The 120,168-nt window shown below is 49.3% G+C and overlaps 1 protein-coding gene across 2 annotated transcripts; it reads left to right on the forward strand.

Annotated features, from left to right (window-relative positions):
- The first annotated feature begins 25,115 nt into the window (after nt 1-25,115).
- NOS1 (nitric oxide synthase 1) lies at nt 25,116-108,076 on the forward strand. 2 transcript variants are annotated; one of them, XM_032876188.1, is made up of 29 exons: nt 25,116-25,909; nt 39,741-39,867; nt 54,692-54,820; nt 56,177-56,322; nt 58,285-58,447; nt 59,205-59,296; nt 62,001-62,142; nt 64,639-64,778; nt 66,430-66,604; nt 69,790-69,891; nt 71,380-71,574; nt 71,988-72,073; nt 74,440-74,584; nt 75,869-75,973; nt 76,544-76,602; nt 77,569-77,670; nt 79,453-79,569; nt 84,587-84,761; nt 88,689-88,827; nt 89,269-89,347; nt 95,732-95,925; nt 97,310-97,479; nt 100,635-100,845; nt 101,552-101,639; nt 103,088-103,209; nt 104,288-104,436; nt 105,760-105,954; nt 106,582-106,700; nt 107,693-108,076. In XM_032876188.1, the coding sequence occupies exons 1-29, from the start codon at nt 25,188-25,190 to the stop codon at nt 107,706-107,708; spliced, it is 4,404 nt and encodes a 1,467-aa protein (XP_032732079.1). In that variant the 5' UTR covers nt 25,116-25,187; the 3' UTR covers nt 107,709-108,076. The 2 variants fall into 2 exon arrangements, with proteins under 2 accessions (XP_032732079.1, XP_032732080.1); XM_032876189.1 differs by lacking the exon at nt 77,569-77,670 and adding an exon at nt 107,191-107,286.
- The last annotated feature ends 12,092 nt before the right edge of the window (nt 108,077-120,168 follow it).

Below are 120,168 nucleotides of genomic sequence, written 5' to 3' on the forward strand. Positions count from 1 at the left end.
TTCCCGGCTGCCCCGCCTAAGCGCTGCTCCCTGGAAAAGCAGAATAAGGCAACATTTTCAGACCTGGCTGCCTGTCTCCCAGTCTGCCCACCCAAGAGCCAGGGCCAGAACTCAGTTTGCAACCTCCTGAGGACTGCTGGGAGCTTCCAACCCTGCCCAGCGGGGCGGGGGCGGGGGGGGGGGGGGTGTCTGTAGAGCCCACTGTCCCATTAAGGAATCCTCTCCCAACACTGATGTAGAGACCAAAAGAACCATCACTGCTTCCCATGGGGCCTTGCCGGCCCAGAGGGCTGCCCTGTGGCCACCACATTCAGAGCCCCCTCCAGGCTCCCAGAAATTGTCGTGGTGTGTGTATTTCCTGATAGGAAAAAAAAAAAAAAAATGGAAATTAGGTTATATAAAAGATGTATGCTTCGGAGCCCAGAGCGGCTCTTTTAATGAGGGTTGCGACGTCTCTCTCCCCACACCCATAAACCAGCCGGGTTGGACGTCACCACTAATTCGTTTCAGCGATGATAGGATAAAGGAGGGACATTAAGAAATAAATTCCCCCTCACGACCCTCGCTGAGCTCACGGCTCAGTCCCTACATATTTATGCCGCGTTCCCAGCCGCCGGGCGAGGAGCCACTTAGCGCCGCGGCTCCTCCGAGGGGCTGCCAAGCGGCGAGCGGCCGGGCGGACTGGGTGAGCCAGGGGCGCGCGCGGGGAAGCCCGCAGCCTCCGTCCCGAACTTGGCTTCGCTGGGGCGGAGGGAGGGGAGGGGACTCGGAGGGGTGGGGGCTAGGCGAGAGGGGGCGGGGAAGTATCAGAGAGGCACAAAGCGCAGGGGAAGGGGGAGGGACGCGCGCGGCTCCCATCCGGAGGTGAGTGGGTGCGACTGGCGCCCTCCAGCCGCGCGGGGCGGCGGACCCGGAGGATTCGGAACCGGGAGCGCGGCGGCCGCGGGCGCCCGGGAGGAAGAGGTGGAGGAGAAGGAGGCGGCGGCGGCGGCGGGCAGGCGAGCGGACCCGCGGGCGGGCGGGCGGGTGCGCAGCGCGAAGAGGCGGCCTCGGCGCTGCCCGACTTGGCGGCAGGTGAGTTCTCGGCCCCGCCGTCCCGCGTCCCCTCCCCGTGCCCCGGGGCTCCCAGCTCGGGCGCCAGCCTCCCGGTGCGCACCGGAGGCGCGGGGCTTGCCGCGCGTCCCAACTTGGTTCTGGCGACCCGGTTCTCCTCGCAGCGGGCGGCCCCCAGGCTGGGGGGCTCCGGGCCGGGGGTCGACGCGCCCGCCGCGCTCCAACTTTGCAAGGACCCGCGTCCCTCTCGAGCCGCGCGCTCGGCTGCGAGCTGCGCGCCCGCGGTAATGGCGGACCCCTTGGCACCGCTAGCTACCCACGGCGGGCAGCCCGCGGCTGGGGGCCGCCGGTCCCCGAGGATCGCCGTACCTGCCCAGCCTCAACTTTAAGCTTTCCTGCGTGCCCGGCCCTCCGGAGGTATGGCACCTGCGCGCCCGCGGTAATGGCGGACTCGTTGGCATCGCTCGGGGGCCGCGAGGCTGGGAGGGCTCTGCTCTTGGGAAGCGTTGCTCCGGCCTGGCTTCCAACTTTGCGAGGATCCTGGTTGCGCTCCCGCGGTCGTGGCGGGGCCGCCTGCACCTCTTACTTCTTCAGCCCGGGCGGGATTGGGGTGTAAGAGCGCCGGCTCCCAGACCTGGCAAAGTTGTGCCTCCCGCTCGGAAGAGGCTCTGGGGCTCCCGGCGCGTCCCCCGGACGGAGGAAGGGCGCTCCGCTGGGATATGGGGCCAGGCAGTGCACTGCGCGCGAAGGCTTTGCTTCCAGGTGATCAAGGTTCGGGGCAGCGTCCCCGTGAGATCCGACTTCCAGGGCCACCCTAAGGACCCTTGGGCCCGAAGGTCCGGGTAGGGCTCTCTGGACCGCGCCCTAGAAACCACAAGACTCGCCTCCACCCCAGGGGCACTGCAGCCGGAGCGTCCTCGGCTCTCCGCAGGCTGGAGACCGCGCTGTCTGGGGTGGGCACCCGGAGAGAAGAGGCACCCGCTGAGAAGCCTGTGGAGCAACGGCAGGGAGCTTTTGAGTCAGGCAGGGAGCCTGGGTTCTAAGCCTAGATTTACCCTTTACTGGGTGTGTGGCCTCAGTTCTCTTGTCTGTAAAATGGGGAAAACGATTCCTTTCTGGCGGGGCTGTTGTGGGGACATTAAAAAATTATGAATGGGAATGTAGGGTGTAGGGCAGATGGACAGTATGCAGGGAGTGTTGCTGAAATTTTATTGTTATAACACCCCTGAACCAGTTCCGGGAGGCTCAAGGGCCGGTTGTTTCCTGCCAGTAGGACCTGGGGGGCCCCTCAAGGTCCCCAGGCTCTGGTGGGTTGCACTTACGTCTAGTGCAAACGAGTCACCCAGGAAAAGATGCACAGTGTTCTTCCTGGCAGATGAGACCCCCTCTAACCCATTATTTTAGCTCAAACCCTTCACCCAGGCCCCTGAAGAATGTACAAGTGGCTGGGGAGGGAGCACCACCAAGGGGGTGCCGGGAGGAGTCCCTGAGCAGAGAAGTGGTGCTGGTGAGCCAGCCCACTCAAGCAGGGCGCACCTAGACCAGGACCTTGGAAGAGAGGAAGAAGGAACTGACCCCTCAGGCCAGTCCTGCAGGAGGAATGTGAAAAATCTTCTCCCTTTCTTCTAGCTCTTTCTCTCATTGGTGTTGCGACCGATGCTGGCCATTGGCAGACTCAAGGAGCACTGATTTTCACCATTGTTATTTTGAACTTAAAGCAGGGAAGGGGCCTTGCGTGCCCCACTGGCAGAGTGGTGTCCCTTCTTCTCTGCCCCCCAGGGCATCTCTGCATCACAGATTTGAGAAGCTTTGGCAAGAACCTGAAGGGAGGCATTCTGCACCCCCCTTCCACCACCACCACCACCCCAATCCTTATGACCAGTCCAGGTTCCAGAAGCCTCTGAAAGAGTACACACCTTTGTGCCACCTCCAAGTCACTGTCACACACAAGGTTTCCCTGGAATATGCCCAGAATGCTTCCCCAAACTCCCCCCAGGTCACCAATCAGCCATCTGAATCCCATTTCACAGATATGGAAGCTGAGGCAGGTGAAGCCAAGCCACCTGCCCATAGTCACCTCACTGGTAAGTGGCACAACCAGAGACCATAGACCCAGGTTTTGGCTTTCTAACCTGAGGGGTTTTGCCCACGTCTGGACACCTAGGCAGTCTGACAAGGACATGCTCCTGCCCTAGCACCCACAGTCTCATTTCCTGATCCATCTGCTCTCCCAGAGGCCACCCCAGTGGTCATGGGCATGACTGAGACTCCAGAAATTGTAATTTCCCCCTCAAAGTCCCAGACCGCATAGGGAAAGAGCCAGCAGCATGGTAGAGATCTGGAAAGGGTCTTAGCTTGAGGCCTTACCACTTAACCTCTGCAAGCTTCAGTTTCATTATCTGCAAATTGAAAACATAACTCCCGCAGGGTTGTTTTGAAGATTTTCTTCATCATCTATGTGACAGATAGTCGCGAAACAATAGGTTTATGCCAAAGTTGGTGACTGGGGAAGAAAGAGACCCTAGGAGGAAGTCTTCTGTGGCACTCTTTGGGACCAGTAATGTAGGGGTGGTTTTCCAGACCTGTCTGTCCTGTACTTTTCCTGCCTCTTCTTTGTTTTCCCCAAATGGCCGAAGCAGGCTGTCTGGGAGGCTGTCATCCACAGCGAAGGACCTTGCCAGAAAGGGTGAGGGACTAGGAGTGGTGTGGTGGGCTAGTCGGCTCCTTGAGGGTCTCTGCATTTGTGTCACAAGGCGCTGTCCAAGGTACCAACTGGATCTTTGTTCCCCAAACCTTCCTCCTGGTGGGGATCCGAGTTTCCTAGGACAGGGTATTGTGAGCATGTATAGGTCTGGCTGTGCTGCCTTCTCGGGGGTTATGTTTTGGGGTGTCTTATGACAAGGCTCAATATATTGCCTGTCATTCAAGTTCTGCGGTCTACGTGTCTTGGTGAGCTTTGGAACGTGATTGAGAATCACTGGCAGCAATCCAGGCCCTTTTGAACTGGGAGCCTTTTCCTATTGGAAACTGGAATGTGTAGAAGTTGAATTTGGCATTTTAGGACCAATTTTAACCTGGTCTGTTTAACAAAGGGGCATGCTTCCAACCACAGGTCGGTGCGGGTTTGTGTATTTAACCACACAGTGGCTGCAACGACCATAGACTTGACCGTTTTTCTCATTCTCATACACGATAGCATTTAGACCTCATCTAATCCAGCACATGCCAAGCACTGGCCCGGTGGACTATTGCCGTCAGAATCCACCCAGGTGCTGGTTAAAAGTTAAGATGGCAGGTCCCACCCCGGATCTAACAAGTCAGGGTTTCCAAGGGAGACCTGAAGTTTCTGTATTCTTAACAAGACTTCTCCAGCAGATTCTAATGCCCTCTGCTCTTGTCCATCACCCTCATTTTACAGATGGAGAAGCTGAACTCAGAAAAGGTGAGTGCCTTGCCGAAAGTCACAAAGCACTGTATCGACGAAGCTGGGGTAGAAACTCAGTGTCTTGACTCTTTGCCCAGTGCTCCGTTATGATAACAACAAATTTACTCCAGGATGGAGAAGTCCTGTAGATTCCAAACTAAAGAGGATTTAATTACCTCTGTCTCTGTCTCTCTCTCTCTCTCTCCCAGTTGTTGTCAGATCGTTCAGGAGGGACTGAGCAGGGTCCTTTCCACTTAACCTTGCTGCACATCAGCCCTGTGTCCCTGAGTAACGCTGGGGATGAGTCCCATGGGTGGCTCCATCTGTCCTTTGAGAAGGGATTTCATTTAAAAGTGACCTGTTGGGGCGCCTGAGTGGCTCAGTGGGTTAAAGCCTCACCTTCAGCTCAGGTCATGATCTCAGGGTCACGGGATTGAGTCCCACATGGGGCTCTCTGCTCAGCGGGGGGCCTGCTTCCTCCTCTCTTTGCCTGCCTCTCTGCCTACTTGTGATCTCTGTCAAGTAAATAAATAAAATCTGTTAAAAAATAAAATAAAAAAATAAAAGTGACCTATTGGTTGAAACTCTAGGAACCAAGTAATCAGACACTAATAAACCCTAACTACCACAGCACTCCCCCCAAACCCTTGTAAGTCCTACATCTTTATGTCACTCACATGCCTGTTCCCCTGAGCAGCACCCAGCAATGCAGGAAAATTGAGTCTACTTGAGTCTGTTAAGTAAAAATGATCTAGCAACAGATAATACCCGTAAGTCCCCAGTACAAGCGTAGCTGGCGGGGTCCAGCAGACACAGGCGTATTTAAGAAGCCGCGGACAAGCATCAGTTATGTGTGGCTCTGCGGCAGATGTCAGGACGTTTGTCAGATGTGTAATGATGAGTGTCAAATGGCAGGCTCAGTGCCGGACCCCAAGGGCAGATGCCCAGATGAAGGCGGTGTGAGCCCTGCTCTGATGAAGCCTGAGGTCCAGCCAGGCAGTGGGCACCAAACAAGCCTTGTTACCGGGGGTGATGGTTGTGTGGGACAGGTAGAAGTGCAATGCGGCATCCGGGAGGAATGACTGGGGACATCAGCTTCAGGCTTCTCAGAGGAGGCAAGATTGGGGCTGGGAGGCTTCTGATTTGTAGCAATCCCTGCTCCCCACTCCCCGCCCGACCCACCACAGTGACAGGGTCTCCAGGGTCTCCGGTGCCAAACTGGGTCAAGTGCAGCCAGGTTGAAAGGCAGAGCACCAGACTGAGAATCGAAAGAGGGTGTCATCTGGAGAAGCATCGACACCAAGCCCTAGCACTTGTGGATTCCGTGACTCGGGGTGATTGAGTGAACCCCTCGGAACTGCAGGTGTCGTCGTCCATAAAATGGAGATTCTGGCTGCTGTGCGGGCCTAGTCAGAGGACACACGCTGCGTGAGATAGTACGTGCGGAGCTCTGGAATGGGGACAGCATCAGGCCCGTGGTCAGGTTCAGCACAAAGCAAAGAAATGCACAAAAGAGAGACCCCTCCAGTTAGCCAGCCGGTGTGGACCCAGCCTGTTGCCCTCACCCGGCCCCAATTTTCTCATCTGTGAAACGATCTTAGCATTCAAAGGCAGCTGCATCCAGAAACCTGCAGACACATTCTGTCTGGCTGGGGCTCCTATAGGATTTCCTTTTGGTCTGGCTTTCCTCTTTTTATTTTTACCTTTAGGTCACAACCCCCCACCATTAAATATTGTTTATGTCACTTGCCCAGCCCTTGTAGACATTTTCCATTTACAACCCCTCAAAGACCTTTTCCACTTTGACGTTCTGTGGCTCTCCAGAGACACACATTTGCCCGATTCTTGTCCATCAGTGGCATTCATGATTTCTGCTGACAGTGTCTGAAGAAAGCCTCCTCTGTGAGCCCTGGAAACGCGGGGCTGGCTGCAAGGGTGACATTCCCATTTCCAGCCTGGGCTGCTGTTCCATGCCCTGTCCCCTACCATCATGAGATCACCTCTTCTCAGGTGGGGTTCCCAGGAACCACAGGTCTTCTTTTTGGCCACTAGAGCTGCTTTAGGAGTCTTGCCCTAATGCCACCTAAAAGAAATGCCACAGAGTATCAGGGGTGTCCTGAAAAGTGCCTCTGCTTCTGCTGGGAAACGTGACCCACCAGCCTTAAGTAACACTTGGGAATCCCTTCCTTATTCAAAAACCTGAGAGCTCAATGGGGGACTTATTGGGTGGGCCTTTCTGGAACCTGTTTCCAGGTTGAAATGAAGAAGGGAGCATGGCAACTTTTCAGATGCTGGTAGGTGAGCCATCGCTGCTTCTCTGCTAGAGGATTTCTTGTCACAAGTGAGAGTCTGGGAAGCCCCTTCTTCCTCGAACAAACATGCCCCAAGCTCCTGGCTCTGTGCAGAAACCGTGAGAGAAGCTGGGGCATAAAGAAGTAGAAGACACTGTCCCTACCCTCCAGTACCTCAGGTGTCCAAGAAAGGGACCGACTTGCCAATAACTAGAATGCAGTGGGGTACCTGGTGTGGGCAGCCCATCCTCTTTGGTTATTAAAAACAGCCATGGGGATCTCATTGTGCTGTACTTCATTACAGGAATTTTAAGCACAAACATGGAACCCAGAGGGCTAAGTCAAAATACTACTTGATAGCAACAGACATATTTTGAGCATTTTTTTTCCTTTGGATTTTTAAGGCACTCTCATAGCTCCAAATAGTCAATATCCAATAAGGAAAATGAAAACAATTACGTTCATGTAACCAGAATGCAGGTAATGAAAAGAGTCAAGAATATCTATGTACTAGTTTATTAAGATAAGTCTTAGCTGGAAAAACCTTCATTTGTCATTTCTTTCCTAGTATCACCATAGTCCCTGAAATAAAAACTTTTTTTTTTTTTCCTCGCCAGGCAGGGTATAAAATAATGAGACAGGAATGATGTTTGGGGTTGGTATTTTTATTGGTTTTGATTATTTTTTTTTAACAAGCATGCAAAACTCCTACGTGTAGGTAAATGTTTCTTTAACTACTGTCTTCAACGCACAGGATTTCTGGCAAAGGGTTACCTCCTCCAAGATTTGCCTTCCGAAATTACAGATTTCTTTTCGACTCTTCTGCCTGGTGACAGCTCATTGGGCCTTTAAGGGTGCGTTTGCCTTTTAGAAATAACAACAAGTCCTTGGGAACCACATTTTGTAGTTAAAATGGGTGATGACATTAGGATGAGGTCCTGTGGAGATTTTGTTTTCAGGAGGGGCTCTTTTTCAAAACAAAAGGGTATAAACAGCATCGTGCCCCATGCACTCTTCCTCTCGAGATTCTGATGACGAGAACCAGCCCCATGAAGCCCCAAATCTTCCCGCTCGGGAACCTCTTGACGGCCTCTTGCCATGTCGCAGATTGGTTTCTCTCTCCTGAGCTGGAGGGATTAGATTTACTACTTTAATGCCCATTGTTGAAAACACAACCTTCACGAATGTCTGGGAACATTTTGCAAGGAGAGTGCATTTCCTTCAGCACAACAATGGTACTGTGGGGTTTGGCTGGGGGTGGGGGGCGGGGGGGAGCGGTCTTTATTCTAAGATATGCATGTTTAAGAATCTAGGGCTGAAGCATCATATCAGCAACTTATTTTCAAATGGTTCAACACAGGGAAGCTACAGATAGATGATAGAGAGTGGTACAGATAGATGAAGTCAGAGAGAGATGATAGATGGATGGGTGGATGGATAGACAGACAGACACCACAAGCAGGACAAAAAAGGCCAATGCCAAGAGTCGTTGAATGCAGTTGGAAGTTTCTAGTTGTTATTGTACTATTCTTTTCAGTTCTCCGTGCTTAAATATTTCATAATAAGTTGGGTGGCAAGAATAGCTTCAGGCTTTCCTCTGGGTTAAATTTTCCCAAGTTTCTTACGAGGATAGCATTCAGCCTCCTCCTCTCCGTCCCCCTCCCCACACACGCTTGCGTGTGCGCGCGCGCACTCATACACACACACACACATACACACACACACGCACTCATGAGCACTGCTTTTCCTGGAAGAAATAATCCTGCAGTTTAGCAGAATGTCACTGTTTTCCATGGCAGCCTTTCTTTACATTTTTCCCTCAGCATTTTAATTAGGGCTGTGAGTCACTGTGCTTTATGAAGGCTGGTGACAATGTCATTTACGGCTGTTTAGCATCCCAATTGAGCCTTCTTCTGCGGCGCTCATTACATCAGGGGCATTGAGCAGGGAGCAGGCGACACTTCTCTCTGTCAGCAGCAGAACAGGCTCCGGGCCTCTTGAGGAATTCAGAAATGAGCTTGAGGTTCGTCCCTGGAATATCTTCCCGGGTCCCCTTTTCTTCTGCTGAGGTTAATAGGCCTGGTGTGGTTTGAGTGCTTTTCAGCTGCAGAAGGTGATCCAGACCCAAGGACTGGACATCCTTCTTGGAGACAGCAGGCTTTTCTCGCAGGCACGGGGGGATGGGGAGGGGTCCGACTTGCCCTGACATCGGCCCTTGGATGAGTGAGACTCCTGTGGATATGAGGCGACAGCAGGAGGCAGGATTCTGGAGCCCACCCAAACCAAAGTCGAATGCGGCCACTGCTACGTATTCACCCTGTGAGCTGCGGGTAGCTGTTGCATCTCTCTTTAAACCGCCTTTTCCTCTTCTGTAAACCTGAGGATAACTCTACTCTACCAGGTTATCGGGACCCTTAAGTACTTGGTGCCTATCGGTGCTCCGTACATTTCTTCGTGAGGATGAGGACCCCCGTTAGGATCATCTGAAGACATGCTACACCCTTGAGCATTGGAGTTGCTTCTGCTATTCCTCGTCCCTAGGCCCAAGGTGCAACGGAGGTGAAAGTTTGTCAGCCGGGATCTGAGCAGGACACGGGAGACACCTGTAGTGATGACGCTTTGATTCCAAGATAATGCAATGAAAGTGTTATTTAAAGATACAGTTTAAGGGGGCGCCTGGGTGGCTTAGTGGGTTAAGCTTATGCCTTTGGGTCAGGTCAAGATCTCAGGGTCCTGGGATCGAGCCCTGCGTTGGGCTCTGTGCTCAGTGGGGAGCCTGCTCCCCCGTCCCCGCCTGCCTCTCTGCCTACTTGTGATCTCTCTCTCTCTGTCAAATAAATAAATAATTTTTTTTAAAAAAAGGATACAGTTTAAGATGCTAACAAGGGAGAGGGAAGCACCCAGGGACCAGCAAGAGTAGGGGGGTGACAACCACCGCAGGACTGATGGAGTGGGTTGGGGAGAGCTTGTTACCGAAGCCCTGTGGGTCATGCAGTGGGGCGTGGGGGGCTCTCAGCAGAAGCTGTGCTCAGAGAGGAATCCAGACCTCTCCAGACCACAGCACTGGGGCAGCATGGAGCCCCCTCTCCCTTCTCCTTCTCGTCTCCTTTGTGCCTCCCATTGGCCAAACCCAATCAGAAGCCAGAGGACAAGGAGCCTATTGATATCCATAGAGGTTAGCCTCCTCCTGGGGCCCAGAGAAGTTAGGAGAAGGGTGGAGAACGGACCTGGGGGCAGGTCCCCCAGGAGGGGGCATCCATCCTCACGTGGACAGGGAAAAGGGGAAGACCTCACTGATAATCAGGAAGAAAACCAGCCCCCAGCTCATCAGCTCCGAATAGAAACATGCTTCCGTCATCTGAGATGTGCTGGAGTGTCTCCAGCTTTCTGTAGGATCCCCCATGAAATTCTCAAACCAAATCGGGCCTTCGCTTTCTTTTCAAACACCAAAATGCATCCCAAGGTACTTTGAGGAAATGGGAGCGAGCATTATAAAATCAAATGAACAGTTTCAAGGCATTGCAACTTCACCAGCAAGTTGTAGGGTAGCATCTCGGGTAAATAAAGCTTCTGGTCTACTGAGGAGGTAAGGCTTATTGGAGAAGCTGCTGATAGAGGTTTAGTGGTCAGTTAATAAGCAAGCAGTTTAGTGTCTGTTGAATGTCCATTCTGTGTGGCTCTGAGCACGTAGCTGAAGGCGATGGCCTGGCGTGTCATACCTGTCAGGTGCACACCTTGTGAAGCAGGAGTTCTTGGATGCCAAAGCAAGGCATTCTAGCAGTGCTGTCCCAGGGACCCGGAAGCTTCATTGCCTATCTTCAAAGAGATTAATGGATCAAATTTGGAGGAACTTTCTTGATGAAAGCCGAGTGATGATGTAGAAAGGCTCACGGAGCGGGAGCTGGGAGGCTGATGGGGGTGTCCAGGGATGATGATAGCATGGACCAGCATTCTTCTGGTCAGCTGCTGCACTAAACACTGGGCTCACCAAAGCACAGCTTCTCCAAAATGGTAAATTATGGTAAAATTAACGTAACATGAATTTTCTCATTTTAAAGGTATACAATTTAGTGGCCTTGAGGACATCCACTGTATTTTCCAGCCATCACCTCTCTCCAGCTCCAGAACATTCCATCACCCCAGCAGGAAACCTTATCCCCACTAAAAATTGAAAACGCATGTTCAGGCAAAAATGCGTACCCAAATGTTCACAGCAACACTACCTGTTTGTTTGTTTTTTTAAGATCTTATTTATTCAACGGAGAGAGAGATCACAAATAGGCAGAGAGGCAGGCAGAGAGAGAGGAGGGGAAGCAGGCTCCCTGCTGAGCAAAGAGCCCAATGCGGGGCTTGATCCTAGGACCCTAAGATCATGACCTGAGCCAAAGGCAGAGGCTTACACCCAGGCACCCCAACACTACCTGTTATTCAACAGGTGGAAACAGTTCAAATGTCCATCAACAGATAAACATAATGTAGCATGTCCATACAATGGAATACTCTTCAGCCCTAAAAAGGAATGGCTTACTGATGTGTACCTTGGCACGGATGATCCTTGAACACAGGCTGCTAAGCGAGTGAATGCAGGCACACAAGGCCGCAGATCATAGAATTCCATTTTAGGAAATGCCTGGAATGGGCAAATCTGTAGAGACAGAAAGTGGTTGCCAGGCACTGAAGGGAGGGGGCAAAAAAGGCAGTGGGGAGAGACTGCTTAACTCGTACCCATTTTAAAACTTTTTATTTTGAAGTAGTTTTAGATTTATAGAAATGTTGCCGAATAGTGTAACAAGTTTCTTTATCCCCTTTATCCAGCACTCCCTAATGTTAATGCCATGTATGGTTTTCACATCATCATTAACGAAACTACAGTTTATTTGAATTTCAGTTTCCCATGAGTGGCCATTTTCTGTTCCCAACTCTTATCCAGGATCCCACGCACTCTCAGAGCTCATTTCTCCTTGGTTTCCTCTGATCTGTGATAGTCCATCACATGGGCTGTCTCTCATGAATTTGACAGTTGTGAAGATGACTGGTCGATTACTTTGGAGAAAGTCCCTCAATTTGAGTTGGTTCAGTGCTTTTCTCGTGACTGGGACAAGATGATACCCATTTTTTTTTAATTTGCTCATTAAATATTTGTTTTGATCGATAATAGAAAAACGTAGCTGGCCCTCTTTGTACCATGATTTCACGGATGTTATTCCTCAGGATAAGGCTGTCGTTAGGATTTAGGGTAAAACGTGAGTCAGCTCTAAGGGAGAATAGTAGATGATTGCCTAGGATGAGACACAGGTACGGCACAGTGATAAGAAGGTGGTTAAGACCACTGGGGGGAACTGACGCCATTTTGTGTAAATTTAATGTACATTTCATAAGCACCTTGCAAAGAAAATACTATCATTTGCCATTTTACAGATTAGGAACAAGAGGCACAGAGATGCCAAATGCCTTGCCCAAGGCCAGCCAGTCAGTAAATGGCAGAGTCAGCATTTGAAGCCAGGGCCGACAGTCCTACCCTTGACAATCCCCCACCCCCCAACAAGCCTTCTTTGCCATGTCTGTGATGTCAGCTTTGGTGCTGCTCATGGTGGCGTCATTCTCTTTTCTCTGCAATTTTACTGCAGGGGAATGTTTGAAGAGCTCTGTTCTGTAGGGCTGAATCAGGAGGGAAAGTGTTGCTTGGGCTTGAGGGAGGGGTGACTTCTAGGGGCTTACCAGGCGCACTGGTACAACGGGAGATGAAGACCCATCCAATTCAGGTAACCCCAAAGTAGAGTCCCTAAGGAAAACGAATGGGGTCTTGGACTGTGTGTTCCCTCTAAATGAAGAAGGGAAGCTGGTTTCTGTCCAGCTCCTGTTGGAATGAGTAGGCAGACTGGTTTGACATCAAAAGTGAGAGCTCCATTTACAGAGAAAGGTGTCAGTCCAGAAAGGGTCTTTGTAAACGCACCGAGTTGAGGGAAGAAGTAGCTAAGGAGTTAAGGGTGACAATTATGTGAAATGCTCTACTGTTCTCAGTAGCTTTAACCCAAGGATAAAGAGACACAATGAGCGTCAGCCACAGGGGATAAGCTGGGACAGGTGCAGAGGGCTCTCAGGAAGGTGGGCATCCATCAAACCCCTGGATCACCCAGGGTCACCTATGGCAGGACCCAAGTCACAAAGCACATCTGTCCTTCCACTGAGCAGCTTCTAAAGGTGACCTTCCTTGTTTCCTTTTAAAACTCACTGCACAACAGGGGTTCCCATGGTCAAATAAATACCTGAAGGGTCCTGGTAACAAACACATGCATGAGGGGGGCTGCATGGGAGCCCAGAGGAACTGAAGAGCCTACGCCCTGTCTAAAGGGAGTGCCACCACCCACTCCATATGTTTCCTCACATTCAGGAATACAGACCCAGTCCTTAAGCTCTTCCAGTATTGCAAGAAAACCAGAAATTTGCATTTCACGTGAAATTTCCAGTTTTTATGTGGTGTTACCCAATTTGAAAAAAAATATTTTTAGCTGTGTTGACCAAACAACAGAGATCACAACTAGGCAGAGAGATAGGCGGGCAGAGAGCCCGTTGTAGGGCTTGATCCCAGGACCCTGAGATCATGATCTGAGGCTTTAACCCACTGAGCCACCCAGGCACCCCTGACCTGACACTTTTTGAAGCAAGTGATATCCTGGGTCTAAAGCACTTTTGTGCAGAAGTTTCTAGCTCAGGTAGAAATGAAATTCCATTTGCAATGGCCATTTTTGCAGGTCATGAAATCATTGAAAATCTGCAATTTTACTCAGTTCAGCCTAATATTATTGCTCCCTTGATTCAAGTGTCCTGCTCGACGCTTCATGGGACTGCAAAAAAAAGTAACACAGGCATTTAGAGGCAAATGGGAGCAATGTTTCTCAAGCCATAACGTGCACACCCATCACCTGGGGGTCTTCTGAAAATGCAGAGTCGATTCACAGGGCTGAGGTGGGGCCTGAGGTTCTGCATTCCTAACCAGCTCTCAGCTGATACCTCCTATCCATGGACCACTCCGTGTCTAGCAGCACTAGACTATGTCCGTCCCTGCTGCTTCTACGAATTACATTGAGATCCCCCTCTTGTCCTCCTCTTTTTCTGAATCCTGGTGTTTTTTTTTTTTTTAAGATTTTATTTATTTATTTGACAGAGAGAGAGATCACAAGAAAGCAGAGAGGCAGGCAGAGAGAGAGGAAGGGAAGCAGGCTCCTGCTGAGCAGAGAGCCTGATGTGGGGCTCGATCCCAGGACCCTGGGATCACAACCTGAGCCAAAGGCAGAGGCTTTAACCCACTGAGCCACCCAGGCGTCCCCTGAATCCAGGTGTTCTTACCCGAGGATGTGAGGTCTCATGTATTTGTTTTTTGATTTATAATGGACTGCATTATCCACCCCCTGCCCCTGCAGCTACTTGACCAGAAGTGAGCTCATACCAACCCTGCCTTCCTGCATGGCAACCCCCGGCCAGAATGGAGCTCTGGCTGTGGCAGGGATGCTTTGGTTTTCCACTGGTCCCCACTGCTCCCTCTCACCTCCCACCTGGGCTACTTCATTCGATAGCTGTAGGCCCAGAGATTGAGACTCTGATTTACTAAGCACCGACTATGCGCTGGGCCCCTTGCTGTGAACCAAGGGTACAATGCTAAACCAGAAAAGCATGATCCCTGTCTTCAAGGAGCGTACAATTTCATAGTTCATTTAGGATGATAGGGTTTGGGGATAAAGTAGTTACTCAATAAAAGCTGAGCAAATGAAGGCATTGTGGGTGGGGTCTCTGATGCTATGATCCTGATTTTTATTTTTAATTTGAAAAACTACATTGATATTTATGGCTCCAATAATCAATACTGAATGAGCATAATCGGGTTTTTAATCCTAATTTTGAATTTGATCATTTAAACATTTACTTTGACAAGCAACTGATATGGGGTCTGTGGACCCCTGTAGAGGTTTGGTGATGATTTTTGCCCTCCCTTCACCTGTCATGGTGTCTTCACAACCTCTGTTATCAATCTGGATAGGGAGCTAATAATTGGAGGTAGTTCACTAGTTAGGGAGAGATAAGGAGATACTGGACTGCGCAGGCTTATTTTGAATAATTAAGAAACAGTATAACAGACATAAAAAGCATCTACCAAGAAGGCTGCAGCTCACATCCTGAAATTAGCATTACTGTCAAATATAGGACCCTGAGTAAATTTCCAGATTTCATGGGGAAAGCAAGGAAAATGAGCCTGTAACTTGAGTTTGAGAAGATATCATACAAGAGACCTGGATACTCACTCTGACTCAGTCTCTAAGAACATTTGGCAAATCCTTCCCTATCTATAAGCCTCAAATTTCTCATCTGTAAAATGTAGGGTTAATCCAGTGACTTCTACTCTTACTGGGTAATGGAGTGCTTAGAAAAGCATATTATGGACTATCTCCCCATATAAACATGCATAGGGACAGACAAAAAAGTTGTGCACACAATTCCAGGATTGTCAGCAATCCCTGAGCCCTGCTGAGGGTCCATAGACTCCTTATTGTGAGCAGTTGAAATAGAAAACCCCACAGTCCATTTCAGCACAAATTACTAACATTATGCATGGTGATCAGGCCAACTGAAATAAAAATACATAGTATTTGGAAAGTGGCAACAGCAAAGAATTTGAGCTGTCATTATTTGCAGGTGATACAGTTATCTGCTTGGAAAATCTGAGTCTAAAATTTATTGCAGCGAATAAAAGAGTTTAGTAAGTTAAAAATAAAAAGCAAAGATTTTGAGCTCAGATAAACTTGGTTTGTGTCAGTGTTTTGGTCACCGAATGTAGCTGGATAAACTCCGGAATGTAGTTAACCTCTTTGAGCCTCAGTTTCAACATCTATAAAATGGGAGTAATACAGTCATGTCTTTCATATAGTTGTTGCAAGGATGAAATTAGATAATCCAGTGAAGTGCTTACATATATGAATGTTCAAAATATTAGGTTGGATTATAAGACAGTGGTGAATTTGATCATTTCCAAACCTACTAATTTAATATAGTGCAACCTAATTAATAAAAATTCAATAAAAAAATTTCTGTGGATAACAGATCATTTACTCAGTGAATATTTATTTTGTACATACCTGGCCCTAACATATTTTAAGAAGAGAGTGAATTATATCTTTCAAATCAAAGCAGACCTATGTGGCCTGTGCAAATGTACATCACACCCATACCTGCCTTGGAGAGCTATTTTTCCTCCTGTCCTCCGCCCATTGTCCCCACATCCATGGTAATATAGAGCAGGTGCAAATGCATTTAGTCAATCTGAGAGTCTTGGATCTTTTACTCAAGTTTAACCCGTTTACATTTATTGTTTTCTCTGATCTATCTGACATTTGTGGTGTCATTCTCAATATTGCCATTTGTGTTTTCTCTTTAATGTATTCTCTCTTCACTGAAATGAATTCGCAACTGATTCAGACCTACCTGGATGCTGTGACCTATTTGCAGGGGACTTTCAAGTTAAAGGAGCAGATATTATCCCTCTTGCCTTTAAAATAACCATTCTTATTTCTTTTTCATTCCATGGGCACCTTTTGCCTAACCTAGTTAGTTTCCCTTCACCAGGGACAACCAAGGATACCAGGTATGAGAGGAGAAACTTGGTTGAGTCTCAAGTTAACACGAGCAGCAGTCTGAAGGGTACCATTCTTGATGTCCTCCCTGAAATAAAGACTCAACATTGCTACGACAGTTGACATTCACGGTTTACAGAGTGCTCTTTACAGCACCTGTCCATTGAATCTTCACAAAAACCTTGGAAGTGGTTTTATTACCTTTTCAATTTCACAAAAAGAAATTGACATTCAAAGTGTTGAATGACTTGCCCAAAATCAAATGACTGGGGAATGAGCCAAATCAAGTGTTTATCTTCTATAATCTCCCTTCATTCTCAAAATTATGGAAATAATGATACCAGGAAATGTTGACTCTTCAGTATATTAGACCACAGTTAAATTATCTATTACTACTCAGGAATGACAGTTTTATCAAATTAGTTTCATTCGTTCTTATCCTTTCTTTTGCCCTATTTTTACCCTGCCCTCCTCTGCTCTCTTAGCCAGGAAACACCATCATGATCCTTCTACTTACAGAAGCCAGAAGCTTTGGTCTTTGCCTCTCCATCAATTCAGTCACCACAAACTGTTGACCCAACCTCCGAAATATCTTTTAAACCTACCCACGTCCCTACTTCCTCCCTTCACGATGCTAACCACTGTCATCTCTCATCTCTGGCCTGCAGCAGCCTCCTAACTCGGGCTCCCCATAGCCAGCCTTGCCTCTCAGCCCTATTTTCCAGGCAGCAGCCAGAGTGATCTTTCTAGAATCTAAATCTGACCATAGAATTTCTCTCCTCAAAACTCTTCAGAGCTTGTCATCACTGTAAGAATGAAGTCCAAAATCTTTAACTTGGCTCTCAAGAGAGCTGTATGATCCAGCTTCCGAAGACCTCTCTGGCTTTATAAGACACGGGCTTCCTTCTCCTGCCACAGTGGAGAGGGCATGGGGGAGTGGCTCAGATGCCTGTTGTCTCCCTTCTCCGTGCCTTCTCTCTTCCACCCCTCCCTCCTCCCACCTACCCCTTCAGTGTGGCTAACTCTATATTCTGAGTCTTCCTCCAGGAAGCCTTCCCTGACCACTAGCACCCAGACTATTAGGCATCCTGTCCATGCTGCTATTAATACCCTGTATTTCCACTTTGCACTGTATGCTGCATTTATCATAATACCTCTCTCCACCCTCCCCGCTCCTGTCCCCACCAGACGGTAAGCCCTGAGGACAGGGAAGTTGTCTGTCTTATCCATCCCTGCATTTCCAGTGCCCCAGCTCCTTGCTGGCCCAGGTGGGAGCTGTATAAGTGTTCATAATGAGCAAATGGATGGTGTGAAGGGGTGGGGGAGAAGGAAGAGAAGAAGAGGGAAAAGGGAGGGGAGGAAGAAAGAGGAAAAGAGGGGAAGGTTAATTGAGTGTATGAAATACACACTGTCTTTTTGCAACCCTTTGTGTCTCATTTTTACATTAATACTGGTAGTGTGTCATTTTTACAGTAATGAGGCCATCATCTTGGCTGTGATAATAGTCACATATCTGGCTTGAGATCGTTCATTTTCCTTGAGGTACGATCTAAAGCAATTCTAAAAAGAGTGGTTTAGGGCTGCCACACATTTTACATAGATTATCCCATCGAATGTACTCCCACTTAATTACCCCATGTAATATACTGGTTTCTATCTTCAAGGTAGAAACCGTCATGTTCCCATTTTACAGATGACAAATCTGAGGCCAATAGATAGTAGAAGTGGGTCACAAACTCTTGTCTTTTGGCTCTAACTCTCATGCCTTTGACCACTCCATGACACCCCCAGGAATGGAGTATGTCTGTTGGGGGTGGGGGGGAGGAGGGGTGCATCTCTGGTGACTTTTGTGCCACTGAGGGGTGATGGAAAGAATTTAATTACCTTAGCCCCAAACCCTGGAGTGTTCTGTCTCTCTGATGGATATAGTACTCTCCAGCTGGCTGAACTCACTCATAAAAATGAGCTTTGCAAAATGAAGATAAAATGAAGACTCTGTAATTCCCCAGATCTGTTCCAACATGGGGATAACAGCCCTGTAGCTCTCTCCTGATAATGGACTGGACCCATGACATCCCTGTCTCACCCCAGAGGTGTTGACTCGCCCCCAAGATCCAGGGCCTGAGTTTCTGGCTGCCTCTCTTGAGTTCCATGCCTCAACGCCCCAAATCCCGCCCCTTCGGTGTTCCATGGACTAAGTGAGAGGACCCACTCCTCTGAAAAGTAAGACCAACCTGTGGGTCCACAGCTTTCTTGGCTCTTCAGCACAGAGGGCTTTAAGCAACAAAGGTCCTCGTGATAGCATAGACGACCAATAGAATAAAGGCTGCTTGTATGATAATTATTAGTAATAGTAGTGGGAAGAGGGCTTACCGGCTGGGCACTTACTGTAGGGTATGGCACATTGTAAGAACTCAGAAAATATTAACAATCATTCCATCTTCACAGACACTCTGAAGAGATGCTATTATCATCCTCATTTTATAGATGCAGGAACCAGGACTCAGAGTGGTTAAGCAACTTGCCCACTGTCACAAAGCCAAGTGGAGAAGCTTAAGTACACATCTAAGACAGTCTGACTTCAAAGACTGTGCTCTTTTTTTAAAATAGGATACAAAACATAGTAAAGGATGAATAAATAAGCGTTACGAAGGAACATACCAAAAAAAAAAAAACCATACAATAAAAAGTAAGTTTTCCTCCCATCCCATCCTATCCCTAGCTTTCTAGTCCCTTCACCCAGAAGCAAGCACTGTTACCGGTATCTTGGATATTTTTCCAGAGATACTGAGTGCATCTCCAAACTTATTAAAGTATGGATGAAAACATAGGATGGATGTGTAACTATATTTATAGATCTGTGCTGTCCATCTTTTGAAATTTAACAGTGTGTCTTCAAGAGCGTTCCTCATTGGTCCTTTTAAATCGAATCCCTCTCCCCTTATTTAATGCCTGCACAGGACTCCATCATATGGTTGTGCCATTGTGTATTTAATCTGTTGATACTCTGAACAACTCTGTATGTAAGGATGTCCCTTCCAGTTTATCTGCAGGAGAAAGTCCTAAAAATTGAATTGCTAGGACAGAGATCTGTGTATTTTAAATTGTAGGGTAGATACTGTCAAATTGCCGTTCAAAGAGGTAGTACAAAGCGGCAGTGTGAGAGAGCAAGTGTTTTCCACCGCCTTGCGACAGGGTGTCATCTCAGCCTGGAAACACCTGTGAACTTATCCTGCTCTCTCTGACTTATGCTTAAGAGGTATGGGCAGTAGATCTGGGGAGATCAAGGTAATCATCAGCAAACTGAAGCCGTGAAACTGGGGGAGTTACATGTCTGGGGTATCCCGCGGGGACCAGGTGCCCCTGTCTCTGGGATCCCTGAGACACAGAATGCCAACTCAACCCCCCTGATTTGCAGAGGTTGGCGGGTTTGTAGCTATGACTTGTCAGCGTGGGAGAAAGCACGTCGGCTTGATTCCCCGGGTGGTGTTCTCTCTGGGGAAAGACTGCAAATTAGCAGTTCGGGAGATGTAAGGAAGTTGGTTGCTTCGTGGTGTTTTGTTGTTGTTTTTTAAAGAGCACAGTAGGGTTATGAGGCGGGTCTTTTGTGTGTGTGGAGGGTGGCGTTATTTTGTTTTGATTTTAAGACATGGAGACTTGGGATTTGTTTTTAAATAAGATTGGAGGGAGATGGGAAACAGAGCTGTAACCCATCAGAGAGTTGGTGGGAGTGTGAACGGAAAACACCCAGGAGTTCACAGGCTAGGTGTTGTTTTTTACCTTTGATATTGTTCATTTAAAAGGTAATACATGTGTAATTAAAAACATAATTTAAATGATATTCAAATAGAAAAATAAGATAGACTGTAAAGTATGTCTCCCTCCTACTTCTGACTTATAATATTCTTTGTGAATTGCAACCACTGATACCCATTCCTTCCAGAATATTCTCTGCATTTACACATGCAGAATTTACATGTATTTTTGTATCGTGGGCTCATTTCATACCTGTGAGTAGATATCTGCCTCATTCTTTTTAAAGAAACAGGCATTGTATAGAGGGTTAGACTTCAAAGGACTTTCAGACAATGGGATGTTGCAGATTCTGTTCTTAGCCCTGGTGACATCCTACTGTTGCCTCCCTCTTCGCATAGTTCTAGGTGGATTTTTCTCCCCTGCCCCATCCCCATCACGCCTGTTCTCTGAGGTCAGCCTCAAAAGTGGCAAGATCTTTGCTAACCCTCTGTACCATTTTTCTGGTTTCTTTAGAAAGAAGAATTATCTTCTGCCTGGTGAAGTTACCAATAGATTCTCAAGGGGGCCTAAGGGAATACAGAGAGGTCAGACTCTAGACCTGTCCAATTTTACGTTCTTTTTTTTCAAACTAGCTTTTGAAAGCCAGTGCGTATTTTGCTCTTAAAACAGATCTCAGTGGAACCAGCCACAGTTAAGGGGGGGTTCAGTGGCCACATGTGGCTCGCAGCTGCCTTACTGGAGAGCACAGCCCTAGACACCCCTCCCATCTGTCGCTGACCCATGTTGAATGGACCCCTTGCTTCTCCAGGCCTCCGTCTCCTCTCATTTTCGAATGAAAGTTGGGTTGGATGAGCTCAAGAGCTCCCCTTCATCCCAGTGTCTTCTGACTTTCAGTGCTAAAAATGGAAGGTCATGGACAAGCCAAGACAAGTAGGTCTGATATAGCAGCTTAATCTCACCATCTGTAAAATGGGGACAATCCGGTGTCACCCTGATCGGAGTGAGGATGAAAAAATATGGCAGCCGATAAGGATGTGATTTGGGGAGGAAGAAAAAGGAGGCACATTGTGGGGTTGGTGTTAGGATTGGGATTCACCCCAGTGAGTGCTCTGAATCCACTCGCTAGACCCAAGGTTGCCTCCCGGGTTCACTTCTCTGAACCCTACTCACCTCATCCATGGGTAACGGCTAGTGGTCTCTCCATACAGTCTCTGCCCAGATCAAATAAGGCACCCATCCAGAGGGCTGGGCACCCTGCTTAGCTCATAGGAAACTCTCCAGTACTAGAAACTGCCACTGTCCCCACCCCCTGGTCACAGAAACACAGCCCAGAATGGGGAGTGGCTTGCCCAAGGTCACTGTGAGATGGTAGTAGCAGACGCTGCCCTATTTTGGCTCCCTCCTTGTTGCTGGCAACTGTCCCAAAAGTCAGCCACTAATTTCCTCGCAGCAAGGTAAATGAAATAAATACGCCCAAAACCACTGAACTACTCGAATGAGGCCCGGGTCCAAGTATTGTTTCCATGGTATGTACACTGGTGTGCACGCATATGATTTGTTTAAAATCACAGCTCCAAAGGGCGGAGGCTGGCTTGGCAGGACATGCCGCCCAGCACCCGGCTCCCCGTGTTCAGAGCCCTGTTCCACGACCAGTGCCAGATCCCGCCAGCTTTCCAGCAAAGGGCCCCTTTGAGATGGCACATGAAACTACCTGTGGCGAAACTGGGATGGTGGAGAAAATTAAAATGAAAAGCCAGGAAGCCCAGATCGTTACCTATTATATAACAATAACAGGAAGCCCTTTCTTCTAGGCATTGGCTGTGCGACATTGCTCCGTACCCCGCACTCACCTTTTTAATTACTCCTTCTGGTTACCCAGGGAAGGGGTGGCTGCTTAACAAGCCCGTTTTACAGATAAGGAAATAGAAGTTCCAAGAAAATAAAGAACTCATCTGGAAACAGAGAGAGCCAGGAAGGGGCTTTAAAAATCTTCCCCGGGGCAAAAGGGTCACCAGCCACCCCCGTTGACGCAGGAGCCTCCTGGACCCTGGACATTCATGAGCTGGGGCAAGTGGGTCCCTAGAGCAGCTTAATTTATTCATCTGTAAAATGGGGATATTCAAACTTAACCTTGGTAAGAGTGAAAATAAAATTACTGCAGCAGATGAGGCTGTGTTCTGGGGAGGAACAGGAGGGAGACAGAGTGTTGTGGGATTATTATTAGGATCAAGGTAGACGGGTGAGTAGAGCTCAGAATCTGTTGGCTGAGGCACAGAGCTTGTCTCTTCCTCTCTCTCTTTCCACAGACACTGAATATCCCTGCTTCTCCCAAGCGCAGCCTCTTTCCAGTTCCAACAATCGGGTTGCCTTTCTTAGGTCAAAGTGTGAGAAACAGCACCCCAATTTCCCAAGCACCAGCCAGTAGCCCTCCCTGATTTGAAAAGCAGCCGAGAAAGAGTTTGAAAAGCTGAAAGTGGCTGGGAAGGTCATTTTATCCTTTTTCTTTTTTCTTGAGCTAGGCCCGTGATCTGTCCTTTTTTAGGGTCTGGCCCAAGCCAGCAGTGGGAGAAAAGCTCTTTGGAAACCTTGCCTTCCCAAAAGCTCACCTGCGAGTCCCTTCTTTAGTTAAAGAATGGAGTCCACTGCCAAACTTGGACACTCAAGAGAGAGCTAGAGGTCCCAGCTGTCTCTGCCTCCAGCTAAACAACCAACATCCTGGGTTTGGTACCCAGAAGAAATGGGGCTTGGGAGAGTTAAGGAAGCAAAGGGGTTAGGGAAGCACCTATCCTCCCCAGTGAGGAAAGACACAGGGGTTCTTGATGGTTCTCTCTCTCTCCGCAAACCAGAACCCCAGCAGCAAGATGCTGAAAGACACTCAGCCAGTCGACACACGGGCCACACACGCTCACACACCCAGCAGAGAAATGACACAGCATGAGGGCATTGCATGAATACAGAGAGAGACACACACACACACTGCGACACCAGATGGAGAACGCAGCCCGGGCCAGGCCTGGGTATTCATTATTCCCTCACCCACACAGAGGGGTTGGCAGAGTTGCATAACGTGGGCTGCAAAAGGGGGAGGCTAGCTTACTAACTACCCCGCCTTAAGGGGATCCAGGAAGGAGCACGTCCTTTTTTGGGGGGGGGAGTCTGCACCCATCTCCTGCTCACAGAGGCAGCGGGGAGCTTGTCAGCTGCCTCAGCCCCCAGATGACCCTGGGAGTTCGCTAAAAGGGAAATGAGGAGTGAGTGTCACTTTGTTAGTGGTGACAGCTGGGGGCTCCCTCCTTGAGCTGAGCATGGCGAGGATGCCAGCAGGGAAGGGTGCTTGGGATAGAGCTGGAACCTGGGCTTGAACTGGAGGGCTAGAGCAAGATGGAGGGGTTCTCTGCTGCCTCCCACCCGCCCCCACTCCCCCTGCAGCCCACAGATCACCCGCTCCAGGTCAGACACATGGGACACACTTCCATAACTGCCCGCTGTGTTCATGCTGCAGGTGCATGCATTTCACCTGGGCCACAGTGTCCCCAGCTAGGCTCCCTGTCACCCCTTAGTACCCCAGCCATACCCCATTTCTCCAAACCTGGGAGAGCCAGAGGGAGTTGAGAAAGTAACCAGAATATGAACTTTTTTCAACTGGAGTGTAAGTTTAAAAAGCTCGGGCTCAAGAGAGGGGCCAACCTGAGTTCAAAGCCTTTCTTTGCTGTCATTTCTACATGACTTTGGACAACTAACACACGCCCTTCCCAGGCCTGTTGAAGGGTTACCATGAGGATCAAAGGCAAATGTATTTATATATACACACATACATACATTAAGAGCATACCTGTTCAATAAGTCTCCGTTATGCTTAATCTTTTGGGATTTTTCTTCATTCAGCAAATACTCATTGAGCACCTACTGTGTGCTCACAATAACCCTGAGGGTACACGGTCCCCTCTCCTTAGTGTTTCCCCATTAAGGTTGCAGGCAGTCTGTGGAGTACAGATGTCCTCTAAAGTTTTATGTGGACCCATGTCTTTGGTGTTTAATATACCCCGTTGCCTTTATAATGGTCTGTCATGTGTCCTCTGGAGCCGGGAACAGGTTGATAGTTACCAAGATGGTCAGAAAGGGCGGTTGACACTATTGGCGACATTCCCCTTCCAGTGGGCTTGTTGTGGGGTCTTGGGGAGCGGGTGGGGCAGAGAGCCCAAGGATCCGTTCTGGCTGAGCTCCTGACACGTGAGTGGAAAATGTGGGTAAGACCCAGAGAGCCAAAGGCCACGATACAAGTTGGAACGGTGACTTCTCATGATGGCAGAGATAAGAGATGAGATCGTGATTTCTGCCTTTTGATTTCTAGGCTATCAGTGGTTTCCCCAGGGAGACTGTTGGTCTCAGGGGGCTTTGATCATGGGAGAGGAAACCAGGCAATTTGCAGCTAACGGGGAGGGGCCCCCATCCCCTCAAGGAGGAAGGATTCCGTTTTGAGGTTGGCTTCCAAACCCCAGTGTCTTGTGGCTAGACTTCTCAGTTGGCTGCATTTCCCATCTCGCTTTTGAAGATGGCGCTGGGCGCCCCACATCAATCTCTGTCTGGTAGCTTCACCCCTCCTTTGTTCCTTCTCTCCAGCACAGGTCTGACGGGCCGGCAATGCCCAGAGAATAGTGCCCAGGAGTTTGCGTCACCTCGAGACACATCTAGACGCATCCACCAGACACTTCTCCTCCCCAGTCTGCCTGACCCGTGGCTTAGGGACACGTCCCACAGCTTCTCCTGACGTCTGCCCGATCGACCATCACTTCCTAGAGAACAAGGAGGAAGGCAGACGCATGAAATCATGCCACCGATGGCCGGATGGGAGTGAGTGGGTGACGCCGAGTTGACGTCAGAGACGGAGAGGACGAACCCAAGAGCAGCTCCTTCTTGAGCCTCCCCGAGCCGCCAGCCCCCGGCTCTTCCTCTCGGCACGGCGTAAAGCCTGGCTCCTCCTGGTAAAGTCATCTTGGCTTGACCTATTTTAAGTCTTCGGACCCCCGGACACTAGACACCATGGAGAGTCAGGTGTTCAGTGTTCAGCAGATCCAACCCAACGTCATTTCCGTCCGCCTCTTCAAGCGCAAGGTGGGGGGCCTGGGCTTCCTGGTGAAGGAGCGGGTGAGCAAGCCACCCGTGATCATCTCCGACCTGATCCGAGGGGGTGCCGCGGAGCAGAGCGGCCTCATCCAGGCTGGCGACATCATCCTCGCAGTCAACGGCCAGCCCCTGGTGGACCTGAGCTATGACAGTGCCTTGGAGGTGCTCAGGGGCATCGCCTCTGAGACCCACGTGGTCCTCATTCTGAGGGGCCCTGAGGGCTTCACCACTCACCTGGAGACCACCTTCACCGGGGATGGGACCCCCAAGACCATCCGGGTGACGCGGCCCCTGGGTCTGCCCACCACAGCCGTGGATCTCTCTCACCAGTCATCAGCCAGCAAGGAGCACACGCCGGCCGTGGACGGGACCACGGGGCCTGGCAACGGCCCCCAGCATACCCGTGACAGCAGGCAGGAAGCAGGCTCACTCTCGAACACCAACAGCCTGGCCCCCAGACCCCCAGGCCAGGACCCCACCAAGAAAAGCACCGGGGGCGCCCCCCAAGACAGCCAGGACAGTGAATTGCTCAAAGAGATAGCGCCTGTGCTGAGCCTTCTCACCAGTGGGAGCAAAGGGATCAGCGGAGGAGGACCTTCCAAGGCGGAGACAAAAGACGCGGAAGTCCAGGTGGACAGGTAAGTGCCGCAGGTGTGTGCGCACGGGCGTGTGTGCGTGTGTGTCCTGTATGGAAGCGTGGCCGGCTACTCGGTGTCGGGCCCGGGAGCCAACCTGAGCTGTTCCAGACGCTCACCTAGGCACATCCGCTCGGCCCCTCTTGCCTCTTTCCCTTAAAAGGGCACTTGTGAGAGCAGAATGGGCGTAACTTCAGGCCTGTATCACTTGCTGTGAGACCCAGAGCTAGGAGTCATGGTTGCTGATGCCATGTCTTCCGGCAACCCCTCGAGGTGGGTATTTTTGCGATCTGCAATTCATGGGGCAGAAGACTGAGGCTCAGAGGGAAGGGGCCTCTCCCGGGTCATCCAGTGAGCGAGAGGCGCGTGTCCGTGGCAGTCTCGGCATAGGGTGAAGGCCAAGGTCCCGGGAATTGAGAGGGGATGAGCTGAGACCTGGGTAACCCTCAGCCTAACCCAGCTGTCTCCTTGTGACAGCCGCTGGGAACAAGGGAGGAATCAAAGTAGAGAACTGGCCCCAGTTCCCCCAAAACTGGGCTTACTTATGTTGTGCAGGAGCTAAGGCTAGGCTAGAACGTGAAGACCCAGGTCCCGGTCCCCCTGATTCTGGAGAGGAAGAGAACAGGCCATGCCCACCTGGCAAATTCAGGGGAACCGGGACCTAGGTGATTCTAGCACCTTCTTTGGGGAGGAATTGGCAGGTGGGCCGGGGGTCAGAGAATAGTGGGTCCAGAGATATGAGAGAGAGGGAAATTTCTCTCTGCCCCCTTCTGCTGTCATCTTAGATTAGCATTAACCCTACAGCCCCTCCTTCTTATCCACTCCCCACTACAGGGGAGGCTGAGGTGTGGGGCCACCCAGAAACCCAGGCCAAGATTTCCCAACCCTCTGTCCAAGAACCCCTGAGTATCTGGAGAACATGTAGAGGTCCCCAGGTTGTCTCTCAGGGACCTGGATTAAAGAATTCTCCAGACGTGTGCACCAATTCATTTAACAATTGTTCATTGAAGGTCTGCTGTGGCCAGACACTGCTCTGGGCACCAGGGGTAAAGCAATGAATGGAACAGACAAACCCACTGACCTTGTGAGTGAATGAAATAGACAAGCCCCTTGATCTTGGGGAGCTTATAGTGTTGTGGGAAAGACAAAGAATAAATGAGATCAAGATGTTAAAATATGTAGGCCATTGGTGATATGTGCTAAGGATATATATGTAACAAGGAAGGGGTCGGGAAGTATTGGGGAGAGTGAATTTTAGAGAGAGAGGCTGGGTAGGTCTCCAGAAAGGTGACATTGGAAGACCCAGTAGAAGGGGAAGAAAGGCGCTTTGAAGCTTTATGGAGGAGGGCCATTCCATGCAGAGGGAGCAGCAGGTGCCAAGGTCCTGAGGTAGGAGTGTGCCTTACATGGTGGAGGAATTGCACAGGATCTAGTCTTCCTTCCTGATGGGTCAGCCCCCAAACTGCCTTTTGGGGGGGCTCAGTCTGTGGCACCCCATCTCAGCCCACCATTGCTTCCTGGAACTTTTCAAACTTTTCCCACCTGGGCAAAAACCAAACCAATTCCAGCAAGACACCGAGAGGGAAGACGAGCCTGTATCAGAAGCTGCCGGGCATCCCCTGCTGCCCTTTGAGCTCCTGTCCTCCGTCCTGCTCTTCTGTCTTCTGCGCATTCCTGGGGCAGCTTGGAGTCTCCCTCATACCTTTGGTCCCATCTCTATAGGAGACCGTGTCTTGGCCCCAGTACACAGGTCATGGTGTGATCCTCTTGGTGGGGCAAGTGTCAGGGAGCCCCTATCATCCTGACCTTCCTTTCCAGAGCTGGAGGCCGGGATTTGTCCTTGGGGCTGTCCTGGTTTGCAGAGATCTGGGGCCTGGTTCACCCACGACTAAGCACGAGACCCCACCCCAGGCAAGAACCCAGTCCTCAGGGTCGCTGCCGCCTCCCAGGGCTCCCTTCAGCAGCACACATGGGAAAGACAACATAGTCTTGACATAACTTCTGGGAAGCCAGCAGCCGCCAAGTCTCATTCAATGGATTTAAATCCTAAAGCAGTTGGAGAATCCAGGTTTGGTCATTGGCCTGGTTTTCCAGGACACCACCCGAAGTGCCTCCCCTCAAAGTTTCCTGGGTAGACCCTCTTCCTCAATACCCCTTCTCCCAGGAGGAGCAGCAGGAAGTTGAGTAAGAGTGTTACCTCTGGTGTTATATCTGGGGCCCTATCTAGCGTTCCATACACTTGGTTCTGAGTTGGCTGGGCGCAGGGCGGGCGTGGGGTCAGGAGTGTCGGAATTCCCTGGGGCTTTATTTCAGTCCCAACCCAGACCCAGGAGCCTGAATCTCCTGTGTGACGTGGAGAATCCCCCTGCAGGTCCCTCCCTGTCCCAGAAGCCAGTATGATCCTCTCCCAGCTGACAGGGAAGGACACACAAGCCCGGTGCAGGACGCTAGGATTGGCGGAAGTCATGAAATACAAAAGACTTGAACCACAGCCCTCTCATAGGCCAGGCCTGAGGGGCCTCTCCAAACCCCAACTCAGAAAAACAGGCTTTGTTTCCCCGAGGGTGGAGGGAGTACACGCCGGTCTGACGTGGGGGTCTCCTCCCGCGGACCTAGTTTCCCAAACTGGGAGGCTGCCCCAGCTCTTGACCTGCCCTCGTCCATCACAGCCTTCATTCCAGTGACCAAAAGGAGCAGCAAACACCCCTTTGGAGAAGGCATAGTTTGGAAGAAAGTGGCCCGGGGCAAGTCCAGGGCTCCATGAACCCAGCTGAGGGAAGCAGTTCGAAGGAGGAGTATTGTCTGATGTTAGCACGTGGTTTCCCTGGCTTGATGGCTTGCACCTGTGCTGGACTCAGAACTTTCCCTCACCTTCCGCCACTTTAACGAATATTTTTAAATGCCCCCTTTACTACTCAGGAGCAAATTCATGGATCATATAACCTACTCACACTTTACATTTTTTTTTAAATATTTTATTTATTTATTTGACAGACAGAGATTACTAGTAGGCAGAGAGGCAGGCAGAGAGAGAGGAGGAAGCAGGCTCCCTACTGAGCAGAGAGCCCGATGCAGGGCTTGATCCCAGGACTCTGAGATCATGACCTGAGCCGAAGGCAGAGGCTTTAACCCACTCAGCCACCCAGGCACCCCTACATTTTTTAATAAATATAATGCCCTAACTATAAAAGAAAGGACACCAAGCATAAAAGTAATTTATTGTAGGGGTGCCTGGGTGGCACAGTCAGTTGGGTATCCAACTCTTGGTTTCAGCTCAGGTCATGATCTCAGGGTCGTGGGATCAGGCCCTGTATCAGGCTCCCTGGTTAGCAGAAAGTCTGCTTGGATGTCTCTCTCCCTCTCCCTCTGTCTCAAGCCCCTGTGTGCGTGCTCTCTCTCGCTCTATGTCTCAAATAAAAAAATAAATCTTTAAAAGAAAAAAGTAACTTATAGTAATAGAAGCTATAATGTAATAGATCAGTACTTGGATATTTGCCCCTACACGTAGAATTAGCCCGCACATGACAGTGTCAAATGTGGATTTGACACAAGTGTGTCCTTTTGGCAACTCAGACACCACCGGTAGGGTCATCTTCGTGATGTGATGATGGGATTTTCCAAAGTGGTGACCGGACTCCCGATAAAACGGCGTCCTGTCTTTATTTGACCCAGTGGTGGCCTGCAAAGAAAATTCAGGATATTTTAAAGCCGTGTTTATATGTCCGACCCAATTGGAATCTTGGCTCAGGAATCAAAGCTTAGCTTGCTTTGGATCTAGGTGAATGCCCAAAAGGTGCGTGGCAGCCAGGCCCTGTCTTCCCTGTGTGGCTTTGTCCCTGACACTGAAGGATGTCCCCCCACCTCCGAGGCCACCTCCTTCCCACTGTGATGGCAGGAGCCCTCAAGATCGTTGGAACAACCCAAACTTTTGCTTGTTGCGGATGTGCCCTCAGGAATTACCAGCCTGCCTCCCAGTGGCTGAGTTAAATGCTGTGCTAAGTGTCAGCGTCCCAAGTCAGGAAACGGAAGCCCAGGGACAGGACGGTCTTCAGGGTCACTCTTGGGCCTGGCAGGCCTGGGAGCATCCGAGCCCCTTGGAGCACGTGGCGGCCTGGAAATGACGCACCCTTCCAGGGGCTTCCCCATCCAGGCTGCTTTTTGGGGTGGGGTCAGAGCTGGCTTCTGGATGGCCCCCACCAGGCCTGGAGCCCCACATCCTGTTCACAGACAGCAGTCTGTGGCTTCTGGGGGACCGAGCAGAGGCTGGGGCCATCCCTGGTTCTCAGCGGTGCCCTTGACCTTCCTGTTCTCTTGGCCTCATCTCCTTCCTTCCCTCTTTCCTCTTGGACACAGACCTGTTCTTCTGCTTTATCTAGTTCCTTTCCATTGCAGGGCATCCCTGGTCCTGTTGTTGGGATGCTGGCCCTTCGCCGGGGGGAGATGTGATGGTTCGTGTAGGTTCCGCTTCACCTTGCATCTGGGGGAAGGTGGACCTGGTGGGTGACGGCAGCGTGTGGATGTGTAAGGAAGGGAAATCTGGGGGCTTCTGGGACCTTCTGCCCTTGGGAGCGGTCACTTTAAAATGCTGCGTGTCAGAGGATATCCAGGTTGTTCAGCCTGCTGCCCTGAAGGAGGGTTCTAAAGAGGCCAAGGTCCCTGGCCCAGCATCCATCTGGACCAGCCGGTCAGCCTCGCCCTGTGCTGGGATCACTTCCCCTCCACCTGCAGGGGACTCGGGTCCTTACAGAGTACCTTCCCGACCCCCGTGTCTTCAGGGCTGGGGTGAATTCAGCTCCCTAAGCGGGCTGTGTGGTTGGGGTCCCCTTGTCGACGAGAAAACTGAAACTCCGAGAGCTGGAGCAGTTTTGCCCAGAGTCACCTAGCACGGGCCACAGGGTGCCGCCTGGCTTCTACCTGGACGTCTCGCTGTGGGCATCTACAGTTAAAGACAAACCAGGCGAGAGAACGTGGCTGGAGGCACAGAAGTCCATTTCGAGCCCAGAGAATGAGCTTAACGGGGGAGAGGAGGTAACCTGTTACAAGCCTGTGTTTCGTCATCGTGATGAGGGTCAACCTATACTGAGCACTCCAGGTGGGCCCGGCCCCATGTGAAGGTCTTGACATTGATGAGTTCGTTTGCTCCTCTTAGCACCTGTTTTCCTAATAAGCAAACCAAGGCTCAGAGAGGTGCAGGGTCACACAGCTCACAAGTAGCAAAGCCAGGACTTGACCCCGAGCCCATGGTCTTGGCTGCTACCAGCATAGATGGCACTGTCGGCCACAGCGTACTTGACCGCTTGCCATCAAGCTGCTGAGGACGCTGGAGTACTTTCTCAGTCTGGAAGGGAGAGAGAGATGAGAGATAGCACCCCCGGAGAACTGAACTCAGACCAACAAACAACCGCCCTGACTCCAGGGCTGTCTGCAGTAGAGGACTTCCTCTCTGGCTGCACTTGACTCATGGCTTTGAGTCACTCTGTTGGCATGGACTCCAATGACTGCCTTTGCACTGAGTGTCAGTGTGAGCTTTCATTCTCATCCTGACCATTTGAACACCTGGGGCTTCCCCAGTCCGTCCTTTCCTAGGGAAGGGATTGGAGTCCTAGTTATGGAGTCGTTACTCTTGCTTTACCCTCTCTTCCATCTGTGTCCCCGCCACTTTGTCATGTGGGCACCCAGCCCCTCATTCTGGGGAAGAGCTATGGACTAAGCCCACCCAGCCACCTGCTCACCCCAGACAGCCTGTAACCAGGGGCCTTCTCACCATCTTTCATTCAACAAATATTTATTGAGTATCTATCTGTTCTGCCCCAGATACTGTCCTTGGAACTGGGGATCCACTGAGGAGCCTCTGTCATTAAGAAGTCATAGACAAGAAGGGAATAATAAACAGGTAGCCTCAGGCAATCACTTTAGAAATTGCATGAGAGACATGGAACACTACATCAGAAACCAATGATGTACTGTATGGTGACTAACATTAAAAAATAATAATAACATGGTGATTTGAAGAAACAAGGCTTGGGGTTAGGTTTAAAAAAACAAAAACAAAACTAGATCAGAGAGTCGGAGAAAGCCTCCCTAAAAAGGCAAAATTTATACTGAGGCCAGAAGGTGTGAATGTGAAATCTAGGGAAGGGCATTCCTGGCAGAAGGTACAGCAGGAGCAAAGGCCCTGAGGCAGGAACAAGGTAGGATGTTCAAGGAACAGAAAGAAGGTCTGTGGGACGTGAGCGTAGTGAGTAGGAATAAAGAGGTAGGCAGTGACATAACGTGTGGGCCAGGACACTAATTCTGCACCCCCCCCCCCGCCATCCCTGCCCCATCCCTTCCCTGGCAGGAAACTGTCTCAGTTTCCCCTGCTCCTTGCTTCAATAACAAAGATCACAAATGTGGTGGCCTAAAACAACCCGCATTTATTCTCCTACAGCTCCAAAGGTCTTAGGTCTGGAGGCTCTAGAGGTGAATCTGTTTCCTTACCTTCTGCAGTGGTGAGAGCTGCATTCTTTGCCTTTCTTGGCTAGTAGCCCCTTCCTGACCCTTCAGAGCCAGCATGCGGCCTCTTGCCTCCAGGGTCACATGGTCTTCCTCTCTTATGGCAGATCTCCCTCGGCTTCCTTCTTCTAAGGACCCGTGTGATGGCATTTAGGGCCTACCCAGTTAATCCAAGAGAATCTCCCCATTTTCAACATCCTCAACTTCCATCACCCCTGCAAAGACCCCCTTTCCATGTAAGGTAACATATATGGGTTCCAGGGGTTAGGGCTTGATGTCTCTGGGGGCCACTTTTAGCCCACTGCACTCATCCAACAAGCCCCCTGGAGAATGCTGTGCCCAGGTCCTCAACTGGCCATTACTATGAGGTCTCACTGGACTGGGTTCCGTGACCTTACTTCGAGTCCCCGCTTTGCCACTCAGCACCTACATATTTTAGAAAAGCCCCTGGACCTCTCTGGGCCTCAGTTTCCCCATCTGTAAAAGTAGTATGTGGACCAGATGAGCCCTAAGATTCCTTCCAGGTTCTTCCTTAAGGTCAGTAGTGAGCACATTCATCACAGGCCGGGCAGCTGACCAGTCCCCCTCCTGTCCAGCCCACCCCGAAGGTACACTGCTCCATGTGACCTCTCCAGAGCATCACTCTAGGGGGAGGAGCTCAGATATCCCTTTAGGTCACAGGTCACAAACAGGGGATAGAAGGTCCCACCCAGATCACCTACAAGTTTTATTGGGAGGCCTACAGAGTTTTCTAAAGAATGATTTTGTGGCAAAATAGAGAAAGCAAGAGGTTTCACAATGAAACTGATTTCCAGCCTCTCAAAAATAAAGAGAATATCAGAAGAGCTATTAGCATCAACTCTATTCGTGGGGAGACAGCCAGCCTGGGGAGCTGGGCGGGGCCTAGCGCGGGCTCTCCAGCTCCCCAGGATCCCGAGTCCGCCAATCGGCTCAGCCTGGACGCTGTAAACACTGGTGTTTGAGGATCCTGTCCAGTTTTTGTGATGTGAAGAATTACAGTCCTGATTGTTGCTGAGCCCAGAGGCCCTCACCTCACTTCTCAGCTAGAGCACTGCGGTAAAATTCTAGCTCTCAAGAGCCTAGTCTCCCCTTTCATCATCTTCCCCGACTCCAGCACAATGAGATCTAGAACAGAGCTTTGCAGAGACCTAAGACTCATTTTTCTACGGCCCCCAAGTCTTCCTACTCTAACTTCGCTCCCAATATCCGAGAGCAGGTGGAGGGTGGACAGTGAGAAGGGGGTCAGAGCGTAGTGCGATGTCTGAGGAGAGACGCGGCAGGCCTCCTGCCAGGACGAGCTGCTCCTCAGCAGCCTTCTCGCCTGGTCGGGGCGGAGCAGGCAGCCCCTACCTCCAGACTGTGCATGACACACAGGCCTGGCCCACCTGCTCCCCATCCTGGGTATTCGGGATTAGTTAGTGGTCGGCACTGGGGTGACCCGCACCTGTGCAAACTTCCTGTGGCATTGACCCAGGACCCCCACACGCCCTGCCTGAGAGCCCAAGGCCTGGCCCCCAGGAAGCCTCAGTGGGAAAGAGCTGGCGAAAGTTTTTGGAAGGTCTAGAGATGCCAGACTGACTGTGTTAGCTTGGGGTTGACTGTCCAGCTAGCGAAATGGAAGAAAAGAGGCTTTAGTTTAGTCCTTGCCAGAAAGCACAGAAAATGCGTGCTGAGCGGAAGATAAAGCACCATGCCTGGTCTTATGAGGAGAAAGAAGAGAAGGAGCTTGGAGGATGCTGACATTTCTAAACAGGAAGGAACCTTGCTGTTCCTTGCTAGAGTCAGGCCCCATAGCCCTCCCAGGAAGATGGGTCTTCAAGGAAGTCCGTGGACCACATGGGGTGCTTTGGACAATGCAGATTCCAGGCTTCCCATCTAGACCCGCTACCTCAGACTGTCTAGGGGGCAAGTTCAGAGAGACTTTAACAGGCCCCTCGGTTGATTCTGATGCCTCCTGAAGTGTGAGAACTGCCTAATGTGACCACATGATGGCCGCGGGGATCCTGGTCTACCCTGGAAAGCAAGCCCACTGGAGGATGGCCTATGCAGGGGGCTATGGATGCCTGAGAAGGGGTAGAAGCCACATACGGGAGGCAGGTTCTTCAGTCCCATCTGGGAACAAGGGGCAACTAGTGAATAAATCCTCATAGACGTAGAGATGGCCACAGAGCAAGGATGGGAGGGACTGCGGAGGAAGCATGATGTTGGGTCCTCAGCCACAGCTAAGCCAATGCCTCTCACTAAGGGGTACATTTTGCTTCCTCCCCAAAGGGACATTGGGCAATGTCTGGAGACATTTTGGATTGTCACAACTGGCAGGGACTGTGGAGGGAAGAAGGGTGTTCTTGGTATCTAATGGGCAGAGATCAGGGATGCTGCTAAGCATCCTTCAGCGTCCGGGACAGCCCCCCACAACAAAGATAGGTCCAGCTCCCAAGATATCAATAGTTCCAGGTTGAGAAACTCTGATCTAAACCGAAACCACTCCAGACAGCTGGGCAGGACCAACATTCATAAGTACTGGCATAGGAGAGTCACCCTCTAAGCTTCTAAGAAGTCAAGACAGACCCTATCCCATCCATCTATGGGCTCCCAGTTTATTTATTGAAAGAAGAAATGATACATGAAAGTGACCAGGCTCTCATTCAACAGATAAATATATTCAACACCTCTACCCCATTCGGGGGGAAAGCCCAAATCTGAATTTGAGGTTCTTCACCAGTATGTGGCTCAACCAAATGTCTCCCCCACCACCACTGTTCTCAGTGACTCTCAGCTAGGGGAACAGCAAGAAGGGAACATCTGACTTTCAGGCTTTCTCCACTGCTCATTGGTAGCGCGACCTTTGACGAGTTACCTAATCTCTCTGAGCTTAAGTTACCTTCGTTGTCAGTGAAGACACCCATGTTTAATTAGTTCTGACTATGTGTTGGGCATTTTACACTCATGACCTTGTTTAACCCACAGGAGAGGAGGGGTGTGAAGTGGGTGTTGAAGGTTGAGTAGGAGCTAATTCCTGGCAGAGGGAGGGTGAAAGGGCATTCCAGGGAGGTCAAGTATAAAGGTAAGAGCAGACAACAGGGTGCTCTTTGGGAGGAGGAGAGAGTGGAGATCAGGATTGAGAATGATGGGAGGTAGGAGTCTGGAAGGGAAGCAGAGAATTCCTGAAGTCCTGTACCTTAGGAACAAGACATGACAGCTCAGAAAGGGTCTGAGCATCCCTACCTGCGCTGTCCAACCCCCAGAGAACATGCTTTTTCTCAGCAAAAGCGATGAATGCCTCCTTTCCCAGGCTTCCGAGACATTAAGTCCTTGGAACTTAATGTTCCAAGTCCTTGAGGGGCCACTGTCCAGTGCTATAACCGCCAGCCACATTTAGCTACTTAAATTTCATTAAAATTAGATAAAATTTCAGATTCAGTTTCTCACTGACCATGGGCACATTTCAAGTACTCGTTCCCACATGTAACCAGTGGCTATAAAATTGGACAATGTAGACATAGGATGTTCCCATCATCACAGAAAGTTCTACCAGACCATGCTGGCTTAGAGCAACCTTGGCTGTTTTATACAGAACCAGCATTTTCCCTTTTTCTGTTTCTGTCTAATCAGCCCATGAACACAGTAGAAGAAGTAACAGCAGGTGCCACACAGCTAAGGGCTATCAGCTTAACCTCGTTTAACCATTGCTGCAATCCCATGAACTAGGTATTATTAACCTGCTTTAGAGATGAATCAATGGAGATTCAGACGGCATAAGTATCCAAAGTTGCACAACTTATAACCAGCAGAGCCAAGAGTTGAACCCAATGCCACCCAACCGATAGCCCACCCTCTTAACCAGTAGCTTCCTGGTTCCCGTAGGAACCCATTAAGCGGCTAGATCCCAGGGTGAGCAGATTCACTACAATTAGCCTGATTTCCCCTCAGACCTGGTTATCACTGTCAGACTGGGAGCTGAGAATCTACGGAAATCTACTTCTGATTTTGCTCTTGGGTGAATGGAAACAAAATAGCTCAACCTGGGTGTTCCCCTTGGTCCCATATTAAAAATATTCCTCCCCAGCTCATCACACGGGACTCTTAAATAAGTTTGTGTTGACAAAACACTTCAAATGCATTATTTAAACAGAGGTGTTAAAGGCTCTTAAAAAAGGAGCAAGGAGGGTGAGGATAAAAGCAGGTCTCCCTGAAGATTCACGACAGACAAGCCATGTGAGCCATTTCGGAGTTGCCTAGGTAATTGTTCCCTGTAATGTTTGCAGACTGGCCTCATTCAGCAAGAGAGGTTGGATTCCTTGCTCTTTAGCCTCTGGCTTGGAGTAACTCCTTTCTCCTGTCTCTGTTTAAAAACGGAAGGATCTGGGGCGAGCATCAATCAGACCTAGTTTCAAATCTCAGCCCTTCTCTGTGCTTACTGTGGGAGCCTGGGAAACATACATAACCTCTCTGGGCTCAGTTTTTGCCTCTGTAAAACAGTCTGTTGAGAGTAAATGAAATCACTTCTCCACCAGCACCTGGTATGTTACAGACCCTCAAACAGTATCAGCCTTTCATCTCTGCTGAAGCCCCATTTATAGTCACATGATATCATAAGATCGGGCGTTTCAGAGCTGAGCGGGAGCTGAGTGACATTGGGAGCAGCCATCTCAACAGAAAATTCCTCTGTTGATCACCATGTAGGTAAACCACTGGCTTGTGAAATGTCTGTAATCAAGAACCACTCCCAGTGTGTTTGGTGACATTTTCAAGAGGGTAAAACAGAATGTTCCCTCTGACAATTGCAGACCTCTCCACGCAGAAGAGTGGAAGTGGCTCTGACGCAGGCCACCAGCGCTTTGTGAAACACAGCAAGGAGGAGGTGCGACTGGCCCCGAGTGAGCAGCTGGAGGGGCCACTCGGGGCCCTGCCCTCAGAACTTGAGCCCTGGCTTCCGATTGATCCCGAATGACCATCGGCGCAGACTAGGGGTTGGGGGAAATGATGGGACCGGGATTATAAATCCCTAAAGCTGGGAAGGTAGAGCAAAGGGCTAGGTAAGGGTCAGCCTTGATACCTGGGACCAAAATCAAGAGGGGCTCCAGAGAAGCCACGGTGCCCGAAGCTGGGGAGCAGACAGACGTTATAGTCAGAGTGAAAGTGGATGGGAGGGCTAAAAAGAGGCCCATTGTCAGGAAGCAGGAGGACAGAGCTCAGAGGGAAGAAGGACAGAGGTGAGGCAGAGCTGGTCAGAAGGTCTGGATTGTGATATGAAGTCAGCTCCATCTCAGCCATGACTTATCTCCATCTTTAGAGGATGACCAGGCTGCAGAACCTAGCTGAGATTGTCTCCTCCCGAATCTGAGTTCAAGAGCAGAGAGCCAGGAAAGCTTTGCAGTTAAGAAGTCAGCACTTAGAGAGCAAGTCTGGGTTTGAATCCCAACTCCTGCACATAGCTGTGTAATTTGGGCTAATGATTTAACCTCTCTGGACCTCCATCTCCTTATCCGATGATGATTATGAAGATTATGATTATGGTAATGAAGATGCTAATGATGGTGACAGTGGAGGAGGATGGTGATACTGGTAGTGATGGTGATGATGGTAATGATGAGAGTGATTATGGCAATGATGGTTATGCGGATGAGGAGAAGCTGGATGGTGATGATCATCAGAATAATGGTGGTGGTGGTGGTATCAGTGGAAGTTTGGGTGGTGGTGGTGATGGTGTTGATGGCAATAGTAATGATGGTGATGATGATGATGTGATGGTACTTGGGATGGTGATAGTGATGATAGTGATTCTGTTAATGTGATGGTGGTGGTGGTGGTATTGATGGTGATGATGGTGATAGTGATGATGGTGGTGATGGTGGTGATGATGGTGGTAATGGTGATGACAATAGTAATGATGGTGATAGTGATGATGGTGTTGATGGTGGTGATGATGGTGGTGATGGTGATGACAATAGTAATGATGGTGATCTTGGTGTTGGTAGTGATGGTGATGACAGTGATGCTGGTGATGGTGATGAGGGTGGTAGGTAATGATGGTGATGGTGATGAGGGTGGTGGTGGTGGTGATGACGGTGATGGTGATGAGGGTGGTGCTGATGATGTTGATAGTGATGAGGGTGGTGGTGGTGATGCTGGTGATGAGGGTGATGGTGGTGATGAGGGTGATGGTGGTGATGAGGGTGATGGTGGTGGTGATGGTGATGGTGATGAGAGTGGTAGTGATGATGGCGATGGTGATGAGGGTGGTGGTCATGAGGGTGATGGTGGTAATGATGGTGATGGTGATGAGGGTGATGGTGGTGATGAGGGTGATGGTGATGGTGATGAGGGTGGTGGTGGTGGTGATGGTAATGGTGATGAGGGTGGTAGTGGTGATGCTGGTGATGAGGGTGGTGGGTAATGATGGTGATGTTGATGAGAGTGGTGGTGGTGATGATGGTGATGGTGATGAGGGTGGTGGTGGTGATGGTGATGGTGATGAGGGTGGTGGTGGTGGTGATGGTGATGAAGGTGGTTGTGGTGATGGTAATGAGGGTGGTTGTGGTGATGGTGATGAGGGTGATGATGATGATGATAATGAGAGCCTCCAATTCAGAATGGCTGTGAATACTGGACTGAAAAACTGTGACCCTGGGCATCTTAGTGTCTGTCTCGGTTACAACATCCATAAAACGTCGTTAATAACCATCCCTACCTCATAGAGTTGTCAAAAGGATTAAATTAAAACCCTTGTAAGGTGCTTGACACATAAATGCTTAATAAACACTAGCTATCATTTTTATGGTCTTATTTATTTTGTTGCTCTGTTCCCCTCATTTTCAGAATCATTTCTGTTTCTCTTGGCGCAGCTATCATTAGTCTCATTATTAGTGCTTATTCAGAATTAGGATGACCAATCACCCAGTCCCCCGGGGCTTGTTGTCTTCTCTGTCCTGCCTCCTACATCTGAAGTTGTCCAGGGCTCTGCCAGGGGATGAGCCTTCTGTGTCCCTGGATCTTTGAAATGGGGAAGTGAGAAGGAGGACCAAGGCCAGGTCGTGGCCATCCGGAAGCGATGCCCACAAAGTTGGGTATGTACCAGCCATCAGCGCCGACGTCCGTGAGCTCACCTCTGTGCTTGGCGAGGGGGCTGCCTGCCTTCCCACATGTTGCTGGTGATTCTGCTGAGCAGCAAGCTGGGCACCCACAGCGTGTTGGCTCCGTGCAGAGTCCTGAGGGTGACTGTAGAAATTCTGTACAGATGTAGGTCTTGCAGACCGGGGCCATCAGCCTGTCCCTGCTGAGATCATGCCTTTCTCACTTCCCCTACGTTGTTTTCCAGAGGTGTGGATGGCAAGTCACACAAACCGCTGCCCCTTGGCGTGGAGAATGACCGAGTCTTCAGTGACCTGTGGGGGAAGGACCATGTGCCCGTCATCCTCAACAACCCATATTCAGAGAAGGAGCAGGTAAGCGGGTGGTGCCAGCTTGGCTCCCACACTGCACGGCTCCCTAAACCTTCCCTAGCATGAAGAGGAGGGGAGGGGATGGCAAATGTCAAACCATGTTGGGATGGGAATGATCCACTACGCCTAGAGAGCTCAGGGACTCTGAGGCCAGGAGCATGCCTCCTAGGAGATGGGTTTTGGCTTTGTTTTGCTTTGTTCATGATCTTGCCATTTTTTGAAATTCAGTTCTGTTTTCACCAACAGAGGCACTCCCATGCCATTCACATCCCAAATTTAGAAAGTAAAGATACACGGTAAAAAGCTTTCCTCTCTCCTCTAATTCCAGCCACATTCCAGCAATTCCAGCAATATTTATCATCTCTGTGGTTCTTTCCACAATACTTTACGCATAGACTCAAACACACACACACACACACACACACACACACAAACACTGTTTTCATGCAAATGAGAACACATTATACATATTTCTCTGTACCTCGCTTTTCACTTATCAACATATTCTGGTGATTACCCCCAATTTGTAGGAGAGGGGAGGCCTGGCTCTTTTTCACAGCTGTATAATATTCCATTACATGGCTCTGCCATACCTACTGAGCCAGTCCTCCATAATGGACACTCAGGTCCTTGCCGGGATTCTGCCATGACATTGCCTAGATGCCCCCGCATGACACATCTTTTCAACAGCATAAATTCCTAGACGTGATATTGCTGGCTCAGCGATCATATACATTTGTGATTGGGGCAGAAATGGAGAAATGGCTCACCGTAAACATTGTCCCAATCCTACCAGCTAAGCAGGAGAGCAATGGTGTCCCCACAGCCTCACCAGTCTAACGTATTATCAAACTTTTCGGTCTTTGCCAGTTTGCTGAGGTGTGTTTTGACAGCTGAGTCGATGTTGTTTCTGAGCATAGAGAGATTTGGCTAGAGATAGGCAGTACCTCATTCTCACCTGCTTGGGCAGCTCACAGACCAGGCCAGTGCAACCCTATTAAAGCAGATGAATTTGCTACCTATCCTCTGCACTGCAACGATTTATGGGAGGAATGGTGTGTGGGAGGCCAGAACAGGGAGATGGCCCAAGTCACCTTCTTCTCATCCACCCTGGATAGGACGGGGCAGGGGTCCAGGTTCTGTCTTCTGATGTATCTGGATGGATGGCACCTTTCACTACCAGCTCACCTGAGCAATGACCCAAAGCCTCTCTACATAGCCTCCCAAGGGGAGGAGGGAACATTCCAGAGCCTCAGCGCGGATTGCTTTCCTTAGCGGCTGATAGCTAGCCAGGAAGATAAGGATGTCAGGGATTCTGCGGTAGGTCAGAGCTATGCTCCCCCTGGCTAGTGACTCACCCTCTTGCAGTGACATCTAGGAATGCTTGGAGGAGGAACACCAATAGAGACGTCTATTATGCTGTCCTCAAAACTCAGGGCCACACTGTGAGCTGTGAGGGGGCTATTTTCCATTCATGATTAATCGAGCAAATAAAGTTAACATTCTTCTTTGTATTTCCTTTCTTAACTGAAAAGAAAGGGGTATTGCCATAATTCAAATCCTTGCAAGACAGAAAGAGACAGCCTCAGGCTAGACCCAGGCTCTGGACATGATTTGTTAGGTCTGTACTATATTGCCTTAAAGGATAATTTGTATTTATACTTTGAATTTACTGCCAGTGTTTTAAAATTTTATATAAGTGTTGTATTCACAGCTTCTCTTAAAAAAGGTGGACACTCTGACCACCTCAAGCCTATATTCTTACGAGACAATAATCTGCATGGACAGAGCATGGACTTTCCAGTTTGCCACAGTCCCCACCACTTCCTATTGTACCCCTCCCCTTAAGACCATTGTCTGTTGTTACTTTTTGTAACATTAGTACTATTGGTTTTCTTAGGATGAAAGGGAAATATTTTTATATCCATAACTTTATTATAAGTGGCAGGTAAAAATAAACCAGGAGGTTTGTATGTTTCAGGAAACATGAGAAAGATTTCTTGTTTTGCAGAAATGAAGAATATTCTTATGTGTTTAATATGCAACCGAGTGTTTCATCTTGAAATTAGCTAGCCTGCTTTGCTAATTTACCTTATCTACGTACCTATCCCTCCAGGTGTCAGAGTTTGTAACTGCTGGTTTGCATTTACTCCTGAGACCTGACCTACAGAGACAAAGCAGAGGATGCTTTGACCCCATGAGAAAGACCCTTAAAGTCACTGCTGAATTCTAAGCAACGGCAGGATGATGGCCATTTCCTTTTATACTGCTTACCTCGGCTTGACAGTGATAGCTTAGAAATCATAACCTTGAACTTCAGGCCCGAGGAGTGGGGCTCTCAATATTGGGAATGGGGCAGAAGTGATTAATAAGACCACTGGCCCTCTTTTCAGAGCTTCATGGTGCAATGATCAGTGTCTTAGGTCAGGCAGACTGCTCTAATTCCAGAATTCCATCAACTGGGTGGCTTACAAAAAACACATTTATTTCTCACAGTTCTAGAGGCTGGGAAGTCCAAGATCAAGGCAACAGCAGTTCAGGGTCTGCTGAGAGCCCACTTCCTGGTTCATGGCAGAGGTCTTCTCTCGCTGTGTCCTCACAGGGCAGAAGAAGCATCTCTCTGGGTCTCTTTTAGAAGGTGATCTAATCCCTTCCCCAAGTCCCCACCCACGAATACCCCCACCTTGGGGATTAGGTTTCAACATATGCATTTGGGAGTCAGAGGGACTTAAACATTTTGGCCATAGCCATCAGGAAGAGGTGCTGAGAACTTGCCTTAAAGCTCCTCAAAAATGGTCGTTCCCTTTGTCTGGAGAAGGAGAGACGGTGCTGGGCAAGGTAGGAACAATCACATCTTCCTAAGGATAAGACAGTTTTAGAATTGGGAGCTCCTGGATTCATGACATGCAGATCAGCCATGCCAGGAGGTACATTCTCTCCTTTATCACCGGCAAATCCTCAGTGTCATTTTGATCCCAAAACCACCGGCTATCAAGATCACCCTGACTCGGTTGTCTGTGCCTCAGTTTTCCAAATGCGTCTCAGAGATACAGCTGAAAGAGGGTAGAGATCTAAGTGGCTGGTTATATTTGAGTCCCAGCCTCAGCACTATGGAAGCAGCCCTGTTACTTCCTGCTAGACATCTCCATAGCCACAGTGCTGAGAAATGTTTCCCAGGCCAAGCAAATTAATAAAAAACGTAATGTTCTTCTTTCCACCCTAAAAGACCGGCATATATGCCTAGCTTCTTCTCTACCTGCTCAAAGCCACTTTACCTGGAGCTCCCGGGACCGGCTTCCTTCCTCCCAGTTGTAACCCACATTCGCTACTTTTTTAGACATCTGCGGGGGGGCGGTTAGCATTGTTAATAATACAAAGAGAGACCCAGCTACTACCTGCCTTCCTGAGTCAGGAAGAGACAGGGCAGGTGAAAAAAACAGCTGGTCTGCATTTTCCCCAAGGACGGGGCCAAAGGGGACAGAGTCCAGGGGAAGCTGGGTGGATATAAGCTAGACAAGAGAAAGAACTTCTTGATTCAGAAGACTGTTAGCTCCCTGAAGGAATAGTGAGATCTGCCCCTTCCTTCTTGATTCTCTCCTCTATCCGGAGTCAAGGAAAATCAGCCACAGAAGCACCTTCTCTTCAGGCGGTCTCTGGAGGCTGAGATGTTCATCTCTATCTAGTGGTGATTTTTCTTGCTAACGGTTTCCGCAGTCGGTACAGCCAGTGAGACTCAAGTCCCTCGTCACCAGAATACAGTGTGTGAATGACTGTAATGCTCGTCTTTTCCCTTTTTTTTCTTTTCTTTTTTCCTTTATTTTAAGATAGATAGCAGGAGCAGGAGCAGGGAGGAGAGGGAGAAGCAGCTCCCCGCTGAGCAGGGAGCCTGACATGGGACCCGATTCCAGGACCCTAGGATCATGAGCTGAGCCGAAGGCAGATGCTTAACTGACCCATGTAACGCTCGTCTTTAACATCCCTTTACAAACTCTCTCTGGCCTGGGCTGGTAGATAGAATAAATCAGCTCCCCCATCACCAAACCTTTACCTGACCCCTGCCACATGTGTAGCCCTGGGGTAGAAACAAAGATGACTAAACCTCGCCCTCCCTCCCATAAGACCTTCACAGATGAACGTGGGGAGACAGACACCAGTACAGTGCATTTAATCCTAAAATACAAAGGGAAACAAAACACTGTGGGAACATAAATACCTCAGCAGGTATTAGGAAATGTTTAGCTGAAGAGGTAACATTTGAACTGGGTTTGGAAGGTCATATAGGAATTTGCCAAGTAGAAAGTAGGAAAAGGTATTATAGTAAAAGGAACCACTGTGGCAGATACAGGATACACTGCTTTTTTTTTTCTTGCTAAGGATCATTGTTGGACCTCTGAGGTCATCTTTAGTGCTGATACCTCCTGGGACACATATGGACTTTTTTTTTTTTTTTTAAGATCTTATTTATTTATTCGACAGAGAGAGATCACAAGTAGGCAGAGAGGCAGGCAGAGAGAGAGAGGAGGAAGCAGGCTCCCTACCAAGGAAAGAGCCCGATGCGGGGCTCGATCCCAGGACCCTGGCATCATGACCTGAGCCGAAGGCAGAGGCTTTAACCCTCTGAGCCACCCAGGTGCCCCACATATGGACTTTTGACACCATTCTTAAGGCCCTTGACATAATAATCCTCTTAAGTGAAAATGCTACCCTATGTAAATGACTTGAGAAACTGCCATTGGTCCATTCTCCCTGCAAAACCTCAACATTTGAATCAAGCCCTTCTCTGCTTCCCTTCTTCTTTTCTTTTCTTTGTTTTTTTTAAGATTTTATTTATTAATTTGACAGATCACAAGTAGGCAGAGGCAGGCAGAGAGAGAAGAGGAAGCAGGCTCCCTGCTGAGTAGAGAGCCTGATGCGGGGCTCAATCCCAGGACCCTGGGATCATGACCTGAGCCAAAGGCAGAGGCTTTAGCCCACTGAGCCACCCAGGTGCCCCAATAAATAAAATCTTTTTTAAAAAAGATTTTACTTATTTGAAAGGGAGGGGCAGATGGAAAGGGAAAGAGAGAATCTTGGGCCGACTTCATGCCCAAGCGGAGGCCGATGGGGGCTCGATCTCACGACCCCGAGATCATGACCTGAGTCAAAATCAAGAGTTGGGTCCTTAACTGACTGAGCCACTCAGGCGCCCCTGTGCTTCCCTTCTTATAAGGCAATTTTTTCCTTACCTGCCTGATTTGCTTTCCGAAGGGGGAAAAGGTGAATTGTGTCCTGCTTCAGGGCTGAATGTCTATTTTTCAGTTACTTATTAAGCATCAGTCTGCTCCGTGGATGTGAGGAAGGATCTTGGGCCTGGGGGAGGTGGGATTTCCAATACGGCTCCCCTGACTTATTCAACTCTCTGCCCTTCTCTCCAGCCTCTTGCTGGCACTGGCAATATCAGATAGATGACTGTTACATCAAAATCCCCCTGCCCACCACCTCATCTGGAGCCTGGCATTTCCTTACCCCTGGGGACACGGGGCTTGCTAGCTGCTTTCAAAATGTCAAAATCTGTTGAGAAGCTTTTCTGTACTATGAAGTGTTAGCATTATCCCAGTTCCTAGAAAGCCCCAAATTAGGAGGCGAGGGGAGGGGGAGTGCTTGTGGTTCCCCAGCGATCAGAGGATCAGAGGGGGGACAGGGCGCCTCTCCGCCCAGGCACGCACCCCAGCTGTCCAGCGGGTGCTGGCTTTGCCGAAAGCCGAAAGCAGGCAGCCAGCCCCAGCCGGGCTGCTGCATCTCAGTGAAGGCAAACCGGCGACACTCCCTGCCTCTCCGCGACATCCCAGCCAGCTGTCAGGAAACATGCACGTTAATGGCAGCAGGGTAAAAATAACAATAACGTGGATCCCCGTGCCCCGTTGTAGGGCATGGCCATTCAGACTCTTGGACTCCCCAGCCCCAGCTCTGGGGACCTCTCCGTTTGGGTCTCCTCCTCCCGGTGACCTTGGTCAGACTACAAAACAGCATCTGCACGGAGGCCCCGTTTCCTAACAGGCTCTTCCAGTTCTGGGGAGGTGAGGTGTGAAGCGACCACGTCTGTGAGAATAGCAGCTGATAATGTGTGTTGAGCCCCGTCCGGCGTGGTGCTGAGCACCTCAGGTCCCCGGTCTCGCGGAACCCCCCACACCCCAACCCAATGAAGTACTGTCGCCCCCATTTTACAGATGACTGAACTGAGGCACAGAGGGTTCACTTGAGGAAGGTCACGTGACTCGTGAGGGGCAGAGCCCCACAGCCCGCTCTTAATTCTTAAAGGCCCCGCACAGAATGAGGGTTCCGAAAATGTGCGTCATCATTATTATTATTATTATTGTCGCTGTGGCTGTTGTTTCCTTTGGCTGATTCTGGTCAGGTTTGTTTAGGTACAGTTTTACCGCTCATTGTTGTATGGCTAACGTGAGGCTGAGAGGGCAGGAAGCACATCTCCGTGCCTGGAAAGGGAATGTGAGTAGCCGGCTAGTCTGGGTGACAGAGCTGCCCCCTCTCCCTTTGTGACTCCATCGTCATCCTTGTTGATCGTGATCAAAGCAGCGTGTGTCTTTCTGCTGCAGGGCCAGGGGTCAGGCTCTAGGAGTCCACAGGGGCCGACAGCTGGGGTCTACAGTGGAAAGGCCCAGCCCTTGAGGGCCTGAATCCCACGGCCTGCTCTGTTGCCTGTTAGCAGTTAATTTGAAGATAGTCATTTCACCTCTCAGAGCCTCCGTCTTCCCCTCCCAAAGATGGGTCACCACGAGGAGGAGGAGATGTGCAGTGGCATAGCCCCGCTCAGCCACTGAATAGGCATTTGCTAAATATTGCTCATGATGGAAGTTGAGAAGTTCACCGTCTGGGCATTGTCTTTTCATCAAATGGTTGCCTTGACTTCCAGAAACTTCCACTTCTGAGAGGAGCCACAGACATCACACACACACAGCAGTTATCACACTGTCATAGGATGCTCTCAAACTGGACACCAAGAAAAAGCCTCAACAAAGATACTTTCTGGGAACGGATGTGGAACGGAGTCTCCCTCAGCCCCCAGTGACAGCAGAATCCAAACCTTGCTGATATTTTGCTTCCCTCTACCCACGCCATCACCAGCTGGTGACCCTCGGGCTCCTTCTCCGTCACTTAGCCATGAGACCAGCCCTTCAGGTCCTGCTACCCCAGGTAGGCAGAGCCAGGGCAGAGCCAGGAAGCGGGGCCTGAATTGATGGGGGTTTGGGTTCAGCCCTGCAGGAATTTCCACATATTTTGCTAACTGTTTGTTTTAATAGCGAGTGTATTCAAAGCAAGCTGTCCCAACTGTTTCCAGTGGGACAATGATGTCTGGTTCAGGAATCGGCGATACCACTCCCACGCTTATTCACGGCATCAAACCACATTCATGTTCTTTTCCCAGATAAGCCATGTTAAGGCAAAGTCCTTTTTCTTCCACACTGTGCAAACGGACACCCCTCCAAACAGAGATTCTCAGAGGTTCATAGGACTTTCATTTTCTGAGTGTCACAAGATACCTTGTAAAGTAAAAAGCTCAAAACATGATTGCAAGCCTTGTGCATTTTAAATATTTAGCAAGTTAATGCTTTTAATCAACACATGCACATAGTACAAATGTAATAGAATGGGGATGGGCCACAAGATCATTACAGGATTTCTTTTAAAATCAATTCATCATGCTCATATACATTTGGTCTGGTAATGGGATCAAGTTCAAAGTTGTCTAATAACATCTGGCCACTTTGCAATATCAGTGCCACGTCAGCATCTACTCAGCAACGCAACTTAACTTGCTTAAAGACCCCTTCCCTGCAGAGGCCCTTGTCTATCCCAGCTGTGGGATAGCTGGCCTGGCTGTGGAGCACCTCCTTGTAATTACCCTCCACAGAAAATAGCCTGTTGAATGGGGGGGGGGGGGGGGGGCCGGAGAAGAGGGCAGAGAGTCAGTGATTTCGAGCTTCCTTGGAGGAGTTATACAGAATGAATCGCTTTAGAAATAATGCTTTGAATACACTACCAGTAAATTATACTGGAAGGTCCGAAACACAGTTGGTTAAGTTTTATAAGGAGCAGTTTTTTTCATCGCACAGATGGGTGCCTGCCTACTTATATATATGTCTGCCGTCCTGGACCCTGACGGGCCACAGCTCACAACCCGGTTACGCTTGCTGCCCATGGTGCTGCTTGAGACGGCCGTGGAGGGCACGATGTGTGTGTCTGGCCCCTGGGGTGGCTGGCATGGTCCCCAGCTCAGCCCCAAGAGGCTGCCCTCATTTTAGGACAATCCAAGCAGGACAGGCTGCTGCAGGCCTAGAGGGGAGACGCTGTCCCGGGCGCCAACAGTCAGAATCAGAAGCTACTTGCTTCGTACAGGTTTGGGCTCTAGCTCCTGGATTGTTTCCTAGGGCTGCTATCACAAAACATCACAGACTGGGTGGTTTAAACAGCAGGAACATTCTGGAGGCTGGCGATCTCCTGAAATCAAGGTGTTGACAGGTTGGGTGGTTCCGGGGGCCATGAGGGAGAATCCTCCCCAGGGCTCTCTCCGAGCTTGTGGATGGCGTCCTTGTGTTTGTGCGGCCTTGTCCCTGTGTGTGTGTCTGTCTCGAAATTTCCCCTCTTTATAAGTGGAGTAGGGCCCACTCAAAAGACCTCATTTTAACTTAATGACCTCACTAGAGACCCCAAATAAGACCATAGTCTGAGGTGCTGGGGGTTAGGACACCAGCCTATGAATCTGGGAGGGACACAGTTTGGACCCTAAAAATTCCTAAAACGTTGTATCTTCCGAGAGCCCTCCCTTCCTGCTGTCACGTGCTTGTCCCCAGTTCACAGTGAGGCTCCTGACTGTGACAGCCCATAATTGGGGAAGGGCAAGGTGCTTGGCTTCTGTTTCTAGATCTTCCAGATTCTGATGTCTTATGTCTGTCTTCCTGCCTTAAAAGCCCCCCTCCCTCCAACTTCTGCAGAAGGTTCGCCATCCTCCCACTCCCAAGGGAGCCTCCGAGTCAGTGTTGACTTTGTCCCTTGTCCTCCCACCCTCTCCCACGCCTGGGGCTGCCTGTTCTGCTTCTGGCACCCTACTCTCCTGCAACTCCCACCCCATCACAGCTGCTGCAGCTATGCTCTGCCCTCCCGGCTTCCCCCCTGCACCATGGCATCCACCCTCCCCACCCCCTGTCCCCCCTCCACCCTCCTGCCTTGGTTCTCTCTGCCTTCACCCTCTCCCTCCCACAACCCCTGCAGTCGTGTGTCCTAACCCTTAGCTTTGAGAAGCTCCCCGCCTCCATCAGGCAGCTTCAAGAGTCCCCCATTCTCTACTCAATCAAGACAAAAGCCTTTGGCTTAGCATCCGAGGGGCTCTACGATTTTGAAATGCACTTAGATCGCGTGTTTGTTGACTTGGGCTGCCGTCGCGAAATACCACAGGCTGGGTGGCATAGACGTAGAAAGTTATTTCTTATAGTTCTGGAGGTTAGCAGTCTGAGGTCAAGCCACCAGCATGGTATTGTTGGGCGAGGGCTCCTATCCTGGCTTGGAGACGGCCACCTTCACTGTATCCTTACTCTGCCTTTCTGTGTGTACGTGGAGAGAGAAAGAGAGAGGGGTTTCTCTTCTTCTTATAAGGCCACCAATCCTATCAGATTAGGTCCTACTCTTATGGCCTCTCCTTTTTTTTTTTTTTAAGGTTTTATTTATTTATTTAAGAGAGAGCACACAAGCAGCGGGGAAAGAGCAGGGGCAGAGGCAGAAACAGGCTCCCCACTGATCAGAGAGCCCAATGCGGGGCTCGATCCCAAGACCCCTGGATCATGACCTGAGCCGAAGGCAGACACTTAACTGACTGAGCCACCCAGGCACGCCTGTTATGGCCTCTTTTCATCTTAGTTACTTCTCAAGGTCCTGGCTCCAACAGGTTAGGGCTTTAGCGTATGAATTCAGGAGGGACGCAGTTCAGTCCGTGGTGGACCTCAGGTGTTTGTTGAGTATGTACTGTGGGCTGGACACTGGTCTAGGGGCTGGACATAGCGCAAAGTAGACAGTGGGTAGGCGGAAAACTCTATCTGTATCTAAGTATCCATAGACTTTATATATACGGATCTGTAAATCATAAGACGTAGATACATGCAGATACATATACCCTCGCAAGTGCAGTGAAACGTGCCTTGAAGAAAAATAAAGCACGCGAAGGGAGCAGAGGATACCAGGGGTGGGGCACTGTTTTAAAGGGTGATCAGGAAAGATCTCTAATGCTGTGCCGTTTAAGCAGATGGGGACATAAGTGAAACAACCTAAGCAGACAGCCCCTGGAGGTCAATTCGTTGGCTCAAGAGCCTGCAGTTTGAGGTGCCTGGGTGGCTTAGTGGGTTAAAGCCTCTGCCTTCAGCTCAGGTCATGATCCCAGGGTCCTGGGATCGAGTCCCGCACCGGGCTCCCCGCTCCGTGGAGAGTCAGCTTCTCCCTCTACCCCCACTCCTGCTTGTGATCTCTCGGTCTCTCATCCTCTCTCTCAAATAAACAAATAAAATCTTTTAAAAAAAAAAAAGAAAAAAGAACAAATGAGTGTCACCGTGTGCCAATAAAACTTTATTTACAGACACTGAAATTTGAACTTCCTGTATCTTGTATATGTCATGAAACAACAGTCTGCTTTTGATACTTTTATTCATCAGGCGAAGAATGAAAAAACCATCCTTAGCTTCTGGGATGTGTGAAAACAGGCAGTGGTCGAGCTTTGGCCCACCGGCTGCAGTTTGCAGAACCCTACACGCAGCTGGATGAGGCTTCCCCCGTTGTGGGATGAGAGTGGGGACCATGGTAGGACGAAGAACATGAGTCCCTGGCACATAGCAGGTGCTCAACAGGTTATTTGTTGAAGGGAGGGAGGAGAGAAAGGCAGAGAGGGCAGAGGGAAAGGGTGTCAGGGTGCCCACAAAGCTGAATTCCGGGCTCAAGGCTCTGGGCTTATAGGACCTCGCCTCGCTCTCTCCTCTTGGGCAGCAAGACCACTGCCGTCCATTTCTTCAGGGCCCGTGCAGCCTCCAGAAGCAAAGAGGTTTTGCCAGAGCCTTTGAAATGCCCACAAGTTCAGAGCCTCCTGGGCCCATTTAGGACCAAACATCCCAGGCAACCCTCCCACAGAGCCCACGGAGATCTAGCCATACCTCCTGCCACCTGAAAAGCTTCCACTGGCCACTGCAGACACAAATCTAGAAAAAGACACGTGTAGCTGCTGCCCAAAGCCCACTTGTGCCCTGTCCACAGCTTAATAACTCACAAGTGCCCTAATCTGCATTTTTAGTGAGAACATTTCCGTCCCCACTCAGAAAAGTCATTTGCATCCCCCATGCAGGGCCCCTGACTGCTATATTAATCTCCCCATTTGTCCCCTCCTGAGTCATCTAATATTACTGCTGGCTAATTAAAACATCAAAGCCCCAAGTACAACAGCCCTGCCAGGGGCCTCCTAATGCCTGGTTTCAAGTGTGCAGCTCAGCACAGCCCAGGGTGGAAAGGCACGGCTCACGCCCGGGCCCCCAGTTTCTAGGCTCGTAGTGACCACCCCTCGCACATCTGGAACCTCAGCAGACGGCCTCTTTCCCAATGCCGGTTACATCACTCCTGCTGCACCCTGCCAACCTGCTGGCTGCCCACCCACCGGCCGCACCCCACACCTCCTCCTCCCGCCTCCCTGTGCTCCCCACCTGTCTGCCCTCCCACCCCCTGCACGGGTCCTGGGCCCGACCCCAGCGCCAGCACTGCGTCTGATACCCACCCCGACCCTGGTCTGGGATTCCAGCCACTCCCCAGCCCCTGGGGCAGCCATGGGGATGGTCAAGAGAGTTTGCAAACTGGCTGGGTGATGCTCAGTCTTCAGGGAGGACGGCTGGGGTGCCTCCCACTTGGGCGAGGTCCGATTTTTTTGGTGGGGGTTCTCCTGGCTGCAGGCTGTTGGCATGGTCAGAGGACTTAGTCGCTACCAAGTCCTGCCCAAAGATGTGACTTCCATCACCTGCGTATCTGCTGGAGGAGACCGTAGTGGAGACAGAGCTTAAAGAAGCACTGGGGCTGTCTGGCCAGGCTTTCAAAGGAAGTGGAACTGTCCATGCAGCTTCACGAGGGGACAGAAGGAAAATAGCTTGGAGCTTAGCAGGCAGGAAGTACAAATGAGAGCGAAGGGAAGAATTCTTCCACATCCTTCTTCTGCTCCTGGTGTGATCAGACTAGTCACACTTGTGGCGATGGTCGCACTGATAGGACTAACAGGTGTACTGTAGATGACTGTATAGATTATAGTGCTGTAGGGACACCAGGGTGGCTCGGTGGGTTAAAGCCTCTGCCTTCAGCTCAGGTCATGATCCCAGCGTCCTGGGATGGAGCCCCACAGCGTCCTGGGATGGAGCCTGCTTCCCCCCTCTCCTTCTCTGCCTACTTGTGATCTCTGTCTGTCAAATAAATAAATAAAATCTTAAAAAAAAAAAAAAGAGATTATAGTGCCCTAGTCTACTGGCGTGGATTAGAACGCCAGTAGCGGTACACAGTGGCCAGCATTCAGGAGGTGATTGCATTCATCCAAGTGAAAGATGATGCTGGTCTGGCCAGGGAGAACAAGATCGAGAACAAGGAAGCAGTGGATTTTAGAGCTATTGAGAAGCTAAAATCGGGCTTGGGGATGGATCAGGTGCAGGGGATAAAGAGAATGATGTCCAGGATAGCTCCCACCTGTGGCTTGCACAGGCCGATGGATGGTGAGGCCCAGCACTGAGATGGGAACCACTGGGGGTGACTAGATCTGGCCACTGCAGGAAGTCATGGCACCTCCCATGTGTTCTCTGCTATCACTTGCACAGTTCTGGAGGCTGTGATTTGCTCTCATCTCAGGACCTTTGCATAGGCAGGTCTTTTGGCCTGCAAGACCTAGCTCTTCTCTCTTTGCCTGATTAACACCTATTTGCCCTTCAGGTCTTGACTTAGGAGTCAGATACCCTGGGTGAGGTGCCTCTCCTGTGTGCTTCCACAGTCCCTTATACACTGCCAACATCCCAGTTATAGTACCCATTGCACTTGGTTATCATGACCGTGACAACTGTCATCCCTCCCCCCACCCCGCAATGCACATTGAACTCCCTGAGGACAGAGATCACCTCTGTCTGGTTTGTCACTGTAGCCCTGGCCCTTGCAACCTGGCTTAGAACATAGGAGATACTCAATAAACACATGCTGAATGAATGAATGAACAAATGAATGAATGAATTATGCATAATGACCAAGAGGCCAAGAGGCAGGAGAGTCTAGCAGTTGAGGACATGGTTTGCATGGCAGACTGCCATGATTTGATGCCTGGCTCCAGTGTACTAGCTATGTGACCTTGGACAACCTAGTTAACCTCTCTGTGCCTCAGTTTCCTCATCTGTAAAATGGGCATGATAAGATTTTGCTTGACATAATAAGTGCTTCTTGAATGCCAGTTTTCAGTATTAGCCCTTCAGTGTAGTCTATGATTTCTTTCCTGGACTCAGCCCACTAAATGGTAATTCATAGCTTCCTCACCCACCTGAGTTCTCCCAAGCCAAAAAAATGAGGACCCATCTCCTGGCACTAACCACACTCCTACACTCCAGTCACACTGGCCTTCTTGCTGATCCTTTGAAGCGTATCCCTACCTCATGGCCTTTGCACTTGCCTTTCTCCCCTCATCATCCTATATCCTTATCACTAACTGATAATCTATCATTCATGTATGGCGTTATTTATGATTTATCTCCGCTTCTCTCCCATCAGTGTGCCAGGGCACTTTCTGTCTTGTTCACTACAGTGTCCCCAGTGCCTAACAATGCCTAGCACACAGTAGGTGCTCAATATATACCACTTGAATGTGTGAAAACCCTGCCGCAAGGTCACTGTGCAGTGCTCCGTTCTTTGGAATGAGTGTCACTCCACACTCCCTTGTCTTCCCTCTCTCGCTCAGCTGACGTGGCAGGGTGTGCCTGCTGCCTCTCCCTTCCAGTTGCTGACTGAGTGACGCTTGTCTGATGCATAGGCAGGTAGACAATTACTCAGAAACATCCAAGACTGAATGTGATCCTTATTAATGAGGTCTAAACTGGACGGGCCAACATTGGTGAGCCCAGGACTTATCCCCCACCACCGGCTGGGCATTTTGTATATGGAAGTGAAGACAAATGGGGGACTGAAATTGTTCAACACAGAGGGGCCCGTCAGTGCAAAGGCCCTGAGGCAGGGACTCACTTGGCATTTTTGAAAGGCAGAAACCTGAAATTTGGGTGAAATATTCTATGCTTCAAAACTTTCTCATTGAATCTTTTCTGTTTTCCTAGTACTCACTAGAAGTATTGAGTTTGGACTATAGCAGGAAAGCCCAAACATCCAAGAAACTTGACCTGGCTTCAGGTTTGATTCCTCAGCCCTGAAAGCTGGTACCATTCAGAGAGGCTGACAGCGTCCCTTGGTTATTTCCTCATTCAACAAACATTCAGTGAGTCCCTGCTATATGCTGGGACCTGTACTGGACACCAGAGAGGCCACCTTTGAGTTCCTGGCCCCTCCCTGCAGAACAGAGCCCAGAAGGCTTTTCCACAGTGCCTCCTTCTGCATAGACAGAGGGACCAGGTTCCCAGCCACCTTGCATGTATCACCCTGGGAGAATGAGTCCTTACTCTGTGCAGATACTTAGTGACTCTGAAAGATGCCGGGAAAAGCGACTCTACTCCCCATCCCCGTGGAGACAGTTTTCCAGTGCCCTCAGGACCCTGTCTAATGTCCCATCCTTCCTCCTCCCCTCAAGCCCCCTGCCTCGGGAAAACAGTCTCCCACAAAGAATGGCAGCCCCTCCAAGTGCCCCCGCTTCCTCAAGGTCAAGAACTGGGAGACTGATGTGGTTCTCACCGACACCCTTCACCTTAAGAGCACACTGGTGAGTATGCCAGCAGAATGTAGACCCACCTCACACTAACTGCGTTTGGTGTTGGCTAAGTCTTTGTTGTGGGGACTGTCCTGTGCACTGTGGGGGGTTTACCATCACTCCTGACCTGTCCCCACAAGATGTCAGTCACCCCGCTGAAGTTCTGACAACAAAAATGTCTCCAGATATCACTCAGTGTCCCCTGGGTGGGAAATCCGCTCCCATTTGAGAACCGCTGGTAGCTACTGACTCACTCATGGCAATACTTTTTATAATTAAGTATTTTTTAGTATTAATATTATTATTACTTTATTGGGTACCTTGAACCCAAAAGAATCCAAGCGGAAGAGTTGCTCCTTCTGAACACATTTTCTCTGTCTCTCACCGCCTGACCACTGATGAAATATGGAACAAGCCCTTCCTTGCTTTCACTGTGTTTTAGCTGAACTTTTATATCATACTTTTTTTAATAGCCAGCCAGGCAACATGTTGCTTTATACTTTTATTGAAAATGACCCTCTTGGAAGAATGTTGTATTGGTTAGCTATTGCTGTGTAACGAACATCCCCGAAACTCAATGGCTTAAAAACAACAACCACTTATTATTTTCCAGAAGTCTGCAGATTGGCTTGGTGGTCCTGTCGTCTCAATTGATCTCAAGCATCAGCAGTCCACCTGAGAGGCCAGCTGTGGGTGGGCTGGTCTGGGTGGCCTCGACTAGGATAACTCAACTCTTTTTCATGTGATCTCTCATCCTCTGACAAGCTAACTTGGCCTTGTTCCCGTGGTGGTTGCGAGGTTTTCAGAGAGAATGAGCAGAAGCCCATGAGACCTCTTGAGGCCTAGTCATGGGGTGGACCCAGCCTCACCTCTGCCATTTTCTATTGGCTAAAACCAGCTCACATTCAAGGGGAGAGGATTTAGACTCCATCCCTCAATGAGAATTGCTCTTAAGTCACACTGCAAAGGGTGTGACTATAGGACACAGAAGAATTGGGGCTACTTTTTTGCAGTCAGCGTCCCACAGATGTGTTTGAGTGAGTGACTATAACATGAATCATGAACATGATTCCATGATCAACATGGAATCAAAAAAGTACTTAGGTACCAATTAATCTGATTACCAGGGAGTGCCAATCAGAAAGCCCCTTTTCCCCTCGTTGAGTAGAACAAACATTTTCAGAGCCTTAAAACACTGCCTGTCTATCTTCTTGACTGATGACCGCATCCTACAATGATTTGAGTACTTGAGAAATCCCATCTGGGAATTAAAGGCCAGGTAAACTCCACAACAAATGTCAGATCCAGGCCCACAGCCCCCCTTGTGCTAAAACCAAGAGATCCTCCAACTCTCTCTTTTCCCTCCAGGAAACAGGGTGCACCGAGCACATCTGTATGGGCTCCATCATGCTCCCTTCTCAGCAAATACGAAGGCCTGAAGACGTCCGCACGAAAGAACAGCTCTTCCCTCTCGCCAAAGAGTTCATTGATCAGTACTACTCGTCAATTAAAAGGCAAGTGTGTGTTGACTCTGGGGCCCCGAGGTGAATTACCGAGTACCAGGACAAAGACTTCAGCCGCAGCACTACAGTAGCTGAACCAAGACCTAAGCATGAAGGCTCTGCCCTCCACACACACAAGTTGAAAGCTGGTGGCTCCAGGGCCACATCTGACCCCCAGAAATGTCTTTGTTTGGCCTGCAAAGCGTTGCTTAAATTTGAAGCATTTCAAGTAATTCCGTGTCTAGGCATACTACCTTAAACTCTCACACTTGTTCACCAGAAGACATACGTAAAAATGTTCACTGAGATATTGTTATTAACAGGGAAATAAAAATTAAAATCAAAGAACCAACAGGAAATCACCTCAACTCCTTCAACAGGAGACTGTGTGAGTAACTGGTGGTATTTTCCAAATCATGGAATATTATACAGCTGCAAAAAATGAGCCAGTCAGCACCCAGCATGTTCATGGGCACAAAGCTCTCAAATAACTACGTAAAAGGAAGAAAGAATAAATTTGTAAAATAATATATTCAGGATAGCACCCTTTATATAAACTTTTTAAACATACTGTACGTGATTTAGGGACTATTTATACATATGAAAAATATATAAAGAAGAGCATAAGATGGGGATCCCTGGGTGGTTCAGTTGGTTGAATGACTGACTCCTGAATCAGCTCAGGTTGTGACCTCAGGGTCATGAGATCGAGCCCCACATCAGGCTCTGCACTCAGCACAGAGTGTGGTTGGGATTCTCTCCCCCTCTGCCCCTCCCCCCACTTGAGCATGTGCACACACACACTGTCACACCCTGAAATAGATAAATAAATCTAAAAAAAGAAAAAAAAGCATGAGACACTTTTGGGAAGAAAGTGGGTTATAATGGGAACATAGTCTCCAAGGAACTATAATATCGTTTCTTATTTGTTTTTACTTAGGCCTGGGTGTTCATTATATATACTATTCCCAACACTTTTTTGTAAGCCCCAAATTTTTCATAATAATATTTTCAACTTTCTAAAATTGAATTCCTTGTCATCATTTAAAAATTAGAAGAGTTCTTGGGGCGCCTGGGTGGCTCAGTGGGTTAAAGCCTCTGCCTTCGGCTCAGGTCATGATCCCAGGGTCCTGGGATCGAGCCCCACATGGGGCTCTCTGCTCAGCGGAGAGCCTGCTTCCTCCTCTCTCTGTCTCTGCCTGCCTCTCTGCCTACTTGTGATCTCTGTCTATTAAATAAATAAATAAAATCTTAAAAAAAAAAATTAGAAGAGTTCTCTTTAAAGATCAGATTTCCAGGGGTTCCTGGGTGGCTCAGTCGCTTAAGCATCTGCCTTTGGCTCAGGTCATGACCCCCCAGGACCACGGAATTGAGCCCCACATTAGGCTCCCTGCTCAGCAGGGAGCCTGCTTCTCCCTCTCCTGCTCCCCCGCTTGTGTTCTCTCTCTGTCAGATAAATAAATAAAATATTTAAAAATAAATCAAAAATAAATTAAATTAAATTTTAAAAAATCAGATTTCCAGGAGCACCTGGCTGGCTCAGCTGGTGAAGCACATGACTCTTGACCTTGGGGTTATAAGTTCGAGGCCCACCTTGGATGTAGAGATTACTTAAAAATCAAATCTTTAAAAATAAATAAATAGATACATAAAAATAAAAATCAGATTTCTAGTTTCTCTTGAAATGAGACTTGGCCTCCCTGGGCCCCCATTCCTACCAGCAGAGTACTAGCTACCCCCTTTGAACCAGACATAGGCTCGCCCACTGGCCAAAGTCCACACCCAGCCAATTCGGTCACTGCTGGGCCTTCATGGGCATCTGAGTTCGCAGTCTGCTTGTGCTTGAACCGTTGTGTCCACATATCAGCTCAGACTTGCTGTGGCTTTTGCCCTCCTGGAATGGTTCGCTCCTTCCACCGACCCCGAATTCAGGAGAGAAGGTGACACTCCCTTGTTCCTTCCTTCCTCACTCAGATTTGGCTCCAAAGCGCACACAGAGAGGCTGGAAGAGGTGAACAAAGAGATTGAAACCACGGGCACCTACCAGCTCAAAGACACGGAGCTCATCTATGGGGCAAAGCACGCCTGGCGGAATGCGTCCCGCTGCGTTGGCAGGATACAGTGGTCCAAGCTGCAGGTAGGCAGTGAGCTCTTTGGTGGGTGGGGAGGGAGGAGCCTTATCAAGGGTCAGCTCTTTCCAGGGGTACCTGGAAGTCACAGTGAGATAGCGGGTGGTGGTCACAGGGGCCCAGATTCTCAGGTCATGACTGACTCTGCCTCATAGTCATGTCTCATTGAGCCAACACAGTGTTTTGTTTTTTTTTTTTAAAAAGGAACTTGCACATCCATTGGTGAGGCTTATGCTCTCCACTTTACCACAGACCCTACCATTCCCTTTTGTCTTCCTCCTACTCTCTGATTTATATTCTCTGTCTACTCCCTGAAAGCGTTAGATTCTGCGTCCCCTGCTAAGATTTCTACACCCCCCCTCCACCCCACGGGAATAGTCTGTAGTTGCAGGTAGTTTCATTATCAAGACCAAGGGAGATTTGTTTGATTGTTATTTGTTTTGTTTTTAAGTCCCTGATCCCTAGTAACTCAGCGGGAAATATATCCAGCCCACCCAAGTCTCTCCTTTACTCACCATCCTGTAGCCACCTGTACCTATACACCATGCCTGCTTTCAGGGGGTTTTTCCTGGTTTGATTGACTGTGGTTATTAGGATAGAGAAACACACACACACGCTATAAAACCCAGCCCAGGTCTCATTAGCAGAGTGCTCGCTTTCCGAGTGGGGCAGCAGGTGGAGTGGGCTCTGGGTTCTCCTCGGCTGCCCTGGGGGAGCGGAGAAGGGAGAGAGGAAGCACCCGTTCTCACCACGTGCCCCTGGCAGGTGTTTGATGCCCGAGACTGCACCACGGCCCACGGGATGTTCAACTACATCTGCAACCACATCAAGTATGCCACCAACAAAGGGAACCTCAGGTGAGCCTGCCGGCTTGTGGGAGGGGCGTCTGATGTCCCCAAAGCATTGACCCTTGGGTCTGGAGTTGGCTCGCCTGCCGAGGAAATGCTCCCCATCTCCTCTCAGGGAGAGGTGCCCAGCTGGCTGCTTTGTCCCACCTGCCATATCCTGTCTCTTGGGACTCTTGCATGGGTTGCAAAGCTGCAGTGGCCAAAAGCACGTTCAACCCACAGTTCGGTATCAACCCCGTGGAAAGGGCAGGAAGGGGTGTTTCCCATTCCCAGGACTTGGAAAATCCCAGTACCAGTGGTGACCTGCTTGTACCAGCTCCTGCTGTAGCTTGGAGCTGTCTTAGAATGTTCCTGGATTTAAAAGACAATGTCTCTTCCTGTCGCTGCGGGCATGGCTCCTTAATGTTCCACCAAGCTGAGCCACACCTTGCACTCCTCTCGCCCCAAACAAAGAACAAAGGCCTGGGCAACAGGCTAAGGCAGGGAGGCTCCAGTGTGGGCTGGTGGCTTCCGCGCTGGCAAGTTGCTGCTGGAAGGGAACGGCTGGAGCCCTGCGGCTGGCCAGTTCTACTTGTTAGGCCTCTGCCCTTGGTTCTGGCCCAGTGTCTGGTCCCAGCTGCTGAGTACCAGCCCCGTGGTGGGTCCCTGCGTGCCACTGTAGGGAGAGTCCCTGAAAGAAGATGCAGATTCCCTGCACTGAACTCATCCCCATAGTTGGCTTGCTTGCATTAAGCATGGGTTTTCCTGGCCATGTCCCTTCCTTGAGAAGGAAACGCCATTCCAGCTGAGCCCACCAGGAGGGAAGGAGCCTGTAATAGAAGCCCAGAGCCTGCTTGGGAAATTGGTCTTTCGATCTTTTCCCAAAAGACCTCAAAGCTCGGAGAACATCAAAGAACCATCCTCTATATCCTGAGTGTCAAAGGAGAGCCCAGTGAGGTCTCAGCCCTCCAGGAGCTTAGGGGCTGTTGTGGTAGTTTCTAAATGGTACTATTACAAAACAATATTGGGTGGGGGGGGAGGGGGGTCACCAAAAGCCAGACAGTGCACCTCCCCTTTTTTTAGTTATTAATTTTGGGGCTTCTTGAGATCTTCTCCCAAAGAAAATATTCAACTGATTCTCTCTCTCTCTTTTTTTTTTTTTTGACAACCACACATCTGGACATGATAGGAAGGCCAGCAGAGAATGTATACCATATACAGAAATAATCTAGCCATAACAGAAGAAGGCAGGCAAAGGAGAAGAAGGGAGGGAGAGGGAAATGTAAGGCATTCAATCTGCCGTTCAGTGAAATTATGTTTAGGAGACATAAATGGGTTCTGTTTCTCCTGTTGGTCTCAGTTCCCGCACACAGAGTAAGCATTCCACCCGCTGAGTGTGATTCTGGTGTTTCTAAACACGCTTTTTAAATATATATGTTACACAAACACCCTTTATCTGGTGCTCAACCAAAGAAACAGCCGTGTGTTTTACTGCTGAAGGGAATGCTGTCAGTTTGACTCATTCTGTGTTCATCTCCAATATGGCGCCTTTGCTGGGAGGCTGTTGAGAGCACTCTTGGCTCTGTGGGACTCCTACCTTCAGCCCTCGTTCTAGACTCACCCCCACCTAGTGCAATGCACCTTCCCTGCAGTATTAAACACAGTCTTAGGCACACGGTAAGACCCACAGGTACTCAGAAAGGAGGTGGCCCTGGGAACAGATAAGACAGGATGCTTTGTAGAGGAAGTGAATCTGAGTCCGGCCTTGAATTTGGGCACATGACAGCAAAGAAGGGTTCCTGACAACATGGGCAGCAGGGCCACGTTCCAGTGGCAGAATCTGTAGAGGAGGAGATCTCCAAGCAATGGGCTGGACCTGCCCCGTGATCCTCATGTGGGCACAAGCCAGGGTGGCGGCTCCCCTAGCCTGGGATTGAGTCCGCAGATGGCGCTGACGAGCTGGGGTGGCCGGAGCTCCTGGGATGAGCTCGCATTGAACCACGTTGTGAAGAAGTCATTCTCCTTTCTATTGTTTTCAATCCTTCTGATGATGCTAAAGAGGAAGTCTCAGTTTGGTGAGGAGACATCTATAACACCTCTCTAACTCTGCTGATCTCCCCATCATAGGTGCTCCCCAGAGCACAACACCTTCCTGCAATGTAATAATGTATATGGTCTCCTAGCTGCCTGCTTAGGTAGGCGAGGCCAGTGGTGATCTCCAGTTTTCGTTTAAAGCAAATAAATGTGAGTGCAGGGGAAACAGTAGGGGTTCTTCTTAGCCATAAGTGTGTAGACTTCCCAACGGTACTGGGGGTAGGCAGGTGGGGCGAGAAGTTAAGGATGGAGATAAGAGCGAGACTGGAACTGGGAATCAGTGGTGGGCTCTTAAAGGGAAGGAGGATCCCACATTGTTTCCCTGGAGATCACCTGCTGCCAAAGACCCCTGGGAAACTAGCCCACATCAAGAGTGTTTGAGTCTCCATTTAGGGCAGCAATCTTTGCTTTTTGGTGGGCTGGCGTGGGACCTCCCATCCTCCACCCTGCCTCAGACCAGTGCTCCTGCAGAGGGACAGGACATAGTCCCTCCCTTCCAACAGCAGCTCCATGGTCCCTTGGGGACCTTGGCACAGAGATATCCGTCCTGAGCCTCACGCACTGGGTGACGCTCTTTCCAATAGGTCCGTGAGGTGCAAGCCCCGCCCTGACAGCACACGTCCCCCTCTCTCTGCCCCAGGTCTGCCATCACCATATTTCCGCAGAGGACCGACGGCAAGCACGATTTCCGGGTCTGGAACTCTCAGCTCATCCGCTATGCCGGCTACAAGCAGCCCGATGGCTCTATCCTAGGGGACCCAGCCAACGTGGAATTCACAGAGGTATGTGCCCCTGTGGCCCCCGCCTGGGCTCTGAATCCCCCAAACTGGCTTCATCCACAGCCTTTTCTTACTTTAATGTTATCGTCATAGGGAAAGCGGCCAGTGGGGTACCACTGACTCCTCTCCAGACCTCCTGCTCCTTTTGGCTGCCCCCATTCCATCTGGTGCCCTTCCAGCTGGCCATTTGGTCATTTTCATCCATTACCTCCCCCAGCTCTCATGATAGGAACTGTTGTCCCACTTCCCAGATGACTAGACTGAGTCTCACCGTAGCCCAGTGAGTTACCCAAAGCCACCAAATGAGCACAGAGAAAGCTGGACGTGCAGTCCACTTCTGCCTCCCACAAGCCGGAGAGGAGCTGACACGTATACCGGTTCTGAGCTGGGTAATACATCAGACTCCTGTCATTCATTCATCCTTTTCCCCGGGTCTAGCTACCCAGCCCTTCTTTGGATGGGCTTGTCTCTGCATCGTACCAAGACGACCCCAGTTTCTGGTGGCCCAAGTCAGTTCATAAAAGCCAGCCGGAAAACGAACACCACCATCTCCCCATCTGTGAGGCCTCAGACAGGTATGACAGGTAATGCACGGGAGCTTCCAGCACCTGTGCCCATAAGAGACACCGCAGGCAGACCCATGCCGAGAACGAGCTCGGGCACACAGCCCAGCTCCCCTCTTATTTATCACCCACTCATCCCCAGTTGAAGTTCATCTCTGTTCTTTCCTCAAACACCACCCCTCAGGACAGAGCTGGCAAGAGCAAATGCTTCTCCAGTCCCTCATGACAGCTGACTTCATTTGCATGTGGCTTTTCTTATTAAAATACTATTATGGAGGAAAGGGGCTGTAACCAGGGCGACCAGGAGTTGCACCTGTGCCCATTCCGACGCAGCCAGACTCTCGGCTCGGCTTGGCTGAGCGCTAACGGCAAAGTTGGCTGACCTTGTCCTCCTGGCCACTGGAACAGAAACGCCAGTGTCTTCCTCCCCTTCTGTCTCCAGAGACCTTGCTGACAGCTCGTGTTCTCCTAAGCCCCTGATTTCGTGCTTCCTCTTTCTACGGACACTGCAGACAGAAACACCCACTCTCCCTGTGCTGTCCAGTGGGGCAGCCCCTGGCCACGTGTGGCTGGTGAGCCCCGGAAAAATCCAAATTGAGGTGTGTCGTAAGTGTAACACACACACCAGATCTCGAAGACTGAGAACAAGACAGAGAGTGGAAAATAGCTCATTAATAATTCTCATCTTGGTTACATATTGAAATAATATTGTAGATAATTTTAGACTATTATATTTATTAAAAATTAATATACCGATTGAATTAATAAATGTATTGACATTTGTTAAATGTCTTTTATTATAGTAATATGAATAATGTGTTTAAGAATTTATCATTATGACATTAATGATGATTAATACATTCAATTGTATGTTATATATATTCGATATATTTATCAGATAACTATATTACATATTTAACTTAAATGTTAAATATATTATTAGAATATATTGCTATCGGTACTTTATTTAATATAATATTGATAAGTTAATACCGATATAATAAATATTATGATGATCATTAATAATCAAATATTATTGAAATTAAAACATATTTAAATGAGCCTATTATTTAAATTATGTCACTGGCTTTATATTTGGGCTCTTTTTTTACTTTTTCAAATGTAGCTACTAAAGGGGAGCCTGGGTAGCTCAGTCGGTTAAGTGTCTGCTTTCGGCTCAGGTCATGAGGGATTGAGCCCCATATCAGGCTCCCTGACCAGCAGGGAGTCTGCTTCTCCCACTCACTCTTCCTCTCTCTCTCTCTCAAATAAATAAAATCTTATTTAAAAATTAAAATTTAAGGGGCACCTCAGTGGCTCAGTCCTTAGGCATCTGCCTTCAGTTCGGGTCGTGGTCCCAGGGTCCTGGGATCGGGCCCTGCATCAGGGTCCCTGCTCAGCGGGAAGCTCTCCCACTCCCCCTGCTTGTGTTCCCTCTCTGACTCTGTCTCTCTCTGTCAAGTAAATAAATAAAATCTTTTTAAACAATTAAAATTAAAATTAAAAAATTAAAAAATTAGATTAAATTACAGGTAGCTACTAAAAAATTTTCAATTACCTATGTGGCTTGCTTTATATTTCGATTCAACATCTGCTCTAACAGATGCGTTTATGCGCAAATTCTAATCATTCTGCCCTCATCAAATGTGGTAGGTTCTCTATCTCAGGGTACCTGATGCACGCAGTTCCAGAGTGAGTACCTAGGACGTGCCAGCCCCTGGGCTCGAGGGTGGTGTAGATAAAACAGTCAGATTCCATTCTTGCCGTCCGGGAGTCCCCGGTGGGCAAGAACAACGTGGCCCAGAGCCTCCAGAGGAAAGTGCTGCTGGCCAGCTTGCACTGGGATCTCTGCGCCTCCTCCCCCCGCCGCTGTGGCTGGGGGGCCTGGGGTACAGTAGCAGTGGAGGTGGTGTGACCTGGCCACTTCTGGTTGCAGATCTGCGTCCAGCAGGGCTGGAAACCCCCAAGGGGCCGCTTCGATGTCCTGCCACTCCTGCTCCAGGCCAACGGCAATGACCCCGAGTTGTTCCAGATCCCCCCAGAGCTGGTGTTGGAAGTGCCTATCAGGCACCCCAAGTAAGAGGAACTGGCAGGGGGAGGGGGGTGGGGGGGATTCACCCAGTGCCCCTCTCTGCCTCTCCCTAACCCCCAACTCTCCCTCTAGCCCAGACAGAGGCAGAAAGGGGGTCTTAGTTCCTTGCTCACAGTGTATTCCCCCAAGCAGTAAGTCCTCCTTGACCAGCCAGGGGATGACCATCTCTTCTGAACCGTAATCTCCCTCCTCACCCCACTCCTATGCAGTCAACCGGGACCTGCCCTTTTCCAGCCTTTTTTCCAGCTTTCCAGAAAGCCAGAAGCACCTCCTGTCTTGTTGTGGGCACTCATTTTAAATAGAGCTGTTTAAAACTATGTAACCTGACGTGAGTCAAGTCCAGAAGGAATTTGGAGCCAGGAAGGAACTGTAAGAGCCAGGCCAGCAGCATGAACGGAATTCACACTTTGAGAGTGAAGGAAATCCATAGTGAGACCCTGACCTTGGAGGCAAAATGGGGATGGGGAGGGCAAAAATCTCAATAATCCAAATATTATTTTAATGCAATCTTTTTATAAAAATTAATTTTTGTATCAAAAAAATTATCAAACTTTAATTTTAAAATGTTTATGTGAAATTTTTAAGTAAAGACAGGATCCAGTTCAGGGCTGAAATTCAGGTAAAGCAAGCAAGGTGAGCCGTGCATGTGCAAGGTGAGACCTGTCTTTATTTAAAGTTTTGATGGTTTGTTGTGGATTTTTTTTTTGGGGGGGGGGGCACTGATTTTGTTTGGAAAACATGGAGTTAATTTAGAATATAATGTAAAAAAAAAAAATAGTACTGGTCTTGATTACTGGATTTGTTAGAGCCCTCTTAAATTTTGCACCCAAGGCTAGAGTCTTAATGACTTCACCCTTGTCCCATCCCTGGAGAGGGAACACATTTCCTGAGGCTCCTGACACTGCCCAGTATCTGAGAACTCACCCAATCTTCCCGGTGAAACCTGGCCTACATTCATCAATGCATTCCATCAACATGGTTTATGAATCCTGCTCTGGGCCAGGCATTGTGCAACCCTTCATAGCTGAGCTGGTCGCTGCCTCCATGGTGTTCTCCATCCCAAGAAGAATAACTTACATATACTCTTACCTAAATAAATATTTAATTCTAACAAAGTGCTACAAAAGAAATTTTATGATCCCCAGAGGCATCAATCCACCTGACCCAGCCTAAACTGAGCGTCAGGGAGGGCTTCCAGAGTAAGCAATATTTTAGCTGAGAATTAAAGGTTAGGTAAGGGCTGGGCAGACACAGAAGGAAGAGAAAGGATCCTGGGAGGAAGGACATGCCGTGCAAAGGCCCTGGGGTAGGAAGGAATTTGGCAAGACTCCCTTCCTCCTGGATTAGCTTTCAGAATGGGTTCGGGAGATCAATGGCAGCCCAGTGCAGTGGCTCCCAGGCTTGCATGTTCCTCCACATCACCTGGGAGACACATTAAAAATGTGTATCATTGGGCCTGGCTGTGGAGCCTGCGATCCTACCAGTCTGAAATGGAGCCCAGGGGTCAGGGGCTGACCCTGCGAGGCCCAGGAGGCTGCTGGCATTTCCACATCCCCGGACTCCGACTGCCTCACTCACGCGTCTGCCTGAGAGTCTCCTGCCCCGTGGTGACCTGGGCCTTGTCGCTGTTCGCAGGTTTGAGTGGTTCAAGGATCTGGGCCTGAAGTGGTATGGCCTCCCCGCTGTGTCCAACATGCTGCTGGAGATTGGCGGCCTGGAGTTCAGCGCCTGCCCCTTCAGCGGCTGGTACATGGGCACAGAGATCGGCGTCCGCGACTACTGTGACAACTCTCGATACAACATCCTGGAGGTGAGGTCCCTCCCTGGCCATCGCAATGGGCAGACAGGAGGTAGAGGGGGCGGGTCCAGCGCTCCGTCCCCACGTCCGAGCTTTGGGTCTTGGAAACCCGAAGAGGTTAGAACAGAAACTGCACCGCGGGTGAAGCCCCCGGTAATCTCAGATCGTCTGCGACGGGAACAGCACAGGGGCTGTGAGCTAGGCACTGTGCCAAGCACTGTGTATCACCTCTGCGTCTGATAATCCCCATTTCACAGATGAGGAAGCTGAGGCCTTTCAGAGGTTAGAGGACAAGCTCAAGGTCACCCAGCTAGCCAGTGGCAGAGTGGGGATGAGAACTCAGTCTGACTTATGGTCCAGGTTCCTAGTCATCTGGCTTACACAGCCTTTTATTAGAATGGTTTGAAAATGACCCATGAACTCGGGATGTTTCTTGCCTCTTTCCTGAAAAACAAGGGAGGAGGATTGGCAGTGGTGCGTCAGCATATGCACCTCTCTGTGGAGGGTCTGATTCCCTCCTTGGCTGAGTCATCCTCATCTACTAAGGGCTGCCAGGGTAGCGTCTGGAGCTCAAATCTGGCAGATGCCTCAGGATAGCTGTGGTCTTGCCAGCAACTGTTATTCCTAACAACTGTCTGCCGTGGCCGGCGGTGTTTCAAAAGGAGGCAAGAGAAACAGAGAAGTTAAGCACTGTGGCTTATGTCACACAGTAAATAAGGCAAGACTGGAACTCATAATCAAGCATTAGGTTTCTGTTAAAATCTATGGTGTGGGGTGCCTGGGTGGCTCAAGTTGGTTAAGTGTCTGCCTTCAGCTCAGGTCATGATCCCAGGGTGCTGGCATCGAGCCCCGCATCGGGCTCCCTGCTTAGTGGGGCATCTGCTTCTCCCTCTCCCTCTGCCGCTCCCCCTGCCTGTGACTGTTCTCTCTCTCTCTCTCTCTCTCTAATAAATAAGTAAAATCTTTAGAAATAATAATAACAAAATAAAGTCCATGGGTGTTCACATGCATAACCTTGAAGACGTTGTGCCAAGTGAGATAAGTCAGACAGAGAAAGACAGATGCTTTGCGATATCTCTTGTATGTGGAATCTAAAAAAGCCAAATTCATAAAGAGAGAACAGAATGCTGGTTACCAGGGGCTGGTGGGTGGGGGAGTTAGGGAGGAGATGTTTCAGGGTGCAAACTTGCAGCAGAAAGATAAATAAGTTCTGGAAATCTAATGCAGAGAAGAGTAATTATAGTCAACAATACTGAATTATAAACTTCAAAGTTGCTAAGAGACTGGGTCTTAATTGTTCCCAACACAGAAAAAGAAATAATAATTATGTGACATGATAGAGGTGTTAACAGTGGTAATCATATTGCACTATGTAAATGTATCAAACCAGCACCTTAAGTCTGTATACCTAAAACTCACACCAATGTTATATGCCCACGATGTCTCAATTTTTTTAAAAATCCCATGGGTATTAGCTTGGAAACAGAAGCCAGGGGTCCTCAGCCTTGCCACACACTGGAATTACCTAGGGGACTATATTATGCCTGAGTCCCACTCACCGGGATTTAGATGTAATTGCTCAGGGATAGAGCCTCAATACCAGCATTTTTCAAAGCTCCCTAGAAGATTCTACTGGGCAGCCACTGATCTCTGCAAACTTACAGCAGGAAAGGAAAAGACGTTTTAGGCAATTTCCATAGATGTGGCTCCAATCACATGTGGGGATTTTTTTTTTTTTAATCATAGAGTCTTTTTTTTTTTTTTTTCCCCTGCAACTGCTTTCCATTCTTGTAACCACAGTAATGGTGGGGAAGTTACAATGGCAACATCATGGCCACAGACACTTTGCTCTCTCGTAAGATAACTCAAGTTTTGTATGTATTTATGGAAAGCGGAAAATTTCTTTCTTTCTGTGGATGTGTCACTGCCAAAGGACCACAGCAGACCCTAGCACCCCAGCCGCAAAGAATGGATTAATATGAGATCTGCTTTCGTGGTCTCTGCTTACATTTCCACTCTAGGCAGTCCTCCCCGAGTAACGTAAATGAGACACACTCCCGCACCAGCCCTCCCAGTCCAATCTCTGTTATGTACAAATGTTGACAGCTGGCCTGGGAAGCCGTTTCCCCAAACCTGAGAAATTGTCGCCTCCTAGCCCCATAATGAGACCTGGGCTCCCACAAGTGACAGGAAAAGCAAAGCTCTAATTAATGAATTTGCCGTTGGGTCTTCCCCACTCCTGACATCAGCCCCTGATTCAGCTAGAGTTGTCAGGAGCTGGTTTGTTTCCATTGTAGCCAATGCAGTCGGCTAGCTGGGTAGCTGCTCTCGGGTGTTGGAGGTTGGGCCCCTGCCTGGACCCCAGCTCCAAGGCCAAATGGCTCTATGGATCTCACTGAGCTTCAGTTTCCTTATCTGTCAGATAGACTCAAGGCAGGTGTTCCCCTGAGCTCAAAGCCCCTGCAATGTGGATCCCAAGCATGGCTACTCTCCAGACATAGAGCAGGATCAGTGGAGAGCTTTTCCTTCTAGAAAGCAGATGATGTCACTTCCAGACCCACTCTTCCGCTTAAAACCCTCCAAAGACCCTCTCCATGATATCTGGAATGAAATCCTGACTCCTAGGCTTATCCCAAATCCTGCACGATCCAGTCCTGCTTCTCTCTCCCACCAGCTCCCCTGGCATACTGCTTCCGCCCCTCAAATACACTGGCCTTCTTTCTATATCTTAGATGGTACAAGCCTGATCCCACCTCAGGGTCTTTGCACCTGGGCTGTTCTCTCTGCCTAGAACCTTCCCTCTGTAGACCTGCAGATATTATCTTGCTTCTTCTCATCATCTGGGTCTCACCCGATAATGCCACCTTCTGTGGAGGTGGGTCTTTCCTGACTACCCTGGCTTAGTCTGGCCCCCTTATCCCTCTTCATCTCCCTCCCTTGTCTTATTTTCTCCCTAGGAATTAGCATTTATCACGATATTAACTGTCTCTCTCCCTCACTAGAAGGTAAGCTCAAAAATAAAATGGCCACCCAAGTCACTCTAGCTTTCTGCTACCAGTGGGTTCTCAATAGAAAAGTCTTTTGAGTGAGTTTGTCAGCCTGGCAGTGAGTTAACTACTTGGTGAAGAAGTTCATTGGTAGCCCTGTCTCTCCTGCGGTGGCCCAGCCTGTGAGTCTGTGCTTCGTTCCTGTTTCAGGAAGTGGCCAAGAAGATGAACTTGGACATGAGGAAGACGTCCTCCCTGTGGAAGGACCAGGCGCTGGTGGAAATCAACATTGCTGTTCTCTATAGCTTCCAGGTAGCGCAGGGCACACACCCTGGTTGGCAAGCCTCCAGGGAGCACTAAAGCCTTCCAGAGGCTTCGAACAGAAGGTCAAGAGACCTGGCTACCAGGAGGGGGGAGATCTGTTCACCAGCAAGTTCTACTTCCCAACACACATGCCTTGATCTCCGTTTTGGATCTTGGGTGGAGACTGTTTGAGGAAGAGATGAATAGGTGGGGGGAGGGGCATTGGGACTTGTTGCTTATGATTTATTGGAATTGGGACAGCAGGCATCCTCTGTGTCTTGCCACCTCTTTGGGGTTCAGACTATCACATAGCATACACGAATACCCATCTTCGTTATCAGAAGCATATCGGCCCTCTGAACGTGTGGATCTGGTAGGTGGAATTACACAGGATAGCTGTAGAATTTAGTATCTAAAACGTGAGACTTTGAGAGCAAAAGGAAGATACTGCTAATAATTGTGCCAGGGTGACAGGCATTAGCTGGCCTTCTCCCAGGCAGAAGTCTATAGAAGACTGTAGAACAGAGATCACTCTCTGTAATAGACACCAGCTAGCTCTGTCTCTGCGGGCTGGGAGTCTGGGAACCTAGGCTCTTCTAGTCATCCATGGAAGGCACACACAGTAGAATGAACAGATCAAGTCATGGATACATATGAATATGGACTATGGGTCTCCATGTTAGGCATAGAGAGAATGGGCACACGCAGGAACATCCCAGGGAAGAGACAGGTTGAGTTGGCATGAGGGGGAAGAAAGTCCCCTCTTCTGTCTTAAGTGTGGAGGAGTGGGTTTTGGGGAGTCATTGAGAAGGATGGAGCGTAGTTTGGTGGGCTGGGGGCCTGGCATGAAGACCGGTGAGCCAGAGATAGGAGAGATATGAGCAAGATGAGGAATTGAGGAAGGAAGATGCAGAAAGGGGCAGGGGTTTGTGGACAGAGAGGGAAAGCGCTCTTCAGACAAGGTTCAAATCCAGACCAGCCTACCAGCATGGGCCCCGGGGGCGAGTTACCTAGATAGGCAGTCCACCCACCTCCACCGCAATTTCTGTGTCTTAATTTTAATAAACTCCTCCTGAGTACTTAAAAATGTTTAAGAGGATTTTACATCAGCACCATAAATGGAGGGTTAGTATCAGTTGCCATAAATAGAAGGTAATTATAATATTAAGTAAATTAATAAGCAAATAAACACAAAGGAAACAATATAGAGTTGTTAAATTCTGGCTCAGTGCTGCCTGAGGTTCTTCTCTCTGGTGAAAAATGGCGGTGGGGGGGGGGGGAGAGGAAAATTGGCAAGAGAGGCATTAAAAATGGGTTAGCACCAAAAGGAGACTCTCCCCTGGGTACAACTGAGAGGGACATGTGGAGAATCACTTCACACCGCCTCACGTCGTCTCCAGGAACCCCCTCTGGGAAACGCTGCTCGATGGGGACGGGAGTCCCGAAATAACCCAGCTTCCTTTCCTTCCTGACTCCCCGTCCCCTCTCCTCCCACAGAGTGACAAAGTGACCATCGTTGACCACCACTCGGCCACCGAGTCCTTCATTAAGCACATGGAGAATGAATACCGCTGCCGGGGGGGCTGCCCCGCTGACTGGGTGTGGATTGTGCCCCCCATGTCCGGCAGCATCACCCCAGTCTTCCACCAGGAGATGCTCAACTACCGGCTCACCCCCTCCTTCGAATACCAGGTCCTGCCCCTCTCTGCCTCTTTGGTGCTAAATCTTCAATATTTGGGATGCATGTTCTGCTTCAAGCATGTCTGAATTCAGACTTGCTCTTTGGGCACTCAAGGGCACCATGGCCAATGTAGCTGGCGGCTACCATATTGGCCAGCACAGCTCTAGCTCAGAGACTAATGGGGTCCTCTGGAGAGTGTTTGAGAAGGATCGAGGGCTGAGTGGAAAGTCTAGATGGACAATGCAGGGAGACTGGACCAGCTACTCCATACAAAGACCCCTATGTACAACAGCAGCAGAATCAGTCCCTTCAAGGACTGAGGGTTGGACATAGCTGGGCAACCACAAGCACCCAGGAAGTCCTGTGTGTCCCCTGAGGGGAACTAGACTTCCTCACTGCACTGACCATGGTCCTCTCTTCCCAGCCTGAGCCTTGGAACACCCACGTCTGGAAAGGTACCAATGGAACCCCCACAAAGCGGCGAGCCATCGGCTTCAAGAAACTGGCAGAGTAAGTCACCTCAAATGGGTGGGGAATAGTAGTGCCTCCAAACTCAGAGAGTCCCAAAAGAGGAGGCTGGGCAGATGCTTGTGCCTCTGACCCCTCATGTGATGTGGCTTCTCCATCTTCTCTGACCCCCTCATGCCTTCTTTGCCTGAGGGTCTGAGATGTGGATGTTGCTTCAACTTTTCTCCTTCCCAGCCTCACGTTCCTCACTTCCATGTCCTAAATTCTTGTCTGAAGGGCAGTGGCCTATTGATAAGCCAGCTTTCCAAAAAATAACAAGAGTGGCTCTAGTAATAATAATAATAATAAAATGTTACAAATAATAGATTTGTAACATTTGCCAATTTCCATGGTGTAACTACTCCTCCATGGCCAATTTCAAGCTACCAACAGGAAGTCACTGAACCCAGAGGTGGGAGGAACCGGGATGAGCCAACTCAAGAGGGCTCTCACCCAGGGCTGAACTCTAACATCACTTGTTCATTCATTCATTCAACCATTTGGCCAAGAAATGAATACTGAGGGTCTACCTTGTGCCAGGCACTGTGCTGGTCTCCAGCGATGTCTGATGAGCCAGATCAATGTTGCTCCTATCAAAGCTCACAGCCGTTCATTTTCCAAGAATCACACAAATACAGTAAACATTGCAAGTGCCATTGAGGGCTGATTCATGGTGCCGTGTATAGAACTAACCGAGTTTGGGAGGTCAGAGAGGGCTTCCTTCAGAAGATGACAATTGGGCTGAAGAATGAGATGAAGACACTTAACTGAGCGAAGGAGGGAGGGAAAGAGGTTATGTGCCAAGCCACCAAAGAGTAATAATTCCTGGAGAATGTGTGGCCAACCAAGGGACCCGCTGACTAATGAGGTGGAGGGTGACTGAGATGATCCGATGGGGAGGCCAGCCTTCTCCTAAAGAAAGTGAACTCCACAGACCCCGTCAGCACAGACCCCTGTTTGGAGTTAACCTTTTGGCAGAGAATCTGGGCATGCATTGAGCGGCCCTTCTATCAGCACTCTCTGGTCCAACACTCTCAGGGTGCAATCCCTACAGATGCCATCCATTCCATGAACCCCAGAAGCCAGGCCCTGGTGACTCCAAACCTAGGTTCTGGCTCCATTAACATGGCTCATGCCCTCTCTCTTCCTCTGTCTTCCTCCCCTCTCTCTCCCTGCACCTAATCCCCATCTTCCAGCCACACAAGAACACATCAGCAACCATTCTCTAACAAGAGAATCACAGATATTCTCGGGGAGGGCAGCCTTTGGCTTCACTTCAGTTCAACTGTTTCAGGAAGAAAAAGGAGGAAGAAATCTAAAACATTAATTGCACTATTAAGTGTGGGATAGAAACAATGGTAGTTAATTATAGATGCTTTTTTATGCTCCGATCACTCAAAGGGAATCCTCCAGACACCTTTTATTCTTTTCTGTTTCTCCCCCTGAGCTCAGGGTCCTCCTGCAGTGTGGGTGGTTTCCCTGATTCTCCAAAATGTATTTACCACCTATCATCCTCAGGTGGGGGTAATTAACAATTTGCCTACTCCGAGGATCCTCATTGGACCAGGGATGCTGGCTCAGGAGTTGAGCCCAGGCCTTCCTGAGCCTCTGCCTGTCTGCCACTCTTGTGCCCTCATCAACAGGAAGGAAGGAACCCAGGTTCGGAATTCTCCATTTAACTGGAAAGAGCCCAGCCTTGCTATTCAAACTCCCCAGGACTTTGGTGGGAACAGCATCTTTAAAATTCATTTCCTCTTTCGATGGATATTTATTTAGTGCCTGTTAGCTATCAGGCTCTGTGCAAGACCCTGAAGATGAAGCCTGATTTAGTCCTTCCTTCGTGGATTTATAAACCTCTAAATTCCTTCTAACTCAATACCTAGTGATTTATTAGTGATATATTCTCTCTCTCTCTCTCTCTCTCTCTCTCACACACACACACACACACACACACACTAGAATGAAAGCTTCATGATAGCTACATGTCTATATTTTTCAGCTCATATAACAACTATGCCCGGCACATGAGTTAGCACCCAAGAAACATTTGATGAATGAATGAACGATCATATATGGGGGCCATGCTTGGCAAACCAAGGTTCTCAAGACTGGGATTGATCAACCAAGCAACAAACTAACAAAACTAACCAACTGTGTTAGCTCATGACTAGTTGCTCTGGAGGGTTTAATAAAGAGGTCAGTATGTTGCTAGACTCGGGCTTCTAGTGTCCCTGAAACCATCAGAGATCAAGAGAGTAAGTTCTCTCCCACTACTTTTCAGGGATATTGGTTCTTGCCCAAAAGCCCCAGTCTAGCATCTTCCCTCCTTTCTACATTTCCCATTTTCCTCTCCATCCTCTTCTCCCCAGAGCCGTCAAGTTCTCAGCCAAGCTCATGGGACAAGCAATGGCCAAGAGGGTCAAGGCGACCATCCTTTATGCCACAGAAACGGGCAAGTCACAGGCTTATGCTAAAACCTTGTGCGAGATCTTCAAACATGCCTTTGATGCCAAGGTGGGTAGGAGGTAGTGCCAGCTCCCTGGCCCGTCATGGTGAACACAGTTGGGAAGGGAAGGAGGGAGGTCAACAGAGAAGAACCTTTGAGAATGAATGAAAGCACATCTCGAGGTGCCCTTCGGCATGCACATGCATATTTGCATAAATTGCAGGGGACTTTGAGGCCCATCTTCCCATGTCCTTCCAGGAGAGTCCAGGAATCACAAAATGAAACCCCATCTCAGAGCCAAATCTTAGAGGGTTTATGAGAAAACGTTCTGGGGTGAGTTTGGAAAGCTCTGCATTAAACACAGTTCAATCTCAGAGCCTTCAATTAGAAAGTCCATACAGTTGACCCTTGTACAACATGGGGGTCGAGGTGCTGAAAATCTGCATATATCTTTCGACTCTCCCCAAACTTAACTACTAAAATAGTCTCTTGCTGACCAGAAGCCTTAATGATAACATGTTGATTAACACCTGTTTTGTATGTTGTGTGTATTATATACTCTATTCTTACAGTGAAGGAACCTAGAGAAAATGTTATTAAGAAAACGAGAAGGAAGAGAAAATGCATTGACAGTACTGTACCGTATTTATTGGGAAAAACGCACGTATAAGTGGACCCACGCAGTTCAAACCCATGTTGTTCAAGGTCTACTGTATTCTAATCCAAATGAAAAGGGGTTGGAATATAAGCATGTTAGTTCATGGCTCACTTATTTTCAAGGAGCCTCTCAAGGGACTGGGTTTCCCCAGAACCTACTTAGAGAAACGTTGCTCAAGACATGCTAGGTTATAGGTCAATAATCTTCCTTACAACAGGAATCTCAGACTTATTTGGCCCAGGTCCCATGCTGGTGGAGGGAGGATTAGCAAGGAGTCTAAGCAGACCTGGTCAGAGCCAGCTGGGCCATTCCCAGCCTAAATGTGGTCAAGAAGATTCCAGGATCAGTTAGGCATAAGCCCAAGGATCTCAATCAAGATCTGTCTCTGTCAGCGGCCAACCCCTTCCACCATCGCTCCCAGGTTCTTTATGGTTCTTATGGTCCTTCAGGCCACGGTGACCATAGAGAGGCCCCACACAGCCAAAAAAAAACGTCTAGTTCTACCCACTTGAGCCCATTGAAATAGTGACACCCAGAACTTTTGGTTCTTCTTCCAAAGGAGATGGCTCAAGGTGACTCATCTTTTTCCTCTGTCTCTCTTCTCCTTCCCCCATCACTTTTTGTTCTCTCTTACCTCTTCTCCTTGTCACGTTCTCCCTTCCTCTCCCCCCTTCCTTCATCCTCACCCTCCTAGGTGATGTCCATGGAAGAATATGACATTGTACATCTGGAACATGAAACTCTCGTCCTCGTGGTTACCAGCACTTTTGGCAATGGAGACCCCCCTGAGAATGGGGAGGTAAGATGACCTTCACCTGTTCTATCATGTTCTCCATCGGGATGGGGGCGGGAGGAAGGGCAGCAGGTACACCTGCCAGTCAACATCAAATCCTCCCAGGGCCTTGAAAGCCCATGACTTCAATTTGGATCCAAGTTCCACAAAGATTGGACAATTCTGAGACCTCAGTCTCATGATGTCTACTGATGAGTCAATCCTCAGCGAAAATGTTCCCTCCTGAGTGAGCTGCCGTGCTTTGGAACGGAATCCCCAATCAGGACTTTGACATCCCCTGCTCCAGATAAGAGAAGCAGGGTTGGTATTTTTATAAAGAGAAAGCCACAGTGGGGATTTGTGTGCTGGGGGAAGTAGGTCCACACCTGGAGTCATTTCATCGGCGTGTCCTTCCACGTGTACCCGCCCATGTGGAAGACACAGCTGCCCAGCTCAAACCCCTGATTGTCCCTAGCATCCTGGCCTCCAGAGGCTTCAGGCATGTGCCTGATGTGTCAGCCAGGACCCCGGACGCCCAACCCTGTTCCGGGTTTCTAAGTCCCACTCCATGTTTCAGTCATCTCTTTTGGCTTCCAGAAATTCGGCTGCGCTTTGATGGAAATGAGGCACCCCAACTCTGTGCACGAGGAAAGGAAGTAAGTGAATGACCCTCCAGGGTCGCATCACATAATTGGGGTGGGGGGGTAACTGAAGATTGTCTTTTGGCATCTGGGGTTTACGTTTGAGTGCGGGCTGGTTTTTGTGACTTAAGGTCCCCTTGTGAGCAGTGTTAGCTGGTGGGTGTCTGGGGCTCACTAGGGGCTCATGTTCTGGCTCCTTGGGTGACTTTACTGCCCCATGCCTCAGTTTCTTTTTCCATCAAATAGGACTTGTTATACCTGCCTTAACTTCTTAACTTGTAAGAACCAAGGGAGAAAATAGATGTGGGCGCCTTTTGAAAACTCAGAACCCCCTAAGTGTAGACACTGGTTCTTATTATCTCTCCACTTTGGAAACATACATTTGAAATCAGCGAAAATGAGTTTCTTTCCCCAGAACTGTTCCATGGGATGCTCCTGGTAGAGTTCTAGCTAGTATAGAGGTTGAGTTCCGAAGATGAGATACCTCCTAAGGCAAACAAACAAAAAAAACAAAAAGAAAACAACAACAAAAAAAACTGTAGCCAAAAGATGTTTGTGGTGAAATTGCGTCCCAATGCAGGGTTGGGTTCTAAAGAGATTTCATAAAGTGGTCTGTCATCACGAGTACCCTTGCAAAGCCGTAATTCCCGCATAAAGCAGAGAACATAAAGCATGTGCATGCTGAGCTCTCTTTCAAGGAGCCCGATATGGCGTCTCCTCCAGCACGGAGCAGAGCAAATGCCTTAGCTGACTGGTGTTTAGAGACCCTGGTCCACAGAAAACCTCTCCTGGTTTTCTCCTTAGCAAAGCACCTGTTGCCGAGCTCACATACGTTCCATTCCCAAGGGATAGCTGCGTCCCTCCTGCTTAGCCACCTTTGTCCTTGCTCTCCCTGCCCCTCTCCTTTCCAGGTGACCATCACAGGCTCCCCCTCACCCCTCCTTCAGGGAGAGAGAGGGCACCATCCGTTCTCCCCTCTAGGTACCCGGAACCCTTGCGTTTCTTTCCCCGTAAAGGGCCTCCCCTCCCCCAAGGTGACCCAGGAGTCCGTGGTCTGGCTGCAGCCCGTGACAGCCAGCAGAGGTAGAGTGTGTGTGTGCTGTGTACATGGGCGTGTGTGCCCTGTGTTCATGTATGCATGCGGGAGGGGTGTGCCCAATGCCCAAGCATCCAAGGCCACACCTGCATCTCAAGGAGACCTGAGTCCTAACCCAGGCTGTGCCACTAACTCACCACGCAACCTTGAGCAAGGCATTTGACCTCTCTGGGCCTCAGTCTTTCTCATCTGCCAAATGGGGAGAAACCGTCTCTGCCCCAGCCATCTCTGGGAGTGGCTGAGAGGATCAAAGGATAAAAACAAAGAGGAAAGCGGTTGGAAAAACCTCAAACCTCATACAAATACATGTGCCGTTATTTTTAACCCACAAGCATTAACCATCCCTCCCACACTAACAACACAGCCACCCCCCTGATATGTTGCATGACTTATTTGCAGAAATGACTCAATGTGAGACTATTTTAGGGCAGAAAATACACTTACATATATTTAGAACTTTCCTGATGCTGGAACGAAAACTTTGAAGAACGTCCAGCTCAGAAGCCCTGCCTGCCAGAACACGCAGTGTCTTTTTTTGTCTTTTGCACTCGGATTTGTTTGCGGGGGTCGTTTTGGTTTGTTTTGGGTGTTGGGCTTTTGTTGGGGGGGGTGTTTTGTTTTCTGGTCTTGGGATTTTGTTTTGTTTTATGTTTTGTTTGTTTGTTGTTGTTTTTCTTTGCCTGAAAACAACACTTCCCACTTTTGGAGGAGAAGAGGGAGACTGGATCTTTCTTTGAAGTCTCAAGGCTCCCGAGCCTCTCATGATGAGGTCTGCGTCCCAGTGACATCTTCCTTCCCCTTCAATCCCCTTCAGAAGAGTTTGATAAAAAATTCAATGTCTTTTCATGCCATGTCTCAGTGCTAGAACGTTTTCCACATTTCCTTGAAATGGGAAATATGAGAGTTCCTTGAAACATGCAAGGTCCATAACTTGATGGAGAGAGAGCATTGAATGGGAGTTGTCTGGCACAATCCAGGAAAACTTTCTAGGGTGGTGTAACTGTTCCACAACTGTACTATCCAATATGGCAGCCACTAGCCACATGTGGCTCCTGAGCACTTAACACATGACTAGTACAAGCGAGGAACAGAAGACTTAACTGTGTTTCTTTTGAATCTATTGAACTTTATGTTTCAGTAAATACCCAGAGCTACCATAGCGGGCAGCACAAGTTAGTTCTTAGCTGACTGGCTAAGACTGACTTAGCTCCTGGCTACTCAGACTGAGGTCTGGGGACTGGCAACATTGGCATCTCTTGGGTACTTCTTAGAAATGCAGAACCTCACACCCTGCCCAGATACACTGAATCAGAATCTGCCCTTTAGCAGCATCCCAGAAGGATTTGTGTGCTCATCACAATTTGGCAAGCCAAGAAGTGTGGTCTAATGGTTAGGGGATGGTCTGTTCTATTTGTGACTTTTTTTTTCCCATTAAATCATTTTTACCATCTTGCTCTCAAGATTCCTGAGTCGAGTGGGGTCAGAAACCTTTTAAATACAAGTAGTGTCATGTGCAGATGACTAGCTATCATCATGGTGGATGAAGGTAAGTTGATCCATTCTGGAAGAGTCCATAGAAGCCTTATGGTCTCAAAAAAAAGAAGAAGAAGAAGAAGAAGAAGAAGAAGAAGAAGAAGACGACGACTTATGGTCTCAACATGCGAGAGAAAGTCCTAGAAACAGGACTGGTCATTTGAAGATCCTTTGGGGTGCCGACCTCAGCAAGGGATTCCAAGTCAGGACTCACAGGCTCTCTTCTGTTTTGGCAGGAGCTACAAGGTCCGATTCAATAGCGTTTCCTCATATTCTGACTCCCATAAATCATCAGGTGACGGGCCAGACCTCAGAGACAACTTCGAGAGTGCTGGACCCCTGGCAAACGTGAGGTGAGCAAGGATTGAGGGCATCAGGGAAGACATCTTGGTGGGCTGGATTCAGTTGCAAAGTGAGCTTTTTGTTAGGGGGTCTCCCTCCTATTTCCAACCTCCTTTTGAATAACCAGCTGTATTGTCATTGTCTGGTGACTCCTCCCGACTGTTTAAGCACACTAGCTGGGCTCTCCTGTCACCTCTTCCTACACATACTCTCAGAGCTCCATCGCCCAAATCTCAACCCATCATCCTGTGTGCTGAAGGTTGTTAGTCCCTAGAAATTACTCAATGAGCTACGCTTCCCCGTGATATGTTTTACACCTGATAGAAGCTTCTGGAGGTACCCCTGCCATGTGCCAGTGGCTCTCAACCCTGCACACACATCAAAATCATCTGGAGATGTTTGCAGTATACAAGTAACCAAGCCCCATTTCCAGAGATTCTGATGTAGTTCATCTAGAATTGGGCCCAAGTATTGCCTTTTACTTTCATAGTTTCCCAAGTGACTCTAATGTGCGGTCAGATGCAAAAAACATGGACTCAACCCCATGTTTACCAAAGTACAGGGGTCACATACAAAGAGGTCATTTTAGGTGGGACACAGACAGATATTTTGTATTTCAACAGTTGTGAATTCATTTCGACGAGAAAGAAGGAAACCTGGATGTCACATCCTTGGTTTTGCCGATGTTAGTTAACATAAGGCTAATGTAAGCCGAACATCTGGGCCTGGCTGCAAATCTTCCTGAACTTTGCTAAACGAAGCTTCTCATACCTGCTCACGGCAATGCTTGGTAGATGAATTCACATCACAGGAGTCCTAGATATTGAAGTTTTATGTCCAGCGGTGCCCTTTTTTTTTTTTATTTTCAGTGTTCCAAGATTCATTGTTTATGGACCACACCCAGTGCTCCATGCAATACGTGCCCTCCATAATACCCACCACCAGGCCCTCTCAACCCCCCCACCCCCCTCCAAAACCCTCAATTTGTTTCTCGGAGTCCACAGTCTCTCATGGTTCGTCTCCCCCTCCGATTTCCCCCAATTCACTTTTCTTTTCCTTCTCCTAATGTCCTCTGTGTTATTCCTTATGTTCCACAAGTAAGTGAAACCGTGTGATAATTGACTCTCTCTGCTTGACTTATTTCACTCAGCATAATCTCCTTCAGTCCCATCTATGTTGATACAAAAGTTGGGAATTCATCGTTTCTAATGGATGCATAATACTCCATTGTATATATGGACCACATCTTCTTTATCCATTCATCTGTTGAAGGGCATCTTGGCTCTTTCCACAGTTTGACAATTGTGGCCATTGCTGCTATAAACATTGGGGTACATATGGCCCTTCTTTTCAGTACATCTGTATCTTTGGAGTAAATACCCAGTAGTGCAATTGCAGGATCATAGGATAGCTCTATTTTTAATTTCTTAAGGAATCTCTACATTGTTTTCCAGAGTGACTGCACCAACTTGCATCCCCACCAACAGTGTAAGAGGGTTCCCCTTCCTCCACATCCCTTCCAACACTTGTTTACTGTCTTCTTAATTCTGGCCATTCTAACTGGTGTAAGGTGGTATCTCAATGTGGTTTTGATTTGAATCTCCCTGATGGCTAATGATGAACATTTTTTCATGTGTCTGTTAGCCATTTGTATGTCTTCTTTGGAGAACTGTCTGTTCATGTCTTCTGCACATTTTTTGACATGATTATCTATTTTGTGTGTGTTGAGTTTGAGGAGTTCTTTATAGATCGTGGATATCAGCCCTTTGTCTGTAGCAGTGCCCTTTTTAATAGATTTTATTTTCTTTAGAGCAGCTTTAGGTTCCCAGCAAAACTGAGAGGAAGATACAGCAATTTCCCTTGTGCTCCCTTCCCAGCCGCTAACAAAAACAGCCTCCCCCCCACCACTACCATCTCCATCCAGAGTAGTACATTGGTATAATGGGTGAAACTACACCAACACATCATGAGTACACAAAATGCATAATTTGTACAAGGGTTCACCCTTGGTATTATTCATTCCACAGGGTTTGACATCAGTGCATTGTTTTAGTTTTGACATTGAACATCGGTTTTGTACTTTGACGGCCAGACCCACTTTTCCCATATTAAATCTATCATGGCTTAGGGCAGGCATTGGCAGGCTGCAGCCTGCAGGTGCGTTCAGCCGGGCCATTGTGGACTCTTCCACAACCTGTGAGCTGGGAATGGTTTTTCGAGTGGAACATTTGCAACTCACTCGATGATAGGAAACATTACCGTTGAATCCCAATGAAGCAAAACGCTATCCCTCCCCCTCAAAAATGAGGGGGAGGGATACTTATGAGGATAGATCCTCATAAGTAGACATAGTACTAAAACACGATCCTCAGTAAGTGTAATAAAAATGTTTTTTAACTTTTATTGTCAATAAAAATGTGCAGGAATTTGTTTTCTGTCTGTTACATAAGTATCTACATGATAGCTTCGATTTTGCTTCTTGGCCTAGAAACCTAAAAATATTTACTCTCTGGCCCCATGTATAAGCAGTTTGCTAGTTCCTGGTTTGGAGGCTTACAATAGGAAGTTTGAAATCATGAGGTGAAGATCGTGGTGGAAACGTGAGCCTAGGAAGTAACTGGGCTGCAGGTCCTCAGGTGTACCAGGAAATATACTAATGAATGAATCACCTGAGCCATCTGTTAGTGAACACAGGTGGGTTTGATAAGCTAGTGAGTACAAATTAAAAGCAAGTTAAACAGCAGTAATAAGGAAACAATAGTATCACTGGAAGTCGGTATGGCAGATGCCATGAACATGAATATTGCATGTTTGAGGAACAAGTGCCATAACCACAAGTCATGACTGATGCTAGGAATTTCCGATCCCCACTGGGCTGAAGCTAAGGGGCATGGCTTGGGGCAAAAGTGCTCCTCCCCAGATGTTAACCTCTGCTAACCCTCACTTGATCTGTGAGACGCCTGGACCCATCTCAAGTGCATTCTCCAATGACAGAATGGGAGTCCCTTCCCAGCTTCCCCTCCTCCTTCCCCGCATCCCCCATCTCAATCTTTAGCCAAATTGACCCCTTCATCCTAAACAAAGAGATTCAGACCCAGAGCCAGAGCCACCGTGAAATAATTTACAGAGCCCCACATCTGGGCTTGTGCGAGATGATAGTCTGCAGCAGAAAACTCCAACCCGGGAAAAAAGTGGGGTGCAGTGTTCCTGTCCCACTTACCAACCTGTCGCTCCGGTCCCAGTGAGGTCCAGACCCACAGCCAGGACCGAGCCCTGTAAGTGTGACATAAAGTGTCTCTAGGACAGCGAACTAGCAAGAGTGGCTGTCTGAGACACAGCCCTTCCCTTCTCATACTCAAGTCAAGGCAGCCCACCTTAACAGAGAGGAAAATCTCTTTAATTGGACCCCCACTGATTCAAACACCCACGTTTTTATTGGTATCTAGGCAAAGAGGGTTTGCAACACAAATGAATTTCTTTTTTTTTTTTTTTTAAGATTTTTATTTATTTATTTGACAGAGATCACCAGTAGGCAGAGAGGCAGGCAGAGAGAGAGGAGGAAGCAGGCTCCCCACCGAGCAGAGATCCCGATGCGGAGCTCGATCCCAGGACCCCAGAATCACGACCTGAGCCGAAGGCAGAGGCTTTAACCCACTGAGCCACCCAGGCACCCCAACAACGCAAATGAATTTCATAGACATCCCAAGAGGTGGAGCTGGCATATTGATAAACCTTTCATCCCCTTTTAGAAGAACCTGTTTACCCACCAACGTTTGATGTGGGGTTTTTTTTTTAAGTTTTTGTTTTTAATTCCAGTTTGTTAACATACAACATTTGATGTGTTAATGACAAGTCCTTCTGATCCCCATATATATATATATATATATATATATATATATATATATATATATGGGACCCTGAGGACTGCTGTATTATGATTTTCATTACCTTTGTACTTAAAACTCATCTGGTTGTGTCCATGATAGAATTCAAGCCTTCCCAAAAAAGTAGACTAATTTCTGTGGCTTAGAAAGTGACGCATGAGAAGTAAACCTATGGTTCTGGGTCATCACTATCCCTAACTCATCCTCCTTAGGACCACTGGGAATTTTCTCCTGGGGATGGTCACAGCTAACAGAGAACTAGAAAGAGATAAGAAGAGGCCCCAGGGGCTCCCAGGTTTTAAAATGGCCTTTCCGGGGCACCTGGGTGGCTCAGTGGGTTAAAGCCTCTGCCTTCAGCTCAGGTCATTGTCCCGGGGTCCTGGGATGGAGCCCCACATCGGGCTCTCTACTCGGCAGGGAGCCTGTTTCCCTTCCTCTCTCTCTGCCTGCCTCTCTGCCTACTTGTGATCTCTGTCTGTCAAATAAATAAATAAAATCTTAAAAAAAAAAAAAAAGAAAGAAAGAAAGAAAGAAAGAAAACTTTCTTCAGCTACTCCAGCCTAGAGAGTTCTCTTTCTCCTTAAAATAAATAAATAAATAAATAAAAATAAAATGGCCTTCCCCAGGTGGGCTTAAGGACATCTGATCACCATGGGCTAAACACAGTCCTTCTAGAGATAACCAAATGTCTTAGTCTGCTCAGGCTGCCATAACCAAAATACTAGACTGTATGGCTTCAACAACAGATACTTATTTTCTCACAGTTCTAGAGGCTGGAAGTCCAAGATCAAGGTGCCAGTAGGATTGGTTTCTGGTGAGGCCTCTTTTCCTGGCTTGCAGATGGCCACCATCTTGCTGTGCCCTCACATGGCCTCTCTTTTCTCCACCGTCAGAGTGAGAGAGTGCTATCAGTATCTCTTCTGCTTCTTCTAAGCACACTGGTCCTATTGGACTAGGGCCCAACCTTATGACACCATTTAACCTCAGTTACCACCTTAAAGGTGCCATCTCCAAATACAACCACAATTGGGGGTTAAGATTTCAACATATGAATTTGGGGAGGGGGATACAGTGTCCATGATACCAGATACCCTCTCACGCCCCACAGTCCCCTAACACGGACCTTTTGTTGTCTCCTTGGCAGGTTCTCTGTGTTTGGCCTTGGCTCCCGGGCTTACCCTCACTTCTGCGCCTTTGGACATGCCGTGGACACCCTCTTGGAGGAGCTGGGAGGAGAGAGAATCCTGAAGATGAGGGAAGGGGATGAGCTCTGTGGGCAAGAAGAGGCTTTCAGGACCTGGGCCAAGAAGGTCTTCAAGGTAACCACCGGCCCAGATCTCAGAGACCTAAGGGGAGAATTCACGACCCACCCTCAAGAACTCCAAAGACAGAGTACCGACACCATCAGAAATAGAAGAAACTTGAGAGAACCCCCAGTATTTCCCTCATGTATCCAGCCAGGATACAGCTGTCAACAACTCAGATGGGTTTAGATGGTCTTAAAACACACATTCTCCACCCAGAATCTAACCCCCTGCATTATGGTTAGAGACTTAATCTATAAAAAGAAAATTATAGTCTTGGGATTTCAGAGCTGGGAGGAATCCATCCCTCCCTTGCATTTGGTAGACAGGTAGGCCAAAAACATAAAGTTGGGTAGCCACACCGGGGGCCATGCCTCATCCTGGAGCTCAGGTCTCCGATTTGTCTACTTGGACAAGCTTTTCCCTCTTGTGCTAGATCTTCGCTGACCAATATGGGAGCCAATAGCCCTGTGTGCTATTATTTTTTTTTAAGATTTTATTTATTTGACAGAGAGTAGGCAGAGAGGCAGGAAGAGAGAGAGGAGGAAGCAGGCTTCCCACCGAGCAGAGAGCCCAATGCGGGGCTCAATCCCAGAACACTGGGATCACGACCCGAGCCAAAGGCAGGGGCTTTAACCCACTGAGCCACCCAGGCGCCCCAACCCGTGTGCAATTTAAATGTCAGTATTCATGAATTCACATTCAACAGGATGAATGAACAAGTGAACATGGTATGTCTAGATAATGGAATATGATTCAGCCATGAAAAGAATGAAACATTGACACCTGCTACACCACAGATGAGCCTTGCAAACCTGCAGAGTGAAAGGGGACAGGCACAAAAGGTCTATGCTCCCATTTATAGGAAATGTCCAGGACAGGCAAATGCATACAGAGATTAGATTTCTGGTTGCCTAGGCTCTGGAGGAATGGAAAATGGAATGATTACTGATGGGTACAGGGCTTCTCCTGGGAGGACGAGAATGTTCCGGAACTGGATATCAGTGGTGGTTGCACTCTCTCTCCACACACTAAAAACCATGGAATTGTACACTTTAGTACATTTTAAAATGATGAATTTTATATTGCATGAAAAATGTCTGTGTGTATATACATAGAAATAATTAAATGTTTAATTATAATAGAAAATACTGTATATTAGGACAGAAATATTATATATCACATATTTGCATAAATATATTTATCTTACATAAAATAATTACTTATATATTTTATACACATAATGGATGTATAAAATTTTAATCATTTTTAATTAGTTTTTAATTCTATTTAGTATCTATATTAAATAGATTCTACTTAAAGAGCCCATTCCTTGGCTGCATATTTTACATACTCAGTAGTCCCAAGAAGCTAGTGGTCATCCCAGGAGACAGCACAGAACATTCCTATCATGATAGAACATCCTATTGGATGGCGTGATTCTAGACATATGAGGTCACAGGAGAATAATGAACAATGGCCTAGCTGCATGGGGGACATGATTCGATTGGCTATCCTGGAAAAAACAAAGAGCCACGGATGCCGACCCCCTACCTCCACCTGCTCCTTCCTCCACGCCAGAATGTGTGGAGCCACATCTCAAGCCGCCACAGGAGAAAGGACACCAGGCAACCTCCTGTCACTCCTTTGGCACTTCCCACCCTGCATGCAGAAGCAGATAGAGAGAAAAAGGGAAAACTGAGGCCCTGAGCTATCTGGATATCTGTGGGGGGAGGCTGTGTCCATCAGCCTGTTTCTGCATTTCTCCCTAGACAAGGAAAATGGCGATAACTTCTTCTGTTACCTTGAGGTCACTATGGTTCTTGACTTCGATCAGCCCACTTTGAGCACCCCAGAAGCAGGGCCTGTTACTAAGCCACTGTACCCTTTAGCTATCATCCCCCTACACCCCATCCATCCTCCCACCAAACTCCTGGTCCTGGCAACCACTAACTGACTTTCTATCTCCGTAGCTTTGCCTCTCCTGGACGTTTCCTGTGAATGAAATCCTATAGTATGTGGTCTTTTCAAACTGGCTCATTTCGCACATTTTTAAGGTTCATCCACATTGTATTTATCAGTACTTCATTGATTTTTACGGCCACACAATCCTCTATTGTATGTATGTATCATATTTTGTTTGTCCATTCATCAGTTGACGGATGTTTAGATTTTCTGAAAATCGACACAAGGCCAAAAAGTGGTTAAAGCTACCCTTAAAAACCTCTTGAACTGGGTCACCTGGGTGGGTCAGTCAGTAAGCATCTGACTCTCGGTGGTGTCTCAGGTCATGATTTCAGGGTCATGGGACAGACCCCACATCAGGCTCTGCACTCAGCATGGAGTCTGCTTGAGATTCTCTCTCTCCTCCTCCCTCTGCCTCTCCCCGCCCTGCTCACATGCTCTGTCTCCCTAAAACAAAACAAAAACACTCTTGAATTATCCATGGCTTTTTTCCCAAAAACCTGAATTCCAAATGGTAATTCTTAGGATTACTAAAGTCAGAGAACTTATGAACTTGGCAAAAAAAAAAAAAAAAAAAAAAAAAGAATAGAAATAGAAAAAAAGTAATAATTTATAGGGAGATGTTCAAACGTTCAATATGTTCTGCTTTTAATGTGTTTAAATCTTTAGAATAAGATAGCTAGGGTGTTCTAAGGGGTCTATTTTCTTTTCTTTTAAAGACAACTTATTTTTTAAAGATTTTTAGTTATTTGAAAGAGAGAGCACATGTGAGAGAGAGCACAAGTAGGGGAGAGGGCCAGGAGGAAAGAGAAAAGCAGACTCCCTACTGAGCGAGGAGCCAGACACAAGGCTCAGTCCCAGGACCCTGGGATCATGACCTGAGCTTGAGTCAGATGCTTAACTGACTGATTCACCCAGGTGCCCCAATTTTATTACTTGTTTGAGAGAGAGAGAACACAAGTGGAGGGTGGGGGCAGGGAGAGGGAGAAGCAGGCTCCCTGCTGAGTGCAGAGCCTGATGCTGGACTTGATCCCAGGACCCTAAGATCATGACCTGAGCCAAAGACAGATGCTTAATTGACCAAGTCACCCAAGTGCCCCTAAGGTGTTTATTTTCTTGCTTAATGTTAGGCCTCTACAAATATTGGTTTTAGGAATAAATGACATAAAAGTTACATATTAAGTAGAGGGTAAATCTTTTTTTTTAAAAGATTTTTATTTATTTATTTGACAGACAAGAGATCACAAGTAGGCAGAGAGGCAGGCAGAGAGGGGTGGGGGGAAGCAGGCTTCCTACTGAGCAGAGAGCCCTGATGCTGGTCTCAATCCCAGGACCCTGAGATCATGACCTGAGCCAAAGGCAGAGGCCCAACCCACGGAGCCACCCAGGCACCCCTAGAGGTTAAATCTTAAAGTCACAGCATTCAAAAAATATAGGATGGATTAGTGGATAGACTGATGGCTGGCCGGTACGTGGTGGGATGGATAGATGGGTGGATGGGTGGGTGAGTGGATAGAAAGAAGGAAGGAAGGGAAGGTATAGATGGAAGAATGGAAGGATGGATGGACAGATGGACAGATGGAAGGAAGGAGGGAAGGAAAGACGGATGAATGGATGGATGGATAGAAGGAAATAAGAAAGGGAAAAGGGGGGAAGGAAGGGAGAGGAGAAGAGAAGGAGGGCAGGTAGGGGGAGGAATGGAGGAATAGAGGGATGAATGGATGGATGGGTAAATGGATGGATGGATGGATGGATGGATGGATGGATAGTTGGATGGATGGATGGATGGATGGTTGATTGGTTAGATGAATGGATAATTGGATGGATGGATGGATGGTTAGATGAATGGATGGATGGATGGATGGATGGATGGATGGATGGTTGGATGGATGGATAGTTGGATGGATGGATGGATGGATAGATGGATGGATACATGCCATGCCTGGGAGGTCACTGAGAGCCCTGCATGTGCCACAGGCAGCCTGTGATGTGTTTTGTGTGGGAGACGATGTCAACATCGAGAAGGCCAACAACTCCCTCATCAGCAATGACCGCAGCTGGAAGAGGAACAAGTTCCGCCTCACCTACGTGGCCGAAGCTCCAGAACTTACACAAGGTACCTCTCCACGACCTCTGGGGGGCATGCAGGGCCCCCCATGCATGTGGGTTGGGGGAGAAAGGAGCCCTCACCCCCCGAAAGGTGCCACAAGAAGCTGGGTGTCATGGCTTCCATCTCTCTTCAGGCCAGTCCTCTGGAAATAAATACATGACCAGTGCCCCACACCCAGCCGACCTGCGCCTGGATGTTTCTCCCTCCAGCAGTGCAGCGCCATTACCCTGAAACTCTTCTTCTCAGCTCCGCTCAACTAGATTTGCCTTCCCTTCTCCATTATCCACAGCCCTCCCCCCAACCCACCCAACTTCTTCTCTTTCATCTCTTCGCCTCACTCCAGAGGGGGCAGTGCAAGGGTGAAGAGAGGGTCAGGAGAAGCAGGAGCCTTTGTACTGGCCATGCTTTAACCCCATCTCAGGGAGACTGTCATTGTTCTCACCGCAGGTCTATCCAATGTCCACAAAAAGCGTGTCTCGGCTGCTCGACTCCTCAGCCGTCAGAACCTTCAGAGCCCTAAATCCAGGTAGGAACACCTTGCTTGGCTTGGGGTTCCCCATCTGTGCTCCACATGCCCCCCCCCCACCCTCGGGGAGGAGCCCTGGTTGTCTCGGAGGTCTGGCTTCCCATGACCGTCCCAAGTGCCACTGAGATGCCCCTGCCGCTTTGTAGCATCAAGGTTTTCCCGCCTTCCCTTTGCCAAGCCCCCTAGAGGGACCACAAGAGGACAGATCATCGTGGAAAGCAGAAAGAGAAAGGTTGTATGAGGAATTTTAATCTAGACCACACCCTTGTCAAACTGCTAATGTTCATTGTACCAGAGCATCCTAGCCAGAGAATATTTCCTCCTTGTGGGTAATTCTTCTCTAGAGTCCCAAAAACTGGCTACCCAGATACTGCTTAAATTCCTTTGGGATGACGGGAGGTTCATTACCTCACCAGACAGCCCACTCTGTGTTTCAGAGTCCCAATTGTTAGACATGATCTTGCTGTTGCTGTAACCAAAGGGCCTCTTCCTAGCTCTCCGCATTGATCTCAGTTATCCTCAGGTGACACCCAAAACAAACTCCGTTCTTCCAAATGAGAGACCTACTGATAGCCAAGGACAAGGACCAGTCTCTCCTGGATTTTGATTTCTTCAAATTGTGCTTCCTAAGACCAGGTTTCCCAAGCCTTTCGCCCTAGTAAAAGGACGCGCTCTTGTCCTGCTGCCTGTCCTTCTCAGACCTGATCACAGCATACAGAAAACCTGTCATAGCTACCACGTGCACTGGGGCCATTAAAGCCCCCGGACCTGAGCAGGAAACACTGATGCCGCCCGAGATCATGGGTTTTGTCCTGGTGGCCATGCCGCTCTCCCATTTAACTTACACCCTTGCTGCTGTGGTCAAAGTCAGTGAGCCAAGTCTCTCCGTCCCTTGACTTCTGTAAATAAGATTTTTGGCCTTAATGAAGTCCTTTGCATTGATCCCTAGAGAATGGCATCTTTTTCACGTCCTGGTTATAGCCCATGTTGAGCTTTTGAAATCTTGATTCTTTAGTACAGAGAGTGGGCTCGCGAGCTGGACAGGCCTGGGTTCTGACCCCTGTTCTGTCGCACACCAGCTGTGTGACCGCGGGCCTGTCACATAGGTCCTCCGAGCCCCGTCTCCTTATGCAGAGCAAGAAGGGTAGCTCTACACATTGCTGACATTTCTCTAGTGTTTTCTGTGTGCCGAGCCCTGTTTTGTATCTCTCTCTGAGGAATCTCCCAGAACTCTTAACCAGCCCAGGAAGTTGAGACTATTATCATCGAAGTTTTGGTTTTGGTCCCCCCCACCCCGCCCTGCTAAAGATCAATTTATTTATTTTAGGCAGGGAGGGGCAGAAGGAGAGGGAGCGAGAGAATCTCAAGCAGACTGTCCACTGAGTTTAGAGCCTGATGTGGGGGTGATCCCACATTGATCCCACAACCATGACCTGAGCTGAAATCAAGAGTCAGTCGCTCAACTGACTGACCACCCAGGCGCCCCCATCATCAATGTTTTAAATATGAAAAGTGACAAGTAGATAATGCAAGTGACTTTATCAAGGTCACAGACTCAGTTCTCCAACTCCAAAGTCAGCGTGCTGAATGGTTACCCAGGTGTCCTCAAGACCATTGCAAGGCTGCTGTGTTAACGACGAGGTACACAAGGCAATTAGTGTCTCATACCTTCCCGTTACTCTTCCTTATCTGTCCCAGCTTCAAACACCTACAAATTTAGTATGCATGCTTTCTGCGTGGACTTCAGACCTCTGATGGAGTTATCAGCAGGATGAAGCCCCCAAGCTCTCATGTACTCTCTTAGATCCTCCAACATTAAAGAAACGGGTTGGGAAATTAAACCCTTTGAATAATTTGTTATATGCAACATTCAGGAACATAGGGATCTCTGATACAGAGAGGGACCTTGTGTTTGAAATACACATCCTTACTTCCTGTTTCTGCCCTGTGGAAAGGGATGACTTCAGTAGCATGGAAGAGACTAAGAACCCATTGGAAATTTCCTTCGGCAACAAACTGTGAAAGACCAAATCACAAAAATTACTCCCTAAACCGTGGTACATAAAAAGCAAGGTCCTTTGCAAATGTTCTGATGCTGACTTGGACCAAAGTCCCAGAATAACCCCCACTCACCTCTGGAAAGGGCAAGCTCACTCTATGCTGAGTGACTTAGAAGAGACTGTTTCAACAGGGTTAGGGATGAGAAACTTGTATGAAAATCAGTCGTGAATTAGCACAAAAAGGATCAAGTTGTGTGTAGGTAGCTCTCTCCCTTTGGAAGCACACTCTGGAGCATGACCTATTTTCAGGCTTACTGTCATCTCCAGCTTTGTAAGTTGTTGGTTTGTTTTAAGGGATAATCGAGTAAAAAAAAAAAAAAAAGCATCATATGCTTCCGTTTTCCCCCACCCAAGTCGGCCCAAAATCAGGCTGTTTGGGCCAGGAGGCCATAAGTGAGATGTCACAAATTACTCCCCGCCTCCCAGATCCTTAATTGCAAGCAAAGTGCTTACAAGGAAGTAAACAACCTCCTGAGGGTGATCCTTGAACAACCAAAGATAAAAGTGACCACAGTTATTGCCTGGCCAGGAAATACATTCTCTAGGTACACCAATTAACAAACAATACAGCAGGAAGTATAATGGAGCGGTAATGGGTGCGGTGAGTCCTGCATTTCAGAAGAAGGAGAAGTGCATGGTAGGCTTTAGAAAGGGAATGAGAGGAGGGACATCTAGGCAGAGGCTGGCAGGAGTATGGGTGCAGAAGGGGTCCTGAGTGTTGGGGCATTGTGGACAGTGGTGGGATATTACAATGGACAGTTCTTGGTGGGGAAACTCTGGATTCTTACTGCTCCCTGGATGAAATTGCTTCTCTCCAGTCTTTCCCATTTCAACAGAAATCATCAACAGTTGTCTTAAGCCAAAACCTCAAGCATCTTCCTTGCCTCCTCTCCCTTCCTTACACTGCATGTCCAGCCCTCATCTTGTCCTCTGGGATTTGACTTTCAACTTCATCTCATACCTACAGCTGCTGCCTTGAACAAATCCATGTTCATTGATGCTATGAGTGGCTACAGTAGGCACTTACTTGTCTCCTTGTTTTTTGGCTTTTCTCTCAAAGATCCATTTCCAAGTAGTAGCTAGACCAATCTTGGAAAAACATAAATTGAATCCTGTCACTCCACAGCTTCATACCCTCCACTGGCTTCCCACTGGATTGAAACCTCCAAACTTCTCGCCATGACAGGTCATGATGAAGTCCTCATGATCTGGCCTCTGGCCACCATTTTGATCTCCTTCTTCAGCCCTGCCCCCCCATCTGTGTTGACCACTCTCCAAACATTCCAGCCTTGTTTCCCTTCTCCATATATGCTACACCTTTTCTTACCCCAGGGCCTTTGCACGTGCAAACACTCTTCCCAAACAAGTCTTTGCATGTCCCCTTTTTCTCATTGTTCAGATCTCTCCTCAAATGTCACATCACCTCAGAGGCTCCCTGACCATCCTATCTGATGATTACTCGGCCTGCTGCCCCCAACCCATCAACACCCACCCATCCTTCTGGGACCTCTTTAAGTTGCTCCTCAGTGAAACTAGGACAGTCAATGAGAATGGGACCCCAGACCCATCACTGTCTCACCAGTGCCTAGAATAATGCCCAATACTCACTACAAATTTGCTGAATGAATGAAACTTACAATGTTTACTCTTTTCATTAAAGAATGAGCATTGGCTATTTTTTTTTCCATTTGATGCTGAACATTAGCAGACTCTTGTTTCATCCGTGAACCTGTTATTGAGCCACTGCCAAGCATACATGCGTGTGCGTATGTGTGTCTGTGTCTGTCTGTTATGCTTCTGGAGTCTGGGATGGAGAGGCCCCAATGACTGCTGTCTTCCCACACTGCCCTTTTTGCCCTTTCTCCTTCTTCCCATCCTTCTCAATGACCTTAATGTGTCCCAAGCTTAAACACACACACACACACACACAAAACTAACTTACAAAATTCTATACTTACAAACCCCCAGCAGAACTGAGACAACTGGTCTCCAAGTTAGTGCTACTGAGAAAGGGTGAGGGGAATCTGCTTCCCCCACAAGGCTTCAAAGACTAGCCCATCGGGGTGCTCCAAGGCCATACAGTCATTAATCCCTGGGAGGTCTCAGCAAGCCATGCCTGATCAGAGGCTTGCAACATCCCCTTGGTTAAATTCCCAGCACCGGCAGAGCCTGGGGCACCTGGCTTATCTGCCAGCTGCCTCCCCATTCCTGCCGCTTGTCTGCCTGACCACCGTGTATGTCATGTTCAAGAGAACTTGGGGGAAATGGCTGTGAGCATGAGCCAGCTCAGCAAGTTCGGGTCTTCCACGTTTCTATTTTGTACCGGCCAGAAGAACGGAGGCAAATATACTTCTGAAAGAAATCATGATGATCTGGGAGAAAGTGGGAATTGATGTGGGGCCCTTTCAAAGGCTTCCTGTGGTTGGCGCAGGAGGCTCCTTAATTAGCATTCCCACAGCGCCCCCTTCTGGCTGTCAGCCTCTGCTAAATTCCAACCCTGGCGCTGGCGGGAGCTGACGGTCGTCATTGCTCTCCAGGAACCAGGAATCCGCATGAGCTCAGATCAGAATCAGTCGTGTAAGTCTGCATAATTGACAAGATGGGTGCCCCAGAGACAGCAAAATCTGTCCAGGAAAGGAGAATGGGACCCCAGGCCTTGACACCACCATTCCCAATGTCAGCCACCAATTTTCCCACCATACGAAGGACAGGGGTGCCTTGCCTTGCTTCGAGAAAATACTTGCAAAAAAGAAAATGTGCTAGCACAACTATTTTTAATAACGGTGGCTATTTGCAGCACAAAAGGGTTCTTGGGTGTGCCAGAGACTCCTTTATATAGCGAGTCCCATTGGTCTATTCAAGTGTTGATTTACATACCATGGAGAACGTAGAAACTTCATGTTGGATATGAAGTGTCTCTACCAAGAACCAGTTGGCAATGAAGAAAAGCAGATCTAGGGGTGCCTGGGTGGCTCAGTTGGTTAAGTGACTGCCTTCGGCTCAGGTCATGATCCTGGAGTCCCGGCATCGAGTCCTACATCTGGCTCCCTGCTTGGCAAGGAGCCTGCTTCTCCCTCTGACCCTCCCCCTTCTCATTCGCTCTCTCTCAAATAAATAAAATCTAGAAAAGAAAAGATTCTGAAATGCCGGCGGAACCCAAAGAGGACAAAGAATCTGATTTACCAAAAGCGTAATCAGCTCCCAAGATCTCAGGCATTGTGTAAAATGCAGTAGGTCTGTTCTAAAACCTTTTAAAGGACCGGAATGATCATAGTCTGAGAATTCATTCTGTTTGCCCTCCCTTAGCATGGGCCCTTAAAATCCTGCCCTTAAAGTACAAAAACCAGTGGAAAAGGGGAGGATCAGGCGGGACGTAAATCAGTTCCTCTGTGTGTTTTCTCCTTAGATCTCTCAAATTTATATGGGTGGATTTTTGCACAACCAAGACCAAATGTGTGTTTCTCTTATATGATAATATAAGGAGCCTGCTCCCCCCCAACACACACACATACTTACAAAAGAGGGGACAGAACTTGGGATTCCCAGGAGAGATGGCATGACGCAGACTGCAGACTCCACTGCCTTGGCTCCAGTGGGGTCCTGATTCCTGGGAGAACCCCAGTTAGTACTGAAAACACAGTCTGTTCTGGCAACTGATGAACCCTGGAAGTCTGAGGTTCCTTCGTCTAATAAATATTTCTTGAGGACCAGCTATGTGCTGTGACTATCCTATTTGCCAGAAAGAGAGCAGTGGACAAAACAGATTCCTTGCCCTATGGAATTTACATTGTTCTGGAGGCTGGGTGGGGATGGGGAAGGGAGGGTCGGGAGGCAGGGGAAGGCAGACCACAAAGCACAGGATGATGGAAACTCCACAAGAAGGCAGACGCCAGTAAGTGCTATGGAGAAAGGTGGGTTTGGGAAGATAGAAAAGCAAGGAATCTGAGGACTGAACTGAACCCTGAGGGGCTCTGATGTCCAGAGTTTGGGGAGATGAGAAGGAACTGCCAAAGGAATGAAGATTGGGAGAGCTGGGGTGCTAGAACCCAGGAGAAGGGAGTTGAGGAGGAAGTGACCAGCCACGTCCAGTGCTGGTTCCATGAGCAAGATGAATGCCATGACATTGGCATTGGATTTGCAGAGAAGCTCACGGGGGATCTGCTAAAAGCCATGGTGTGGAATGATGGGGATAGAGGTCTCTTGGCGTGGGCCTCATGGAGAACGGAAAGGAGGGGGATTTCAACCACAAAAAGAGACAAAGGAGTAAAGAAAGGAGGCAGTAGCTGGTGACTCTTCTCTGACTCTTCCCCACCTTTCCCTCCAGCCGATCAACCATCTTCGTGCGTCTGCACACCAACGGGAATCAGGAGCTACAGTACCAGCCTGGGGACCACTTGGGCGTCTTCCCGGGCAACCGCGAGGACCTCGTGAATGCCCTGATCGAGCGGCTGGAGGACGCGCCCCCCGTCAACCAGCTGGTGAAGGTGGAGCTGCTGGAGGAGCGGAACACGGCTTTGGGTACCTACGGCAGGGTGGGGTGCCCCGGTGTCTGGGGAAAAGGAGACCCATCCTTCTTCCCAGTTGCCAGTCCAGGTTGGGGAGAGTGGGTCTCTGTCACCTCCTGAGACTCCTCCTTTCTCATGGCTGAACCACCTTGGCCCAACTGGCTGACCCAGTGTCCATGATGCTAGGACATCCATAGCAACCCTGGGGGAAGGGGCTTCTGCCCTCCTTCATCACCCCCGCCTCACTGCCCACCAATGAACAGCCGCCGATGTGTACCCCTCCCTCCTCTTAAAATCAAGAAGCACTACATGCAACTCGATGGCGCTCTCAAGGTTGAATCATCATTAGATCAGGTTCCGGTTTGTTTTAGGGACCATCCTTGACCTTCCCATTGAAGAATTTTAAAGGCAGATAGGCCTCAGGGCTTCATTTCAGGAGGCACAGGTGAGCTCGGGGCTCAGGTACCAGTAACCATGGTGACCTTACCTGACAGCCCAAGACATGGTGACCTGTCACCTTCACAAAGGAGCTAGAGTGTATGGTCAGGGCAGAGTGTGGAAATAGCATGCGGTCAAAGCCCCACTGAAAAGTCCTTTGGGAGATACCACTTTGGGGAGGTAATGCTTTATATTAATAAATCCAACCCAGCCAGTTCTTCCTTCGTGTTGGAGCAACACTTTTCATCTTGGATTGAGCCCCTGATAAAGCAGATACTGTGTGTAGGACTATATCCGATGGAAAATTATACGGGAGTACAGCATAATAGTTAGAACAAGGTCTGGGGCAGGACTGCCTGACTTCACACTTATGAGCTGTGTGACCTTGGGCAGATTCCTTGACCTCTCTGTGCTTCCCTTTTTTCTCAGTTGCAAAGTGGGAATAAATAATAGCACCCACCACCTAGGATTGTTGTGTGGACTAAGTGAGTTAATAATATAAAGTGCTGAGAATAGCACTTGGCATATAGAAAGTGCTAGCAAAGTGTTAGGCATGTTTGTCATTTTAAATGCTGGAATCCCACTTAGGGGTTTGAGAGGCCAACACCATGAGAGGGCAGACAGAACCAAAATAGACTCCTCGCTTGTGCTCAGTGAGGGGCTCACTGCATAAAACGGCAGAGACGGACCATCTCATGCTATTTTAATGTTGGTTTATGTTTTTATATTTTGAACTAATTTGCACAATTGATTTTGGATCTGCTCCTTGTGTGCATGAGGTGATCCCATGGTCCCGAGAAGCCTGGGTCTAGATGTGGGACATGAAAGGTGACAAGCCAAGGGATTGCTTGGCTCACCCGCCCCAGGAACAAATCTGGCCTTCCTGACTTAGGCCCAAGCCCTTGGAGCTCAGACTTTCCTCCCCCCATCCACCCCTCATGTCCATTGTACCTCCATAGGAGTGATCAGTAACTGGACAGACGAGCACCGCCTCCCGCCCTGCACCATCTTCCAGGCCTTCAAGTACTACCTGGACATCACCACGCCACCGACGCCACTGCAGCTGCAGCAGTTTGCCTCCCTGGCCACCAGCGAGAAGGAGAAGCAGCATCTGCTGGTCCTCAGCAAGGTGGGTCCCTGGCCTCCTACAACACCACCACCACGCCCCCACCCCCCGACCCCCCACCCCCACCCCCTCCCACCCCCGCATCTTTCCCCTCCTGGTCCCTGGAGAGCGATACAGCTGTTACAACACTTGTCCAGAAGATGGCAGTGTGGAACAAGAGTTGCTCGTTTGCTCGTTTTTCATTTGCAGGTGGTCACCATATTGGTTAGTCCATTTTGGCTTGTCCTCACCATCTCCCCTCATTCTTTTTTTTTTTTTTTTAAGATTTTATTTATTTATTTGACAGAGATCACCAGTAGGCAGAGAGGCAGGCAGAGAGAGAGAGGAAGGGAAGTAGGCTCCCTGCTGAGCAGAGAGCCCCATGCAGGGCTCGATCCCAGGACCCAGAGACCATGACCTGAGCCGAAGGCAGAGGCTTAACCACTGAGCCACCCAGGCACCCCCAACTCCCCTCATTCTAACCAAGGTCTGACAGAACGAGGGTTGCCCTGTTGAATCTCAGAGCTCTCTGGCCCGGTAGAGATTCCTTTTCTAACTCTTGTTCCTCCTTCCTTGGGAACTCCTGAGCTTCCCTTAGCTCCATCTGAGCCCATGCTTAACAGGAATAGAAAGAGAGAAGAATCCCACAGTGCCGTGTTTTAGAGAGAGGCCTTTCCCAACACCAAGGAGCTATTGGTAGGACCTGCAAGAGAGGAGGCCCTCAGATGGTAAAATGCATTTCTACCATCAAACATTCAAACATTTCTACCATCCTTGCTTTGAAACCTAGGACTCGCTTGCCCCAACCTGCTGCAAAATTTTGCTCAGTGTGATTCCTACCCAGGAGGACCACCCAGACTTCTCCCAGTGGGGGCTCCTCCCCGCTAAGCAAGCCATCAGCAAAGGATGGCTTAGCTTTCTTCTGCTGTCCAGGAGAGAGACAAATGATGGGCAGACAGGAAGGTACTAATTTCAAAGAATGTATATTACAGCTGGCCCTTGAACAATGTGGGAATTGGGGTGCTGACCCCCTGTGCAGTAGAAAATCTACATACAACTTTTGACAGCCCCAAAACGTAACCACTAATGTAGCCTACTGTTGACCAGAAGTCTTACCAATAACATAAACAATTGATTAACACATATTTTGCTTGTTTTATGTATGATTTACTATATTCTTACCATAAAGTAAGCTAGAGAAAAGAAACTGTTAAGAAAATCATAAGGAAGAGAAAATTCATTTACAGTCTTCTATTATATTCACCAAAAAAAAATTGCATGGAAGTGGACCCAACATGGGACCAAACCCATGTTGTTGAAGGGTTGGCTATATTTAGAAATGAGAAGACAGACGTGAAAAGGAACACTTAGAGACTTGTGATTAAGTAATTCACTCTGGGGAACTGGAAAAGATTGGAGAAGTGGAGCATTAATTTTCATCGTAAACTTCGCAGAATTGTTTATCTTTGTACATGATGTACATGTATAACTTTAAAATTTTAATTGATGGGGGAGGGGCTGCTTTTAGAGGGACCAGAGATTGCACTGTTTGCATGGACAATTTCAAGTAGAATTTGATAAACTGTACGTATTAGCCCGTTTCTTCCAAAGAGCAGAAACTCCAAGGTGGGATTAAATGAGCGAGGATTTTGATTAAGGGAAATACCCATGGGAGGGGGAAATGGGCAGGAGTCCGATAAGACAGAGAACCATCAGAGCTCCAACCAGTCTGACTCTGAGTGCAGGACAGGGAAGGATGTGTGAGTGGAAACATCTGGAGCTGCAGCCACAGCCTTAGGAAGGACCGGCATGGGTGAACCATGTCTGTTTCCCATGGATGTCCATTTCAGAGGGCAGTTCCTGAGGCTCTTGGCTGATGGCTCCCCTGCAGCTCGAAGTCAGTGAGGCTGGAAGTCTGGGAGGCACGTTCTCAAGGATGCCATACCCTATCAATAAGGCAAGAATGATCTTGAGGGACATGGAGGAAAGCTTTATTATACGGTACTTACAATAGGCTTTACTCCTCAAAATCTGAGCCTCTTACATGCAATCAGGGACTGCCCAAAGCAGCTTCCAAGGAGGAAAACATAATTCCAAAGTCCCAGAGAGTTCCTCTGTTCCCTGGTAGCAGCTTGGTTTTGCTGGCCACAAACCCTGACTGTGGTTCTCCACACCCGAACCTGTTCCTTTGGGGCTGTCATTCACCATCTTGAACTTGACCTATGCTCTCTGCCGATGCATCTCCAGGTGTGCAAACTCACAGGTCCCAGGTCTGCATTCCATACCGCCAAATCATGACTCTCTCCACAGTGCTTCTCTCTCGATGTTTGCACATGGCAGGACCGATTATGGTTAGGTGCACACACCCCCTAGAGCAGGCGTCAGCAATCTTTTTCCATAAAGAGCCTGGTAGTAAATATTTTAGGCTTACGGTCCGTGAGGTCTGTATCACAACCCCTAAACTCCACCATTTATAACCCAACAGCATAGACGTTACCTAAGTGAGTTGGCGTGGCTGGGTTCCAATCCAATCGTATTTGTAGGCACAGAAATTCAAATTTCATATCACATTCTTGTGTCGTGAAATAGTATCCTTCTTTTGATCCTTTCCCCCAACAAACTGTGTAAAAACAGGTGTTAGCTCATGAGCCCTGCAAATAAGGTAGTAAGCCACATTGACCTTTTGCCACCCCTGACCTAGATTCAAACCCAGAATCACTGCCTCCAAGCCAAAGAGCCTCTGTAATTATCAGTTTTCCCTGCTATAAAATAGGGACAACAGTCTTACTTATTGCATTAAGTCGTAAGAATTAAGACCTGGCACGGAGTTATTACTGTGTGTTAGGTATCCTTCCCTCTCTTGACTTTTTTTTTTTTTTAAGATTTTATTTATTTATTTGACAGAGGGATCACAAGTATGCAGAGAGGCAGGCAGAGGCAGGGGGGAAGCAGGCTCCCCGCTGAGCAGAGAGCCCGACGCGGGACCCAATCCTGGGACCCGATCCCGGGACCCGATCCCAGGACCCTGAGATCATGACCTGAGCCGACATCAGAGGCTTTAACACACTGAGCCACCCAGGCGCCCTCTCCCGACTTTCTTCCCCAGACGTTCTGTTGCCCCCACTGGAAATGTGTACCCAGAGCAGGGTGTAAGTTCTCCACCCCTCTCCTTGGCACAGGGTTTGCAGGAATATGAGGAATGGAAATGGGGCAAGAACCCCACCATCGTGGAGGTGCTGGAGGAGTTCCCATCCATCCAGATGCCGTCCACCCTGCTCCTGACCCAGCTGTCCCTGCTGCAGCCCCGCTACTATTCCATCAGCTCCTCCCCAGACATGTACCCCGACGAGGTGCACCTCACCGTGGCCATCGTCTCCTACCGCACCCGAGGTAGGCAGAGGCCCTGGGAGAGCCTCCGAGTCTGCATTTGCCCCCCCGGGGGCCTCTGCGGGGCTGCCATATCCCAAAGTCCTAAGAGGAGACCCACTTCGAGGCCAGGAACTGGGGGACGGAAGCAGGACAGGCAAACCGTCCCCTTAGAAAGAGCCAACCCTGTGCAGAATCAGGAAGGAGGGAAGATGTGCACTTGAAATCTTCCTCTGCTCCCCAAGTCTGAGAGCGCTTTTACTCATCCCCTTATCCCTCCACCTGCAAGGCAACAACTAGATCAAGGCACCCCCACCCATCTCCAAGAGGGGGGCGCTCTCTGCTGCATGCAGTCCCCCGGTTATAGGTCAGTCAGATACCCTAGCGTTTGTCTCCCATATTGTCCCTCCTTGATAAAGCAATTAGAATGCATGGTGCCTGAGGGAGCTCCAAGACCCGGATCCTGGACGGTCCCCGGGATCACCTTGACCGAGACCTTCTCAGTAGGCGGGGTCTGAATCCAACCCACCCTCCCCCATGGGAATCCTGGGCAGTTTCTCAGGGTTTCACCATTCCCTCTTCCCCTTCAGAGAAAGGGATCCAGACAGGGAATTCCAAGGCAGAAACTTGGCATAGGGCTGTGAGCTTCCGCACCGGAGGGAGGGGGGAGCCAGTGGCGGGGAACCCTGGGGGCAGCAGGCGCGCCAGACCACCCAGATTATTCTGCCAGATGGAGAAGGACCAATTCACCACGGCGTGTGCTCCTCCTGGCTCAACCGGATACAGGCTGACGAAGTAGTCCCGTGTTTCGTGAGAGGGTGAGTGGCAAATGCAGAGAAATGAGCAGTTGTCCCAAATCTGTGTACTCGTGAGCTGGGCTGGGTGGACCAGCCTCATGGGCTCTGGAGAGATGGCTGAGTCAGATGGAACAGAGATCGACACTCTGTATCCCTCCAAGCCGTTAAGTTAATAGGATCACGGGATGGGCAACACAGCAACAACTAAGCAGGTACCCCCCCCCACCCGGCCCTGCCCCACGCAGTCAAAGTCAGGTCAATGCAATGAATATTTATCAAGTGCATGTACTGTGCTAGAGGCTGGGGTACAGTAGACAGCCCGGCAAATGCAGCATCCGCTTTCCTGAAATCTGCAGACGGGCGGAAATTCTCTCCGCTGTCTCCCAGCTACCCTATCTGTTCCCGCTATCTCGGAGATGAGACCTCATCCCATCAATCAGAGCTCTTCCTCCCAAACTCAGCTAGTTGGGTTTGTTTTTTGTTTTTTGTTTTTTTTAAGATTTTATTTATTGGAGACAGAGCACGAGCGGGGTGAGGGGCAGAGAGAGAAGCAGACTCCCCGCTGAGCAAGAAGCATGATGCGGGGCTCGATCCCAGGACTCCAAGATCATGACCTGAGCTGAAGGCAGACACCACCCAGGCGTCCCCCCACCCAACCCCTGCCATCCAAACTCAGTTTTTTTTTTTTTAAAGATTTTATTTATTTATTTGACAGAGATCACAAGTAGACAGCGAGGTAGGCGGGGGGCGGGGGGAGAAGGTTCCCCGCTGAGCAGAGAGCCCAATGCGGGGCTCAATCATGACAGCTGTTGAGACTGGGGTGGTACACCTGCCCTGAGCATCAGAATCCCCCGCGGTGTCTCAAAAATGCCGTGTCCTGACCCCAGACTCGCTCTGCTGCCCAGGACTCTGTACTTTTAACACCACCTGGGGATTCTTCTGTACGCTGAAATCCGTTACCCGATTTGGGGAGACCTCACCGTGGGCTAAATCCACGGTTCTCAGTACAGGGCGGTGCTCCCCTTCAGGGCCCATGTGGCAACACCCGCAGAGATTTTTGTCTCGGCTGCAGGGTGCTCCTGGCCTCTAGGAGGTGGAGACCTGGGGTGCTGCTTCGTAGCCTACAATGCACAGGACACCCCCATGACAGAGAAGTGTGCAGCCCCAAATGTTGTCAGCAGTCCTGAGGTCTGGAAACCCTGGGTTGAAACGATCCCACTGCCCTTTGTGGCTTAGCTCAGCAATGAGGAAAATTGGGAACTGGAATGGCAGCCAGACCCCGAGGACCTCCTCTTTTGGGAATTCCCCAAATCCGTGTGACCTGTCACCCCGATAAGGGGCACCCGACCCCAGCTGGAGAGTACAATCCTGCTGGATTATGGAGACGGCCATCTGGTCTACCGAAGACCCAGCCACCCTTCATCGGACTTGAGCACAGCAAGCCTTCTGATTCTCTCTTTCTTGTCCAGAGCACCCAGCTTCCACCTGCCCCGAAATCCCCAAGTGCCCTGCATCCTCATTGGCCCAGGCACTGGCATTGCCCCTTTCCGAAGCTTCTGGCAGCAACGGCAATTTGACATCCAACACAAAGGTGGGTGTTGCAATTCAGCAGCCCAGCGATGTCCACCCCGCCCGGGCAGCCCCACCTGTGTCTCAGCCACTCGGAGGAATGAGGGAGCTCTCTCTTCCCTGCTTCCTTCCCTGGCGGAGGGCAGGGGGCTCACAGTACTGACCTGACCCAGGGCTGAAGTTCATGGTTATGCTTCAAAGGACCTGTCCCAACCCGTCTCCCGCACAGCTTGTTCTAGGGCCCGAAATTCCATCCCCAGAACACATTTCTTTGTTAAGATAGGACCCCTCTGCAAATTCACGCAGCCCTAGGAGAGTAAACGTTAAGCCTTATCAAATGTATGTTTATGGGACTGTCCCAAAGGCTATTATTCCAGAGCCGGCTTTGCTATGTGAGAGACACAACAGATCAGCTTCGGGAGGAGAGAGAAGGAAACCCACAGCTGCGGTGTGCATTGGCCAGGGATTTGTTGAACGGCTAATAAATGCCAAGCACCGTTGTAGGTGTCAAGGGACAGCACTAGACAAGACACACACACAGCAAGAAAAAGAAAATCTATCCCATGGAGCAGTCATTCTGGCAGAATAGCTAACATCGATGAAGGAGTCACTGTATATTCACCGGGCTCTAATGTTTTAGGTCTCAGAGTAACCCTAGCAGGTAGATGCTGTGATAACTTAAGCTCTGTACCTGCGGAAATGGGCCCATAGAAAGCCAAGTTCTCATCATCACACACAGCTGGAATTTGAACCCGGCTCCACGGACTGGCCTTTCAGCACGACCCAGTAGCGGGGGGTGCTGCTAAGTAGCCATTGGGGCAGCAGGAGGGATTGAGACCCAGAGAAAGGAGGTCTGCTAAAATCTGAACACCCTTCACCCTTCACCGACTTTGCTCGGTGTGAGCAGGTGCATGCGTGTGTAGACGTGGGTGTACGTGTGTGCAAATACATACACCCCACTTGTCCCAGTGTTCGTGTGCTCTATCCCTGTGGCACGCATGAAGGTTCCCAGCGCCCTCTCCTGGCTCCACCAGCCACCCTCCCCCCCAAATCGGGCATCTGAGGAGCTGTGAGCAACGTGAGATCTTTCTGGTCCTCAGGAATAAGCCCCTGCCCCATGGTCCTGGTGTTCGGGTGCCGGCAATCCAAGACAGACCACATCTACAGGGAGGAGACTCTGCAGGCCAAGAACAAGGGGGTCTTCCGAGAACTTTACACGGCCTACTCCCGAGAGCCAGACAAACCAAAGGTAACTCCCGGCCCGTGCACCGTCCCTGGCCCGTGCAATGTCCCCGGCCCGTGCACTGTCCCGCCCCGCCCCGCAGCCCCAGATACGCGCATGCGCACACATGCTTGTACACGCATGCGCATCCCACCCCCGGGCACCCCCTCCCCTAGTCTGAATTTTCCTCCAGGGCGTCGCTCTGTACTTCAGGAAGCAGGAGCATAGAAATACCAGTTTAAAATATCTAACGGCCCATGTTATAGGATGCCACTTATGTGAACTATCCAGAACAGCCGACTCCGTAGAGACGGAGAGCAGATCTGGGGTTACCGGCGGCTGTGGCGACAGGGGAATGGGAATGACTGCTCCTAGGTACAGAATTTCCTTTTGGGGTGATGAATAATTTCTAGGACCAGATAGGATGCTGGTTGCACAAGATAGTGGTGCACGAAATGCCACTAAATTGCTCACTTGAAAATGGTTGAATGGTACATGAAATGTTTTCCGTATCTTACCAAAATACAAATATTTTTAAAATACAAACTAAAAAAAAAAAAAGTAACAGTCCCCAAGAAGCGCAAAGTCAGAATACGGACACAGGCCGTGGGACTGGAGCGTGCTCCTCCTGGATCTGGGGGAGATCCAGAGGGGTCCCAGGAAAGGGGCCGGGAGAGCTGGGGTGGGGTGGGCTGTCAGCAGGTGGGCAGGGGCTTTTTGATAGCTGGTGTGGAAGTGCCCCAGTGTCTTTACAAAGCAGGACAGCCGTGCCAAGACCTACCAGCTGCATGTCTGCCTCACCCCAAGGGAGTTACCTAGACAAGTGAAAGGCATCCTGAACAGATAAGGCAAATCCCCCGGAGGCTGATTTGGACCCCTCCATGCCCACCCCACTTTCTCTTAGCCCATCTTCTACTCCAGCTGTTGTACAGCAGCAGGCTTTGCGCAGGTGGAAGCTGAGAGCCCCTCGCCTCCCCCATCTCCTGCTGTCTTGCCTCTCTGGCACCCCAGCATAGGCTGAACCCCGCACCTATCAGAGTACAGAGGTCAACACCCTGTGGGGGACCTCTGGCCATCGGACAGGGAGCAGGTAGATTGTGAACCCACCCTATGCCCCTCTGGGTTATGGCTCTGGGGCGTGTTCCACATGACCCTCTCGAGGGTCCTTAGCCCTGCTGAACTCCAGCACAGGGGCAGCTCACTCACACATGCTCGGATCAGCTTTCTCTCTCTTTCTCGATCCTCCTGCTCCCCTGGGTCACCTATGTCAGGCTCTGCTGTCCTGGGGGCGGGTAGTGTGCTACTGCCCAGGATCCAGCTCCTTCTCACGGCTCTTGCTGCCCCCTGCAGAAGTACGTGCAGGACATCCTGCAGGAACAGCTAGCAGAACCGGTGTACCGAGCCCTGCAGGAGCAAGGGGGCCACATCTATGTCTGCGGGGACGTCACCATGGCCGCTGATGTCCTCAAAGCCATCCAGCGCATCATGACCCAGCAGGGGAAACTCTCAGCGGAGGATGCGGGCGTGTTCATCAGCAGGCTGAGGGTGAGTGGCCTCTTGGATCCCTTTGTCACCATCCGGTTCCTGTCTCCTCTTCCTCATCCCGCCTGTCTCAGTGATTAGAGGGGCCATGATGACATCCCCACCTGCTCCCATTTTCCCATTTATGGCTCGAGGTAGAGGATACCCGTGATCCCCAACCATAGATGAGAGAGAAGGAGGAGGACTGGGTGTTGGGTGTGCAGGTGCATGTATTAAATATGGATGGGGGCTGTGGTGTGTGAAAATAATAGGCGAGTGGACCACTGGGTAACTGGATAGCAACCTTCCTAAACCGACTCTTCCTGCCCCCAGAACTAAGCTGCAGCGCTATCCTGTGCAGTTGTCCAGGTTGAGCACTGCACAAAAAGGTTTGTCCAAGCTGTGCCAGTTCGGATGTGAACTGAAATGTTTTTTGCCACCCTGTGCTGGTGAGACCCCAAGCCCTGGAGGGTTAGGGCATGGGGTCTTAGGAAGCACAGTCTGGGAAAAAAGAGGTCTTCCAGGGGGCTCTGGGTTACATCTTGTTTGTTTAGAACCCATCTTTTTCAAGGACATTCCATTCCAGGTTGTCAGTGTGTCTGTCCCTCTCCTGCCTTTGGCTGGCATTTGAAGGCTGTTTCTGTCCCCCAGGATGACAACCGGTACCATGAGGATATTTTCGGGGTCACCCTGCGAACATATGAAGTGACCAACCGCCTTAGATCTGAATCTATTGCCTTCATTGAGGAGAGCAAAAAAGACACTGATGAGTAAGCTGGCTCCATCCCTGGGGAGAGGGGCGGGCAGAGCCGTCTTTTCCCAGTGCTGATGGCTGGGGGATGTCTGTCTTTGTTTGCCCTGGCTTTCCCACAGTGGAAGGTGGGCTACAAATGCAAATTCCCAGGCCGCTCCAGACCTGCTGACTCTAAAACTCTGGAGTGAGAACCGAGGTTTATGTTTTTAAGGGGCCCTCCAGGGGATTCTGAGGCCTGGGAACCCTGGCTTCGGATCCCTGAGTCTGCCTGGGGCGCCCCCTAGTGGAATGACGTCTCCAGTCTTCAGGAAGGTGTATTCCCAGCCGCTGCTCCCAGCCTTTTTACACCACCTCCCGCACCCCGCAAATTGCGTAGACTGTTCTCATCCATGCAGATCCCAACCGGTATTATTTTGACAACTTCATGGGTCCTCTAGAAATTGCTGGGAACAGTCTGAGGCACCACAAAACTGGACTGAGTCTCACTAGTTAAACCTCCCCTTAAGGCCGGGACCTCTCAACCAGGACGGAAATGGCACTCACCCACGCCCACCCACAGACCGCCGGCAAACCACCGCCGTGTGCCCTTTATGTTAAATTAGGTAGGAACTGGGTTGTCTCATTTTTGGTGGCATAGGGAAGACACCCCATTTCTTAACAGCCTCATTATTTTCCCTGTGCATACAAAGCATACTTTGTGTCCGGTAGGCTCGCTTTCTCACTTTCCAGATTCCAACTCCTTTGGCTACTGGAAAGCCCCTTTCTTTGCCCCTCTTTCTGGCCGGGTGTGTTGGTGAGCAAGCACTCTTTCATTCCTTCATTAGTTCATCCATTCATTCAAGACGAGCCCAGCTAGGGGTCAGGTGCTGTCTGAGGCGGGGAGCCTGCAGAGGAAGGGACGGTGAAACCCAGAGCTTAGTGGCTTTTCTGTGGCTCTGTAAGGAAACAACTCAGCTTCGCCTCCAGGACACTAACTGCCCACCCCCTCCCCGCCCTGTCTTCCCACAGGGTTTTCAGCTCCTAACTGGATCCTCTTGCCCAGACGGATGGCAGGGGGGCTGTCCCGTGCACCCCCGCGGAGCGGCTGCAGGTTTTCTAAGCGTGGACACTGCTGAACCTTCCCTCCGGGACCCTGCGTGGCCCCCGCTGTCCCTCTTGTCCTGTCGCTGTGGTTTTTCCTCTTCTGGGTCCTTGCCCCTCGGTGGTTTCCTTGGCCCTCTTGGGTTTTCTCCTTGAGTTGTCCTGCTACAATGCAATGCCTTTATAATCCACAGTGGCTCTTACAAAACTGTTTCCCCCTCCCTCTCTTCCCGACGAGGGCAGATCCCCGGCGCATGACATCACTGGAACGTGGCCGTGGCTCTGGGGTTCCCCCGGAGAGGCTCCAGGGACTGGTCAAGAAGGTCTTCTGAGCCAGTCTCTCTGCTGCTGAAGCCCCCCCTTGTCCTTTTTTATGATGACGTCCCGGTCGTGTGTGTGTGTGTGTGTGTGTGTGTGTGTGTGTGTGTCTGTGTGTGCACATGCATGCACGTGTCGGACAGGCCTGGGTCTCCGTCTGTCCTCTTGCCTGTGGCAGCGTGTGGCCTGCAGACTTTCAGTGCCAAGAACCGTGCCCTGGTTCTCCACACGTCCGTAATTTCTGTCTATGCTCACATCCCTGAAACACTTGGAGGCACCCTCATTGTCCTGGTTACAAAGGGCAGGGGGAAGCGAGTGTGATGATTAAGGGGTAGCGGGGCTCCGTTAAAAAGGGGCTCACAGAATCAGTCGCATTTAGATTCTGGTACCAGTTAGTGGAGCCCTCCCTGGGAAACTAACCCATCTTGTGGATTAAGCACACCTCCTCCCCAGCCCGACCCCTCACCCCAGACAGGATCACCTGATTTGGCCCTCCCTGGACCATCCCATCCACAACAGGGGGAAGTAATGTCCCAGAGAGTATGGGGAAGTAAGAATCATCCCATCTTTGCCATCGGGTTGAGTTTGGGCAAGTTCCTTGTCCTCAGTTTCCCCTTATAATTTATGAAATGAAAAAAGTATGAATAGATCAGGCTTTAGAGTGGTACAGACTGGGAACAGTATCAAGGAAGAATATCACTGCTATTTTTTTATTGCCCCAAATAGGGCTGGCCCTTCCACCCTGGGAAGGAAATAACAGAAGGCCCTTAAAGCAGACAAGTTGGAGAGGGAAGACATCATGAGGCGTCACGCGGCTTCCTCCCCAGGACCACCACCGTCCATGGCCTGGCACTCATACTCCTGGCCTTCTAAAAGCAATCTCCCAAGTTTCTAGCCTGACAAAATAATTTTGCCAAAGAAATGAACCTTGACTCTGATCAAAAATGGGCAACACAATCTTCAGTGGGAATCAGGGTCAGTTTAGTGTCCCCCCTCCCCCCAACCCTAGGAGGTAAAGTGCTGTGCCCACCATCAGGATGAATGGGCTGGGAGGGCCCCCCCCCACCCCCAGAAGTGCTCAAAATCAGGGGAAAGCCTGGAGAGAGCCAAGAAATTGCTGGAGGGGCTGGCCCAGGTTGGAGGGGAAGCCTTCTGCGGGTGGGCTGTTCTGCTTTGTTGTTTTATGTTTTGTTGCCCAGAGAGAGTGCTCCGCCTTTCTGTAGGGCACAATGGGTATTTCTTGATGCTCTGTTTGGGGGGGCTGCCAAAGAGAAAGTGCCCTGGCCCTTTCTGGAAGAGCCTTAGGACACGGAGTGCCAAAGAGATGTCCCCAGGAAAGGACAACCTCCGAGATTCTTAAAGGCAAAAAGCAAACTGGCCCTCGCCTTTCTCCACCCTCCACGGCAGCCCCCCTCCCTCTGGGGTCCCATCCCCCTGCATGCGGAGCTGGGCTGCCTCCAGTTACCACCTCCCAGCCTTCCTTTAATCCTGTTTCCTCTGGCTGGGGCTTTCATGGCAAGGAGACCAAGCCCAGGCACTCAGAGTGCTACCCCACTCTGCCAATCTGGAACTCCAGACGCCCATTTTATACACAATTCTGGCTCCTAGCAGTGATCACAGAATCGGGATGCATCTTTTCTTCCCAAGAAAGATTTTTGTTTTTATTTTTTTTTATTTTTATTTATTTTTTTTTAAAGATTTTATTTATTTATTTGACAGACAGAGATCACAAGTAGACAGAGAGGCAGGCAGAGAGAGAGAGGGAAGCAGGCTCCCTGATGAGCAGAGAGCCCGATGCGGGACTCGATCCCAGGACCCTGAGATCATGACCTGAGCCGAAGGCAGCGGCTTAACCCACTGAGCCACCCAGGCGCCCAAGATTTTTGTTTTTAAAGGGAATGCCTTTCAACACCCAACGCCGGCTGCTTCAGGACTCCCTGCTAGAAGACTGGAGGCTGGCCTGATGTGTTTCTCTCATTTGCCGGAATCCCTGTTCTGAAAAACCTCCCTGTAAGGAGCCTATGAAGAGGTAGAGTGTGGAGTCCTGGTTTAGGCTTTGGCTCTGATGCAGGGTGGGTAAATGCTGCCCTCTTGTGGTGGTTTTTTACTTCAGTCCCAGTAGCCAAACCCAGGTGCAAAATTTGGTTTCACAATAGGTAAGCAGAAAAAGAAGATTGATTGGGCATTTGGGAGTTACCTAGATTACAGACCTTGGACTGCCCTGCAGTGACTCCAACCCCATTTAACAAAAGGGAGCTTGGCCAGGAGTAAGGAGACCTCCCCCTCCGCAGAAGCTGACATGGCTATGCACCCCCCATTAGGAAAGAAGCAGAGCTAATTAAACTCCCTGAGTGGAGGAGTCTTTTCCTGCATGATTTCTATGGAGGGAGACAGCCAGCTATCCTTGGGTTCAGGGAAATGCTTCACACCCACCAAAATGGAGCCTTTGTAAGCAGCCCCGAGTTCCAATGCTAACTCTTCCCCCTCCCCTGTTTCCACAGACAGCCCTGGGCTGGTGATGTACCCTTTCTGAGTCTATATATCCACTTATGTAGCAAAGTGAGTTAAATGAGATAATGCCCATAAAACAACCAGTTATGGTACCTGGCCCGCTGAAGCTTTCAAATTTCATTTTTCCACTTCACCAATAACTATGCAGAAGGTACAGGGGAGAATACAGAGCCCAGAACAGTTTCGGTTTGAGGGCAATGAGAATCTCGGTATGTAGACACACAATCTTAGACTCGATATAAATGTCTGGGGTTTGAGAAACGAGTGGATCCCACCTGCAGGTTTGGGGAGATCAGATTTCCAGGAGGAGGAAGAGTGAGAGGAAAGGCACAGAAGGGAGCACTTTGCTTCTGGCACAGCTTTGGAAGGCTGAGGGTGCTGAGCCAGATGCTGGGCAGGTGAGCAGGGAGCAGGTGTTAGGGACAGGTGAGCTCATGTCCAGGAATTTAGATTAATTGGAAGGCGGCAGGGCATCCCTAGGAATGTTTTTCAAATGGGTAAAATAAGGTCATTGGAGTTGGGCTTGGAAAAGAATGTTCCGGCTGCAGGACAGAGTGTGGATGTGGACGGCTGGTCTGTTGAACCAGCCATAGAATGTTTTGCAGTTATTAAATCAGGACCTGAAGACCTTGCTGCTGGGGAGGAGAAAGTCAGGAGTCCTATCTCTAGGCTAAGAAAGGAAACAGGGAGGGGGGGCTGGGGGGGGCACCAAACAGCCTGGAGAGAAAGAGGAGTTTGCCATTGTTGACATGATAAGCCAGCTTCTCCCTGAGCCAACAGGGTGCATCCTTCCAAGGTCCAGCCAGGCCTAGATGCACGGAAAGAAAACTGACCCCAGGCCAGCTAGACATTGGCCTTAGAACAAAGGATTTTCTTGCCAAGCACATTCTCAACAGCCACCTGCTTTTAGACTTCCAAAAGGAGGTCAGGTTTTGCCCTAAGTCCAAAACAAGTGAGATTTTTCTGACCCAGATCACTGGCAAACCGTCCCTCTGCCAAGACGGGCAAGCCAGATGTCCGGGCCGGTTCACCCCTGGAGCTCTGGCCATTCATGCCGTTGGGAAAACTGTGGGGTTAAACTTCTGTGTGAAGCCAACCATTACCTTGTATATTTGCATCTCCACTGCCTTGACCTCCAGTATGTCACCGTGCCCACCTAACCCACAAAGCCTTCTGTCTGAATTGGCAAGGTAATCTGAGATGGCCTACAGGTGACAAGGAGAAAGAAATCTTCATCTGGGCGTCCTATAGGGCTTATCCATACGCCTTGACATTTCCCAACCCTTGTAAAGTTTCCTGCATCCAAATGTCCTGTTTGGTTCAAAAATGAAAGGAAGGAGGAAGACAGATCTGAGAATCACCACCCCCCCCCCCGGAACTCAACACAGATGGTCTCCATGAACCTGAATCTGACCCTTTGGGGCTGACACCAGCCTGGTCTCTGCTCTATCATATGTTCCCTGTCCTCGATCCACTCCCAGTCCCCACCTCAGGTGGCAAAGGCTGCCTCTTCCCAAAAGAAGACCTGCATGGGGACCTAGGTTAACTCTCACCCTGGAACATGGGTCTTGGGGCTCTCCTTGATTACTGCTTGTCAGAGCCACGTGCAGTCGTGCAAGGGAGGAGGTCTGGCGTAAACATGCCTTAGTTTATGAGTGTGTTTTGTCCTGGAAGATCTGAATAGCTCTGAACAAGCAAGGCGTGTCTGTCTGGTCCAGGACAGAGACTGTTCTTAATGAGGTGGTCTGGCAGGGAGGAGCAAATCTGCCTGCAGATGCTGCTTTCCATAGTCTTCTAGAAAATGACTCCAGGACGTCCAAGTGCCCAGACTCGGCTCCGGTCCAGGGTCAGCCAACCTCAGCACTATTGGTATTTGGGGCTAGAGAATTCTTTGTGGTGGAGGCTGTTCTGGGGACATCTCTGGCCTCCACCCACCAGAAGCCAGCAGCAGTCCCTCCCCACCCCACCTCCACCACTGTGACAGATGTCCCCTGGGAGCAAAAGAATCTCTCCTGGCTACCCCAGGCCTTTCGATCCTGGACCCTCTGGTATCAGCAGAGCAGCCCTCAGGTGACGGCTTTGTTTCTGTTATTAGAGAAGGTTTCGGGGACTGGGGATGATGAAAATGTGGTTTCACAAATTCCCTCCCAAGATGGAAAGGATGACGGTTCCATTTTGGTAAGATGCTGTGCCCTTGGCATTGCTCTGATTACGACCCACAGAGACCCGATGCCGTTCACCCCGCCCTGCCCTGTTTTCCTTGTGTTGTGCTATCTTGTGATCGTAGGACCCACTCTGAGCTCAGTAGTGATTTCCCAGAAGGGAGAGAGAGAGAGAGAATGAGAATGCAGTTGGCCATCCCCTCCTTGCTGTACCAGTGGGTTTCCATTCGGGGCTGAGGAGGTGGGGAGGTGGGCAGAGCGGCTGTCACATGTCAACACACACACATACACACACACGCAGAGTCAGAAATTCGGACGTCCCCCTACCTCTGAGCTCTCGATGCTGCTAATGTCCGCCCAGTGTCCCGTGCACTCCTGCACCTTCCTCCAAGGACCGTCACCCGCCCCACGCTCCTCTCGAGGTTGTCCAAGCTGTGTTCACCGCATGCTCTCCTTCTGCCTTGTCCTCATCTTCTAACTTGATGGAATTCAACAAAAGTCTACTTATGCCTGTTTGCATTATGGTTAAAATATTAAAAAGTGGAGTTGACTTCACTGGCTGTGTTCTGTCATTTGCTTTGGTGGGAATTTCTCTTACCTGTGCCCACCGTCGCCAGTCAGGGGCCCCCAGGAAGCCCGCCCTGAGCCAGGTGGTGGAAATTGATTGGGAAGTGGTCTTGGGAAGGGGGGGCGGTAGGGAGAGCCTCAGCTGCCATATTGTTGCAGTAGAAATGTCAGCCAACCTTGAGGGGTTTCTGAAGGTGACCTTCCAGAGCTGTCCATGATTTGGGGCCAGAAGGCTGAATGTCATAGCCCTCCATCATTCAGTCCTGGACCAGCCCGCTCTCTGCAGCAGAAGCCATCCCCAAAGGGCTGATTGCTGAGGGTGCTCCCAGCAGCTGGGGAATGATTCCTGAGTCCTTGGGACCCCAGTGGAGCATCTCAGCTTCCTCTCCATCCTGCCCGCAACACCTTTGTTCCCATCACTGCTGCATCCGTTGAATGGGCCCCAGAGAAACTGTACCACCTTTTCCCCCAGTCCTGCCTTCCTATCTATACAACCCTGAGGACCCTAAAACTTAATTCCTAGCTGGCCTCAAAAGCACTGGCAGGACAGATGAAGAGGAGCTGACCCCAAATGTCCTGACAGGGTGGTGAGTACAAAAGGATCAGCTAGGGGCTGGGAGCCCCCAGGGCTTTGTCATGCCCTTCTGGACATGGCCATTTGGATGCTGTGACCATTTTGACATTCACACCTATTTCCTGGCCAAAAAGCACAAACCACCAGATAGCCTTTTAAGTTACAAAATAATTTACCCAACGTCAGATGCTCCCCATGTCCGGTTCCTGCCTCCTCCACCCCATCCCTGAGCCTCTGGCCCAAGGTCAAATGTGAGATGCCGGTCAGAGATGGGGTAGGATGAGAGAACCCCCGTCAGTCTCCTGCTATATCCTGCGCCACGGAAATTAACTAAAATAATGTCTAAGAGTGACTAAATGCCAGTCTTCAGGGGCTCCTGGGTGGCTTAGTGGTTAAGCATCTGCCTTCAGCTCAGGTCATGATCCCAGACTGTTGGGATCGAGTCCTGCATAGGCTCCCTGCTCAGCAGGAAGCCAGCTTCTCCCTCTCCTACCCCCCCTGCTTGTTTTCCCTCTCTTTATGCATCTCTCTCTGTCAAATAAGTAAAAACAATCTAAAAAAAAAAAAAATGCCAGTCTTCATGGGACTACTTGGATAGGTATCATTACTCACTCTCCAATTTAAAACTTGGGAAACTGAGGCACAAGGAGATCAGGCAGTATCTGTGCAAGGTGAACATAACTAGTACATGTTAGAGGTAGAATTCGAACCCAGACTGTCCAATTCAAGAAGCTGCCTTCCTCATCACTTCCTGGGGCTGCTGCTAAGAGTCCCAGACTGCTGAAGTTCAAATCCTGGCTCTTCCACTTCCTCGCTGTGCAACTTGGGATGAGTTACTCAACCTCTCTGTATCTTCCTTTCTTCACTGTCAAGTAGCCTGTGATTTTTTCAACTTCATTGCATTGCAACAGGATTAAATGAATTAATATTCATTTAATTCAACACACATAGAACAGGATAGAAAAAGATGGGATAAAATCATCCTATATATGAGTAAATATGAGTAAATAAACTAACATCCAGCTTCAAATGTTCTTCGCTTTTCTCTCTCGTTGAAGCTCAAACAGCTCCCTCTTGATGTAATTTGCCATTTGCTATTCAGCCCGGGGATCCTTAAGCCCCCTAAGACAACCTGTCATCACAGAAGACACTCATTTTATAAGCCAGTTCCTGGGCTTCTCCCTCTAGCTGCCCATTAGTGCTCACTGGGGATAAGGTCTGACTTTGGACTTTTTAACCAGCACCTCCCCCCCCCCCCCCCACCTGCACCAGATTTTCGACAGGCCAAGCCTCCAGAGGTGGCCGGAACAATTTAACATTTTTTGCATCCTGATTGGGGTGGCTGCTGTTACCTGGCAACCAGGTGGGGAAAAAAATCCCAGTTTACACCAAAACAGAAGCTTCCCAACCACAAATCCAAAGAAAGGGTGGAAAACGAGTGGGGGAGGGGAAAGAACAGATTTTTGAGTGACTAGGAGTCAATACAGAATAGGGGCCTCACCGTCAGTTAAATAGTAAAAATGACTTTTTTTTCCCCTCACTGTACCTTTGGCAAAATCACCAGGCGAACAAAAGCAGGGAAAAAATTTACAGTCGGTGGATTGATAGAGAGCTTGGAACCCACATCACTAAAAGGAAATCACTTTAGCAATGGCCTCTGGAGGAAAATAAGATTAAGTTAGTCAAATAACAGACAATTAGGCCTGAGTAATTAGTGAAGTGATTTAAAAACAAAACAAAACAAAACAAAAAACAAAAACAAGTCTTTCTGTACTGCTTGACTTGGGGATGGTGGGGGTGGGGGGAATAGGGGTGACAGGTCCCCTGGTCTCTCTGCCTCTCAGTCTTTTCCTCTGCCAGAACTCGGAGCTGATATTGGAAGCCTCGGTCTCTTTGCTTTTCCTTACAGTTTCCAAGAATTTGGAATCTTTAAGAGTTATGAGCCCTTATTTCCTCTGCCCCCATTTCTGGTCTCCCAGGGAAGCAGTGGGGGAAAGACAGGAAGCATCGGAAAGGCTCTGAGACGCCCCAACCCCATAAAAACAAGGGGTCGTATTCGATCAAACAGTAGGCAGTAATTGAATCAGTTTGGGTTTGAAGGCTTTGAAAAGAGTCGCTAATGGAAATGCAGTTTTTAGCAGAAAAGCTGCGGGCAAATCTGTGGGGAGAGAGAGACACTTGTTCCTTTTTCCTTCAAGCTGGTGGCTTCGCTTTCCTTGAAAAACACACACTGCCCCCAGATTGCCCTCTCGAAATATCTCTTTTAACCGTCATGCATTTTCCACGAGGCAATCAGTGCCACCAGGGACCAGGGGAGGAGGGCTAACCCCTCCCACCAGCATTCAGCGCATGCTCTGGCCGGAGGCAGGCCGCCTTCCCAATGACCTTGTCCTCCACGCCTCCACGCCAAAGTCCAGTCTGCGGGTTCACCCCGATGGTTCTAAAGGTAGCTTTTACTTCCCTTCTGCCTGGCCTGTATTTCTGCTACTCCCCTTACCTGGAAAGCCCACCCCCCCTCTTCCACCAAGGCCAATCCCACTTCTCTTGCTGATGGTTGGATTCAAAGTCGCCTTTTCAGCTGTCTGTACCCATCGCTTGGCATGTAGATATTGGTTTGCAATAGCTGCGTGTGTGTGTGCACACGCGCATGTTTTATCTGCCTCCATATATTTGTTACCTCTTGCCACTGAACTCTGAGTAACAAGCAAGCACATCATGTCCCTGGCGTACTGCATCGCTGCAGCAGAGGTTGGGGTCATGCTGCTGGGAGCAGCGGTTCTGCTGACCGCTTTATTTTAGCTTCATAAAACCCATCAGAGACTTCTGACACCCAGCGCAGGGAGATCATAAATTTGAGCTGTTTTAAGCCAGTAAATTGTGGTAATTTGTTACAGCAGCAATGGAAAACTGATACAACGCGTGCGTTTAATATGCGTTAGTTTCTGATTATCGCCCCTGCTCTAGGGGAGAATCCCTTTCCTTGCCTCTTCCAGCTTCTAGAAGCTCCCGCATTCTTTTTTTTTTTCTTAAGATTTTATTTATTTATTTGACAGAGAGAGAGATCACAAGTAGGCAGAGAGGCAGGCAGAGAGAGAGGGGGGGGGAGCAGGCTCCCCGCTGAGCAGAGAGCGGATGTAGGGACCATGAGCTGAGCAGAAGGCAGAGGCTTAACCCAGAAGGCAGAGCCTCCCAGGAGCCCTGCTCCCCGCATTCTTTGGCTTATGACCAGCTTCACTTCCACCTCTGCCTTCCTTGTCAACCTTCTCTTTCTGCCTCTGACCCTCCTGTCCCCCTCTTCTAAGGACCTTTGTGATTATACTGGGCCTATCCAGGCTGCACAGGAAAATTTTCCCATCTCAAGATTCCTCACCTAATTATGACTACAAAGTCCCTTTTGCCATGTAAGGAAACTGTGGTACTGTGATTTATAATAAGAAATACATTTTTAAAAAAAGAAAAAAAAATACATTAGTGGTCTGCACAGAGTTCCTAAAATCCTTGGAATTTTTTTTTTAAGATTTTATTTATTTATCTGACAGAGATCACAGGTAGGCAGAGAGGCAGGCAGAGAGAGAGGAAGGGAAGCAGGCTCCCTGCTGAGCAGAGAGCCCGATGCAGGGCTCAATCCAAGGACCCTGGGATCATGACCTGAGCTGAAGGCAGAGGCTTTAACCCACTGAGCCACCCAGGCGCCCCAGTTCTTGGAATTTCTTAATATGATAAGAGCGATAAATTCTCCTTGTTCCTAACAAACCCCTTTCACCACACCTGAGTTTATGTGAATGGGTTGACTTATGGAAAGCACCTGGAATGGGGCTGGTTGCCAGGAGAACCAACCCCATGATCAAAGGGTTGGAACTTTCCCCTTCATGCCACCCTTCCTGACCTGAGGAGCCAGGAGGCAGCTGCAGGTGGAATCAATTGCCAATGGTTGATGAGTCAATCAGTCAGGCCTTTGTAATGGAAGCCTCCATGAAAACCCAAAAGGACAGGATGCGGAAGCATCTGCATTGGCGAACTCCTGGGGCTTTGGGGACAGCTCTGTGCTCCAAAAGCATGGAAGAAAAAAGAAAAGAAAAAAAAAAAAGCATGGAAGCTCCAAGGCCTCTTTCCCAAACCTTGCCTCATGCTTCTCAGCCATCGGGCTGTTCCCGAGTTCCATCTTTTTGTAAGAAGCCAGCAATCTAGGAAGTGAAATGTTTCTGAGTTCTGTGAGTCATTCGAGGAACTCAATCAAACTGGTGAAGGGGTCCTGGACACTTCTGCAGCCAATCAGAACCACAGGCAACAACCTCCACTTCTAAGTATGGGCTGAAGCGGGGGAGGGGGACAGTCCGGCCCTTCTGAGCCCTGAACTTGTGGGGTCTGACGCCGTCTCCAGGTAGACAGTGTCGGAACTGGGTTGAATTGTAGGATACCCAGCTAGTGTTGGAGAATTGCTTGGTGGTGTTGGAAGAAAGCACACGACTCCTAGTACCATCAGAGGCGCCGGGATTGTGAGAATGTGGACGCGTTTGGGGGCTGTTACTCAGCCTGCAATCGGCTGCCCTCTGACCCTCCAGAGTCACATTCACCCTCCCTTACTGCTGTGCAATTTATTTATTTATTTTTTAAGATTTTATTATTTATTTGACGGAGAGAGAGATCACAAGTAGGCAGAGAGAGAGTGTGGGGAAGCAGGCCCCCTGCTGAGCACAGAGCCTGATGCAGGGCTCGACCCCAGGACCCTGAGATCATGATCCAAACGGAAGGCAGAGGCTAAACCCACTGAGCCACCCCAGTGCACCACCCCCCTCCCCTGTGCAATTTACAACCAGCTCAATTGATCTGCACTTACAAGGTGAACCCCTTATCCACTAGAAATATAATGAAGACCTATTATGGGTTGAGCCCTTTTGTAGACACCGCGGGTCAACCAAGAGGACTCACATTCTGTTGGAAGGAGAGAGACAGTGAATTTTTTTTTAAGATTTTATTTATTTATTTGCCAGAGAGAGAGAGAGAGAGAGCGAGAGAGGGAACACGAGCAGGGGAAATGGGAGAGGGAGAAGCAGGCTTCCAGCAGAGCAGGAAACCCAGTGAGGGCTTCATCCCAGGACCCTGGGGCCATGACCTAAGCCGCAGGCAGACACTTAAGGACTGAGCCACCCAGGCGCCCCGAGACAGTAATTTTTTTGAAGGAGTATGTCCTAATGATAGATGGTGATAAGTAATTTTGGAGAAGCGCCTGGGTGGCGCAGTGCGTTAAAACCTCTGCCTTCTGCTCAGGTCATGATCTCAGGGTCCTGGGATTGAGCCCTGCATCAGGCTCTCTGCTCAGCAGGGAGCCTGCTTCCCCCTCTCTCTGCCTGCCTCTCTGCCTACTTGCTAGCTCTTTCTGTCAAATAAATAAATAAAATCTTAAAAAAAAATAACAGCAGAGTGACAGAGAGTTTACAGAAAGAAGGCGGTTGGGGAAGGTCTCATCACCCCCGCGACTGAGGCAGCCTAAGGGAGCAGGCTAAGCATGCTTGGGGGAAACAGGGGGGGTTCTTTGGTCTGAAGAAATGTCTGTAGGATAGGGTGACACCCTCTCACATACCCTAGCAAAATCGGATAGAGGCCCTGCTGTCATGAAGTTCATCATTTTACAGGAAGAGGTGTGTTTCCCGTGTTGCTGATGAAGCTTAACTCCGGGGTTTCCTCACTTAGAAAGATCCTTTCAAGCTTCCTTCTTCTCTCATTCTACCCAAATGCGCCCCTGTTCACTTATGAGTTCATAGTATGCCTTTCTTTTCTAAAATAGGGCCTCTAGACAGTGTAAGCTTCAGGCCCCACGGAACCCTGCCCGAGCCAGTGAGTGAACCCAATAATCACGCCAGTGTGCATACTATGACAATTTGGAAGTGTTTAATTAATGGAAGGGGACCCCTTGAGGGCACGCTCCCCCAATGTGTGTTTCTACAGACACAGAGCTTGAGTTAGACCATCTAAATGCTGAGTCAGGACCTGGAAAGCCAGCCCTCGAGGATAAAAGAGAACAGAATTAGCAAAGGCCCTCAGGAGGGACAGAGTCTGGGGAGATGGACCAGAAGAGAAAGAGTTTGTGTATTTATTGTGATGCCATTGAAGATGTCGTGGGAGTGGTCTCTCTAGTTAGGGCAGAGAGCTCTCTTGGGAGAGGAATATTGAAACCCTCTAGCCAAAAACAACCAGACCTACACTGTATGCTGATAACCCACAAAGATGGGTTTATTGCTTGCTGGAGCAGGGAGAGGGCACCCTGGGGGGGG

The sequence above is a fragment of the Lontra canadensis genome, unplaced genomic scaffold (genome assembly GCF_010015895.1).
Source record: "Lontra canadensis isolate GAN:19392208 unplaced genomic scaffold, GSC_riverotter_1.0 scaffold58, whole genome shotgun sequence".
Classification (NCBI taxonomy): domain Eukaryota; kingdom Metazoa; phylum Chordata; class Mammalia; order Carnivora; family Mustelidae; genus Lontra; species Lontra canadensis.

What these genes read in the sequence shown, in the direction of transcription:
- NOS1 (XM_032876188.1), top strand. Translation starts at nt 25,188, where the DNA reads ATGGAGAGTCAGGTGTTCAGTGTTCAGCAGATCCAACCCAACGTCATT. An exon ending in GTGCCTATCAGGCACCCCAA is followed by an intron (nt 64,779 to 66,429) that starts GTAAGAGGAACT and finishes CGCTGTTCGCAG; the next exon opens with GTTTGAGTGGTTCAAGGATC. An exon ending in AGCTCCAGAACTTACACAAG is followed by an intron (nt 88,828 to 89,268) that starts GTACCTCTCCAC and finishes TTCTCACCGCAG; the next exon opens with GTCTATCCAATGTCCACAAA.